Consider the following 144179-nt stretch of genomic DNA (forward strand, 5'->3'; position numbering starts at 1 on the left):
GCAGGAAAGATCAGACATTTTTACTGATCTTTATGCTAAATGAAACATGAATCCTTTGAGGAATGATGAATCTGATTTGTGTTGAATTATCAGTTTCTACATTCAGTATTCTGTTTAAACTTTATATGTGTGAACATTTGGGAAGAAAACAAGCCTCATGTGTTGTTAAATTTCAACATGAAGACAACATGGAAGCAACAACTAATTTTGCAAATATCGTATCAATATATACAGCCCTCTGTACACCAGATTATTTCATCTGATAATTTAATTCACCATTGTTACATGTCAACACAACAAAGAACTCAAATGTTGGCTTGTAATAGTTACAACACATGGAATTCTACTGATGTTAGAGACTTCAAAAGCTGATGCAATGTTGACAACAGACCTCTAGCAGGACATATGGAGACATTTATAACTACACTCTAACATGAACTTTCTGGAGCACCAATATTACTCTCCTTTGAACATTTTGCACTTATTTCTATTGTCAAAAGCCAGTGATTAAAAATGTGGCCTCTGCAGAAGCAGAAGGAAATAACTTCATCTGTGTCCTCACCAAGTTATATTTTTCCAGATACCAATCCCTTAAAGTTATTCTAAATGGAAAAGAGAAACAAAAATCACTTTAATCAAAATCAGAGATGGCGCAGAGACAAATTTCCTTCATTCTTTCTGACTTGACACAAACTGACCCACATGTTTAAGCAGCTACCATTTCCCATCAGATACATCATTCAGTTGATCTCATCTGATGATATCTCTTGTTTCCAATAATCTGTCAGCCATCCAAGATCCAACTACAATGAAGATGGGAAGACAATACAAACGTGACATAAAGTCCAACAGAGATGCTATAAGGGCTCTTTAAAATATTCTGTCAATGCAATGAACTCGATGTGTGTTGAATTTTCTGCGATGTCATTCCTTAGTGTCCATTTTAAATCATGTGTTTTAACAGTTGATGAGGCAATAAAAAGCCATTTATGTTGTTAAATTTAAACATGAAGACAACATGGAAACAGCTTGTAAGTTCACACATGTAATAGGAATATAAAGACACCAAAGCACAACAATTCATGTAGTTCTACAAATAACCCCACATCACTTTGTTGACAAATCTAAACAGTAAAATGTTTTCTATAAGATTATAATAGTTGGGACACATCACATTTTACTGATCTGTCAAACCTCAAACACTGACGCAATGTGACTGTATTTTATTGTTGAAAATAATTTTCAGGAGCCTCAACATTACAATTATTCGATTATTTTTTTCCACTTTGATGGGCCAAAAAATGAACATGTCACGTCTGTTTAAGCCATTTGATAATTTGGGACATTTGATATCTCTTCAAAGAGGAGGGAAGTGGTATTGAGAGCACAGCTTCATATCAGATGGATTGTTCTAATTCCTGTTTTATCACAGTCACTGTGGTTACAGCTGCTAATGAAACACTGTGGGAGGATTAACAGGAGCAGCAGATCAGTGATGCCTCCAGAAGAGATGCTGCAGAGTATTTGAGGGGAAAAGTTTCTCTGCAACAACACAACTTGAGTGTAGTTATGATCCAACTACTGAAAATGATGTCCTTGATGGTCATTTTTCAAACTTCAGCAACACGTGGTACAATAGAATGTGTTTTTTTTGACTGACTTGATGACATACTCTTATCATGCTGTTTCTCTTTATTGTTGTCAGTGGTGAATCCAGCCAATGTTTACCATCAACTAAATCAGTCAAATGGCCTCATCTGATGATATCTATTGTTTCCAATTTTACATATTCTGTCACACATCCAACATCCAACTTTTAGAAAGAAAAGACAATACAAATTTGACATTGAGTCCAGCAGAGATACTGTATTGGCTCTCTGAAATGTTCTATCTCCATATCAATGAAAGTGAATCCGTTGAGGAATGAGCCTCATGCATTCAACATGAAAACAACATGGAAGCAACTTGATGACAATAAATTGACGTCTATGGACACCAGTTTATGTGATCCTTTGACTGAACCCATATCACCATTTTAGCATTTCTGGAGATACTGAACCTGTTAAAATTGTTTTGCAAATACAGCTGTGTTTGTGTGTAGAATTACAACAATTCCTCAGCCTGAAAACATATGAAGTCTATACATTCAGCCACTATATCTTACAAAACCCAAATAAATTGTGAACAATATCTAAAATGGTTCAGTGACACATTTCCTGTATTCTGTCTGATTGGTCATAAACTGAATCAAATGTCAAAGAATCAACTTTTATAGTTGCAGCCAAGAATGGAAGTCTCACATTCAGAAAGACTGCTTCAGTTGCCCCTTCTGAAATTGTCAGGACCTAGAGCATCAGATTGTTCCATTACAGAAACAGGAATCAATTCTCAAAAAGGATTTTACTTTGACAACTTGTCCCTCCTTCTGATACAGTAGTGGGATTGTAATGTGATTTAAAAGCAAAGCAACAGGAAATCTTACAGAGTAACAGAGATTCATGTGTTTGTGTCTGAAGCTGTAAAATATATTCAGGTGTGTGTTTGGTGTTGAGAACATCCAGTGACATGAAGAACATGTTGAGGGAGGAGCAACACTGTCAAAGAGCAGAACAGAAAAGGACTCCCACTGTCACATACATTCAGTATGGAAACCAAACATAACAGATAGTGTGTGGAAGATGCTGTCACTGCATTACTGGGTCATGTTTCCTTTGTTTGTGATCACACTGAAAGGTAGGTTGAAGGAGGATGAAGAAATGTCTTTAAAGGATCTGTTTGCTGGAAGTCAATTGAAAAAGTTTTCACACTTCAATATGTTCTTTAACAATATTTATTTCTTCATTTAGGCGTCAACTGTCAACAACTGACTGCAGTGAAGGATGAAGAGTCCAGTTTAGAAGGAAGCACTGTGACTCTGATCTACAAATACTCCCAAACTGCTAGTAATGATTATTTCTTCTGGTATCGTCAACATTCAGGACAACTTCCAGAGTTCCTCATGTTTCAAACAGTAACACAAAATGAAACAAAAGCTGGACTCTCTGTTTCTGTGAGTGCTGATAAAAAACAAATCAGTATGAAGATCTCCTCTGCTGCAGTGTCAGACTCTGCTGTGTACTACTGTGCTGTGAGGCCCACAGTGACAGGAAACAGCAAAACTCTGTACAAAAACCTTTGGAGCAAAGACAACAGAAAACTCCACAACATCCACTAGAGGGAGACACACTCTGTTACACCGCTATGATCTGATTCTTCACTATTCTCTGTGAATTTCCTCCTCTGAGGGTTCAGTCATTGTTATGATATGGTAACATAGAGACAGTTTGGGATAATTTCTATTTCTTGATGCTGCTGGACTGTAAAACCCACTGAGTCCCTGGATGTTATAATGGACTGTACAAATAAACCAGACTTGGTTTCAGCATCCAGAGGGATCTACTACAGAAAGGCCCCACAACAGGCATTATGATGTAAACAGTGTGAGCTACTGTAACTACCAGACGAGGATTAGTTACGTACAGTCCAATAGATTTGCAAATTTAACACATTTCCATTACATAGTTCCTCAGTTGAGAATCTGCATCACTCATAACAAGTCATCGGGAAATGATTTGTTCAAAGGGAGCTGATTTACATTCGAACCTCTAAACATGACCTCATCCAGACCAGGTTAGCGATGCAGCTTAAGTTACCATGGTGATCCAGCCAGATTAAAAGGGAGCCATCTTTGCGACATGGAAAACTCTGACTGTAGGCTCAACATCTTACTAATCTAATGATCTTGCTTCACAGTATGACCGTCTGATGTGCCTTTTATTTTACTGACGAAAAACTCTACTGAAATATTCATCATCCATCCATGCATCCATCCATCTATCCATTCATCCGTCCATCCATCCATCCATCCATCCATCCATCCATCCATCCATCCATCCATCCATATTCTTCTTCTTATCCAGGGTCAGGTCAGCCAGCAACACTTCTCACTTCTTCCTGGGCATCCTAAGATGTTCCGAGGCCAGATGAGATATATAATCCCTCGAACAAGTTTTTACTCTACGTCTGGGTCTCCTCCCAGGTGAATGTGCTCAGAAAACCTCCCAAAAAACTCTCTCCAGAAGCATCTGAATCAGATCTCAGAACCCCCTCAAACAGCTTCTTTCAAAGAGAAGCAGCAGCAGTACATTGAGAGCATCGCCTCCCGGCTCAGATCCCTCTTCATCACAATGGTCCAGTTCAATGCCCAAACCACTGCAGATGCTGCACCAGGCCACCTGTCCATTTCATGCCCCATTTTCCCATCTTCACCCAAGGGGAAATTAAGTGTTGAAGCTTCTCTTATCCTCTTCTGAGACAGTTGTAGGAAGAATCTGGTTTTCAAATCGATGACCAGAAGAAACAAAACAATGATTCTGGCAAGCAACAGGAAATCCAGTAGAATAACAGAGTTTCATATGTTTGTGTAGCTGTAAAATATATTCAGGTGTGGTTTTGGTGTTAAGAACATCCAGTGATATGAGAGGAGGAAAATGTTGAGGGAGGAGCAACACTGTCAAAGAGCAGAACAGAAAAGGACTCCCACTGTCACATACATTCAGTATGGAAACCAAACATAACAGATAGTGTGTGGAAGATGCTGTCACTGCATTACTTGGTCATGTTTCCTTTGTTTATTATCACACTGAAAGGTAGGTTAATGGAGGATGAAAAAATGTCTTGAAAGGATTTGATTGTGAGAAATCACTGAAACAGATGTTCACACTTCAATATGGTCTTTAACAATATTTATTTCTTCACTTAGGTGTCAACTGTCAACAACTGACTGCAGTGAAGGATGAAGAGTCCAGTTTAGAAGGTAGCACTGTGACTCTGACCTACAAATACTCCCAACAAGCTACTGGTAGTGATTATTTCTTCTGGTATCGACAACATCCAGGAAAACCTCCAGAGCTCCTCTTGTATCACTATGGAACACAAAATGAAACAAAAGCTGGACTGTCTGCTGCTGTGAGTGATGATAAAAAACAAATCAGTATGAAGATCTCCTCTGCTGCAGTGTCAGACTCTGCTGTGTACTACTGTGCTCTGCAGCCCACAGTGACAGGAAACAGCAAAACTCTGTACAAAAACCTTTGGAGCAAAGACAACAGAAAACTCCACAACATCCACTAGAGGGAGACACACTCAGTTACACTTCTATGGTTTGTTCAGATCCCATCTGGATTTTCTGTACAGCTCAGAATAAACCACAAAGAAGTAAACTGGATCAGTAAAATCAATGCTGTCTTCTTCAGTCTTTGTTGCCTCATTTAACTCTGAAAATAAAGTCAATTTTATCCTGAAATTCAATCTTTTTTGTGGAAAAGAAGATGAAATAGTAGCTCTACCAAAACAGCTTCTTTCACAGCACCAAAATCCAAACGGTTTGGGAGTTTTCACCATCAACTCTTCAACTGTTGAAAAACAGAATCACACTAACAAGCTGGAGAATGACCAGTTAAACCATCCACCAGGAGTCAGTCAGTCAAAGGAGGTCATAGAGGACCCTCCTCAGCATCTACTGTCAGGGAGTATTTGGTCTGTTTGAGGCTGAAATCACATTTACGTACCACTGCTTATGATAATAACATTTTTAGGAATGTTTTCAAAGAAGACACTGATGTTCTATTGTGAGATCCTCTGGAAGGGATTTCCACAGTTTACGGGCTTTAACAGTGACTCTGCAGTCAGCGATTGACTGTTGATTAATCTGCCAATAATTTTAAGTGCATCAAACTTTAGAAAACAAGGAAAAACATTCATCACTATTTCCCAAAGTCCAAGATGACAAATGTCTTGTTTCATCCACAACCCAAAGGCATTCAATTGACTGTGACAGAGCAGGAAAGAAACCAGAAAATTCTCACATAAAGGAACCTGCAATCAGAGAATTTGGACATAATTTGTTAAAAAAAAACATTCAACTGACCAATTGATCATCAAAACTGTTAGCTATTAATTTAAAAATTGACAATTAATCAATGACAGATGAATCATTGTTACTCCAATGAACAGCAAAAGAGCATTTTGTGCCACACGTTTCGCTGAACACTTCATTGATTTCAAATTGAAATCGCAATTTGAAAAAATGCAATTAGCAAAATGCTAAGGCTGTTATAAAATCCACCATTAAATTTTTTCCCCAAATCATTCACCTCTGGTCACATGGAGAGATTCAGGAACAGTCAGAAGGTTTCTGCTCAAGAATCTGAAACAGCCAAAAGGTTCATAAGGAGTTAAAACACACCAAATTAGTGTCTGGCTGTGCAAGACTTTAAAAACCAAATAAAACAAGTTGTACATGTTACTCTCCTCCAATGATGTTAAGTTAGAGAGTGAATGAGATCATCAGCAGAGACAAACATTCTGTTAGTCAGAGCTGTGAGAGGAAGGAGGAAAGGATGAAGGGAGGAGCTAAACTGGAACTCAAGTACAGAAAACACACAAACTTTCACAGTGGAGTTTGATCCAAGAACAGACAGATTGTCTTCATCTTCAAGATGCTGTCAGTGAACTTCAGTCTGTTTGTCATTTTGTTTCTGCTCACAATAAGAGGTAGGTGACATATTTAACATGAACAGAGTTTAGTAGAGAAAAATTAGCAGATCACAAAGTCCCATCTGTTTTATTTAAAATTCAAAACCTTATGGCCGATGATTATTAATAAATCATCCTTATTGATTCATGACTTCCTCTGCATGTTCTGTTCTTCTCCAGAGTGTAAAGGAGAAGACAAAGTGATGCAGACATCAGGAGATGTCATTGCTGCTGAAGGAGACACAGTTACACTGGATTGTACTTTTGAGACCAGCTACACAACAGGACAAACTACATTGTTCTGGTACAAACAAGAGGTAAATGGCTTTCCAAAGTACATTTTACGACGTGACACTTATGGAACCGGAGATAATGCTCTAGAGTTCCAGAAAGACAGATTTGATGCTGAACTCAACAAGCCATCAGTTCCTCTGAAGATCCAGAAGCTTCATCTGTCAGACTCTGCTGTGTACTACTGTGCTCTGCAGCCCACAGTGACAGGAAACAACAAAACTCTGTACAAAAACCTTTGGAGCAAAGACAACAGAAAACTCCACAACATCCACTAGAGGGAGACACACTCTGTTAAAGCTCTGATTTGTGACTTGTTGGACTGATGACAAAGACAACAGAGATATGAAGCAGTAAAGATCAGAGACAGAGCTGCTGTGGAAATACAAAATACTTTGATTGGCTGAACTGAACTGAAGTATATGATGTCAAGAGGTAATGGCCCCGCCCACTGAACTTCAGCTCATCCACTCACATTATTTCTTCCTCATTGTACTGCAGTGGAAGAACATTGTTCATCTGATGTGTGTCTGAATTTAATAACTCCAAAGACATGTTGCTTTATCTGTTTTTGCTTTTATCTCAGGTTAAAGGTGAGTTTAAGATCAGGGATCAGAGTTTGCTTTGACCTGCTGCATGAACAAGATATACAGACTGCATTTCATTATGTTTCTTCATTGTTGCTTTGAGAGAATGAAAATAAGGTTTGGATCACCTTGTAAGTTACAGATAGAGTTGCACAGCTGGTTTTGTTGTAAATGTCCAGAGAGTAACACTGTACAGGAGACATTTTCCACTGTCTTCTCCTCTCAGCCTCATGGACAATGTGAGTCTGATGGATTCATTTTCTCTACTTTTTCCAGGACTAATAGCTGAAGACACAATCTCTCCTGAACAAGATGAAGTCAGTGGAACAGAAGGAGAATCTGTCACACTCAGGTGTAACTATCAGACAAGCAGTGATTATGCTGACCTTTACTGGTACAAACATCATTCTGACCTTCAGGCTCCTCAGTTTATACTCTGGAAAAGAGGAAAAGGGGGCTCAATTCAATATATTCCTGATAATCGATATGGATCCCAAACAACAGCTACATCAACTACATTGACCATCAGTAAGCTAACCCTGGCAGACACAGCTCTCTACTACTGTGCTCTACAGACACAGTGATACAAAGTGTAGCAGAGGCTGTACAAAAACCTGAACACAGATATGAGACTCCTCTTCAAAGAGGAGGGAAGTGGTATTGAGAGCACAGCTTCATATCAGATGGATTGTTCTAATTCCTGTTTTATCACAGTCACTGTGGTTACAGCTGCTAATGAAACACTGTGGGAGGATTGACAGGAGCAGCAGATCAGTGATGCCTCCAGAAGAGATGCTGCAGAGTATTTGAGGGGAAAATTTCACCCACATCAAAACTGTTCATTAAAGATTTCAACACTGAAAAGTTGTCCATGATGATCATTTATCAAACTACAGCAAGATAACATACAATTAAATTAATTTTAATTTTTACTTACTTGCTGTCATGTTCTTGTCATCCTGCTCCTCATCTTTGTCAGTGGTGAATCCAGCCACCATTTACCTTCAGATCAACCATTCAAGTGGTCTCATCTGATGACATGTGTTGTTTCCAGTAGAACTTATGCTGTCATCTATCTAGGATCCAAATACAATGAAGAAAATAAGACAATAAAAACCTTAAAAACATTAACTCCAACACAGATATTGTAATGGGTCTATTTCAGCAAATGAATGAAATGTGAATCCTCTGAGGAATGAGCCTCATGTGCTGTTAAATCTTAACATGAAGACATCATGGAAGCAACTTGTAACAGTGTATAATTAATAGCAATATATACAGACCCATAAACACCAGTTTATATGGTCCTACAAATATGTCCACATCACCATTGTGGCATGTCTAAATAGCAAAACACTGAATCATCACAATATGATCCCTGGGATACATCAAATTTTACTGATCTGGGGACTTCCGAAGTTCATGGTGTGGGAACAAAGACTGTTCTACCTTGATGACAATATCAACACATTCATGTATGTACACACCGACATGAATATTGGACCCAGAATCTTTTGTCCTAGAACCTCTTCAGTTTAACATGTACATGCTTCTGCTTGGTGATGTTGTCAGGAAACACTTGTATGCAGACGACACACAGTTGTACATGTTACTCTTGTTGTAGTTTCTCTTAGACCTCAAGGATGTGCAGATGTTAAAGAAAACGTCCGTTGACACTGTTGCTTTTATGATATAATTTATTACATAAAAAAGACAGCATCTGAACAGGCACCATGGTCTACCTGTGGAGAGTTTCCCAGCCAATATGAATCTCCCATTTGAACAAAGGAATCAGGTAACTTTTACAGGTTTAGTGAAGTAGGAGGTCACGACATCTGGTTTCTGTTAGAAGTCAAAGTACAGGATATCTCCTCCAATCAAGGCCCTAGGCTCTGTGGGTCTCAAAGACCCCCACTAGTCGAGCTCCTATCTTCTGTTCCATACCATAAAAAGAAGCAGGGAGCATCTTCAACCAACCCCCCTTAACTCTACAGCACCTAAAGAGCTGCATCCATCAAGCTCCTGGAGTGGCAGCCCCTACCTAAACACTGCATTGGGTTTCTGGAACAGAATAACACATTCCATTGTGATGACCCACACATCCCAAGTTCCATATGTTAAGCAACTCATATCAGATCATCAGATCAGATACTTCACTCTCCTCCAATGATCTTAAGTTAGTGAGTGAATGAGATCATCAGCAGAGACAAACACTCTGTTAGTCAGAGCTGTGAGAGGAAGGAGGAAAGGATGAAGGGAGGAGCTAAACTGAGACTCAAGTACAGAAAACACACAAACTTTCACAGTGGAGTTTGATCCAAGAACAGACAGATTGTCTTCATCTTCAAGATGCTGTCAGTGAACTTCAGTCTGTTTGTCACTTTGTTTCTGCTCACAATAAGAGGTAGGTGACATATTTAACATGAACAGAGTTTCACTGAGAAAAACTAGCAGATCACAAAATTCCATCTATATCACATAGAATAAAAGTCTTTACAGCTACTGAGTATTCTCCTTTCATCGTTCATATTTACTGATTCATCTCTTTCTCTGCATGTTCTGTTCTTTAGAGTGTAAAGGAGAAGACAAAGTGATGCAGAAATCAGGAGATGTCATTGCTGCTGAAGGAGACACAGTTACACTGGATTGTACTTTTGAGAGCAGTGATCCAAGTCCCAGTTTGTTCTGGTATAAACAGGAAGTACATAGCTTTCCAAAATACATGTTAAAACGTGGTGGTTATGGAACCGATAATGCCCAAGAGTTCCAGAAAGACAGATTTGATGCTAAAATCAACAAGCCATCAGTTCCTCTGAAGATCCAGAAGCTTCAGCTGTCAGACTCTGCTGTGTACTACTGTGTTCTGAGGCCCACAGTGACAGGAAACAACAAAACTCTGTACAAAAACCTTTGGAGCAAAGACAACAGAAAACTCCACAACATCCACTAGAGGGAGACACACTCTGTTAAAACTCTGATTTGTGACTTGTTGGACTGATGACAAAGACAACAGAGAAATGAAGCAGTAAAGATCAGAGACAGAGCTGCTGTGGAAACACAAAACACTTTGATTGGCTGAACTGAACTGAAGTATATGATGTCAAGAGGTAATGGCCCCGCCCACTGAACTTCAGCTCATCCACTCACATTATTTCTTTCCCATTGTACTGCAGTGGAAGAACATTGTTCATCTGATGTGTGTCTGACTTTAATAACTCCAAAGACATGTTGCTTTACCTCTTTTTGTTTTCATCTCACTTCATAGGTGAGTTTATGAACAGATGAATTTCTCTTCAACCTGCTGTGTTCATATTTAAAGCTGAAATCACTCAATATTCTGTCTTTGTCATCAAGTTCTGTACAATCTAGTTGTGATCTGAGCTACAGTTGAGCTGTTTGTGTCCACAGAGTAACACTGTACAGGAGACATTTTCCACTTTCTTCTCCTCTCAGCCTCATGGATAATGTGAGTCTGATGGCTTCATTTTCTCTACTTTTTCCAGGACTAATAGCTGAAGACACAATCTCTCCTGAACAAGATGAAGTCAGTGGAACAGAAGGAGAATCTGTCACACTCACATGTAACTATCAGACAGACAGAAGCTCGGCTTACCTGTACTGGTACAAACATCATTCTGACCTTCAGGCTCCTCAGTTTATACTCTGGAAAGGAGCAAAAGGGGGCTCAAGTCAATATATTCCTGATAATCGATATGGATCCCAAACAACAGATACATCAACTACATTGACCATCAGTAAGCTAACCCTGGCAGACACAGCTCTCTACTACTGTGCTCTACAGACACAGTGATACAAAGTGTAGCAGAGGCTGTACAAAAACCTGAACACAGATATGAGACTCCTCTTCAAAGAGGAGGGAAGTGGTATTGAGAGCACAGCTTCATATCAGATGGATTGTTCTAATTCCTGTTTTATCACAGTCACTGTGGTTACAGCTGCTAATGAAACACTGTGGGAGGATTGACAGGAGCAGAAGATCAGTGATGCCTCCAGAAGAGATGCTGCAGAGTATTTGAGGGGGAAAAGTTCATTCACATCAAAATATCCAGTGTTTTTTATGAGTCGAACAAAAATAAATAAACTATCAACAACATCTGAGATGGTGCAACATATTTCTTGGCTCCTATCTGATTTGACAACAACTGACTCATATTTAAAAACATGAGCTTTCATCGATTGAGTTCCATAGTAAGATTCTCACAATCAAAAGCCTGCTCCAGTAGCATTTCTTTAATCATCTGAGGTCAGAGATGTCAGTCAGAATGTTTCTTTAACACCTTCTCTCATCTTCTCTGAGACAGAAGAAAGAGGAAGAGTTTGTTTTGTAAACTGATGACCACAAGAAATAAAATAATATTTCTGGAAAGTTTTAACAACAAATCAAAGAGAAATCCAGCAGAATAAAAGAGGTTCATGTGTTTGTGTCTAAAAGTGTAAAACATTAAAGCTTTTGTTCCAGATTCATCATACCTTTTCTTCCTTTACAGAGAACTGCCTGGAAGAAAGTCTTTTCCCAAACAGAGTAATACTTCAATAAATTCTTACATATTCTTCTGAAATATTGGTAGGAAATGATGATTCACTAAAATGAGTTACAAACAAAAGAGAAGACAGAAAATCAATCAGAAGAATGTTCAGATTCATGTGTTTGAGTCTAAAGCTGTGAAATACATTCAGGTGTGGATTTGGTCTTGAGAACATCCAGTGATATGAGAGGAGGAACATGTTGAGGGAGGAGCAACACTGTCAAAGAGCAGAACAGAAAAGGACTCCCACTGTCACATACATTCAGTATGGAAACCAAACATAACAGATAGTGTGTGGAAGATGCTGTCACTGCATTACTGGGTCATGTTTCCTTTGTTTGTGATCACACTGAAAGGTAGGTTAAAGTAGGAAGAAGAAATGTCTTTAATGGATCTGACTGTTAGAAATCAGTGGAACAGATTTCTAGCAAACATTTCAATATGGTCTTTAACAACATTTATGTCTTTATTTAGGTGTCAAATGTCAACAACTGACTGCAGTGAAGAATGAAGAGTCCAGTTTAGAAGGAAGCACTGTGACTCTGACCTACAAATACTCTAAAACCATAGATGCTACTGATTATTTCTTTTGGTATCGACAGCATCCAGGAAAACCTCCAGGGTTTCTAATCGCTAGCTACGGAACAAAAAATGCAACATCAGCTGGACTGTCTGTTTCTGTGAGTGATGATAAAAAACAAATCAGTATGAAGATCTCCTCTGCTGCAGTGTCAGACTCTGCTGTGTACTACTGTGCTGTGAAGCCCACAGTGACAGGAAACAACAAAACTCTGTACAAAAACCTTTGGAGCAAAGACAACAGAAAACTCCACAACATCCACTAGAGGGAGACACACTATTACACTTCCATGATCTCATTCTTTACCTTCATCTCCACCTTTATCTTCTCTGTGAGCTCCAGTCAGACATGGAGCAGGTCTCTGTGAATTCCCTCCTCTGAGGGTTCAGTCATTATTTTGATATGTTAACACAGAGACAGTTTAAAGGATATTCTGTTTCTTGATGCTGAGTCCCTGGATGTTATATTGGACTGTACAAATAAACCAGACTTGGTTTCAGCATTCAGAGCGCTACAGAACCACTACTACTGTTACAGTCACAGACTGTGATTAGTGACAGTGCTCTCCTCTCCTCAGGTCCTGGTTTTCCTCCTCTCCTAGGTGTGCCTTGGCACAGAGGCTGGGCAGCAGGTGTACATCATGTGTAATCAGCAGAAGCTGAGCACGGGCAGGTGTTCTGGATCCAATCAACTACTCCTACCTCTCCATAAATTCAGATGCCGCTCTTCATTTTGGTTCCCCACTCCTGTTACCTGGATGAACACCTGCTGCCTCCCTTGCCAACCTCGGAGCTCAGTCATGCCACCATGGATGCCACTCTCACCACACACCTGTCTACTACGGATACCGGCTTCCCCAGCCTTCCCATCAGGGACGCCAGCCACACCATCGCTGCCTACTTCCTAGCTGTTGGGTCTACTCCGTCCGCTGACTGGTTGAAGCCCATGTAACCACCTTGACTCATTCTCCGTGGCCCGGTCAGCCAAGTTCCAAACCTGAGCAATACCAGACTTAATATATTATTAATATAATATTATTAATATATTAATATTAATATATTTTTGTTTCCTGTCATGTGTAGTTAGTCCTCCTGCCCGTTAGAGGGTTTCTCGATCTAGTCCACCTTTGGTGTTTCGAGTTTACTTCCGTTTTCTAGTTGTAGTTCTTGTCATTAACTCTGCATTTGTAAATAAAAGCATTCTAAAATCTTGTCTGCAACCTCCATACCTGCGTCTGAGCCTCGGCACCCACCATAACAACTACAGAATGGCTCCACATCAGGACCAAACATGAAGGCATATTTATGCAAATTCTGTATTACCAACTGAATGTCAGGTTCCTATGGCAACACGATGCATACAGAGTGAGCTACTGTAACTACCCTACTTCTATTCAGTAGGATTAGTTATGTACAGTTCAACAAGTTTGCAAATACAACAAATTTCGTCAGCTGAGGATCTGCATCGCTCATAACAAGTCATCAAGAAATGATTGGTTCAAAGGGAATTGATTTACATTTGAAACTCTAAACACCTCGTCCTGACCAGGTTAGATATACAGCATAAGTTGCCATGGTGATCCAGCCAGGTTAAAAGAGAACCACCTTTGTGGCATGGAAAACTCTGACTGTAGGCTCAACGTTATGGGGCGCCGAATGTAAAAATTCAGTCACTGTCAAATAGGTGACATTTTGTGATTCAGCATTTAGATTTAGATTTATTGAAAAATGAGCTAAATGTGAGAGAAATGAACTAAATTTTCACAAAATGTCGCCTATTTAACAGTGACTGAATTTTTTTCATTCAGCGCCCCATATTGCTTCATAGTATGGTGTCTGATGTGGCTGTTATTTTTCTCATGAAAAATTTTGCTAAAAATCCATCCATCCACCTAAATCCCCTCAATTGACTCCTTTCACAGGGATGCAGCAACAGATCCAGTCCAAGTTCCCTCCAGATGTCTCCACATTCTATCGCTAAGACTGAGACCAGTCATCCTGTGGAGGAAACTCATTTCAGCAGCCTCTAAATGCAATCTTGTTCTTCTGGTCACCCCTCAGATCTCATGACCTTAGATGATGGTTGGAATGTAGATTGAGTGGTACACTGAGAGCTTCGTTTCATAGCTCAGCGTCCTCTTCATCACGATGGTCCTGTACGTTGCCCACAATACAGCAGATGCTGCACCAGGCTGCCTGTCCATCTAACACCACATTTTCCCATCACTCGAGAAGAAAATCTTCACCCAAGAGGGATTTTACTGTTGAAGCTTCTCCCATCTTTTTCTGAGACAGTTGTAGGTAGAATTTGGTTTTCAAACCAATGACCAGAAGAAAAAAAACAATGATTCAGGAAAGTGATTTAAAAACAATGGAAGAGGAAATCTGACAGAATAACAGAGTTTCATATGTTTGTGTAGCTGTAAAATACATTCAGGTTTGGTGTTGAGAACATCCAGTGATATGAGAGGAGGAACATGTTGAGGGAGGAGCAACACTGTCAAAGAGCAGAACAGAAAAGGACTCCCACTGTCACATACATTCAGTATGGAAACCAAACATAACAGATAGTGTGTGGAAGATGCTGTCACTGCATTACTGGGTCATGTTTCCTTTGTTTGTGATCACATTAAAAGGTAGGTTAATGGAGGATGAAAAAATGTCTTTATAGGATCTGTTTGCTGGAAGTCAACTGAAAAAGTTTTCACACTTCAATATGTTCTTTAACAATATTTATCTCTTCATTTAGGTGTCAACTGTCAACAACTGACTGCAGTGAAGGATGAAGAGTCCAGTTTAGAAGGCAGCACTGTGACTCTGACCTACAAATACTCCCAAGATGTTAGTAATGACTATTTCTTCTGGTATCGACAACATTCAGGAAAACCTCCAGAGTTCCTCATCTATCACTATGGAACACAAAATGCAACAAAAGCTGGACTGTCTGCTGCTGTGAGTGATGATAAAAAGCAAATCAGAATGAAGATCTCCTCTGCTGCAGTGTCAGACTCTGCTGTGTACTACTGTGCTGTGAGGCCCACAGTGACAGGAAACAGCAAAACTCTGTACAAAAACCTTTGGACCAAAGACAACAGAAAACTCCACAACATCCACTAGAGGGAGACACACTCTGTTCCACTGCTACGATCTGATTCTTTACCATCATCTCCATCTTTATCTTCTCTGTGAGCTCCAGTCAGACATGGAATGGGTCTCTGTGAATCTCCTCTGAGGGTTCAGTCATTATTATGATATCTCAGCATATAGACAGTTTGGGGGATTTTCTGTTTCTTGATGCTGCTGGACTGTAAAACCCACTGAGTCCCTGGATGTTATAATGGACTGTACAAATAAACCAGACTTGGTTTCAGCATCCAGAGAGATCTACTACAGAATGGTTCCACATCAGGACCAAACATGAAAGCACATTTATGCAAATTCTGCATCACCAGCTGAATACATGAATTCAGGTTTCTATGGCAACAAGACGCATGCAGAGCGAGATACTGTAACTGCCTGATTTTTATATAATAATAATAATAGAATTAGTTACGTATAGTTCAACAGGTTCGCAAATTGAACATTTTATCCTCAGCTGAGGATCTGTATCACTCAAAACAAGTTATCAGGAAATGATTTGTTCAAAGGGAGTTGATTTACATTCAAAGCTGTAAATAAAACCTCATCCAGACCAGGTTAGCAATGCAGCATAAGTTACCATGGTGATCCAGCCAGGTTAAAAGAGAGCCACCTTTGTGACATGGAAAACTCTGACTTTAGGCTCCACGGATCTCACTAACTGATCTTGCTTCATAGTATTGCGTCTGATGTGGCTGTTATTTATCTGATGGAAAATTTTACAAAAAATCCATCCATCCATCCATCCATCCATCTATCCATCTATGCATCGATCCAAACCCCCTCAACTGGCTCCATTCAGAGTCAAGCAGCAGCAGATCCACCCCAAGTTCCCTCCAGATATCTTCTTATCTTATCTCTAAGGCTGAGACCAGTCATCCTGTGGAAGAAACTCATTTCTCCTCGAACCACGGTCATATTCTTCTGGTCACCCCTCAGATCTCATGACCTTAGATGACAGTTGGAATGTAGATTGAGTGGTACATTGAGAGCTTTGTCTCCCAACTCAGCTCCCTCTTCATCACAATGGCCCAGTACAATCAAACCTTTATTTGTCATTGCACACTTTCATATACAATGAAATTTCATTTGAGCTGCCCTGCCAATAACCAGCGCAGTGCTGCGCGCACCTTTCTTGAGGAAAAAAGAAAAAGACATGCTGGGATGTGGGTCGGGATAGCAGAGGGTAAATGAAAAAAAAGGTTCGTTGTACCAAATGAAACCTCCAATGTTGGGAAATTCAATTTGAGAAGGAACCTAAAAAAAATAAACCCGCAACAGGCAAAGCATGACATAAGACAAGGATAGTTGGGATGAGGATGTGGGGTGGTGGAGGGGGAGCACTGCACAGTTAGCCAGTTGCTGTGCAGCAATTTCTGCATACGGATTCCTGACCCCTGTGTATAGTGAGGGAAGCTTGTGGAGGCAGAGGGGGAGGGGGGTATGGACATGTCTGTGTGAATGTTTAGCTCAGTCCTCAGTTCAATGAGTCCGATGTGTGTGTATGCGTGTAGCCCATCTATTTCCGTCTCAGACCTCCGGTGTCTTAGTTCGCGAGGGTGGGAGCACGATAACACAGCAGGTTGCTATGGAGACGTCCTCGGTTGGCCCGGTCCAAAAGTCCAATACCCACAATACAGCAGATGCTGCACCAGGCTGCCTGTCCATCTCACATCCAATTTTCCCATCACTCCAGAAGAAAATCTTCATCCAAGAGGGATTTTACTGTTGAAGCTTCTCCCATCTTTTTCTGAGACAGTTGTCGGTAGAATTTTGTTTTCAAATCAATGACTGGAAGAAATAAAACAATGATTCAGGAAAGTGATTTAAAAACAATGGAAGAGGAAATCTGACAGAATAACAGAGTTTCATATGTTTGTGTAGCTGTAAAATACATCCAGGTGTGGATTTGGTCTTGAGAACATCCAGTGATATGAGAGGAGGAACATGTTGAGGGAGGAGCAACACTGTCAAAGAGCAGAACAGAAAAGGACTCCCACTGTCACATACATTCAGTATGGAAACCAAACATAACAGATAGTGTGTGGAAGATGCTGTCACTGCATTACTGGGTCATGTTTCCTTTGTTTGTGATCACATTAAAAGGTAGGTTAATGGAGGATGAAGAAATGTCTTTAATGGATCTGACTGTTAGAAATCAATGGAACAGATTTCTAGCAAACATTTCAATATGGTCTTTAACAACATTTATGTCTTTATTTAGGGGTCAAATGTCAACAACTGACTGCAGTGAAGGATGAAGAGTCCAGTTTAGAAGGCAGCACCGTGACTCTGACCTACAAATACTCCAAAGCTGCTGCTATTGATGACTATTTCTTCTGGTATCGACAGCATCCAGGAAAACCTCCAGAGCTCCTCTTGTATCACTATGGAACACAAAATGAAACAACAGCTGGACTGTCTGCTGCTGTGAGTGATGATAAAAAGCAAATCAGTATGAAGATCTCCTCTGCTGCAGTGTCAGACTCTGCTGTGTACTACTGTGCTGTGAGGCCCACAGTGACAGGAAACAGCAAAACTCTGTACAAAAACCTTTGGAGCAAAGACAACAGAAAACTCTACAACATCCACTAGAGGGAGACACACTCTGTTAAAACTCTTATCTGTGACTTGGACTGACAAAAAAGACAACAGAGAAATGAAGCAGTAAAGATCAGAGACAGAGCTGCTGTGGAAACACAAAATACTTTGATTGGCTGAACTGAACTGAAGTATATGATGTCAAGAGGTAATGGCCCCGCCCACTGAACTTCAGCTCATCCACTTACATTATTTCTTCCTCATTGTACTGCAGCGGAAGAACATTGTTCATCTGATGTGTGTCTGACTTTAATAACTCCAAAGACATGTTGCTTTACCTCTTTTTGTTTTCATCTCACTTCATAGGTGAGTTTATGAACAGATGAATTTCTCTTCAACCTGCTGTGTTCATGTTCACAGTTGAAATCCCTCAATATTCTGTCTTTGTCATCAAGTTCTGTACAATCTAGTTGTGATCTGAGCTACAGTTGAGCTGTTTGTGTCCACAGAGTAACACTGTACAGGAGACATTTTCCACTGTCTTCTCCTCTCAGCCTCATGGACAATGTGAGTCTGATGGCTTCATTTTCTCTACTTTTTCCAGGACTAATAGCTGAAGACACAATCTCTCCTGAACAAGATGAAGTTAGTGGAACAGAAGGAGAATCTGTCACACTCAGGTGTAACTATCAGACAGAGGATGATGACATTAGCCTTGACTGGTACAAACATCATTCTGACCTTCAGGCTCCTCAGTTTATACTCTGGAAAGAAGCAAAGGGGAGCTCAGATGAATATATTCCTGATCATCGATATGGATCCCAAACAACAGATACATCAACTACATTGACCATCAGTAAGCTAACCCTGGCAGACACAGCTCTCTACTACTGTGCTCTACAGACACAGTGATACAAAGTGTAGCAGAGGCTGTACAAAAACCTGAACACAGATATGAGACTCCTCTTCAAAGAGGAGGGAAGTGGTATTGAGAGCACAGCTTCATATCAGATGGATTGTTCTAATTCCTGTTTTCTCACAGTCACTGTGGTTACAGCTGCTAATGAAACACTGTGGGAGGATTGACAGGAGCAGCAGATCCAACATTAACCACAAACACACCACAAGAAAGTTCAAACACAACATAGAAAATAAAAGAAAATACAAAGATTGACAAAACCGATGAAGAGAAAAAATTCATATTAAATCTGGACAAGATTCACCAGAAGGATTGTGGGTCCAATGCTGAGCTTTTTGGCCAAACTAGACATTGTGTTCAGGTGATAGCAAACACTGCACAACATCACAAACACACCATCTCCTCTGTGATGCATGGTGGTGGCAGCATCATGTTGTAAGAATGCTTCTTAGCAGCAGGTCCTCAATGCCTTATGAAGATAAGGAGGGTAATCGGAAAACAGTAAAGCACAGGGAAATCAGCAAGCTGGTTACTCAGGTCTGACTTGCTGACTTGTTCAGGTCTTTTCTGACAGGACACAGAATAATGGTCCAGATTAAGACTTGGTGCTGAAAACAGAAACAGCCAGAAGATACATCTGACTGACTGCTGAGGACCACAGCTCACAGAAACATGAAACACCAAACTCAACCTGACATACAAGTTCAGCTCTCTGCAAATGTTTGATCTAAACATTTACCTGCCTTGAGACTAACCATAAGGGTCATTCCAGAATTGGAGGACATTTTACGTCCCACACATCAAATTTCAAATAATCCATATGCAACATGCTAAAACATGTAGTTGTTCTGTAAATTTATTTGTCCTGAAACCAAATCTAAAACACTAGGAGAAAAAGAATGTTTGGAAGTATTTTTAAAAATATCAAATAAGTCTGGAGTTCCCCCTAAAATGTCATTTTTCTCTTGTCCCACCCCTCTGATGACCAAATTGAATCTCAAACAAAACCATCAAAATGAAATTTAAAGGTAATTGTGGGAGCATTTTTTAATCAACATAATATTTCAAATTTTTATTATTATGGATGGAACGTGTGTCCCACAACATCGTTAGCATAACCTTTTTAGCTGGTAGAAGAAGAAGAAAACAGTAAATCACTGGAATTAACATTAAACAGTTTTCCTAAAGAATGGGTCGAGCAAAGCTACATCCTCTCTTCTATTTTTCATATTTTCATAACATTGTCAGCTTTGACTGAATGTCTCACTCTACCTCATGCAACTCTGTTATGCATATTATCAGGATAAGACAAATTCTTTTGATCTTTTTCTTTAAATTTTCAGTTTTTTATCAGTCAGTTTGTCCTCTTGGTCAGCAATAACAGCTAGATAAATACACTATATTGCCAAAAGTATTCGTTCACCTGCCTTGACTCGCATATGAACGTAAGTGACATCCCAGTCCTAATCCATAGGGTTCAATATGACCTCGGTCCACCCTTTGCAGCTAGAACAGCTTCAACTCTTCTGGGAAGGCTGTCCACAAGGTTTAGGAGTGTGTTTATGGGAATTTTTGACCTTTCTTCCAGAAGCACATTTGTGAGGTCACACACTGATGTTGGACCAGAAGGTCTGGCTCTCAGTCTCTGCTCTAATTCATCCCAAAGGTGTTCTATGGGGTTGAGGTCAGGACTCTGTGCAGGCCAGTCAAGTTCATCCACACCAGACTCTGTCATCCATGTCTTTATGGACCTTGCTTTGTGCACTGGTGCACAGTCATGTTGGAAGAGGAAGGGGCCAGCTCCAAACTGTTCCCACAAAGTTGGGGGCATGGAATTGTCCAAAATGTCTTGGTGTGCTGAAGCATTCAGAGTTCCTTTCACTGGAACTAAGGGTCCAAGCCCAGCTCCTGAAAAACAAGCCCACACCATAATCCCCCCTCCACCAAACTTTACACTTGGCACAATGCAGTCTGACAAGTATGGTTCTCCTGGTAACCACCAAACCCAGACTGGTCCATCAGATTGCCAGATGGAGAAGCGTGATTGGTCACTCCAGAGAAGGTGTCTCCACTGCTCTAGAGTCCAGTGGTGGCTGCTTTACACCACTGCATCCCACGCTTTGCATTGCACTTGGTGATGTATGGCTTGGATGCAGCTGCTGGGCCATGGAAACCCATTCCATGAAGCTCTCTGCTGAAGCACTGTTCTGGAGCTAATCTGAAGGCCATATGAAGTTTGAAGGTCTGTAGTGACTGACTGCAGAAAGTTGGCCACCTCTTGGCACTATGCTCCTCAGCATCCACTGACCCCACTCTGTCAGTTTACGTGTCCTACCACTTGGTGGCAGAGTTGCTGTCATTCCCACACACTTCCACTTTCTTATAATACAGCTGACAGTTGACTGTGGAATATTTAGGAGTGAGGAAATGTCAGGACTGGATTTGTTGCACAGGTGGCATCCTATCACAGTTCCACGCTGGAATTCACTGAGCTCCTGAGAGCGACTCATTCTTTCACAAATGTTTGTAAAAGCAGTCTGCAGCCTAGGTGCTGGATTTTATACACCTGTGGACATGGAAGTGATTGGAACACCTGATTCTGATTATTTGGATGGGTGAGCGAATACTTTTGGCAATATAGTATATCTACCTTCTACTCCTGAGAAAAAGCTAACATTAGCATGGATTAGCAACCCTGTTGCTGTGATTACAGTAGGGTTAGCAAACAATAAATAAAACATGTAACAAAAATGTTGCCATTGATGTGTTAACTGAGCCAATCAAGCCTTTGATAGTTTATTACCTATTATTGATGAATATGTAGCAGAACGTTGTAAAAGAGAAGGTATATTTTTCAGAAATTTTGAAGCCCAAACATCCTCCAATTCTGTAATAACCCATAAACCAATGAGTGTAACAGAGAAATCAAGAGTCTCATAAAATAAGGGGTTGGACATCAACACACTCCATCATACAGTGACTTCCTGAGGAGGAGGTTCTTCCTGTACAGATGTTGGAGCCCAGCTGTCTCCATCACAAACGTTTAGTCTGATGATTACTGAGTGTTTTTTGTTAGAACATGATGCTCTTCATTCCAGTGCTGCTCCTTCATATATTCACTGGTAAGTCACATTTTAATGCATCTCTTTAAATTCAGAGGCAGAAACATTCATATCTGCTCATTTAATTACAACAGAACAAAATGCCCAACAAAACACAGTTTTACTCACAAACTGAAATTTTCCAGCAGGTGTCAGCAGTGAAGAACTCACTCCAGTCAACACTGAAGAGTACAGTTTGGTAGAAAACACTGTTTCTTTGTCTTACAAGCCCTCAAAAGTTTCAACAGGAGATTATTTCTTCTGGTATGGACAACATCCAGGAAAACCTCCACAGCTTCTCATCTCACACTCCAACTCAGGAACAATCGTAATTAATGAAGATCCCAGACTGAAGATTCAAGTGGAGGGAAACCAAATCACTATGGAGATCTCCTCTTCTGCAGTGACAGACTCTGCTGTGTACTACTGTGCTGTGAAGCCCACAGTGACAGGAAACAGCAAAACTCTGTACAAAAACCTGACAGCTCCTCACTGAGGAGGTACAAAACATTCGCTGAACATCAGCGCCATCAAGTGCATCCTATTGGCTTCAGATGAAACTGCTGAAAATTCTGCTTCTGAATCTCCAACCTCAGACACTGGGTCCTGAACATTACTTTACTGGTACTGCCTTGATATGTGTCTTTATGATCTGCTTGAGAATGAAGTTCAGTGTTGGATTGCTGTCAGTGCTGGTAACTCAACCAGAAATCCAAATTTCCACTGGTTTTCTCAACATCACACCTCAGTGTCTTTCTGATGGACATCACCCTTCCTCATGTAATTTATGTCCATTTTCTGAACCATCAACTCAGTGTTGTTGCTCAGACTGGTCTTTGGTTGGTGACCTCAACAGACAGTAAGTATGGTCAGCAGACGAGTCTGTGTTTCTTTATTTGATAGAAATCTCTGCTTTTTTAATGTATTATTTTTTAACCATTTGATTATTAAAACTATCTGTTATCCTCGAGGAAACGAAACTCCAGTTAACAGAACTGGTTAAGATATATATATATATATATATATATATATATATATATATATATATATATATATATATATATACATACTGCATGTCAGTAACTGAAACATGTGATTATAATCTAACAAATCTTTGCTGCAACAAAAAAGCCCTGTTCATTAGCAACAGCCAAATAAATAGACACACAGACAAATATATCAAATTCTTAAATTCACACCTTTTCATGGATCGCTTTTCTCAAGAATTATACCCTCATCCTGTCTTGTCTGGACTTCCACAATGCTTTTCAATCAATAAAACTACATGTATGTATGCATTTATTTCTTTATTCTTTTATTTATGTTGCCTATTTTGTAATGTTTTGTTAACAGTTCTATTTTTTATATTTATTATTTGTTGATACTATTTTTTATTATTTAATCATAAGACTGTATATATTCATTTTTTTGTGTGTGTGTTCATTTTGCATTGTTTTATTATTCCTTTTTCTACCAGTTAGGATCGTGAATTATATTGGTAACAGGTTTTATAATTATCTTTATTGTTGTTTTGTTGCAGCTGTCATTATTTTTTCTTATCTTTTAAATGCTTTTCTTCATATGAAAATTGCCCAGCTTCAGTGGAAATAAAGTTAATCAACCTATGAATGGATGGATGGATGAATGAATGAATGAATGAATGAATGAATGAATGAATGAATGAATGGATGAATGAATGAATGGCCCAGTGTGTTCATCATTTTAACACCTTCCATTACAAAATATATACTTTTTAGTTTTGCTGATCAGCCTTTGCCTGCAGTCATTTTCTATTTCATGTAATCAATAATCAACACCAACATGATGTCCTGTTTCCAAATATCAAGCTAAAATATCACATCTTAAGTCAGCTTCAGACTGGCTTTGGTGAGGAATTCTCAAGGCCATTCATGACTTGTGGTTACTTTTGATGTCTCTGAATCCAAATAAGTAAAGAAATGAAGCGTCACATGAGGATCTGCTTCCTGCAGGAACTGATGGTTTATGCGCAACAGTTCCTGAGAAACGTCAGAAGGTGGCGCTGGTGCCACATCAAAGAGCTCCATCCCCTGCTGGACTCACATGTTGGGAGCAGTAGTATGTATCTGCAGCACCGAAGGCTGTGCTTTCAGGGCCGCACTTCGAGGACCTCATGTCTGGAATCCTTCATTTTGAGACAGCGCCACCTCCCGCATGGATGATTAATAAAAAGGTTTCTTCCACGAAAAAATTGTTTTCTAACAAATCGTGGGTTTAAAGGTTAATTCAAGGCAAATTATTACTATATGTCCAAATGTTTACAATTTTAAAGATTTATTCCAGTCTAATAGTGCTTTCTAAGAAGTTATGGTTTTAAACTTTTATTCCAAAATACTGATTTCTTCCTGTTATCTAACTTGATTACCAAATGTTTCTCAGCATGTGATTATCAGGTAAAGTAACAATGGCATCATATGCTGTGGCCTTTATAGGCTCTAGAGCTCAAAAAAGAAAGTTTAGAAGGTTAGACAGAGGCAAAACACAAGGACAACGCTGCAGGCAGATATTGATAGCTTTTTTAAACAGTCTATATTTTGCAGCAGATTGTCATTCGCTCAAACACAACAGTGTGCAGTGCCTAATGAGAAGTTAAATTTTACTTTGTTTTTCACATTTTGCATTCAATATTCACATTATGACTCTCGTTCATCTTGACCAGAAATGAGGTCTTAGTGACTCATCTAACTCAGTAGATGGCATGAAAACCACCGGTCCTAGAAGTGCTGCAGACACTCTACTGGTTTAGGAGAACAACTGAGGCTGGGAAAGCTGCAGGATTACTGGTAACACATCAGTTGGACACAAACAATCCACCGCATTTGAAACTCACACTGAGCTCAGCAGTGGAACAATGGAATGTTCTATTTTACTCAAGTGGAAGAACCACTGCAACCGGAGTGAAAGGGCAGAAGTATCATCAGAAAATCTTCCTAAATTATCAAAAGTAAAAATAGCAGCTGTGACTAATATATAGCACTATTTCTATTTTAAACATTATTGTTGAATAATGAAGAATTGTTTTATATTTAATATTCTAGTGGAATGTAGTTGAGGAGAAATATTAGCACTCAAGTAAAATTCCTATCACTGTGTTCCAACAGGTGAACTCTGAGGGCAAAGTGAGGTCAGCTCAGGCCTCCCAGCTACTCTTTAGCCTGCTGAGGTCTACAGTGGGAGGCCACTCAGTGTGTGGAAGATGTTCAGGACAAGCAATGTTGTGACACTATAGGTTATTGTTAAAAACAAGTACAAGCTTCATTTTAATACATTTCTAAACTCATTTCTGTGTTTTTGCAAAGCTGTAAAGGCTGGTTGTGACAGCACAGTTTTACCTCATGTTTGGTTCTGTATTCTTGGGTGTGTCTTACATCTGTTGAATTAAGTGGCATCACAAACACCTGTGATCAGCACTGCAGACACTTAAGCCCTATCAAGATTAAATCAAAGACATTCAACACAAACCAAGGATCTAATTTTCAAAGTTAACAGAGCGACATACACTGATCAGCCACAACATTAAAACCACTGACATGTGAAGTGAATAACATTGATCATCTTGGTACTGTGTGGTGTTCTGCTAGAAAACCTTGGATCCTCGCATCTGTGTTGGTAAGACTTAGACACCCAAATCAACATTGTTACAGAACAAGCACACTCCTTCATGCAAATAACAACCCTAAATGTCACTGGACTACCACCACAGGAAAATACACCCCACCATGTCGCAAACACATCAAACAATCAGGAACATCTTGAGGAACCTGACAATCGTCAAAGATGTTTATTTGACCTCCAAACTTCCTAGACCCCATTTTGATCAAGCATCAGCAGGATGCAATGGAACAATTTTGATTCCCAGAGGCCCCACTGCACAACCCAGAGCACCCAAAGGATCCACTGCCAACATCCTGGTACCAGACCTCATAGGACACCCTGAGAGGTCCTCTAGTCGAGACCCCATAGGACACCATGAGAGGTCCTCTGGTTCAGGTCCAATGGCTCAAACGCATTTTTGACCACATAAGGAGGACCAACACAATATTAGGCAGAGGATCATAATGTTATGGCTGATTGGTGTATATAATATTAAAGCAGATTCAACATGGGAGTAATACTGTGAACACCGTTAAAAGAAACAGCCTTGGAGTTAACAGGCTGTTTGGGATGAAAGCAGTTGGTTGGAACCTGTTCCAGCTGACTTAAGGCCATTTCCCACTGCAGAACTTGAGGGCCTTTTTAGGTTTGCCTGAACCTTTTTGCAAGTTCCGACTGCTGGAACCGCTCCTGTAGAACCTCTTTAAAGGTAGTTTTCAGGGTAGAAAAAAGTACCTACTCCAGGAACCAGGTTCAGGGCCACCCCTGAAATCTAGTTGCCCACCCCAGTTCCAATAGGCCAAGTTCCTTCATTGAAACTTGGACTTCCGAGTTTCAATGAATGAATTAACTGCAGTGTCTGAAGGCAATGGAAGCAGCATTGATGCCTGGAACCAACTATAAGTAGCAGAAGCTAATCAGTAGTGCATCCATAAACATCCCAGAGAATGCAGAAGACTCCGTTTGTACCTTTTATGTTTGTGATGGAGGCGACACAAACAGATCTCAAAGCATTAACGGGAGCTGAGGTTTAGTGTGTTGCTTCCAGCTGTTTGTAGAAGTCTGTCTCTGAGTTTGTTCAGTTTTACCTTTACCTTCCCGAGGAAACTCAGGGAGGTAAAGGAAGAACTCTGCACCAAAAAGGCCTCAGTCAATCAGCAGGTTCACATCCACAGCCTTCATGCTATGAGGTATCAGTACTAAAAATTGCAGCACAGTGCCAATCCTTACTGTTTAATTTAATGTTTAAAGCCAGACAAAGCAGGTAAATCTAACTCTTCGTTTTTCATAACCTACATCTAATTAAAGATGAAGTACCATCCTAAATTGTGTTGCAGAAATTACCTTCTTTATTCAGCTCTTGTTGATTGGTGTATGGCAGTTCATGAAAAAGTCACATGATGGTGCTGGTCCCACATTGAAAAGTCTACAGAGACCCTGCAGAACTCCCCCTGCAGAACACAAGCTTCTGAACTGGTGTTTGCTGCTGCAGAACATAAACTGTACTTCTATCAAAGTGTGACAATCTTACATTTACATTCAAAACAAAGTTGCTTTGAGTAAAAACAGGTTTGTGGAGTGCTTGATTCAAATAAATGTCACTTGTCTTTAAAAGCAATTTTGTCTTTGGCTTATTTTTTATGGAACCAAGGGACATGTTTATTTATAGGCTTTTTCTACATTAACCTTGCTGCTTAAAATACATATTTTTTAAAATTTAATTTCTACATTTTATATGTTACAATGGCAGCCAGAAAGAGATCTTAAGACATTTTTTTGTAAACAACATTCAATTTTAAGCACAACCAGGCTCATGTGTAGAGAGTTTGGCCTTAAATCTGCCTGGTAATTCTTGCAGTGCAGACTCTGTTGAACTATCGGTACATGTGCATTTTGTAGCAGAATAAAGTCTGTATCATGTGATTAAAGTGACCCGATTGAGCATCTCAATAGTTCAACTGGCTGAGTGGGCGACCCATGAATAGAGACTATAGTCCCTGATGTAGCAGCCGTGGGTTTGAGTTCAACCCACGGCCATTTACTGCATGTCCTTCCTCCACTCTTTTCCCCATGTTTCCTGTCTCTCTCTCCACTTTCAACTATAATAAAGGCTAAAAGACTTGATCATTACAAAATAACTGAACAAAGAAACACTTAACCCAATAAACTTGGTCGTGAGGAACAGATTCAACTTAAAAATGAACTAAAACAACCATTAAAACACAGTTTAATGCCTTTGTTTCTTTATCAGCAAGAAGAATCCCGCAGCTCTGTGCAAAATAAATTCATGTCTGTTATGAAGCATAATGATCTTTTATTAGACATAATGTTGAATACCATCTAAAACTAGATTTGTGTTGCAAATATCCTCCTTTTGGGTTTAACAATCCTGTTCCAGATACTTGTATTCATTTCTGCCTTTTTTCATACCGGGAAATAAACGTTGTTGTCAAAGTGAAACCTCAGTTTGCACGTCTGCGCCTGCAAGATTCATCCATGACTCATTTTCAAACTGAGTTGTGACTTGATGTTAACACATTTCTGTCCATTTCTTCCTTCATACACTGAAGAGCAGACTTCAAGCCTCCATGGTGCCTTTATGCACCACCACAACAGACCATCTTCACGAAGCAAACGATGTAATAATCCTGTATAAAACCACTGCATGTACCAGCAGGTCTTAATGACAAAACATGTTGTGAAAATGGAAGATCATTATTTTTTGCAATATGATGATTAACAACATAAAACTGAACATGAATATGAAAATAATGATAATACAATCCAATCTAAACACTAAAGGGCAAAATGTCTTCTAATAAATAAAATTATATGATTAAAAACTACTAATAAGAAGAAATTGCTTTGTATGTCATTTGTTATTTGTTCCTTTGGTTCTGTTTTTGGGGTTTGTGAAGGGAGAACTTTAATAACAATGATCCTATTATTTGATTTACTGGGCACACATGTAGCGACACTCAAAGGTCAGCTCTTGGACTAATTCTGCATCTATTTCTCGACTTCAGTCTTAAGCGTTAAGCAGAAAGTGAGAAGATCCTCTACCAAGAATTCTGGTGTACCAATTAGTATCATCTGTTCATAGGGTAGTTGTCTTTATTTCTGCAAATGAAACAGAAACAATTTAAAATATAATGAAACACAGATAAAAATGGACATAGCTTTCAATCTGAAAAGTGACAGAAGTGCAGAGAGGACTTAAAGCTACATTGTTTCTAACAGCCAGCAGATGACGACTTCCCTGATTTCTAAAAGATGTCTGGTTGTATAGAACCCAATGAGAAAATGAGCCTCCTTCTCACTTGATTTATTACCTCTATAAGCATTTTCCTAAAGAGTTCATGGTCCTAATCACTAGTTTAAAGCCTTCTTCAGTACAGAATGATGTTCATTTAGTAAATTATGGTTCTATTTAGAGTAAAATAGAGGACAAAGTGGGATATGTTTTAGGGCGGGGCTACCTTGTGATTGACAGGTCACTGCTGAATCACTGTGTTCAGTGTCCTCAAGTTATCAGTCAGATCCACCTGTCACTGGTTCTGTCAAATGTTTAACCCGAGTGTAACCATTACAGCTGGTGGTCCTCCACTGTCTGCCTCTGATTGAGGGAAGCAACAATAAAATGAGTTTGGTGAGTAGGGAGGCGCTGACGATTTTCTGCATGAGTCCAGAGAGACACGAGGCTTCAGCTGTGATTTGTGTGCGGCCACAGAGTTTCATGAGGCGAGAGATTTCCTGCTGTGTGAGAGGCTGGCGTAGCAGCTACTGTTCATCACTCTCTCCTGCTGTCCTTTTTGGTTTTTGCTTGTGGGTTTTGTTCGCTTTTGTTCGTCCGCTTGGCCTTGCAGAGTCCTTGGATGTAAAGACCTGGGAGCACATCATGTGGTGGCAAACTCACTTTTACTATTTTTGTTAATTATTGTGTTTATTTTATTCAGTTCCCTGTTGTGATCTGAGGTAAGTAATTATCAGTCTTAATTTCCAGTAGCACTGAGATCCGACTTACATGTGATGGTTACAGGCAGGAGTGCACTGATTGCAGTGCTATCTGATATGCAGTGATGTTTTAAGAGTGCAGTGATTTTCACCCTTGGTTCATTGTGCTCATGTGCAATCAGTATTAATGATATTAATGATTAGACCCCAATCGGATGAATAGGATTGTGATTTTATGATATGCACTGTGGACAATAAATACATTTACACACCTTCCTTCATTGTTCTCCAGTTTGTTTAATACTTGGCCTGTGGTGGCAGGTTGAACTCATGCTAGTCCTTGAATTGTCCACTTCAATCATGGGAGTTCAGCAATCTGTGCAACTTCTGAGTCTGAAACTCTTCATTTCCTGCATTCTGGTGATTTTATCATGCACGAATTTATTCTTTTTCTGCATCCATTTCTACAAAAAAAAAGTGTATTTGTAAAGGAAGACAAACAATTCAAAATGCAATGGAAAATAATGCAGTCAGGGTCTCAGGCATTCTGTACTGCTTCCAAATATTTAATCTTAAGCTGAATGGACACACAAACAGGCTAGACTCACTGTTCTGCTCTGTGTTGTTGCATCATTGTAGCTTTTTCATGCCATAATAAGAAATGTATATATGTTTAGTGTTGCCATAGACCTAAAACTATCAAGGAGCTGATTATCAGTCATTCTTGGCTTGTGCCTTGACAATCACCATTTTAATACACAAAGTAGCTGCATAAATAAGATTGAATATATGTGTACGTCTTTTTAGCTCTCACCGTTTCCTTTCTTTTTGCCATAGTGCCATTATTTAACAAGATATGAGTCTTAATAGCTTAAAAATAATGACAAACATGCTTTGTTTCTTTACTTGAGGTGTTTGAAGTCAGATTGCTAGTTCAGATGTGACCTGAAAATAAAATCTAAAGTCTGAAATCACTCTCAATGCCTGTATATTTGGCAACATTCTGCTTTAAGTCCCTTCATTCATCATTTATATTTAGTTCATTACATACAACAGACAACAGACTATAGTAGTTTTACCGTATGTGAGTTATTCTTATTTTATATGTTCACATGTTATATCTTTTTTCTCAGAAGTACAAAGTTCCTGAAAGTTTTCAGACACCTTCAGCTGCAGGTTTTTTTCCATCCATGTTGATGGAAACATTCTGAGGTCGAGTTTTTTTTTCTTCTTCTGCGCCTGCTGACGGATGTTTGTCACAATCCGACCTGACCTCAAAGCCTCGCTTTGCTCTCTCTTCCTCCTCGAACTTGTGCACGTTCTGCTGCTGTCTTCCTGTCAGTGGTGAAGCTGCAGAAAACAACAAACAAACAAACAAACAAACGATGATGCTTTGCTGGTAACGGAGTCGTGTGGTTTCTGCCGCAGCAGGTCACACAGCGCTGATGCAAAAACAAGGTCAGACTCTATGTTCGATACAATGATGATTTTTAAATTCATGATGATGAACTATAAATTCAACACAACAAATATGAGGAGGAAAAACATCACATTTAAACAGAATGATGTCCTAATAGATGATTTTCACTAAATTACATACTCTGTTGCACCTTTTTAAATTTTAATCCAACATGCCTGGCTTTATGTCATACAAACCTCCTCCTTTTAGTAGATAAAGTTGTGTTTAATCAAACTCACAGAGAACGCAGAGCAGGTCAGGTTGCTTTCTTTTCTTTCTGAGCACTTTGGACTGCATTTGGTGCGACTAAAAGCAACATGGAGGCAGCACCAGGGTTCCTGAAGCAAAGACAAAAGCAAACGAGTAAAGATGAAAGTGGACAAAACCCGTAGTATTACACAACACGAAGATCTAAAAGAGTGAGAGAGAAGAGAAAACACAAAGCAAGACTAAATTAACCTGAATCAATTCACAAAAGCACTTTTGCAAACACACACGACTCCTACAGTAAATGTTCAAATGAGGGATCTGGTCTTAAAGTTTGGGATGGGGGTCGATCAAGGCATCAAACATCTATCAGAAAAAGCTATTTCACTGATACTTTTCAATTATTACCTACATTATCAATTAGTAGTCAGTCAACTTGACATCTGTCCAGTGTTATTGTTGCTGTTTCGGTCTTCAGACATGTAAAGGGAATCAGGTAAGCTGCTGTGTAATATATACCAATAGAATAAAGTTAAACTGTGCTAGAATCCTTCTCAGTCTTTAAGAAAAGACTAAAAACCATGAAACCTAAAAACTGAACACATTCACACTTGGCAGACTGCAAAAAAATTAATAAATAAATAAATAGTGAAAATAAAAACAATAATAGTCCTATTACTTCCTGCACTTCCTGTAGGCATCATGGTCCTATTATCACACTTTAATTAGTTTCATGGCTCTTTTCCTGGTCATTTCCTCCTGACTAGATCTTTGCTTGTGTTGCATCTACTGTCAGATGTAGTTTGCTTTGGATAAAAGAATCTGCTAAATGAAACTGTACAAATTGTAGATGATCCTACTTTATCTTGACCACAAGAGCTCTTGCTGGAGGTCATTAAGGACCACAAGAGTCTCAGTCATGGTGGCCTGCTAGTTTAACCCCACAAAGCTAGTAGTCTGAGTGATTTCTCCTCTGCTTGGACAGTATTAAATCCTAAGAGGTAACATTAAGGCACAGCTTGGATGCAAAAAAGGCCATTTTTATCCAGTTGATCAGCATATACACTGGATAGATTTTAATAACGTTCATGTGCTTGAAGTGTGTACTGTCTGGGAAAATGGTATCAGATTGAGGCTTGTTTTTGGCTTAGATCTGACTGGGGGCAATAAAACTCTAACATCCCTGATGCAAACTGACATCTAACTGGAACAACTAGACATCCGGTTCCTTCAGGTGATTCAAAAGGCCAACATCAAAACACAAACATCCTACATCACATTCAGTATGTTTTTCTCATCAACAAAGTGCAATGAACCTGTGGGCAACACAACAGACTGCATATAGTGGCTTTATTTAAAGCATTCGAGCTTTATTAGTTTATTTCATCATTTAGTACTACTTTATACTTCTTACAGCACTATATTTAGCAGCCATTTAACTTAGGTGTTACTTTGCAGATTAGCATTTTAAATGCAACAGGTGAAGATTTAAGCACTGATCAAAATCTAGTTTACCCATAAAAGTCACAACCTTCTAACAAAAGTGAAAGATAACAATAATATCACGGAAAAACATTTGCTCATATTTCAATATTTCCAAGAAAAAATACAAATTTAAATGAAAAAATAAACTAAGAAGAAACCAAATTATCAAGGAATCTAATGAACTCAGGAGAAATAAAATTAGCAAAAAAAGAACACATGAAAAAATAATTAAAAAATGAAAAGTAACAAAGAATTAACATAAACTAAACCGAAAAAACAATATTCAGAAATAAAATAAATGATGAAGAAATGAAACAAACTAAGAATAAAATAAATAAATTTAAAAGAAAAAAACTATGAAAAAACTAAATAAATCAAGAAGAAATACAATGAATGAAGAAGAAATGCATTAAACTAAGAAGAAATGAAATAAATTATCAAAAAATAAAATGAACTAAGAAGAAATATAACGAAAAATAAAAAAAGAAAAATGAAGAAATAGTACAAACTGACAAGGAATTAAATAAAAATAACAACAATTAAATCAAATTAAGCAAATACAAGAAGAAGAAGAAATAAAATATGCTAATAGCCACTAAAATAAAACTGTCTTCATGCTGTCTTGTTTTATTCTTACAGAAACTGTGAAGTTGCTGTTAAAATGCGAAATAAAGTACATATAATTCAAAATGCTCAGTAGATCAGGAGGCTTCGGGCCTCTGAGCAGCTGTTTCTGCGTCCAGCTGCACCTGAACTCTCAGCTCAGATATTCAGTTCCATATTACATCCTGCGACCTGCTTCGGTTTATATTTAGGCCTCTGATCTGTTGTTTTTTCTCACGCTGCACCTGATCGTACGTCTTCACCTTCAGCACCACCTGACCTCCATTTCCCCGCCCACACACACACACACACACACACACACACACACACACACACACACATCCTGTCCCAGCAGGCTTTGAGGCAGCGAACCGCCGCCGCCTTCGCCTCTGACGTCAAGCAGGCGTCTCTGTGCAGCTCGACCACATCCCGTGGAAACTGTGAGGCAAAAGACTTTCCAGCTGCAGCAGCCAATCAGATCGCAGAGAAAAACACCTCCACAAAGTGACAGCTAATGGTTTACGCCTCTATGAAGTGTGTCAGCTTCTGCACAGATGTTCAGAAGTAGGTGAAACCAGCTTCTGTCCCCTTATTCCTTCATTACCAAGCAGTCACTGATTTGTTTCTGTCGTTAAAGTCTTTGCTAATTACAGAAGCAATCACTATCCATCCAATAAAAATGTGAAAGAAGCAAAAGGACTTGAATATTCACTCATAGACGCAACAATCTTTTTGTCCTCAAAATGCAGGAAGTTGAGCAGAAATCTTGCAAAAACAGACCTGAGCTATTAAAATTCATATATGAATGAATATTAAATGACACAGACACAGTAACAGTTTCAGACATCAGCACAATAACAAGAAATAAAATAAACTAAGAATAAAAGAAATCAACAAGAAATAAAAAGTTGTTCTGCTAATGTTCACCAACACTGTACATTCCTCAAACCCACTTTTGTTCCTTTACTTTTAAACCAGACTGAGTTTAAAGATTTTGCTATTACTTTGGTGGTTTTATAGTTCCTTTCTGTTGTTTTTTTTTAGTTGTGCATCACTTTCATCTGTAGTTTTTTAAACATTTTTAGACATAAACTGACCAGATTTTGTCTCAGGAGCTGTAGGAGAATATGGCTGATGACATAGGTCCATCTGACATGCAGGTGTTTTTAAACAGTATTTAGTCATAGTCCATAAACGTTAAAAACATTAAAACATTATTAAGCTTTTCAAATGTTTCTCAAGCTGAAGGACACTCACTGGCCACTTATAGGTAGACTTGTTGAATAGCTTGTTAACACAAATAGCTAATCAGCCAATCACATGGCCACAACTCAATGCATTTATTCATGTAGATGTGGTCAAGACGACTTGCTGAAGTTCAAACTGAGCATCAGAATGGGGAAGGAAGGGGATTTAAGTGACTTTGAACATGGCTTGGTTGTTGGTGCCAGACGAGCTGGTCGGAGTATTTCACAAACTGCTGATCTACTGGGATTTTCATGCACAACCATCTCTAGGGTTTACAGACGATGGTCCAAAAAGAGAAAATATCCATTGAACCAAAATGCCTTGTTGATGTGAGAGGTCAGAGGAGAATAGACTGACTGGTTGGAGATGATAGAAAGGCAATAGTAACTCAAATAACCACTGGTTACAACCAAGGAATACAGAAAACCAACTCTGAACCACAACATGTCCAACCTTGAAGAAGACGTTCTACAGCAGCAGAAGACCACACCAGGTTCCACTCCTGTCAGCTAAGAACAGGAAACTGAGGCTATAATTCACACAGACTCACCAAAACTGGACAATAGTAGACTGGAAAAACATAATCTGGTCTGATGATTCTCCATTTCAGCTGTGACATTCAGATGGTCATAATTTAGCGTAAACAACATGAAAGCATGGATCCATCCTGCCTTGTATTAACAGTTCAGGCTGCTGGTGGTATAATGGTGTGAGGGATAATTTCTTGGCACACTTTGGGCCTCTTAGTACCGACTGATCATGGTTTAAACTCCACAGCCTACCTGAGTATTGTTGCTAAACATGTCCATCCCTTTATGACCACAGTGGACCATCATCTGATGCTACTTCCAGCAGGATAATTCTCCACGTCACAAAGCTCAAATCATCTCTAACTGGTTTCTTCAACATGACAATGAGTTCATTGAACTCCAATGGCCTCCACAGTCACCAGATCTCAATCCAATAGAACCTCTGGGATGTGGTGGAACGGGAGTTTGGCATCATGGATGTTCAGCTGACAAATCTGCAGCAACTGTGTGATGCTGTCATGTCAATATGGACCTAAATCTCTGAGGAATGTTTCCAACACCTTGTTGAAAGTATGACATCAAGAATAAATGCTTTTCTGAAGGCAAAAGGGGTCCAACCTTCTACTAGGAAGCTGTACCTAATAAAGTGGCCAGTGATTATATATTATAGAATGAAACCCAGTAATTCCGCCTTTAGCAGCACTCAGTGACAATGCGTGTTCAAACATTAACCAAATATAAATGGTATAGATATTAAAACTGTTGTGCCAGTGGAAAACAGCTGGAGTGGAAGTGGGCTGACATGTATTTGTGGATCAAACACACACAGCTGTGTGTTACACTCTGTGGTTTTCATCACTTCCATTCAGTGTGACCTGGAAGTGATGGCACACATTCAGCGATCAGACAGTTCATCTGCTCACGTCAGAATTACTGCGTTTACCACAGCGACCGGCAGAAGTAAGAAGAAAAGTGCACCTTGGTGTGTTCTGGACAGAAACAAACGTGTGATTGAACCTTTTGTTAGTGAGCATTTTAAGATAAAGGACTGCGATTGTGTCCGAATCCATTTCAAAATTCAGATTTAAACAAATAACACATACAGTTGTGAACATTATGTATATCATGACAGTCTTGAGTTTCCAAAGAATTTTCTCCTGGGTCAAAAATACATATACAGCAGCTTGACTTATCAGTTTTGGTGATAAAAAAGTTGTGCTTATTAAATTAAATTTTCTTAGTTTCATGGCCTCTTAACTTCTTATGAGTGACTACAATTGACTACAGCTGCTGACTCCTCTGACCCAATTTAAATAATGACCATTTGATCCCCTCATTAGACTCTGCCACAAACACTGCAGTGGGAAAGTCTGAGGAGGTCAGCAATGATCTTCAGATGCAAATCATTGACTTGGACAAGTCAGAAAACTCACTTGGAGCCATTTCAAAGCAGCTACAGATCCCAAAATCACACATCTGTGCAAACATTTACTTGCCATTATAAAGTTCATGGTATAGTTGTGTTGCTGCCACAATCAGGAAAAAAGACCCAAACTATCATTGATGGCTGAAAGACAGTTGGTGAAAAATCAAGCAAGAATCACCAAAAAGCAGATCTGCAATGAATGAGAAGCTGCTGGAACACAGCTATCAGTGTCCACAGTCTTTTACATCAACATAAGCTGAGAGGTTCCATGAAGAAGGAAGTTCTTCCTCTAGAAGCAGAACCTTTAAGGTCAGCTGAAGTTTGCTGCTGATCACATGGACAAAGTCTTCTGGAGGAAAGTTCTGTGGTCACATGGAACAAAAACTCAGTTACTGGCCGCAATGACCAGAAATCTGTTTGGAGGAAAGAAAGTGAGGCCTTTAACCCCAATAACACCAAACCTACCACCAAGCACGGTGGTGGCAGTATCATGCTCTGTGGAACTGGAGCTTTCCACAAAGTAAATGGACCAATGAAGAAGGAGGAGGATCACCTCCACATTCCTCAGGAAAAACTAAAATCATCAGCCTGAAGGTTGGATCTTGGACACACTGTTCCAGCAAGACAATGACCACAAACACACATCAAAAATGACAAAGAAATATCTGAATCATATATGTATATATATATATATATATATATATATATATATATATATATATATATATATATATATATATATATATATATATATATATATATATATATATATATATATATATATATATTGGTATTATTGTTCAGGTTTAACATTTTCTGTGCATCTCAAGGCATATTTTCTAATTCAGTTTGAATTATTTGCATGTTGTCCAACAAAAACAACTACTCAGGAGGGAGTAGTTTTGGAACACTCATAATTATAATATATTGCTCATGTTAACGTGTCCTCATTTTAAAGGTCTAACACTCACAAATAAGGAAGTGTAACAGCGAGCATGCACATACATGCACTCTTATCTTGTTGGTGAATTTTGTGCAGCAGAAAAAAAACAGGAAACCACAGACAGAATCGCAGCTTGTTCCAGTCTGAGCAGCTCTGCAGATCCCGAACACTGATTACTGCTCTGTCTGTTAATTAATCTGTTATTCAACCTTCAACACCAGCAGAATGAAGAGTTACTGCAGAGTTATGCTGCTTTCATTGTTCAGGATGAGATAAATTCATTAAAATGCTGTAAAATACGCAGATACAAAGCACTGTAAGTGGAAGCTAAGCTGAACGGCCTACCTGTTTAAGGAAATTAACTTTCTGATTATTTGCTCTCTAAATGACTCAGTTCATCGTTTTCTCACTGTCAGAGCAGGGAAAGCAGAGGAGGAACCGGTAAAATCACTAATGCCTCATAAATGACATGTAAAATGTCACAGTTCAAGTCAAATCTCAAAGTATTTCCACTGTAGTCCCAGAAGTGACGAAGATGAGAAAGCATTATACTAACAACACACTCATACGGTGAACGCTTGAATAAACTCCAAAGAGAATAACTAAACAACCTGCCCTGATGTTCTGTCAAGTCACAAGTTTCAAACTTCTTACATTTCAGAACAGTGGTCAGCAGGTTTTTTTGTTTTTTTTCAAACAGGATCTATACAAACTCCCTCCCTTTTTCTTCTTTTCTCAGCATAGTAGCAGAAAACATCTTGTACTTTAGTGTACGGAACATTTTCTGTAAAATAAATGTGCATGTTTTTCAGTTGACAATTTTATTCCAAACACTGACACCATCCAGGATTATCAAGTCTCCACATTATTGTTAAATCTAAGTGGGCACAAGTTCACTCAGACCTCAGAAAGTTCAAGTTTTAAATGTGCATCTTCCTTTCTGAGACATTTTAAAAATATTTAACCTGATTAAAGTTCTACTTGTGTGATTCCTACAATAAATTTGAAGAGGATTTATACTGTACATCAACAACATTCAGCACATCCTCACACTTAAATTAATATTTGGAACAGCAATGTATCTTCAAACAAGACAGTTTAAAGAGTCACAAAGTCCACATTCACACTTTTGATGGTACATTGTGTTGTAACGCTGTTTTTAAAATCTATTACAGTGAATGCTGAACTAAAGCTTGAGCTGAATTTTTTTTTTTTTACCGCAAATCAATCCTGTAAAAAAAAACTGCAATTAGATATTTTTCACAAATTGTTCAGCCCTATTTAAAATACAGCTGTAAAAAATCATTAGTGTCTGAATTTATAATGGCAATAAATATGATTTGAAATATGATTTGAAGCAAGTGTTTTAAGGGTTTTAATGACATTTAAAGGCTATTATAGCAGCAGGTTAATGCAGTGTGTCCCACTAAAATATTTTACACATATTTGACCTCAGAAAGTCCAAGTTTTAAGCGTCCATCTTCCTTTCTGAGACATTTTATTAATACTGAACCTGATTAAAGTTCAACTTCTGTGATTAAACTAGACTAAATTTAAAGAGGATTTATATTCTGCATCAACAGTATTCAACACATCCTCACACCTAAATTAATATTTGGATTGATAATATGTTTTCAAACAGGACAGTTTAAAGAGCCACAAAGTCCACATTTGGAGGAGGAAGGCATGGCGGTGGCATCACCATTATTTTTAGACATCATTCGCCTATAGTTCAGTTTGTTTTTGTATTATTAGTTTTGTTTTCAGTTGCTCTGTGGCTTGCTTTATGTAAAAAGGATAGTGTGGATTAAACAAGAATTACCAGAGAGATGAGTCCCTCCCAACCTAAAAGGAGCATCAATGAACGCCTTTCTGAAATGCTGTCCTGCAGAAACTGTAGTCACTTTTATCACCCTAAATCTGTGAACTCAGTTTTGTGTGTTTTTTCTGCTCTTTTCATGTTTTTCCTCATTTTGGGCTCATTTTTCAGTGCAATATAAAGTCCTGCGTTGCTACAAAAACAGAACAATCATGGCTAGAAGGAGAACTCAGATATGTCTTCTGTGCAGCATGGCAAAGTTGTAATGCCACATATCATTAAAAAAAAAGTGAAATTTTAAAGATTATTTATTTGACAAAAGTTAAACAACCCTAAAATAAGTACAGTATTTTGCCAAGTGCATATTATGGATATTTTATTATTTATATTTTTAATTTGTGGCCATACTTGTCTTCCATTTGCTCCGTGTAAACACAATACACAAATTCTCCTAATTTTTATGCCAATGCAAATGGTTCATTTTGGCCAATTTCTAAATCCATCCATCCATCATCTATACACCACTTATTCCTCACTAGGGTCATGGGGTGCTGGAGCCTATCCCAGCTGACTCAGGTGAAGGCAGGGGACACCCTAGACAGGTCACCAGTCTGTCGCAGGGCTACATACAGAGACAAACAATCACTCACACATTCACACCTACGGGCAATTTAGAATGATCAATTAACCTCAGCATATTTTTGGACTGTGGGAGGAAGCCGGAGTACCCGGAGAGAACCCACGCATGCACAGGGAGAACATGCAAACTCCATGCAGAAAGATCCCGGGAAAGCCGGGACGCGAACCAGGGATCTTCTAGCTGCAAGGTGAAAGTGCTAACCACTACACCACTGTGCAGCCCTCCAATTTCTAAATGAAAAATATGAAAATGTGAAATATCTTAATATAGACCATCATTTAGAAAGTTGCCTCAGTCATCACTTCACATTTCACATTTTAAAGCAGCATTTAAAAAAAAAGTCAACGAGGAGGTTCACATACAGTCTTTAATGACACAAAGCTTATTAACAGTCCTCCAGTGTTTTACTACGAGTGATAGATCCAACAGGAACAGGATGCCTTCTGCACATGGGCAAAGAATCTGTATCTGAGCTGTATTCATTGGTTTATAGAAGGAGGGATTCATTTAAAATAACAGCTGAATGGTTCGATTTTAAATTAAAAGTGCAATTAAAACGATGGAATTAAGAAATTACAAAAGCTGCAGTTTAAGATAAATGAGGATGTTATAATCTCTCTAATGCTGCAATTAAAACTGTAGATTTCATAAACTGCTGGCATCCTTCTTGCGTTACACTTTCGATGGTACCTTGCGTTGTAACGCTGTTATTTAAATCTGTTAGAGTGAAAATTGAGCTGAAGCTTGAGCTGAAAAAAATCAAACATGTCATCTGAATTTATAATGGGAATAAAAATGATTTGAAGCAAGTGTTTTAAGGGTTTTAATTACACTTAAAGGTTGTTCTAGTAGCAGGTTCATGCAAACTGTGCCACACTACAATATTTGACATATATTTTTAATGATAATTTGTATGCTTTTATAGGCAAAAAATACAACACTACACACAAATGAAAGTGTATAGATATATTTTGTGTGTTCATGTCTTAATTAAAAAATCTGCTTAGAGTTTCATGGACTACACAAATACTGCAACTTGTATATGCATTTCACTGTTTGGAGGTTCATAACTGATAACTTTCTACATGTTTCTCTCGAATAAAATCCTTTTTTTAAAATTGATGATGCAGAAAAACAGTGAAGAAGCAAAGCAGAAATTCTAAATAAAAGCAAAACAGTCACTCTCAGTGTGTTTTCCAGTTTTATTGTACACAGCAGATATGACAGAGCAGTGAGTTAAATGTCAGTGTGATTATAAGACAGAAAGAACAAAAAACAGCAACAATATAAACTTATTTTTCCAAATAATCAGCGTTACATGTGATACAAAAAAGCTTTCATGTCTGTCCACAGGGATGAACAGCTGATGTGAGATTTATACACGTTATAATACAGGAACAATAGGTTGTTGAATCTTCATCGTGGAGATTTCTTCCTTCTGGTGAAGGTTTGTCCAGTTTCTAAAAGATAAAATATGAAAGAAAATGTTAAATTCACGTCATCATTACATATGAACACGTTTTGTAAATGAAAAACTTGGCTTTTAAACCACGTTTACATTTTCACCTAAAGCCGAGCAAAATAAATCAAGCACAGGAAGAAAAAAATATAAAAAAAGAGATGCAACATAAACACAGATTTAGACTCAATGCATAAAGATTAAAATCACCACTCAGACACACAGAAGGACTACTAGATGCAAAATGACCAGAGAGAACCGACTAAAAGAGACACAAAGTTAACACAAATGGGCACAAAACAACAGTGAAGAGATGCAAAATGACGCAAAACAAATACCAAGAGGCACAAAATGGCACCAGAGAGACAAAGAAAAACAAATTGACCTGGAAAAGAAGCACAAAGAGACACAAAAAGAGCACAAACACACATTATTCCAGTTCAAAACGGAGATAAAAGCACCACTTGTACACACAAATGGGATACTAGATCAATAAATAAATGCAGAACAACCACAAAGAGTCATGTGCAAAATAAACACAAAGACACGACGGCAAAGAGACACAAAAGGGACCAAAAACAGATGTACAATGACTCCAAAAAAATAACCAAAAGCCACAAAATGCAGACAAAGAACGACAAACAGCGACAAAAATACGCAAAATGACCAAAAAGAGAAGCAAACCAACCACAGAGAAACAAAAACTCCAAATCAAGTAGATATACAGTAGTGGGAAAAAGTTTTTGGACACCATTCAAATTTACACAATCTCAAATATATCATGAAATATTTGTGGAAAAATGTTTTTTGTGTTTCAAAAGGTGTGGCTGCATTAGACACACACAAAAACAAATGATATTTTTTTCGTTTATTGTTCCTAAAATTACAAAATTCTACCAAAATTACCCAATGCTTAAAATTTCTAGTTTTTATGGAACCAATCAATTTTAAGTTTTTAATGGCTTTTTTAGGATTTGTTTAGTATTATGGCTGTGATTGTACTAAAAGAAACTGCACTTGAAGACCTAAGATTGACTCTTAATGCAATATACATGCAAATGTCTGGGTGTCCGAAACCTTATTTTCCACCACTATATTTTCAGAAATCATATGAATATTTGCAGCTGATCTGCTCCCAGTCTGTTATCATTTAAGTGAAAAAGAACCAGGGTACTGATATTTAATATGCTGAAGATACTAGCTTGTTGTATTGTGTTAGAACTCATTTAGACCAAAAAAGGCTGCAGGTAGCTTCAGTTTCACACCTGCAGATTTTATTTGTCAGGTAAGAAGAAGCTGATTTCAGTCCACCAACATTTCTTCTGGTTCACTGCAGCCCTAGCTCTACTATGCTATGCTATCATGCTAGCACGTTTTAAAAAGCTATCAGGATGTTGCCGTTATTAGCATGCTAAACATAATGGAAACCCATCTGTTTTTAAAGTCTCCTTTACCTTGTTAACATGTCCACATGGTGTTTTAAAATGCTGGAAGATGGTGAATGAAATAATCAACGGCTGAGCGTTTCCGCCTTGAAGCTTCAGCGTACCGGTGACAGTCTCAAAAACACAGACTTCCGGGGTTTTATACGTAGCAAAGCTAAAGAACGGAATGGAGCTTTGAGGTAATTAAAAAGTCCACCATGAAACAGAGCGATAAGGCCCTTTGACCTGCTGGGGGACTTCTAATCTGAAACTCTTATAATGTGCAGGAAATGCACAACCGCTGGACAGCGATGCAAAAACTGATAATTTTGATCATTGATTCATCTGTGAGTTATTTTACTGATTAACTATTCGCTCTATAAAATACCAGAAAGTAGCGTTTTGATTTGTCCAACCAGACGGCTTGAACCTAAAGGGGTTAAATTTACCAACAAGGAATTATCGGCTTCCATGTTTGGCAATTATTAAAGATTAACTGCCAAGATAATTGTTGCATAACTGACTGATTGGTGCAGCTCTGAAGTTTGAATTTAATGATCTTTTTTTCATCAGAGGGAGTGTTTTGCGTCCGATGGTGATGAACTGATTAAAATGGAGCTTCAGATGGACGTTGGTGTCACTCTGGTGGTTCGATACTCACATTGACTGATCCACAGCCGCATAGTCATCAGGATGTCAAAGACGACGGTCTTGAGGAAGATCACTCTGAGGACCAGGATGGTAAAAGACACTCCATTCACCATTGGATCTGAAAACAGCCACATCACAAAGATTAAACCCAAGAAGCACTTTGAACACACAACCCTTATCTCATTTCACTAAGTGCACATCCTTCCTCACAGTTCCTCCATTAAATACCCTCTATCCTCAATATGCGTTTTAGGAAACGAGACGTCCCTTATTATGATGCACCAAGATCCATTTCCGGTTCATTAAAAGCAGGGGTGTCAAACTCATTTTAGTTCAGGGGCCAAATATATCACAATTTGATCTCCAGTGGACCGGACCAGTAAAATCAGAGCACAACAACTGATAAATAACCACAACTCCAAATATACCCCTTTATTTTAGTTCAAAAATGTACATTCTGAAAATGTTTACATTTAATCTTTTTACAAAACATTATAAACAACTTGAAATTTCTAAAGAAAAGAAATGCAATTTTAACAGCATTATGCAGGGATGAGAATGACAAATGGAAAAAAACTCGGAAAATGTCTGCCGACTTGTGTCATTTCTGAGCTTCCCAGCAAATTTCATCCACATCCGTTTGTCCGTTTTAGAGTAATGTTGTGCACAGACAGACAGACAGACAGACAAACGCATGCCGGTCGTCACATAACTCTGCCACGTTCTTTGGCGGAATAAAAGTAGGGTTCCACTAACCTAAACTCTATTGTACTGAAGCTGCTGACTAACATTATATTGCACAATGTTCAATTTCTTTAAATGTTTTGACAGTAAGCGTTCATTTTCACCTCTGTAATTTTTACATTTTGCTAAGTCGTCCCGCGGACCAAACTGGATGCTCTGGCAGGTTTTGGTCCACAAGCTGTATGTTTGACACCCCTGGTTTAAAGCATTTAAAGGTAGACGAGGCCGAAATGAGCTGAGTCTGAAGTCACCTGTTCATTCAGATTCAACACTTACCTGGTGTCAGAGTATCTTCACATGGGCCGGACTCAGTACCAGATGCTGAAAGACAAACACAAGTTTTTTTAGTTTAAATAAAAAGCTTCCACTGAGTGTGTCACATTTGCTGACGTGATTTCAATCTATTTAAAGCCGCTCACCTTCACATTGTTCTCCATTGTCTGTTGGAAAAATCACCTGGTTGTACAGAGCGGGATCTGGAGATGATATGCGACCGGCTTCAGTCTTCTTGAACTCTTCAGAGTAGTCTGTGTGGTTTGATGTAGCATTGTGTCTGCTGAAGCCGGTGGCCAGGCAAACCGTGGTCTCATCATCTTGCAATTTGTAGTAGTATGGCTCGAACTCGTCCTCTGAAAGACACAAAAGGACGACTCATGAGCTCAGGGAGGAAAGTCCAAACATCGGACGTAGAAGGAGGATTTGTTTTGGTCCGTCAGATGAAGAAAACAGAACAGCAGAGATGAATCCAAAGATGACGGCACTCACAGACACACTGTGATTGAAACCCATTCAGAAACTTGCACCTGAGCTGCTGTGACGCCAGACACAAGTTTTATTATTCCTGAGCTGGTTTGCTTAAGCGCAACTGGAATAATTTATGTTTTTCTTCAAATGTGTGACTAAATCTTGATTTATTTGAGTTTACTGTCTTTGAGAAAATCACAGTAAAACTTCAGCTGATATGATTCACTTCATTTCTTCACACATTTTCTGCAATTTGTATGTTTTGCACATTTTTTTAACAATGGGAAAATAAATCCAAACACATTTGTCAATTCATCAATTAGTCGTCAGTTAATAAATTAATTACCAAATATTTTGCCTCATCTCTAACTGAAGTCTAAATCCTCTGCTTTTGTGGCTTCTTGAATGTAAATATTTTCTGGTTTCTTTCCTCTTTTATGAAAGTAGAGCAAAAATTTTGGGATTGTGTAAATAAACATAAGCAAATAGACATTTGCCGGCTTTGGAAAATATTTCTGACCCTCATCTGATATTTTATTGGCTAAACAACCAATCGATTGATTAAGAAAGTGATCAGTAGTGGAATTCACTCAATTACTGCACTGGTACATATTTTTTAATCCATTTTATCCAACACATCATTTGATTTGGCATTTGGAATATATTTGTGGCGTTTGGTGTTTCATTTTATAGTTGTGACGAATTACATAGAAAATAATATAGATATAAAAAAATAATCAAAAATCAAATAAAACCACTTTGCATTTTCAGCATCTATAGCTACACTTCCAAAAACAACAAACTCAACAACATGTTGAAAGTCTTGTTGGGTAAATTATTGTTTTTAATTGAAATTAGACAAAAAAAAAAAAAAAAAACGCTCATCAATTAGCCATACAAATGAATTGAAATGGTCTATTATCAAAAACAAATATCAGCCTCATTATCAAAATTGTTACTGCTTTACACATTTTTTTTTTTCAAATTTGACTAATTATTCTATCTAATGTGATTAATGATCCAGATCATCCCATGTTACACTACATGTTCAGGTGTTTAGTTCACTGATGATACATAAAAACTTGAAAGATTTTAACACCATTGCAAGGCTTCTTTATTTTAAAGTTTTGTTTTCATTGTACTTTTTGATAAATTTCCATCTAATAAAGCATGTTTAAGTTCTGCTAGTAGTTCATGAATGTATCCTTGACTTAATATAAAAGTTTATTTTACTCACTCGACTCAACGCTCACTTTTGATCCGAGTCCAAACAGGATTTTGTTGTTGTTGGAATTCACACAGCAGGTTGCTTAATTACAAAAACTAAAGGTTGCTTACTGTGATCTGAATGCCACTTTGTCGCTGTTATTTATTTTTTTAATTTCTGGATTCTCTGGTAAACAATACGTGGAAATCATTCAGTTTGATTTGCTTTAACTTTCGGGAAAAAACAAATCAGAACTTTGTTACTGAAAACTAAATCATTTTACATCATAAGTGAATCTGCAGCACCATTATGTGTAATTAAACAGATTTATGTTGTTGAAGAAAATGACTGCAGCATTGGTGAGAGTTTGACAGTTTTCAGTCATTTTGATGTATTTTTAAGAATTTCTACTTAAACAGAATTTGTTTAATTTCTACTTTTTTAAATATATTTTTTTACAATGTAAACAATTCACTTACTGGACGATACAATCAGTTTAGTTCTGCCTCCGTATGTGATTTTGAAATTGTTGTTATTCACACAGGAACTAAGGCAGTTACAAAAACTAACACAGTTCTTACGTGTTCCAAATGTTTCCTCTAACGTTTTATTTTACAAACAACCAGCCACTTGCTACTTTCTAAATGTGTGGGTTCTTGTTTTGTTGTAGTTTGTTGATGTGATCGATTTACTTTCCTATTATTTTGGTTCAGTCTTGATATGAGCAACATGACATCATTAGAAGCTGCTTCAAAAATGAGATGTTCAGGAAACCTTACAAATCATAAATCACTTTTTCTCTACCCGAAGTTCTGTTCACCAACTCCAAATGACTTTACCAATCCAATAACTATTTAGCTTCCAGTTTAGTTTCGCTGTTTTTAGCGATTCCACTTGATAAAGACAAACAGACTTTTGAACATCTTCTCAAACTTCTCCAGTGAAAACTTACTAGACTGCACATGAAGTCTGACCAAAAGTTAACTCGACTCCAGCATTCACACATTCATCACGTCCACAACAATCATCTTTTTCAGCTCACATTGACGTATTAATGCCTGAACATTAAGACCAGTCTGTTCGCAAAATCTGTGTTTTGGAGTCAAAATTCCTTCTTTTCTCTACTTTATTCAGATTCATTAAAACAGTGTCATAGTCTGAATGTTAGATGACTTGAAAAAATATAAGCAATATCACAGAGCGAATAAAAGCACAATGAGTTTAACGTTGAAACGGCTCTTTATAAAACTCTGCTACTCACGTGTTTGAACTCTCAGCTGAATTCCTGAACCAAAAATCATTTTCACGTTGTTGCTAGTCACACTCTGCATCAAGCCTCAACAATAACCTGCTGGCAGAAACTTCACCAACTACCCAGCAGCTATAAAAGTAGTTAAATCACTCTTACCAGCTGCAGCATTCAGGTTTGATGAACATACTGGTGCATCAATAATCCTAAAACATAATTCATTTACATCTAAAAAATATTCTGCAAAATGAGCACTCCTCCTTTTGGTACTTGCATGTATTCCAATGCTAACATTTTAGTACTTTTTAAAATTAAAATGCAGGACTTTTAATCAGAAAGGAGTATTTCTGCTGCATTGCAATGCTACTTTTACTTAAATACTGATGTGAATAACGTTATTTATTTTATTTTTTTCTAAATTTGTCACAGATGATTTAGTTCAGTTCAGTTTAACGGGTGTAAAATCTTACTGCTTTGTATTTTCAGGTCAGTTCCTCGTCCAAACATCAGCCTTCCAGTCCCGTCATTCACACACCGAGACGCTTCATAACGCAAACAGAGGCTCGAACTGAAAGTTTGGTTGAGGATGTTTTTGCAGGATAACTTGCGATGAAAGTATTTTACACTTTATTTTGATATTTTCGGGAATGTTTAGCTTCAAATGAGCTATAGATTATATGTGTTGTGTTGATCAAACAGTCAGATAGATCTGATTAAGTACGATTACAGTCAGTCATAGGTTGTAAAATCCTTCGTACATGGTTGTAAAATTGCTTGAATCTTAAAGATGACGTGACATTTTGTTTTATGTGTCTCTAACCTGTTCAGTTGTATCGTTGTCTGTTTTAAGAAGTGTGATGCCTAATTTCAATTAGACTTTTCCTGGTTATATAAAAAAGATTTTGTGAGAAAACAGTGGTTTGTGTTGTGCTTTCCCAGAATTAAATCCTGTTGGTATAAGTTGTAAAAGAATGCCATTTAGTTGTTAAATACAAAAGTATAAACATCAAATTTGGACAAATTGGGGCTGGGGAATTTGGTTGATACAGCAAAATTTAAACAGGGAATCAAAATGGTTTTTGAATTATTTCTAAAGATTTTGCACAGTTAGATCAATGTAATGATTCTCTGTTGCAGAGATTTTAGAAAATTACCACTGAAATAAAGTTACTGTAATAAAACAAGTATAAATATTAGTTTATTTCTTACTAGACTGAACGAGGAGTGTAGTTCCTTTCCCAAAGATCATCTTCCCTCCAGCACCATTCACACTGTAAACATCATCAGCTCCAAAACCTCTGAGCTTTAAAACTCTTAATGGTTAAACTCTACTTAATAAAACATCCAGTAATGGCATTTACATCAAATGTCTTCTCACAATTAAAGATTTAATACTATGTAAAATAATATTTTGCTGAAAATTCTACACACAGCTCCGGAATTCAAATACAATTACAGTTTGATTTACTGTGCCGATATAAAGTAATTTAGATTAAATAGAGTCATTCATTAGGAAATTCTGATTATTTAAAACCTGTAACAATAGAACACAGCTGACATTCTAACTGTTATTATAATATTATTTAAACTAAACTACAATGATTGTTTTTTGAAAATTAGTTTAAAATGCAAACATTACTAAATAAATGAGTTGTTTACTGAATTAAACAACTTCACATCTAAATGCAAATATACTATGAAGTAGAGTCTCCTAACCACTAAAGTTTGAAAGATAGAAATTATGCAACAAAGACTGGAATAACTGTTGTAAAAATACAAGTTATTACTCTACGCTGATGATGTGATTTTATACATTCATTTCCAAATCAATGACAACTATCAAAGGACTTATGATGCAATTAAATGCAGATTAAGATGCTGTTAATCTGAATTTGGTTTAGATTTTTTGCAGTTTGTAGCTAGTATTTGTTACTCACTGTTGTAGACGATGAGCTTAACTCCAGACCCAAACTGGAGTTTCTGCTGACTAGTTGCAGTCACACAGTTCAGGAAGACTGATCAATAACTCAGATACTTAGACAAGAACTCTAAAGGTTTTATTAAATTCTGTTTTTGTTTTTCGTAATTTTTAATTATATGGACTATCTATCTTTTTTAGATAAGTTCTTCTAACAGGGCATTATTTTACTACAAGTAGTGAATACATTTCCGCTATTAATAAACCTACACATTGGTTCTTCCATTATTAGTTTAATGCTTAACAGTGAAAAAAAACTAGCATCATTTACTTCAATATTTTCATTTTCTGCTACTTTACACTCTACTCTCTACAGTTCAAAGACAAGTATTGTGTTTATTAATGCCAATATAATCACCCTTGTTCTTCAAGGAATGGTTTGGAAATTTGTTACAGCAAAATTGTGGATTTTAGCCCTGAAACAAAATAGTTTTTTAATAATTTCAGGGGAGGTTTAATCTTTTTCCAGGGCTCTGACCTTTGAAGCAAACTTCTCTCCTTACTCACATCAGCTTTTATCTTGCTTTCACTGGATTTTTGTAAATACATAGTAAAAATGTGATCTGGTAAAATCTTTTTTTGCACAGTTGTACCAAGGTTATAGTGCAAGTCTTAAGGATATTTTACAAAATCACATCTCAAATAATTCAGTCATTCTCTTGCATGAAATCAGTATAAATATTACTGTAAGTCTTACTGGACTGAATGAGGAGTTTAGTTCCTTTCCCAAAGATGAGCTTCCTTGTAGCATCATTCACACTGTAAACATCATCAGCTCGAAAACCGCTGAGCCTAATATTTCAACTCTACTGAAAAAAAAACACCCAGTAATCTCATAAGTACAGCATGTAATGTTTTGTATCAGTCGATATATATGTATAAAAATGTATCAATGGAAAGTAGAGCAAGTTTTTCAGATACACCCTTAAGAACTTTAAAGATTTTAGTTTGGTATTTTGCTCATACTCTTTCATTATAAGAACACTATCATGACTACACCACTAGAAGTGCATATATTTACACTATTATTAAACCTATATATTGCTTTTCCATTCTCTGCTTCTTGGTTTTCAGTGGTGGAAAATAACTAGTAAATTTATTTTACTTCAGTATTCTGATTTTCTGCTACTTTACACTCAACTCTAATGTAATTTACAGGGAAATGTGTGTGTTTTTTAATCCAATATATTATATTATATTATATTATATTATATTATATTATATTATATTATATATTATATTATATTCATTATTGTTCTGAAACAAAAACACCGTTTTGGAATTTGTTTGTTATAGCAAAATTGCTGATTTAAGCACTGAATCAAAAATGATTTTTAAATGATTTCAGGAGAGTTTAATCATTCTTCAAGGCAACAACATTTGAAGCAAACTGCTCTATTTTGTAATCACATCAGCTTTTATATTACTTTTACTGGATATTTCTTGGTACACAGTGATAATTAGATTTGTTAGACTTTCGCTTCTGGTATTTGTTTTGGCAGGTTTTGCACAATAAAATCAAGTTTATAATGCTAATGTTGAGAACATTTTAGAAAATTACCATTGAAATAAACCTACTGAAATTCTCTTTAAAAAACCAAACAACAAAAAATATAATATTAATTAATTTATTTCTTACTGGACTGAACGAGGAGTCGAGTTCCTTTCCCAAAGGTGATCTTCCTGCCACCATCATTCACACTGTAAACATCATCAGCTCGAAAACCTCTGCACTTTAACAGTCTTAATATTTGAACTATGATGAATAAAACACCCAACAATCTCATAAATACAAAATGTCAATTTTTATGTTAATACATATATGTATAAAAATGTACAAATGGAAAGTGGAGTCATAAATTTGACAATTTTGAGTTATTGCTCTATGCTGATGATGTGCTTTTATATGCTCTTCTTCAAATCAATGAAAACTATAAACTGCCTTGAAAATGGGACAAAATTCAGATTCATATACTGTTGGTTTATATTTGTATCATGTTTCTTTACCTTCTTTACTTTATTTATTTGTAATGAACAGTTTTTACTCACTGTCCTGGACGATGAGTTTAATTCCAGATCCAAACTGGAGCTTTTGGTAACCAGATGTAGTCACACAGCTTAGAAAGCCTGAGCAATAACCTGGATACGTCTTCATGACTTTTTTGAGGGGAAAATCACTACCTCACACTCATGAAAATTACAGAACTCCACAAGTAAAACAAGATATTCATTTAAGTTTCCCCACAAGATAACAGCTTAAGAAGAATATATTCACCATAATAAATGTTTAGAGAAGCAAACTGTCAGTTAACATGTCAAGTATATCTATATTTACTGCAAAGATGTTGCAATATATTTTTCTTTTTACTCACTGTCTTGGATGATGAGTTTAATTCCAGATCCAAACTGGAGTTTCTGCAGACCAGTTCCAGTCACACAGTTCAGGAAGGCTGATCAAGAACTCAGATACTCCAATAAGACCTCTAGAGGTTTTATTTACTGATTCTTTCATTGCTTTTTGGTTATTGAGGGCAATTTATTGAATGATTTCTGAGGGGAAATTGACTAAATTTATAGCAGTTATGATGAAATTCAATCCCCTTTACCCACATTACAGTGACTAACATATTGCTGCATCAGTAATCAGTATTTATAACCTGATCATTTGAATTATTTTGCACATTGAGTACTTTTTGTGTAGTGTATTTTGATAATGTATTTGTAATTTTACTTAAACAATTAAATGCATGGCTATAACTTGTAACAGAACAGTTAATGCAATAAACAACATTATTATGTTAGTGCTACACATCACAGTAATGTTTGTAACCTAAAAGGTGTATCTAAATCAGAAAATGAGATTTTTTTCTTCTTCTTTATCTTGCAATGATGCATTTAATTAAGTGGTAGGAACAGGTCCTTTGAATCCCTTTTTAGTGTATCAGTGAGTTTACAAAAAGATCTAAAAGTCCATAATGTCAGTTACAGTGACTAATGTCTAAACCAGTGGCATCCAATTCACATTATGAGCAAGAAAATCTGCAATATTCTACGTACTTTATCAAAATCATCCATTTTCCAACTGGTATTAACGTGCAACACAGATGTTATTGACATCTATAGCTATAAAACTACACACTAATGTTCTAAATGACCCTTTTGCAGGTGGTCAGAGATGGATTCAGCTGTTTTATGATCTTACTCTTTTGTATTTTCAGCTCAGTTCCTTGTCCAAAGATCAGCCGTCTCGTCCCATCATTCACACACTGAGACGCTTCATTACGCAAACTCAGAAGTCAAACTCGCTAATATGCTTCTCACTGGAGGTCACTTTTCCATGTATAACACTGTTAATGTTTAAACTTGCCAGGTAAATGTGTGTGAGAGCATCTTAACAATAATATGCAGACTTATTCCGTCAATCTGTAACGTTAATCTCATTTTGAAAAACTCTTTCAATCTGCATCTGTTGTTTTAAACCTGCAGGAGAAATAAAATTGACAAACTCAACGAGAAACTGAATAGTTTTAAGTTTTTGATTCGGATTTGAGTGCTGGATCAATTTTATCTGTGTGACTGCACTTTTTTTGTTGTTGCAGTGAGATTTACTGTGTTTATAGACCACATAACAATGAGAATAAGACATCATATTCGAGGAAAATATTCTATTGAAAATGGTGAATAAAAAGCTCAACTAAGAAAAGTTTTTGATATGTTAGATTTTTTTGATTTAGTCGTAATGAACAGTTTTTACTCACGGTCCTGGATGACAAGTTTAGTTCCGGATCCAAAATAGAGTTTTTGGTTCGTAGTCACACAGTTCAGGAAGGTTGAGCAAAAACTGAGCACCTGCTTCACAAACTTCAACTCATCCAAAGACTTTACAAAGTCATTATTCTTGTACGTTTTTGGTTTTATAGTAACTTAATCAGAACTTTTTCCAACTATGTATTTCATTCTCATCAGAGTTTACAGTTTTAGTTTTGGTTAAAGGGAAGGATTTAACACATAAGCTTGAGGAACACATCATTAGTTCGATCACACATATCAACACAATATATTTATGGATGAATTGGATTAACGTGGCATTAGCTTATTTGTTCTCTATGCTCTTATCTTGTTCATTAACAGGGTGAGAAAGTATACTTAATAAGTGTAAAATCTGATTGATTAACATTAATAAATAAGGCTTGAAATAAAAAAAAAGCAAATAATTACGTTGCAAATCTGTGAAAGTTTACTGACTTTTTTTTGGGTTGCGTCTTTCAAGGTGAACAGAAATCAATTTGAAGGAACAAATTTTTTTTTGACAAATAAGGAAAATAAATAAGATTTGACTCACGGGTTTCAATAACTAATTTGGTTCCTTTTCCAAAGTGGAGTTTTCTGCCTCCAGAGTCAGTCACACTGTGCTCAGCTACAGATCAAAAACCTGCTACAGAGCTTCATTAGCTGCTAGTAACATTTATCAGTGATCACAAATAAATAGCATCTTTAATCGTGTGGAATTTCATCTGGAATTTGAATCATTTGTACATCAAGTTGCAAAATGATTTATTTCTGTGACACCTTGATTAACTGAAGAAAACATCATTTGATTCAAAATATTCAAGAGTAAATTAAACTGCCAGTAAAGTGTGAATTTTAAAAATATATACCAACAGTTATCATCTACAGAAAAATAATTCTCTTACTGGTTTGTACAAAAAGAGTCACTCCGCTGCCGAAGAGAAGTTTCTGTCCTCCGAGATTCACACAATAACAGCAGCGTGAACAAAAACTCAGGTCAGCTAACTGCCTGTTTTAGTGATTTAAAGTTGAATTTACTGCTGAAGCCTTTTAGGAAAACTACCCAAATTAAATTAAGTGTGAACCATCTTTATCATAAAATACTTTTTTTCTTTACATTAATCTAAAAAATTCTGTCAGGTTAGATTTATTGTATGAAAACGGATGAATCATCTTGACTTTGGACCTTTAAGCCTCTGAACTAGAAGCAGTTTCTGAACATTTTTTGTTCCTATCAGATTTTTTATCACTGTGGGCTCATTTTTCACCAATATTTAAAGTCCTGAACCTCTATGGAAACAGAACAACCACATCTAGAAGACAGGCCTCAGAATTGTCCAGTGTGCAGTATCACAGAGTTGTAATGCCATAAATCATTAAAAAAAATGTATTTGATTACTTGTTTAGAAAAAATAATTAGTTAATAAAACCTGGACTCAACATGTCCAACATTTTTCCAAGTAGAGCTTTATGTAGCTCGATATTTAACATCTACATTTTCAACTGGTTTCCATACTTGTTTTCTCTCTACTCTGTGGAAACACTGCCTGCAGTTCATCTGAATTACTCACATGACTGTTTTTGATGGTTTTTTTTACAGATTCTGGTCCAATTGCTTTATTTTGGATGGAAAATGTTGTAAGAAAACGTGGCTGACGAAATATCACAAACGTTTTCCAACATCGTGACACATCAGGGGTTCGTTACAAGTCAAAAACCAGTGGATCTTCTGATTTAACAGGCACTGGTTGACAATTGGTGTCATTTCAGCAATTTAATAAACAAAAGCACACTGTTCAAACCAGGCAGGAGATTTGGAGTTATAGAGGTTAAACGGTGTTTAAAAATGACCAAGTCATTAAAGCACATCAAAAATGGAAATAAAGTGACGATAGACAGACAAGTCAAAACTGTAAATCAAAACAAGTGACACTAACTTGAACTAATTCGATGGATCTACCTTAGAAAGAACATAATAATGAATAAAACAAACTTACTGGATTCAACTGTCAGCTTTGTGCCTGAGCCAAAGAAGATTTTATAATTTCCAAAGCCAGTCGCACTGTGATACCAACTGATACACAAAATCTGCTGCTCAACTCACCTCCTCTATGAGAAAAACTGACGTCAAATTAATTTAATGCAATGATTTTTTAACGATTTATCAGCAGAACGGCCTTAAAAGCATAAAAGTGCTATCGAAGGCAACAATAATCTTCATATATTCTCATTATCATCACAGCATTTCATTGAAATAACTGATAACTGGCAGTATTTCATTTTAATTAAACATTTGTTAAGATTTAGTATTTACACCTTAAAACAAGAACCAACTATCTTAGTATTAACGCAAACATGTCTTGTTATAATACGAGATTCAAAGTTTTTTGAGGGATTCACTTCTTCCACTGAATTTTTAGCAATTTAACTTCACTTATCTACTCTTTCTATTTAATTCAGAACTTAACTGAAGCACTCAGACAACAAAAATATTTTTTTCTTACTTGTTTCGACACGTAGAGTCGTTCCAGAGCTGAACAGGAGCTTCAGTCCGTCATTCACACACTGGAAACAGACTCAACAAAAACTGCTGGAGCCTCAGCAAAGTACTAATAAGAGTGTGAATCTGAATAAATGGGTAAGATTGAATAAAAACATCAATTATTGGCTGCTGATGAAAGACTGAACTGGTTGGTATAGCAAAAAATATATAGAAAATACAATGTATGCTTTAATATTTTCACCATATTTTTACTACTTTCTAGCTTCACTCCTCTGTAAAATCAAACATTATTTATCTGTGTCTTTGGGTTTAATATGAAAATAGACTTACTGGAGCCAACTATCAGTTTGGTGCCTCCACCAAAGATGAGTTTGTAAAGTCCAGAGTCAGTCACACACTGAGAAACTCAAATACAAAAAACCCTAACAGCCACCGGCAGAAGCAGATCAATATAAGGTCAGTAAAACAAGAATGATTGTGTGTGCAGTTGCTGTAAATGCACATCCACATATAAATAATTTTGTTGAAGTTGTTTTTTACATATTATTTTTAGTATTTGACTTCTGTTGTAACAAATACATGAGCATGAGTTTCTTAAGCAGTTTTCATGACATCTGCAGGAAATTTTGAGTTTTTCGTATGCTTTGTTTCAAGCAGTATCTACGCAATTTTAAATGATTATGTGTAAATGAGGTAACTAAGTTGATCAGAGCAGGGGGAAAATTCAGGCTATAAAGATATGTTTTGTAAAATACTTTGTTTCAGAAAGTTATTGTTTAAATATGAAAAAAAAAGTTATTCCGTGAAACACTCCAATGTATGTTTTGTATGTTTTCTTTCCTCTAGTTTGACAGAAGACAGAAAATCTTCTTTTCTCACTCAGTGCAAATAAATTTACAACAATGTAAATAAACCCCAAATTAGTAATTATCTAGAAGTACTTACTGGGTTCAACACGGAGTCTGATTCCTTCTCCGAATATTAATTTCCAGCTCCCTGTCACACAGTGTTTCTGCTCTAAACAATAACTATTGTGCAAAGTTTCTCACAGAAACAAATTCAATACAGAATGTTTGAATGTATTTTTCTCTTACTGGTTTCTGTTACTGAAAACACTATAAAAATTACTCTTTTAAATATATTGCTGTTTTGCCACTGATTCACAGGAAAAAAAACATTTTGGTGGTGAATTTTTGAAACTAAAAGCAGTTATTTTCTGATAACTGATGCATTTAGAACAACATTCTTATGACTTTTTGTTATAATTCACATTTTTGAAAGTAAAACAAATATTAGCTTGTTGCTAATCAAGTAATTGTAATTTAGTGTCATTTACAGAATACCATAATTCTACTCACTGCTCTCTATGGTCAGTTTCGTTCCTTCTCCAAAAGTAAGTTTCCAGTTTGATCCAGACACACAGTAAATCTGATCAGAACAATAACTACAACTACCTCTTGTTGACATTAAGCCAGTCACACGTAAATATATTATTGTCTTGAAATAACACAGTCTCTAAATAAGTTGGTCTAAAATACCAGAGGGATTATTTTTGCATTGTAAACTGAAATCTACTAACTTGATTTGATGTCTTGTCTTTCACCGCTGCAGTTTGCTGTCATTAATTCACCACCAGTTGAACTAAAATATAACCAACTGTTTACATTCTATCAATACTTTGATTTCTTTCCCCTCCCAAAAATCTGTTAACACACTTTTACTGACTTTGGTGAATTGAATCACATCATCTTCTCCTAGTTAAATTATTTATTTTGGTTGTTATTTTTGGATCATTTTGTGAGTTTACAGCACAGTTACAAACCCCTCAATTGATCTGTAACATTAAAAGCCACCATCACAGGGCAAGACTTTCAGTGCAAAGTAGTGCTTTAAAGGAATTTCACAAATTCATCACTATAAAGTGTGTCCATAGACTTAAAATATCAATATTTATCATTTAGATCCATTTGTCACATTCATCCAGAAGTTTTGAAATTATTATTACTTACTGCTCTCTATTGTAAGTTTGGTCCCTTTTCCAAAAACCAGCTTCCAAGTTCCTGTAGAGCCAGTCACACAGTGAATGTGCTCTGAGCAGTAACTGGAGCCACTCGCTCCTCAGTATAAAACTCCATTTATGTTTAAAAATCAAGGCATAAATATAAATCCTCATAGATTTGATTGGAATAAATGGATTAAGGCTCAAGGATCACTACAGGTGACTGAAAAAATTTAGTTTGATAGGGACATATACAGAGAAATCTAAAGAAAAAGAAAAATACTGGAATCAAAATAAATAATAAATGCATCATTTGTCCAGTAACTTACTTGATTCCACCATCAGTTTTACGCCAGAGCCAAAGATGAGTTTGGTATTTGAATAGTCATTCACACATTAACAAAGCCAACTACATAAACCCTGAGATCAATGAACAGCTCCAAGAGAAATTAAATACTTCAGAAATTAAATGATTATAGGTGGACTTTTAAGAGCTATTTTTGTCTGAACTGTACGTTATTCTGGTGTTATTTTTAATTACATGTAAGCCGTCAATTGACAGTTAAGCCCCTGTAGAACCAATTAACAACAAACTTCATCTAATCAAACATCTATTCTTACAAATAAACAAGGCGACTTACTTGATTCAACTGTTAGTCTTGTGCCAGAACCAAAGATTAGTTTGTTATTTGAAAAGCCAGACACACAGTGAGAAACCAAAAGACATAAACCTCAAGGTCAAAGAGCCGAATTTTCTCCACATTTTAAAAAATTTAAAGATTCTGTTTAAAAAAAAAAAAAATGTATTCCTAGTGTATAGAAAAGATAATATTACAGAAAACTGAGAGTAAAAAATGCTATTTGAAGTTTATCTGGTTTGTCATTTGAACCGAAGCTGCTGCCAGACATTTTGACAATTTATTCATTTATATTAAATCAGCTACATTTAAAAAAAAAATCTTATGTGTGTTCATGTGTAAAAGCAGATAAAAGCCTTTCTCAAAAAGAACAAAGTGGGTTGAATTATCTTTTGAACACACTTTTTAGGAAAAGTAATTAGAGACATTTGATCAAAACAACTCAACACTAGCTTGACTGACACTCCATAAATTACGTAATTTTAAACAAAACTTACTCGATTCGATGTTTAGTTTAATACCAGAACCGAAGAGGAGCTTTGAATTCCCAAAGTTAGTCACACTATAAGACAAGCAGCTACATAAACCCAGAGCTAATTCACATTTAGAGGTCAACATTTATTTTTGTCATACAGGAATGGAAATATTTAACAAATTAATTAAAGGTTAATTTTTGTTTCGTTAATTGTTTTTTTTTTTGTTTGTTTATAGAGGATAATGGAGGACATTTAATTTAGTAGTAAAAGGTGATGTAAGGGTTCCATTTGATTAATTTTAATTTCTTACAAATAATAAAATGTCTTACCTGATCCAACTACAAGTTTGGCACCAGAACCAAATATCAGCTTGGTATCTGAATAGCCAGTTACACAATGAAAAACGCAGTGACATCAAGCTTGATCTCAATAAAACGGAGGGTTCTTTTGTAAAAGCAGATAAAAGCCTTTTCTGAATGCCTGATTAAAAATTAATTACAGAAATCTTATTTAAACAACCCAAACCCAGTTTGATTAAAACATGATTTAGGAGAATTGATCAAAATGTATTCACAGTGTGCAGAAATGGTCAAATTTCAGGACATACATGTTGCTTAAATGTTTGTATCTAAAGTTAAAGTTCATCAAGTGATTCTGTTTTGTCAGTATTAAAGCAGCTACTGGACATTTCGGGCCATAAACTTAATAACTTACTTGATTCGATGTTTAGTTTTGTGCCAGAACCAAAGATGAGCTTTGTGTTGCCAAAGTCCTTCACACAATAAGACAAACAGCTACACAAACCCAGAGATGTTCCTCTATATTTAAAGAGCTAAACTCACATTCCTGCTCTACAGAAATAGAAAAATTTTCCAAATCAAATATGATTGAACGTTTTTATGTTGAGATTCATTAGTAATTTTCTGCAGAAGCTGCTGGTGGACATTTAAGTGTGTAGAACCAGATGGTATAAACTGAATTCAGAGGGTTTAATATATATATATATATTTATTTCTTAATAATGGTTAAAAAGTCTCTTACCTGATTCAACTATGAGTTTGGTGCCAGAACCAAAAGTTAGTTTTATGTTTGAGTAACCTGCACCAGTCACACAATAGAAAATACAGCTACAGAAATCCTGAGGTAAACATGTAGAGCTAAATGTCTTTTTATTACATTATTTTAGTATTTCACAATTATTTTATTAATGAAATTGTTCTAAAAAGCTTCTATGATGGTTTTTAAATAGTTAGTATTTATTGTACAAATCGGTTTTAAAAGTTTTCTGCTGTTTTTTCATACTTATTCATACATATATCTGTGGTTGTGCTGATTACAACACTTTGGTAAACTTTGGTTGTTTTAAAACATGCCATTAAAAGTAAACTGGATTTGATTTGATCGTATCGTTTCTTATAATTTCTCTAAAGATCTTGCAACAGTTAGTTGATTACTGGTAAAATACTGAATTAAGTAATTATTTTGATAATTGTTTCATCACAGTAAATTCTCTGGTTTTAGCTTCTCAAATATGCATATTCTTACTTACTTCTCTATGGAGGTAATAAAGTAATAGTGAAGAAAGTCATGACATTTTCTGACATTTAAGACCAAACCACTAATCAGTTAATCAAGACATGAAAATAATCGTTAATCGCATCCCTGTTTCTCACAAATGAATAAAATAACTTACTTGACTGAACTCTCAGTTTTGTGCCCGAACCAAAGAGGAGTTTGTTGTTCCCATAGTTATTCACACAATGACAAACCCAACTACGTAAACTCTACGGCAACAATTTCCTCATAAACTATTCGATATGTATTTTAAAGTTTATATGCAATCGATACATCTCTAGTAATTCAATTTTTTTCTCAAAAGGAACTGATGTGAAGGATGAAAATTGCTAAAAACTATTATAAACTAATGAGCACATTAAAAAGAACTTATTAAAATGCTAATTCAGTGGGAATTTGTGAGATAGAAATATTTACCAAAACAAATATCATTTCTTACATATAAATAAAGTCACTTACTGGGTTGAACTATCAGTTTTGTGCCAGAACCAAAGAAGAGCTTGTTCCCATAATCATTCACACAATAAGAAACCCAGGAACACAAACCCTGAGATGAACTCTGAGCTTAGGAACAGAATGATTAATCAACAGTTCACTAAAAAGCAGAACGGTCACTCAGATTGTCAACAGAAGCAGATTTTTGCTCTGATATGGGTATTCAGTTTTACTATATAACATTTTAAATATTCTAACATATCACTATGAAATTTCCCCAGTTATTCAATTAAAATAAGACAGTTATTTTTTACATTACAAGTTCTCTGAAATGTTATGTTTAAATATTGAAATGAGGCATTATCACATGCAATTTGTGCTCAGTTGTTTAAATATCCAATAGACAAAGTGGAATAAACTCCTACATTTGCATGAATTTGTACCTAAAAACTGACCGGTGCATGAACACAACGTTTTTGCCTGTAGTAAATACTTGTACATTTATAATAATCATTCCACTTACTGTCTTCCACGATCAGTTTGATGCCCTCCCCAAAAATTATTTTCCAGCTTCCTGTTCCAGTCACACACTGTTTATGTGCTTAACAAAAACTTCACCGCAAAGAAACTATAAAAATGTAAACTGCTGCACTTTCACTGAGATACTGCTGATATTTTAAATCTGTGGATAAGGTGTCCATATGTGTGTTTAGTTGCATATTCATTAATGCAGATGAAATGTTCACAATTACTTTGGTTTTTGTTGAATCTAAAAAAAACTGTTGTATGTGTGCTATTTTTTTTTCAAAGGAATGTCATAAATCTTAATACTCACTGCTTTCCACGTTTAGTTTAGTCCCTTTTCCAAAAATCAGCTTTCTGTCTCCTGAAGCAGTCACACAGTGAATCTGATCTGAACATTAACTACACACAAACTGCTTCACCTTCAAAACAAATAAACTGTAAGTAGCTTCATGTCATGCTAGCAAAGCAGAATATTGTGGAGAAAGATGTTAAAGAATTGAATATTCTACTTTTGTAATATTTCAGTTAAAGAAACAGTCTTTAAAGATGTTGCATAAAACATTTCTGATCAGTCAGTACTTACTGGGTTCAACAGTTAATCTGGTTCCACTTCCAAATGTGATCTTATTTGCACCTCCAACATTCACACATCATGAAGCTCCATAACACAAACTCAGCCTGACCCAAACTACAACTTTTACAGTAGACGGCCGATCCTTTGAAAAGGTCACCATTTTCATAAAAAATCACGATTGTTAGAGACATTAAGCTGTAATACAGAATAAATGTGCATTTTAACATTTACTATAAAGTCGACATACTGCACTGTGTACTTCTGTAAAATGTGCTTTTTAATTTGCTCCATATGAATAATATTTAGTGAGTTTATATCTACTTACTGGGTTCAACGGTTACTTTGGTTCCACTTCCAAATATGACCTTATCGGCAAGATTCACACATCATGAAGCTCCATAACACAAACTCAGTCGTGACAAACTGAACCAGACTCTATTTGGAAAAGCATAATTTTTAGGTACAAGAGTTTTGTTGAATTATTAAATTCATTCTGATTACATTTCCATCAACATTCTAATAAAACTAATCTGATTCAAATAATTAATTCCCTTCTTAAAGTCTTTGTTTATACATGTGATGCTTACTTTTCAGTTACTACTATAAATAAAAATGGTTTTACTTTTTGTCTATGGATGATGACTCAAAGTATAAGTAAAAAAAACGGTGGTTTAGTTTGTAAAAAGTTGACATTGTATTGTATCTCAGTGGTATATTGAATTATTTTCTCTACTTACTGGGTTCAGTGGTTAATCTGGTTCCACTGCCAAAGATGATCTTTTGACCCACATTCACACAACATGAAGCTCCATAACACAAACTGACTGAACCAGACTCCATTTAGAAAACGCCAAATTTTACATGAGAGGTTTCCGTCCACCGAAATGTCACAATTTTCATTAAAGATAAGGATGATTAATAAATATTGGTCTGATTTTCTGAGCTCTGACTGTTAAAATCGTGACAACATGAAACTGAAGACATGGATATTCTGGTGTTGTAGTATTTCAGTTAAAGAATTTGCTTTTAAAGATGTTGCATATTGAATATTTCTGATCAGTGTTTCTGTTCAATATCAGTACTTACTGGGTTCAACGTTTAATCTGGTTCCACTTCCAAAGATGAGCTTTTCTCTACCTCCAACATTCACACAACATGAAGCTCCATGACACAAACTCAGACTGAACCAAACTCCATTTAGAAAACTGCAACTTTTAAATTAAAGATTTCTGTCAACTTAAAGGTCAGGATTCTCATAAAAATAAGGATGATTAATCTAAATTGCAAGACTTGTTTAAATGCTGCCATGGCATTTTAATTTAAACGTAGATTTTTAACATTTACCGTGTAGCTGAGATCTTGTACTAACCGCATGTATTTCAGTGCTCTAAAGACACTCCATATGAATGATATTTAATGTGTGTATCTTTACTTACTGGGTTCAATGGTTAACCTGGTTCCACTGGCAAATATGATCTTTCCACCAACATTCACACAACATGAAGCTCCATAACACAAACTGGGCTCCAAACTCCATTCAGAAATTCCCATATTTTACATTGAAGACTTCTTTCCACAAAAATGTCAAAAATAAATATTAGTCTAATTTTCTCAGTTCTGAGTGTTAAAGTCGTGACATTAAACTGAAGAGATGGATATTCTGGTATTGCAGTATTTCAGTTAAAGGATTTGCTTTTAAAGGTGTTGCATATTATATATTTCTGATTAATATATCTGATCAATATCAGTACTTACTGGGTTCAACGGTTAATCTGGTTCCACTTCCAAAAATTAGCTTAGTTCCACCTCCAGCATTCACACAACATGAAGCTCAATAACACAAACTGAACCCAACTACATTCAGAAAATCCACATTTTTAAGAATTTTGACTCGAGTACACAAGCTGCAATTTTCATAAAAGTAAGGATTATTATTATATATTACAAGAATGAGACTTTTGCTTAAATCCTGATATTTCATTGTAATTATTTACTGCACAGCTGAGATGTTGCACTGACTCCATGTAAAACAGTCAAAGGTGCTTTTAAAGATAGTTCATAGAAGTAATATTTAATGTGTGAATCTTTACTTACTGGGTTCAACGATTAATCTGGTTCCACTTCCAAAAGTTAGCTTAGTTCCACTTCCAGCATTCACACAACATGAAGCTCCATAACACAAACTGAACCAAACTCCATTTAGAAAACTGTAGCTTTTAAAGATTTCTGTCTACTTAAAGGTCAGGATTTTTATACAAAATAAGGATTATTAATCTATATTACAGGACTTTTGTTTAAATGCTGACATGGCATTTTAATTTACTGAATAGCTGCACTTAACAAATGTATTTCCGTGCTTTAAGAGACTATCTAATGTATGTTTCTTCACTTACTGGATTCAACCGTTAATCTGGTTCCACTGCCAAATACGAGCTTATTTCTATTTCCATCATTCACACAGCATGAAGCTCCATAACACAAACTGAGCCATGACAAAGTTTACCAAACTCCATTTAGAAGACAGTGATTTTAACATTAAGATTTGTACCAACTTAAAATGGCACTATTTTAAGTTTTGTAAAAAGTACACAGTACAGACAGTAAACAGATTTGTTTTCATCAATACACTGATAATTTAGCTGTTGTGGTTTTTATGATTCAAACAACTCAAGTTACAATTATTTTTTTAAAAAAAGTCTTTAGAAGGACGACTTCATTTTTGTGTCGTACGAAACTATCTTTTACATTCGTAATATTGTGGAGAAAGATGCTGAAGAATCAAATATTCTACTTTTGTAGTATTTCAGTTAAAGAAACAGTCTTTAACGATGTTGCATAAAACATTTCTGATCAGTCAGTACTTACTGGGTTCAACAGTTAATCTGGTTCCACTTCCAAATATTATCTTATTTCCACCTCCAGCATTCACACAACATGAAGCTGCATGACACAAACTCAGACTGAACCAAACTCCATTTAGGAAACTTTAACTTTTAAATTAAAGATTTCTGTTGACTTAAATGTTAGTTTTCGTTGAAAATAATGATTATTCAATACATATTACCAGACAACATTTACTGCATGGCTGACATGTTGCACTACCAGTATGGATTTCTGTAAAACACTGTTGTCTGTGCTTTTAAAAAATACTCAGTTTAAATAATATTAAATGTGTTTATAGCTACTTACTGGACTGGATGGTTAATTTGGTTCCACTGCCAAATATGATCCTATTTGCTGCTCCAAGATTCACACAACATGAAGCTCCATAACACAAACTGAACCAAATTCCATTTAGAAATACATCATTTTTTACATTTGGGACTCTTGTGTAAATGTTAAATTCTCCCACTAATATTTATAATGAACAGTTTGAGCAAATAAAACTAGTATATAATTATTTCTTATTACATTTGATTGATGAACTTTTGTTTTTTCAATAGCATTAAAACATTACGGCTGTCATATTTATGTACATTAGAGAAAGTGAACAGTTTTGGTTGTTGCTTTGTTGAGTCAAACTTTACATTTATATCTGGGATTTTTGCTTGAAAGACAACATTGTAATGAGCTGCTTAGTTTTGCATATTAAATGCATTTACACATTTTTGTAAAACACTAAAATGTGCTTTTTAAGACGTCTCTATATTGCACTTACTGGGTTCAACAGTTAATCTGGTTCCGCTTCCAAAGATCATCTTAACTCTAGTATTCACACAACATGAAGCTCCACAACACAAACTGACTGAACCAGACGCCATTTAGAAAAATGATATTTTTACATTAAGGTTTCTATCGAGTTAAAATAATCATTATATTCATTATAAACACCTAAAACTAATAATGAATATAATTGGTGCCCCATGTGAGGCATTCATGATCATTTTTAATACTTATTGCATTTGTCAGTGGTTAATTTGGTTCCACTTTTACTCGCCTTTACACAACTTCATGCCATGTTCAACACCTCTTCATATTTAGAGAGTTTCACTTGGATCTAGTTTTCAGATAGTTCATCTACTTCTTCTTGATTGCAATTTACTTAAAAAAAAAAAATATATATATATATATATATACTTTTAAAAAAACGACACTAATGAGCAATTGGTCTTTTTGATGCGTTTATGGCTTTAGGATTCATACAACTGAGAAAGGTTTGATTCTAAAGATGCTCCATACCAATGATATTTATAATTTAAATCACTATACTGTACTTACGGGGTTCAACGGTTAATCTGGTTCCACTTCCAAAGAACATCTTATATCCAGCATTCACACAACATGAAGCTCCACAACACAAACTCAGCAGTGATGAACTGGAACAAAGAAATACTTAAATCTATGGTGTCAAATTCCATTGTCATAAATGTCCAGGCGGTTAATTAAGATTAAATGTCTTTTGAAAAACTTTTACATTTGAGATTGTTCTAAAAGATTCCATTACAGTCACATTAATTAAGCTGCTTTCCTTGTTTTATAAAGTCATAATTATGATCAACAAGCTGTTCACTCATTAAATCCATATATATCCATTTGTTTTGTCTTAGGAGTATATTATTATTATTTACAACAAAGTATAATATTTGCAGTACAGTAGAGATGCTATCAGCATTAGAGATGATGTTTATGGCTCATATAAATGAGGATAAATATACAAATAAAGTTGATTTTTGTTTCTTTGTTTTATTAGAGTCTTTTTTCTTGGTGTTGTAAGTATATTTTCATCAAATTTGAGGTAATAAATTGCCATTAAAGCATATTTTCTGTGCAGCAGAGATGCTTTCAACTAGTGGTGATGAGAAATGTGTTTGTATTAATGATTTTATGACTCTTCCTTCTAAATACGCTCCACATTAATATTATATATGATCAATATCAGCACTTACTGGGTTCAACAGTTAATCTGGTTCCACTTCCAAAGATCATCTTATATCCACTGCTAACAGTCACACAACATGAAACCTCTCAACACAAACTCAGCAGAGACCAGATGAACCAAACTACATTTAGAAAAACTGTAGTTTTATATTTGGTACTTTTGTTGAATGAATAGGGCTGCACAGTGGTGTAGTGGTTAGCACTTTCGCCTTGCAGCAAGAAGGTCCCTGGTTCGCGTCCCGGCTTTCCCGGGATCTTTCTGCATGGAGTTTGCATGTTCTCCCTGTGCATGCGTGGGTTTTCTCCGGGTACTCCGGCTTCCTCCCACAGTCCAAAAACATGCTGAGGTTAATTGATCATTCTAAATTGCCCGTAGGTGTGAATGTGAGAGTGATTGTTTGTCTCTGTATGTAGCCTTGTGACAGACTGGTGACCTGTCTAGGGTGTCCCCTGCCTTCACCTGAGTCAGCTGGGATAGACTCCAGCCCCCCCATGACCCTAGTGAGGATTAAGCGGTGTATAGATAATGGATGGATGATATTTATGTACATTAGAGCGACTGAGTAGTTTTAGTTTTTGATCCTCAGTTGTTTTTTTAATGATTGTGATGATATGTGTTATGATATGTGTGATAATGACGTGTGATTTACACATGTATCTCAGTGGGATATTGAATTATTTCTTGCCTTGTGCGAATTTTACAAGCCTGGAAAGTCAATTTAATTCATTCTGACTTACATTTCTAGCTAAGACTTGCACATTTTAACATTTACTCTACATTTTCAGCCGAGATGCAGCAGTAACTCAGTAAAACACAAAAGTGTCCCCAATAAAGATTACTGATTGTGTTTTTCTCTACTTACTGGGCTCAACAAGAAGTCTGGTTCCACTTCCAAAGATGAGCTTCGCTACACTTCCATCCTTCACACATCAAGAAGCTGCATAACACAAACTGACTGAACTAAACTCCATTTAGAATGATGTTATTTTTACATTGATGCTTCTGTCCAGTTAAAATAATCACTATTTTCATTAGAAATAACTCAAAAACAATAATGAGTATAATTGGTGCCCCACGTGAGGCATTCATGATTATTATTAATACTTACTGCATTTGTCGGTGGTTAATTTGGTTCCAGTTTTATCAGTCTTTCGGTCAATTTTACACATTTATTACACGTTAAACACCTCTTCATATTTAGAAAGTTTCATTTATAAACAGGTTTAATTAGAAATTTCATCTACTTTTTCTATGTCTCAATTTGCTTTTGAAAATACCATTTTTTTAAAACGACACTGATGAGAAAATGGTCTTTTTGATGCATTTATGGCTTTAAGATTCATACAACTAAGATAAGTTTGGTTTTAAAGATATTCAAAAGCTCCACACTGACAATATTTATAATTTAAATCACTATATTGCACTTACGGGGTTCAACGGTTAATCTGGTTCCACTTCCAAAGATGAGCTTCGTTGCACTTCCAGTATTCACACAACATGAAACTCCATAACACAAACTGACTGAACCAAACTCTATTTTAAAAATGATATTTTAACATTAAGGCTTCTATCCAGGTAAAGTAATCACAATTTTTATTAGCAATAACTAAAAACAAGTAATAAATCAAAAAAAATTGCCCCATGTGAGGCATTTATGGTAAATTCTAATAATTCATTGGTCAGTGGTTAATTTGGTTCCATTTTTACTGATCGTTAAGTCTATTGAACACATTTATCACATGTTAAACACCTCTTCATATTGAGAGTTTCACTTTTCAGATATTTTATCTACTTCTTTGTTGCAATTTGCTTTTAAAAATACCATTTTGAAAAAACATTAAACATCTATGGCTTCAGGATTCATACAACTAAGACAAGGTTCCTCCTGAAGATGCTCCACACTGATAATATTTATAATTTAAATCACTATATTGCACTTACTGAGTTCCACGGTTAATCTGGTTCCACTTCCAAAGAACATCTTGTTTCCAGTATGCACACAACATGAAACTCAGCAACACAAACCGACTGAACCAGACTCCATTTAGAACAATGTAGATTTTACATTTGAAATCTTTCTCAAATATTCCATCATTGTCACATTAATTAAGCTACTTTCTTTGTTATATAAAGCCAGAATTGTGATCAACAAGCTTTTCATTCATGAAAGTGTCTAGTTTTTATCTTATCTTATTTGTAATGTGGTTTTAAGTTGCAATAAAAGTTTGCTTTTAGTAAAATATTGATTTTAGTGACATTTTTCTTTGAATCAGTTCAAAAAAATTATATTTTAAATCAATTTTATATAAGAAATAGCCACTAAAGTATAATATTTGCTGTACAGTAGAGATGCTTTAAACCATCGGCGATGAGAAAAGTTTATGTATTTATGATATTATGATTCATATGAATGAATTCCTTTAAAGATTCTCCACAGTAATAATATTTATCATCTATTTCGGCACTTACTGAGTTCCACAGTTAATCTGGTTCCACTTCCAAAGATCAGCTTGTATCCACTTCCATCCTTCACACAACATTAAACTCCACAACACAAACTGACTGAACTAAACTCCATTTAGGAAAACATGATTTTTACAACCGAGACTCCCATGTCTCCAGAATCTGCCTTTATAATAAACAAGTATACATATTTAAACCTAAATATACTGTAAATATTGAATATTACAATCAAAAACTTTTAGAATCTTTGTTATTGCTGATGATTTTTCATTTGGAGATTCATCTAAAGACTGTGTTCCTGGCTCCTGACAGGTTTATTCTCTACTTTCTGCAGATTTTATCAGTTTTAATTAGTTCAGCAACTTTTCCATATAAACTTTTTTCATTTTAAAACATGTGTCACTTGCTTTTAAAATATTCTGTAATAGTATCTATGATTTTTATCAGCACTTACTGGGTTCAACGGTTAATCTGGTTCCACTTCCAAAGAAGATCTTAAAGCCGCTGCTGCCATCATTCACACAACATGAAGCTCCACAACACAAACTCCACTTAGGAAAACAACCACCCAAAAATGCAGTTTAAACTTGGAAACTGTAGTTTGATTGTAAGATCTACTGGATAAATTACATTTTTACATATTACCACTGTAACTCTCATATTCCAGTTCCATAAATATACAAATTTTCTCATTATTTCAATAAAAAAATCTTCAAGTATTTGTTTTAGCTGGATTCTGCAGGTTGTTTTGTATCCGAGTGGGTCTGATTTTCCTTTTTTCTCATTTTTTTTTAGTATATCCACGAAAAAACTTGCTATTAACACACATATTTATGATCAAAAATAGCACTTATTGGCATCAATGGTTAATCTGGCTCCTCTTTAAATTATTTGAAGCATCAAAACTGGACCAAAGTCCACTTAGGAAAGTTTTTGTCTGAATTGTTAAATTCTGTTGTATTCATATAAATATGCAGATTTTTCATGAAAAGTTAACATCTATTATGTGTTTCTTATAGAATAAAATACATTTATTTGATTTGTTGATGTATTTTATTCCTACAATGTCACATTTTTGAGCATATTTTCTGATTTTGTATAACCTGCACGGTGCTTTTAAATGTGTTTTTATGAATAATATTAATGATTTATATCTGCACTTACTGGTTTCAACAGTTAATCTGGTTCCACTTCCAAAGAAGATCTTGGTTTGAGTCACACATCATCATGTTCCACAACATAAACTCCACCAAAGAGTTTCTGACATTGTGGAGGAAAATACGACAACATACTGCAGATTTTACTGAGCTGAAGAGTCAAATATTCTCTTTGTGTTCATATTTCAGGTAAAGAAAATCCCATAAAACATGCTGCACATAAAACATTTTTGCTCTACATTAGAACTTACTGGGTTCAACAGTAAATCTGGTTCCGCTTCCAAAGATGAGCTTTGTTAAACCTCCAGTATTCACACAACATGAAGCTCCACAACACAAACTGACTGAACCAACTGCATTTAGAAAAACATTATCTTTACATTAAGGCTTCCATCCAGTTAAAAATAATCACTATTTCCATTAGAAATAACTAAAAACAAATAATGAATATAATAGGTGGCCCATGTGTGACATTTATGATCATTTTTACTACTCTTTTGCATTTGTCAGTGGTTCATTTGGTTCCATTTTTACTCACCTTTAGGTCTATTTTACACATTTATCACATGTTAAACACATTCATATTTAGAGAGTTTCACTTATAAACGGGTCCAATTAGCAGAAATTTCATCTACTTTTTCTTTGTTTCAATTTACTTTAAAAAATACCATTTGAAAACACGACATTAATGAGAAAATGGTCTTTTTGATGCATTTACAGCTTTAGGACTCATACAACTCAGATACGTTTGCTTCTAAAGATTTTCGAAAGCTCCATACTGATAATATTTATAATTTAAATCATTATTTTGCACTTACTGGGTTCAACAGTTAATCTGGTTCCACTTCCAAAGATCATCTTCTGTCCAGTAATCACACAACACGAAGCTCCACAACACAAACTCAGCAGTGATGAACTGAACCAGACTCCATTTAGAAACACATTATCTTTACATTTACGCTTCTATCCAGTTAAAAATAATCACTATTTTTATTAGAAATAACTAAAAACAAGTAATGAATATAATAGGTGGCCCATGTGAGGCTTTTAATATCAATGTTAATACTTATTGCATTTGTCGGTGGTTAATTTGGTTCCACTTTTCTCATCTTTAGGTCTATTTTACACATTTATCACGTTAAACACATTCATATTTAGAATTCCCCTTATAAACGGGTCCAATTATCAGATATTTCATCTACTTTTTCTTTATTTTTAAAAATATCATTTTGAAAACACAAAATTAATGAGAAAATGTTTTTTTTTGATGAATTTATGGCTTTAGGATTCATACAACTAAGATAAGTTTGCTTCTAAATATGCTCCATACAGATAATATTTATAATTTAAATCATTATTTTGCACTTACTGGGTTCAACAGTTAATCTGGTTCCACTTCCAAAGATCATCTTGTTTTGATTCACACAACATTAAGCTCCGTAACAAAAACTCAGAACCAGACTCCATGTAGAAAAGCACAGTTTTCTTAAATGCCTCCATCATCATCACATTAATTAAGTTTCTTTCTCCAATTAAAGTAATAATTCTGCCCAACAACAACACAACGTTCACTCAGTACAGTTTGCTGTCTAGTTATTTCTCTTGCGGTTCTGTTTGTGTTGCAGCAAAACAATGTAAAGTTTGCTTCATTTATTAGCATTTAATGGGTTTATTGGTTAATATTGTTGCTCTTTTAAACATTGTTATGTTTTAACAAAGATTCAGCAACAAACTAAACCAACGTTCATTTAGAAAAGGGCAAAAATAATAATGTGGTTTGATTCACACGACTGAGATATTTTATATAAAGACTTGTTTTGCAGCAAGACTTTTGTCCCAGTCAGGAAAAAAACTAAACATTGGTCGCCTTTTGAAATTAAAGTTTTGATAAATTCAGTTTAAAGTGTAATATTAGCTTTGAACTGCTGCTGATAAGAAATATGTCTGTATTTATAACTTTTTGATTCATAAACAGAACACGTTTGCAGATTTAAATATTCACATTTCATTTTAAATCGGCTACATACCTGAAATGAAATCAAATGTAGCTGTTTTATTCCTCTTATGTAATGATCTTTTGTATGTCTGAGGCATTTGCATGAATTTCAAGCCAAGACCAAAGCAGTTCTCTACTGCAACTTATAAAATACTGTAAATTCAATGTAAATTTATGGTTAGTACTCACTGGATTCAACAGTTAATCTGGTCCCGCTTCCAAAAACGATCCTATATCCACCTCCAGTAGTCACACAACATGAAACTCCACAACACAAACTCAGCAGGAACCAACTGGACCAAACTCCATTTAAAAAAACCCACATATTCAGTTACCACCACATTATGATGGTTTGCCATAAATTACCTTTAAATTCTGATTATCTGAACCATTTGTTCATGTGTGTGAATATTATGACAAAGCTGATTCATTATTTTATGAGGATTTTTGAGCCAAAAAGCTCAAACAAAGCAGCTTTTTTATGTTCTTTAATCCCTTTTCTGGTTTTGTATAAATACATACAATCTTAAAACACTTATTATCTGCACTTACTGTGTTCAACAATTAATCTGGTCCCGCTTCCAAAGATCATCTTAGTTACACCTCCAGCATTCACACAACACAAAGCTCCATAACACAAACTCAGACTGAACCAAACTCCATCTAGAACAACTGAATTTTTGCATTTCTCCACTAAAAACGATGCAGATCATAAATCATTTGTACATTTTGACATTGTCTCCACTTGATTTATTCTGCTGGTTAATGATGAGTCCAGTTCAGATTGTTTTGTTTTTCTAACCATTTTGTCAATTATTATAGAGTTAATCTGCATGTAAAGTTTCCTTTAAAAGCTCCTCTATATAAAATATTAAGAATCTGTATTTGTACTTACTGGGTTCAACGGTTAATCTGGTTCCACTTCCAAACAGCAGCTTGTATTGACTCGTACCAGTCACACAACATGCAGCACAATGACACAAATGGAACAACAGAACCAAACCTCACGCAGAAAAACAGCACTTTTTTGCCCAGTTCAAGAAAAACTCTTCGTAAGATTTAAACTCTCACATTAACTAATCATCAGTTAAATGTTTGTGGACTTGATTATCATCATCACAACAAAATTTGAGTATTTTATGGAAACTATTCCTGTTGTAGCAGGCTGATTAATTCCAAAGTTTCCTATCAAACAACAAGATTAATCTCAATTATTTCCTCCTTCATGCATGAAAAGCCAAATTAATCATTTCCATCACTGTTCAGGTGATACAAATTTAACACAACAACTGTTCTTTTAACTACTCTGGCTGGAAGTTACAGTTAAATCCATATAAATTCATGTTTATGATCAATATCAGCACTTACTGGCTTCGACAGTTAATCTGGTTCCGCTTCCGAAGAAGATCTTAAACGCACCTCCAGTATTCACACAGCATTAAACTCCACGACGCAAACTCAGAGTAACAAACTGACCGAACTCCATGTGGAAAATCACCATTTTTACAACTTTGAATCATTAAATTCAGTCAAATTCTATTCACATCAATGTTGTAAAGAACTTGCATATTATTTAAATGATTAATTCCTCTCATAAAATCATTGCTTTTGCATACTATTACCTGCCAGCTCCAAATAAATATAAATGTACGACTCGAACACCACATTATCTGAATAAAATAAAATGTATTTACATAAAATAATTATTTCCTGCCCTGTACTGATTCTACAAGCCTGAACAAAACAATTTAATTAACTTAGAACACTTATGTCTTTGCCTATGTGCAACAACGTCATGTTCCTGTTGAATTAGCTCTTAAATGTACAGTATCACCACTTACTGGGTTCAACGGTTAATTTGGTTCCACTTCCGAAGATCATTTTATATGTAGATCCAGTCACACAACAAGAAGCTCCATAACAGAAAGTCAAAGCCAGTAACTGGATCAAACTCCATTTAGAAAAACTAGAATTCTCCCTTTGAGACTTGTCTGAACTGTTTCATTACAGCTACATAAATAAATCACTCATGATTTAGACTTTTATTGAATTATTAAACTCTAGTCACATTAACTGAGCTGCTGTTTCATCTAAAAACGACATGTTTTGTAGATGATTATCGCCACTATTTTATCTTCTATTCTGATTTATGGCAGAACTTTAAACGTTAAGCTGCTCAATATAAATGAAGTTAGCATTTTAATCTGCATGTTAATTTTTGTTTTTTTATTTTTGTAGCACTTACTGGCTTCAACGATTAATCTGGTTCCACCTCCAAAAATGATCCTGCCTTGGTTTCCAGTAGTCACACAACATTCAGCTCCATAATAAAAACTGAGCCAAACTCCATTTAGAAAAAACATCTATTTAAATATCACAATTTTAATAAAAAACAAGGATTATTAACAGATTCTATAGGACTGAGGCTTGTTTCAATAATGACGTATTTTAATTTTGATTAAATATACAGCTGAGATGTTAACGTTTTGCTTTGTTCTTCATACGTAATCAACATTTTATACTGACTTTTGCTTAAATCTTGACTTTCAATTTACAACAACAAGCTGCCCTAACGGTACATATGATATAAATTAAACAGAAAAATCTTCAAAAGTCTATTAATGGCAGAGTGAAGTATTGATATTTTTGCGGTTTGGATTTGAGATTAAATCATGACAATAAAACCAAATAGTTTGCATTTTAATTTTGTGACATTAACATGCAAATAGCTTAAGATATACATCTGTATTTACACAAATATCAAAAACTATATTACTGTAAATAAAGTTGAACTTCACTGGACTTTTAAAGAATGTTTGGAGGACAGTGAAGTTGGAAATTGTTTTCTAACCATATAAACCTCTTTAAAGTATAAGATTCTCCATAATAACTAGATTTTACTTACTGGGTTCAACAGTTAATCTGGTTCCACTTCCAAAGATGAGCTGATATGTACCAGTATTCACACAACACGAAGCTCCATAACACAAACCAACTGAACCAAACTCTGTTTAGAAAATCCTGAATGTTACATTTAGGAATTATGACTCCCATAAACAAGCTGCTGTTTGTACATTTTAATTTAGATCTGTTTCAGTGATGGCACTCTTGAGTCAAGTATTTACAATGATTTAGAGATTATTTGTTCATGCAGTCGTCTGGTTTTTACCAACAGCGCAGAAAAAATCTATTCTTAACTGGACCAAACTTCAGTTCTGCTCAGTCTTTGGGTCCATTTTACATGTTTATCACATGCAACAAGGTTCATGTTGAATGAATTTGACAAAAAAACAGATTTAATGTTCAGATTTTGTCAGGTTTTCACCACTGAAGAAAGTGAATTTAACTTACTGTGATTAACGTATAGTTCAGTGCCGCTTCCAAAGATGATCTTGTTACCAGCAGAGCTGTATGTCACACAGTCTGAAGCCTCAGCACATAAATCCAACTAGAAATTTCACACCACAACCCAAAGCTCTCATAGCTGCAGTTTTAACAGCCGATAAACAGTTTTCTTTCTCTGCAAATCTGTCTTTAATAAACACATAAAGGCCTTCTTTAGCTCCATGTACGTAGACATTTAAACCCATAAATAGAGTCCAACATTTACTCCGTCACTGCTTTGGGTTTGGTTCAATATCAATAGAACTAATTCACATTTAAGTGACATTTCCAGTGTCAGAATTTAACTTACTGTCGTTGACGTATAGTTTAGTGCTGCTTCCGAAGGTGATCTTGTAGGAACCTGAGCCAAACGTCACACAGCCTGAAGCCTCAGCACATAAACTCCACAGCGAACCACTAACTAAACTCAAAGCTTTGCACGGGAAAAAGCAGTTTTCTCTGCAATCACTCCAAACCTGTCATCAATAAACACATAAAATCCTTAAACCCATCCACGCAGCAGCTTAATATAGTCCAACACGACACCAGTGCAATGATTCCATCCCCAAAAGCTTCCTAAAAAGTTAAATTCAATGAAACTTACTGGACTGAACCACTAGCAGAGAACCAGAACCAAAGATGAGCTGCTTCATTACAGTAAAACGCTCAAATGTCGACCAAATAAAACAAACTTTACTGATCAGAACCAGACAAAAACACACCAGAGACTCAAACTGTGGATTTAAACCAGATTAAACAAACCAAACAGAACGTTTCCATCGCAGCAGCGAGTTTAAAACATCTGGAACCAGTTGAGGGGAAAAATTTCACAGAAGAATTAGCTGTAATTTGATTTTAAAAATATAATATTTATGATTATCATCAGCACTCACTGGGTTCAATGGTTAACCTGGTTCCTACTCCAAAGATGATCTTATTGTAGCTTCCATCATTCACACAACAACAAGCTCCATAACACAAACTCAGAGAGAAAAACTGAACCAAACTTCATTTAGAAAAACTGTTTTTTTTTGCATTTGTCTGTTAAAAACAATGTGGCTCAAAAATTACATGTAAAGTTGGATATTTTCTGCTTTTGAATGACCATTTTGTTAGTTTTCTTCTACTGGATTAAAGAACTGCACCAAACTTCATTAGAAAAACTGCATTTTTTTTTCAAAGAAATGTCGATTAAAAAACCTGATTGACAAAATTCTAAAAAGGAGTTGATTTTTTTTTATTACATTAATCCCACTTTATATCTTCCTTCTTTTTTCAATTGTTATTTTGCAGAGATTTAGTTTATCTGAACCACACTTCATTTAAAATTCTAACATTTTAATTAATCAGGTCAGATTTACAGAATTTCACATGAAAAGGGCTCCGATTTTAAGATATTGTGCTTTTTATTTATTTTTTTTACTTTTTTGCTTTTAACGATGTAAATCCATAATCAGCACTTACTGGGTTCAATGGTTAATCTGGTTCCACTTCCAAAGATGAGCTTATTTACAGCTCCAGTATTCACACAACATGAAGCTCCATAACACAAACTCAGCACTGAGCCAAACTCCATTTAGAAAAAAGTCAATTTTTCAACTGTATTTACAGAAAAATTCATTACAAATTTGGGTTGAGAATGAAATGTTTAAGAGTTGATGCTTTTTGATAATTTAAAACATTTGATTATTATAATACTTATTTTTTTAAAACATTTTTGTTATTTCTGATTTTTATTTTGCATATACAGCACAGATAAAGTTTGCTTTCAACTAGACCAAACTTCATTTAACATTCCCACATTTTAACATTTGATACTTTCATCCCGTCTTCAGGTCCATAATTAACTTTACACATAGAACATCGGTTCATATTTAGAGAATTTCACATTAAAACTAGTGTAATTTTCAAATATTTCACCTGCTTTTGCTTTGGGTTTTAAAAATATAGATAATATTATATCAGCACTTACTGGCTTCAACAGTTAATCTGGTTCCACTTCCAAAGATCATCTTATATCCATCATTCACACAACATGAAGCTCCACAACACAAACTCAGCAGTGATCAACTGAACCAAACTTCTTTTCCAATAAAGTTAATAATTGGATTTCCATTTCTATCCATTTAAATATATTACATACGTGTAAATTCAGCTGTGAACTAAATGATTTAGAGTGAATATTTTGGTTAGTTGATGCATTTCATTATCATAATCACATTCTTTTTCATCTGTTTTCTTATTTTCTGTTCATATTTTGCAAGGACAGATAAAGTTGGCTTTCAAATAGACCAAATTTCGTTAAAAATTCTGACATTTTATTACTTTTGTCCCGTCTTAAGATCCATAATTTTCTTAGCATGTGGAACATCGGTTCATATTTAGAGAATTTCACATTAAATTCTGCATTTGCTTTTAAAATATAAATCTTTAATCTGCACTTACTGGGTTCAACAGTTAATCTGGTTCCACTTCCAAAGATCAGCTTTTGTGCACCTCCAGTATTCACACATCATGAAGCTCCACAACACAAACTGACTGAACCAACTCCATTTAGAAAATCATATTTTTACATTACTTCTATCCAGTTAAGATAATCAAAATATCTAAAAACTAATAATGAATATAATAGGTGGCCCATGTGAGGCATTTATGATCAATTTTAATACTTATTGCATTTGTCAGTGGTTAATTTGGTTCCATTTTCATCCCTCTTTAGGTCTATTTTACACATTTGTAACATGTTTTTTAGAGAGTTTTATTCATAAAGGGGTCTAATTTTTCAGATATTTGCAATTTACTTTTCAAAATACCATTCTTTAAAAAACAACACTAATGAGCAAATGGTCTTTTTGATTCGTTTATAGCTTCAGGAATCATACAACTAAGACAAGTTTGCTTCTAAGGAGGCAGAATACTGATAATATTTATGATTTAAATCACTACTTTGCACTTACTGGGTTTAACAGTTAATCTGGTTCCACTTCCAAAGATCATCTTATTTAACATAATCACATAAAATCTTTTTCACAATTAAAAGTAAATAATCATCATAAATTTGATCCACGTGTTAATTTCGCTGAGAAGAAAATGTCTAGAGGCCAATACTTTGATCAGTTAAGGCACTTAATTATGATTAATGTATCCACTGTTTATCTTCTTTCTTATTTTATATTCATGTTTTCTAACTTAAATGAAGTTTACTTTTAACTGGACCAAACTTCACTGAAAATGTTAACATCTGACACTTCAGGTCTATTTTAGACTTTTACCACACATGGAAAACCTGTTTATATTTAGAGAATTTCACATTAAAACCTGTATAGTTTTCAGATATTTCACCTGTTTTTGCTTTGTTTTTAAAAACAAAAAGGTAAGTCTATCTGAGCACTTACTGGGTTCCACAGTTAATCTGGTTCCACTTCCAAAGAACATCTTATATCCAGTAGTCACACATCATGAAGCTCCACAACACAAACTGTGATGAACTCGACCAAACAATTAAGCAGGGATTTGTTCTTTTTATTCCTGTTTTGTAACTATGGAATGGATTAATGTTACTGTTAACTGGACCAAACTTCATTTAAATAATAATAATAATAACAACAATAATGCTATAGCAGCTGTGATAAACTGAACCAAACCCAGTATAAAACGCTGCTTTCTGTTTTTAAACATAAATATCCATTTGAAATTTATGAATTAAGTTAAGAACACAATGTCTTGGGGGTGAATCCCTTTGGTTCTACATCTGATTCAGTTCTATTCTTATTTTGTAAGTATATGACAGATAAAGTTTGCTTTTCAATGGGACCAAATCTTATTTAACATTGAGACATTTTAACATCTGACACTTTTGTCCAGTCGTCAGGTTGATTTAGATGTGGAACACCAGTCTACAGTTGGAGAATTTCACATCAAAACGTGTTATATATATTTCATATATTCATATATTTCACCTGCTTTTGCTTTTAAAATGTAACTCTAGGTCTTGACTTACTGGGTTCAACGATCAGTCTGGTTCCACTTCCAAAGGTGATTTTATCTAAACCGACATTCACACAGCAAGAAGCTCCACAACACAAACTCACTGAGGACAAACTGAGCCACACTGTCTAGACAATATCAATATTTAACTGTAGACACAAAAATAAAATATGCTTTTTCTATTTAAAGTCATTTTCCATTATGAATTTGATCCAGTTGTGAATTCTGTTCAGAACAGAAGGTTTTAGAGTTGATCAGCTGATTTTTCGGTTATTAAATTTGCTTTTTTTAAAATCTTCTTCCTCTATTTATTTTCTTGACTTTAATACTCTTATTATTTAATTGTGTTTTATCGCTGTGATTTCAATGTATGACCTTAATGTCTACCATTAAGTCATTTTTAGAATCAATTTTAAAACAGTTCTGTGCTGAATTGTAAAGCACCTTTAATTAGCTTTGTGTAATTCATGCAATGTGCTATTCAAATAAACTTGTCTTGCCTTTTTTCTTCTTTTCTCTTCTCATTTTTATAATTAGCACAGAAAGTTTGTAATTGGACCAAATGTCAACATTTTAACATTCAGTTCTGTCCAGTCTTCAGGTCTATTTAACATGTTTATCACTTCACATTTAGAGAATTTCACATGAAAACAGGAGCAATTTTCAGATGTTTGACTTATTTTACTTTGTTGCTTTTCAGTAAGTAAATTTAGAATCAGAACTTACTGGGTTCAATGTTTAATCTGGTCCCACTTCCAAAAATCATCTTAGTTCCACCTCCATCATTCACACATCATGAAGCTCCACAACACAAACTCACTGAACCAGACTCCATTTAGAAAAATGATATTTTTACATTAAGGCTTCTATCCAGTTAAAATAATCACTATTTTCATGAGAAAAAACTAAAAACAAGTAATTAAAAAGGTCCCCCATGTGAGGCATTTATGAACAGATAGAAATAAGCTTGTCTTGCCGCTTTTTTCTTCTTATTTTGTACAAATAGCGCAGATGATTTGTTTGTAATTGGACCAAACTTCAATATTTTTAACATTCAATTCGGTCCAATCTTTAGGTTTATTTCATGTTTATCACTTCATACTTCAAGAATTTCACATGAAAACAGGGGCAATTTCCAGATATTTGACGAATTTTACTTTTAAAAATGTAACTTTATAATCAGAACTTACTGGGTTCGACAGTTAATCTGGTTCCACTTCCAAAGACGATCTTTTGTGAGCCAGTATTCACACAGCATGAAGCTCCACAACACAAACTCAGTGGTGACAAACTGAACCACACTCCATTTGGAAAACCATCAGATGAACAAAAAAAGATGAACTGAACTCATTTAGAAATATGCCAATAATTCAATGCTGATCACAGAAAAAAAGTAGTTTTTTCAGTTAAAAATAGGTGGTATTAGATTAAAACTCTGCCATGATCTCAGGTTTTGTTTACGAAGCACAGATAGAGGTTTTAACTGGACCAAAGCTTCACAGAAAATTCTTACATTTAGCATTTTCTTTAAAAAACACTTAATTCTGTCCATGTGACACGTTGAGCACCTTCATATTTAGAGAATTTCTTTCTTACACAGGTCTATTTTCCAAAGCTTTGCTTTGTTGCAATTTATTTTTAAAAATGAACATTTCCTAAAACAACTCTTATGAGAAATAGACATTTTTAATGCATTTATAGCTTTAGGATTCATATAAATAAGACGTTTGCTTCCAAAGATGCTCCATACTGATAATATTTAAGATTTAAATCATTATTTTGCACTTACTAGGATCAACGGTTAATCTGGTTCCACTTCCAAAGATCATCTTCTGTCCAACATTCACACATCATGAAGCTCCACAACACAAACTGACTGAACCAAACTCCATTTAGAAAAAACACAAATTTTACATCTAAGTCACATAAATGAGACGATATTTGAACGCATCCTCATCAGAATTAGTGAGAATTATAATGGAAATGTTTACATGAAAGATAAAAAGTTGGTGTTTCTAGTTGTTCTGTGACTAAAATTGAAGATATTGTGAAGCTTTGCGTGCAAAATATTTGCATATTTGACTCTTTTTGAATATTTTATGTGTGAAAATGTGGCGTAAACATGTTTAATTTGAGACCTATTTGTGTTTCGGCTTTAAAACTTTGAATTATTACAGATGTTGAGCTCCTTTATAAATCTTAAGATTTAACTCTTTACAACCAACATCTTTCTTTACACTCGTGCTCCAGATGCACTTGATTTTTTTTCACTAAACTGACAAATGTTGATGTTTTACTCACTGCCATCAATAATCACTTTGGTTCCTTCTCCAAATAAAATCTTCCTTCCTGCAGCTGAAGACGTCACACAGTGTTTCTGTCCCGACACATAATCAGATCAGCTCAACAGGATTCAAACATTTTAGCATCTTTTTATGCTAAATTTAAAAGTATGAACGCTGAAAAGACAACAAATTATCTCAGTAAGGATATTATAGTTTACTTTTATGGATTCGGCTCATGTTTAAAGGCTGCATTTGGATCAAAAATCCTTCAAGGGGTTCCTTTAACAGGTTTTTAATACGGTTTTAGTGTTTAAATTAATGTTTCTCCTTTAGTTTTGATTCTTGAGTCTTTCTGGTATCAAATGGAGAAAAATTTTATTTTCTAGGTGGATGTTAAGTTTAATTTTGAAGCATTAAAAATGTACAAAAAACACAAATGAAACTTACTGGACTCGACAGTCAGTTTGGTTCCGGAGCCAAACAGGATTTTTTCATAACCTCCACTTTTCACACAACATCAAACCTCAGTACAAAAACCTCAAACTTTAAAGTCCCCCTGAAGTTTCAGCTGTTGAAACAGTTTGTCTGAATTAAGGAGCTAAAAGTCAAATGAAAAACATGAATTCATTCTTTAAATCAAAGAAAAGAAACATGTTTGAGGATTTAATCTGTCATCACGTCGTAAAACTGAGTTAAAAAACTCTGATCAAAGTAATTTTCAGGATTAAAAGTGCAGCTCGGTTTACATTTTATCACTTTGATTTCAAGACATTTCTTCTTCATAATGACTGCAAGGATTGCATATATATATATATATATTTTATCTTCAGGTTTGTTTTCAGGAACTGATGTACTGGATTTTAGAACAGAAACAAACTTTAAAATTTGAATTTTTGACCATGTTGATGCTGTTTCAGTCTACTCCGCTTTATTTAAAGGTTAATTCTTATTGAAAATATTCTTATGACTCTTTTTAAACTCATTTAAAAGCAAGAAAAAGACTTTTAGGAAACTTTTGCAGCCAAAAAAAATCTTTAAATTCAAGCTATTTAGACAGATTTACTCACTTCAAAGATTCATTGGTTTAATTATAATCTAATATTTTTTTTTTTAGTCACGTAAATATTATTGGGAATAGTATTTTTTTCCCAATGTATGGAAGATAGAAAAAGACTTTTAAGGCACATTTAGAAAACTAATCAATAAGTGGTAGATTTTTTTTGTTTTAAAACGGTGCTTAACATCACAAAAAAACAACAAGTTTTTAAGGTTTCCATCTCACCTGGTTCGACAATCAGACGAGTTCCTTCCCCGAAAATGATTTTCTCTGTGTTGTAATTCACACTGTGATTCACAGCCGACTAAAAACCTCAAGTCTGTCTCAGTTCAATCTGCTCCAAACATTCACTTAATTTAGTTATTTTAACAAATATCTGTTGCTTCAGTTTGCATCACTCCACTTTATTTAAAGGTTAATCATTATTGGAAATGTTCTTATGATTCTTTTTAAACTCATTTAAAAGCAAGAAAAATACTTAGGAAACTTTTGCAGCCAAAAAATCTTTAAATTCAAGCTATTTAGGCAGATTTACTCCCTTCAAGGATTCATTGGTTTAATTATAATCTAATATATTTTGCTTTAGTCATTAAATATTATTGGAAATAGTATTTTTTCCAATATACGGAAGATGGAATTAGATTTTTAAGGCACATTTAGAAAACTAATCAATAAGTGGAAGATTTTTCATTTAAAAATGGTGTTGAACATTGTAAAATAAATAAATAAATAAATAAATAAATACATTTTTAGGGTTTCCATCTCACCTGATTCAACAGTCAGACGAGTTCCTTCCCCAAAAATGATTTTCTGTACATTGTTATTCACACTGTGACTCACAGCTGACTAAAAACCTCATGTCTGTTTTAGTTTAATCTGTTCCAAACATTCATTTGATTTAGTTATTTTATTGCTTCCTGTGAGTTTAAAGTGGCTTCTTAATGTTGTTTAAATAAAATTAGTCTCTTTAAAATCACTTTCTGTGAGTTTAGTTTCACTGAAAACCTCAATTCGTCATCAAATAGGCTTTTTTGGTTACTGTTTTAACAAAAGAATATCTCAGTGCAACTTATTTATCGCAGATTTCAGATTTAAGTCATTTTTTCCACTTTTAGAGCAGAAATTTGCATCATTCTTTATTTAAATGTTAATTCTTATGTAAAATATTCGTATGACTCTTTTTAAACTCATTTAAAAGCCAGAAAAATACTTTTGGGGAACTTTTGCAGCCAAAAAATCTTTAAATTCAAGCTATTTTGGTGGATTTACTCACTTCAAGGACTCTTTAGTTTAGCTATAATCTAATATATTTTGCTTTTGTAGATTAAATATTATTGAAAATAGTATTTTTCTTCCAACTTACAGAAGACAGAAAGACTTTTAGGGCACATTTAGAAAATTAATCAATCAGAGGGAGATTTTCAGTTTAAAAATGGTGGTAAACATCATAAAAAATATATAATTTTCAGGTTTCCATCTCACCTGATTCGACAATCAGACGAGTTCCTTTCCCAAAAATCAGTTTATCTGCAGTTCCTCTCACACTGTGACTGACGGCTGAATAAAAACCTCTCACACTTCAATCTTTTAATCTTCATTTCCATAGATACATTTAACTTGAAAATAAGAAAAAAATAGGTTTATGTCAGCAACAGGTTGAAATATTCTCACTATTTAGGCTGATTTTTAAAAATTATTTAAAGAAAATGCGACTTTTAGGATTCAGTTGGGAACAATTCTTTGCAACGTTTCATTTTAAGGACATTTTCTTGCTCTAATGACAACATATATTTTATTTTATTCAGTTTATTGGCAGCACACTGACTGGAAACCTCACAGCTGTCTCCACTGTTCGTGTTCAATAATCAGCATATAAACACGCACATAAAATGGTTTTAAACAAACTAATATCACAAAATCTGAGAAGTGAACATTTAATAATGTTCTCAGATACATTACAGTCTATTAGCTCTTTAGTGCAGCTGAGAAAATGGAGCAGAATTAACTTTAAACATGTTTCAAAGTTGATTATTCTCATAAATAAATGGCTTTTTAGTCAAACAGAAAATAAACGGCACATTAAGTGTTTTAGTTTGACGTGTATTTTGTAATTTCTGAGCATTTTTTTAAAATCCATTTTTCTTGCATTTTCCTGGTTTAAATTTACAAACATTTATTCCATCGATGTTTAGGAGGGTTAATTTCATGCATTTTACGTTTTGTTTTGGAGAATTTAAAAGACTTTCAGCAGAATTCTATGACTCGGGTTTTACTGAACCAGAATCAAATAATCCTGGTTTAACAAACTCCAGTTTACGTCTCTTGTTTGCCTGTTGATTGATCCTGAGAACAGAACTCAGGTCCCAGATGAAACACATCATTCTGGATTTGTTCTTTCATCTGTGAGTTGATTTTAAACTCGTAAAAAAGCCACGTACCGGTTTGTACGGTGAGTTTTATTCCTCCTCCAAACACAGTCCTGTAGCCTCCCTGACCAGTCACACCGAGACGCACAGCTCGACAAAAACCAGCTGCCACAACTGGATTTATACTTTATTTTCTCCTCATTTACACTCAAAATCAAACCATGTTTCATGTGGGAATCGTCCTGGTTTAGTTCTAGGCTCAGATATTTTATTTAAATTGGATGAACACACCTGTGGACTTCATTTTGCTGCTTTTTTCCCACAAAAATTCACAACTTTATTTTGACTTTGTGTGTTGTGTATTTAGATTTTTAATACTCTGAACCTTTTCCATCGTCTCTGGATGTTTTTCTGATGTTTCTGCAGCCTATTTTTCTTCATTATTCATTTTCTACTGGTTATTTTACTTATTAAAGCATCTATCTTCTATTGTTTTTTCTCTTTTCCCGTGAGTTTTAACATTTTGAAACCACCATAAATGAAGAACAACGACCTGCAGCCTGCATGAATCTAGTTCAAATCAAACATGCCACAAAAACATTAAAACCACAAATTAAAGGTTTAACTTGCACTTTTAAATCGTAAAACCATTTTAAAAATTTTAAATCTCACCAGTTTCTACAGTCAGTTTGGTTCCACTGCTGAAATAAAGTCTGTTTACTCCGCGATCATTCACACTGTAGCACAGACCGTGACAAATAACGCATGTTTTTATCCATCTCTTTGTATTTTAATATTAAACCTGCTTATTGTAATGGTTCATTCTGAGTTTTTCTGCAGTTGACAGACTTTTGAGCTGCATATTAAGACTTCAGTACCTTTGATTCTGGTTTAAAATTCATTATGATGCATGTCTTCTTTCTGAAAAACTCCTGTGCAGCTCCTTTGTTGCATCAATTAAACTGTTAAAATGTAACTTAAAGCAGATTTTCAGAACATTTTTAGAGTGTAAATTAAAAATCTTACCAGTTTCTACAGTCAGTTTGGTTCCGCTGCCAAAATAAAGCTTGTTTACTCCCTGATTATTCACACAGTAACACATACTGTGACAAATACTACTCACTGTATATTGCCTATACTCCTAAAACTGAGTTCCCAACTGCATTTTTCCACTTAAATTACTTTGTTTTTATCTTAAATTCAGCATAATTCATCAGGATTTTGTGATAGGATGCATCCTGTGTATCTGCAGCTCAGTGTTTGCATTGATTAAAGGCTAAAAATATAAATTTTAAAGCAAATTTTCCAAACATTTTTACAGTGTAAATTGAAAATCTTACCAGTTTCTACAGTCAGTTTGGTTCCGCTGCCGAAATAAATCCTTCCTGCCTGATTATTCACACAGTACCACACACTGTGACAAATACTGCTGTGTTTATTGCCTAGATTTTAGCAATTTATTTGAAATTTCACATAAATTTGATCATTGTTCTGTATCAAATTAAGTTCCCAGCTGTGTTTTTTCCACTTTAACTTTGCTTTTTTATCTTAAATTCAGTATTGTTCATCAGGATTTTGTAACACAATGCATCTTGCATGTCTGAAGCTCAGTTTTTTCATTGATTAAACTCTTAAAATATAATTGAAAGCAGATTTTCAAAACATTTTAGACTATAAAATGAAATCTTACCAGTTTCTACAGTCAGTTTGGTTCCACTGCCGAAATAAATCTTTCTTCCCTGATTATTCACACAGTAACACACACTGTGACAAATACTGCTGTGTTATGTTATCATGGAAAGTATTCAGTGATGATGATTAATGTTTTTCTGCCTGTTTACGCTTAAATCCAGTTTGATTCTGTTTGGTTTTGACTTTTAAATTCATTATCACTGATCAGATAAACTCATAGATGTTGAATAGCTGTAATTTGCACATTAATGAAGCTCATAAAGTCAAATGAAATGAGACAAAAATCACCTTTTTAAAAAAAAAAAAAAAAAACATTTCAAAGTCCAAACTGAAATCTTGCCAGTTTCTAGTCAAGTGACAAATACTGCAGCTCTTCTTTGTATCACCTGTTTTTGTGTCTATGTTTTACTGTAAAATTAGATTCTTTTTTTTTTTTACATCTCATCTCATCTTTTAATCTGTATTTCATGATAAGCAGTGTTTAGTATTAGTGGCTATAAATTAGATTTCAGTGCGAGTCCTTTCTGTAGATTGATTTTTTTTTCACATTAATCTCTTAGAAATGAGGATTTTAATGCTGCATTTGTCATTTTGTATCAGTCAGACTCTCTAAAAATGGAATCCAACTTCCAATAAAAAGATTGATCACACAAAAAATCTTTTTCTTACCAGTTTCTACCATCAGTTTGGTTCCGCTGCCAAAATAAAGTTTGTTCCCTGCTGTATTCTTCACACAGTAAAACGGACGGTGACAAATACTGATAGACTCAAAGTTGAGCATAATAATTATTTATTATAATAAATATAATTATCATTTGGGGTTTTTTGTTGCTTATTTAACACGACTTCTAAGATTTGTTTCTATATTTTTTACCTGCTTTCATGTTGGGTCATTTTGTCTGCAAATTTCACATCTGTGCTCCTGATGCTTTTACACTAAAATCCAGTTTGTTTCAGCAAAAAAATGGAAAAACTCAAATAAAATGACTGATCAAGGAGTTTTTTCAAGGATTTTATAAAGTGTGAAATTGCATTTTTAACATTTGTTTTTGCTGTAACATCTCGACTCACCTTTTTATCCATCTTTTTATCATGTTGTTTGCATTTTAAAGATGCAAAATGATCTGCAGATGTTTCCAGATGTTCCCTGCTGATTGTTTCTTTTAGTTTAATCCTGTTTTTGTCTGTTTTCTTTCTCTCAGTTGAGCGTTTTTGCAGCCCGTGTGATTATAGATCAGTTTGCATCAATCAAACTCTACAAAGATGGAATAAACCCAGATAAAATTACACGTTTTAAGGTGTGAGACACATGAAAAGTCTTCATCTTACCAGTTTCTACAGTCAGTTTGGTTCCTCTGCTGAAATAAAGTGGGTTGTTTCCTCCCTGATTCACACTGTGACTCACGCTGTGACAAATACTGCAGAACTCCTCAAATGTCTCAGTTTATAGTTTTACCCATTTTGATGATAAGTTTATCTATTTATTAGTCTTTATGCATTAACAGCATCAATAATAGTATATTTCAGGGTAAATCTCCTTCACTTTCCCCTTTTAAAATCTCAATTTTGGCTATTTTTTCTGAACTTCTAAATTTAAACAGATCAAATGCAACATAATTGGAATAAAAATAAATAAAATGATGCTGGAGGAGCTTCATCAACACATTTAAGGTTATTAGAAAAAGAAAATCTTACCAGTTTCTACAGTCAGTTTGGTTCCGCTGCTGAAATAAAGCTTTCTTTCCTGAATATTCACACAGTAACACACATTGTGACAAATACTGCTGTTTGTTGCCTAGATTTTAACTATTTATTTGTAATTTCATATAAATGTGATCATTGTAATATTTCAAATTAAGTTCTCAGCTGAATTTTTTCCCACTTTTACTTAGTTTTTTTAACTTAAATTTAGTATTATTCATCAGAATTTTGTAATACGATGCATCTTGCATTTTTGTAGCTCCGTTTTTTTATTGATTAATCTCCAAAAAGATTGAATTTTAAGCAGGTTTTCAACACATTTTTAGAGTGTAAAACGAAATCTTACCAGTTTCTACAGTCAGTTTGGTTCCACTGCCGAAATAAATCTTGTTTAGTCCCTGATTATTCACACAGTAACACACACTGTGACAAATACTGCTATGTTTGTTGTCTATATTTTAGAATTTTTTTTTTGTAATTTCACATAAATGTGATCATAGTAATATTTCAAATTAAGTTTCCAGCTGCATTTTTTCCACTTTAACTTAGTTTTTATCTTTAATTAACTATTATTCATCAGAATTTTATGATTTGATGCATCTTGCATGAAGCTCAGTTTGTTCATTGACTAAACTCTAAAACTATAATCTAAAGCAGATTTTCAAAACATTTTAGAGTGTAAAATGAAATCTTACCAGTTTCTACAGTCAGTTTGGTTCCAGTGGCAAAATAAAACCTTCCTCCCTGTTTATTCACACAGTAACACACACTGTGAGAAATAATGCTGCTCTTTAATCTCTGCTGCCATTTTAATGTTTTTATTAAGTTCATTTCATTATTTTTATTTTCATAATTGTTTTCTTTGCTTTAAAGCAACTTTCTGAATGAACTAAGATTTTCTATGATCATGCATTATAATCATTAATACAGAATAAACGCAGTGCACTTAAACAAGCCGACAAAGTCCATGAATCATGCAAACACGAATCCACTGGTTTATTTATCCATTAATCTGGATGTTATCATGGAAAGTATTCAGTGTTGATGATTAAATTAATGTTTTTCTGCCTGTTTACGCTTAAATCCAGTTTGATTCTGTTTGTTTTTGACTTTTAAATTCATTATCACTGATCAGATAAACTCATAGATGTTGAATAGCTGTAATTTGCACATTAATGAAGCTCATAAAGTCAAATGAAATGAGACTAAAATCACCTTTAAAAAAAAAAACATTTCAAAGTCCAAATTGAAATCTTGCCAGTTTCTAGTCAAGTGACAAATACTGCAGCTCTTCTTTGTATCACCTGTTTTTGTGTCTATGTTTTACTGTAAAAGTAGATTCTTTTTTTTTTTTTTTACATCTCATCTCATCTTTTAATCTGTATTTCATGATAAGCAGTGTTTAGTATTAGTGGCTATAAATTAGATTTCAGTGCGAGTCCTTTCTGTAGATTGATTTTTTTCACATTAATCTCTTAGAAATGAGGATTTTCATGCTGCATTTGTCATTTTGTATCAGTCAGACTCTCTAAAAATGGAATCCAACTTCCAATAAAAAGATTGATCACACAAAAAATCTTTTTCTTACCAGTTTCTACAGTCAGTTTGGTTCCGCTGCCGAAAAAAAGTCTGTTGTTTCCTCCCTGATTCACACTGTGACTCACGCTGTGACAAATACTGCAGAACTCCTGAAACGTCTCAGTTTATGGTTTTACCCATTTTGATGATAAATTTATCTATTTATTAGTCTTTATACATTAACAGCATCAATAATAGTATATTTCAGGGTAAATCTCCTTCACTTTCACCTTTTAAAATCTCAATTTTGGCTAGTTTTTCTGAACTTCTAAATTTAAACAGATCAAATGCAACATAATTGGAATAAAAATAAATAAAATGATGCTGCAGGAGCTTCATCGACCCTTTTAAGGTTATTAGAAAAAGAAAATCTTACCAGTTTCTACAGTCAGTTTGATTCCGCTGCCAAAATAAAGTTTGTTTCCTCCCTGATTATTCACACAGCAACACACACTGTGATAAATACTGCTGTGCATTCACTGATCTGAATTACTATATAAAGTTATTTAATTCTTGGAATATTTCATGTTAGTTGTGATTCACACTTTGTTCTTTCTGTTGCTGTTGGTTTTTATGGTTAAAAGGCTTGTTTTTAACTCTTTAAGTTCATTATTATGCTTTAACATCTTTATATTTTAAATTTGTATACTTTACATTTTAGATTTTCTTGTGGCCACATTGTTAGAAATGTGCATTTTAGTGTCATTTTCTTCATTTTGCATCAATCAAACCCTATTTTAAAGAAAAAAAAAGCAAATTAAGCATCCAATAAAAGAATTAATATTGTGAAAATGTGCCAGTTTCAACAGTCAGTTTGGTTCCACTGCTGTGATTATGAACTTATTTGCTCAAATATTTCACATTATTTGTGCTTCACATTTTGTTCTTTTGGTTACTGTATGTTTTGAAGTTTAAAATGTGTGTCTTTAACTCTTTAAATTCGTTTTTATGCTTTACCATCTTTATATTTTAATGTTTTCTTGCAGCCACATTGTTAGAAATGTGCCTTTTATTGTCACTTTCTTCATTTTGCATCAATCAAACTCTATTTTTTAAGGAAAAAAGCAAACTAAATGTCCAATGAAAGACTTATTAATGTGGAAAATGTGCATCTTACCAGTTTCTACAGTCAGTTTGGTTCCGCTGCTGAAATAAAGTCGGTATGATCCCTGACTATTCACACAGCAACACACACTGTGGCAAATACTGCGGGGCTTATTTAATGGTCCACATTAGAATATACACCTGTTTATGGGGATATTTCATGTTTCACACTTAATTTTCTTTGTTGTTGCTATTTTTCTATGGACTTAAAGCATGTTTAATCATTATTACACATTCAGATCTTTATGTTTTTTGTTTTTCACCTGCACATGATGTGTACATTAAACACTTAAAAACTGGAAAAATTCAAAGTGACAGGTTTAAGTTTGCCTCTATCTAACCCTAACTCTAGAAATGACTGATTATTAGTTATTTTTCTTCAGTTTGCATCAATCAACACCCAACAAAAAAATAAAAAATCTAATTAAGCATCCAATAAAAGAATTATTTATGTGAAAAATGTGCATCTTACCAGTTTGAACAGTCAGTTTGGTTCCTTTGCTGAAATAAAGTTTGCCTGCTGCCTGATTATTCACACAGTAACACACACTGTGACAAAAACTGACAGACTCATATTGATGCCAGAAATATTGATTATCTGTTCAGGTTTTCAGTTTTTATCTCTGCTGTGACCGTGAACACCAAGTTTCTATCCATTTTTCTTGTGTTTTTTCCTTCATTTTTAGCGATAGTTGCTGAAACAACCACAGAAACAGCATATTTTCCTTTTCTTTGGGCAGTTTGTTAAAAAGAAGTGAAGTTTTTCTTATCTATCTTTTAGTTTAAACAGACACTCACCCACGCCGCCTCCATTTTAAAGTTCCATCATCCAGTCCAAACAATAATCTGGGCATTCATTGGTCATCAGTATCCTATAATCCAATCCAGGTGTTTCCCAAGTCAAGCTCCGCCTCCATCAAAGGGGTGTGGCCTGACAGCAGAAACAAAAAAGGAATGAAAATATCTTTTTTTTATTTCGTAAAGCCGTAGTTAAACCTTCATCAAACGTGGAGAAAATTTTCAGTTTATATGAAATCATACATAAACTGTTGGTTATTTGGACAGTTTGATGAACTGCAGGTAGTTTAGATGTTGTCTTAGTTTTGTCATCACTGGATGTTCTTCCTAGCAGGTAAGTGAGTCAATAAAAGTGACGTACATTGAAATGACAAGTCACTTTTACACACCAATGAAGCAGAGATGTTACATGTCTATTCAAAAACAACTTCCAGATCAACAAATAAGAACCTCTCCTGGACTAAATGGATCGCTAGCTTCAGGTGCTTCAGTTGTTTCTCTGTTTTGTGTTAGCATACGTCGAGTGGAGCAGCAGTACCTGTTGGGTTTCTCTTCCATCCCTGCAGATGGTGCTTGGCTTCAGGACTTCTCTCCTCAGGGTCTCCTCTTCTTCTGAGATACCGACGTCTTCTCGGTTTTCTATTTAAGGCAGGAAGGAAGGAGCAGAAGAAGCGATGTGACCCGTTTCTCAACCAAAGCTCACCTGTGGCCTGAAAACCTGTCAGAGGAAACTCCAGCTGTCGGTGAGTATTTTTATTCTGCTGGTGGAGCTCAGTCCATTCAGCTCAGTAAACCTGAGGAGAAGCAGCACAAGCGGAGAATTAATTCATTGTAGACTCTGGGTGCCTGTCCACTATCTGCATGTTGCGTTTTTCAAAATCCCTACACAGCAGGAAACGAAGACAGGCAGCATTCAAATAACGCAGCAAGTCATGCTTGGTTCTTTGAGTAAATTCCCTGCGTTTGAATATTCCGTCCCACCGTTATGTAGGAACACCGTCGCTGCACCCCTCACTTAGCACCACCCAGGACAAGTCTGACTGCTTTAAAGAACTGCAAACAAAGCAGAGCGTTTCCCCCTCAGCAGTGGAGGTGCAGCAGACCATTCTCCAGCTCCTTCACAGTTGTGGCGACAGATGGGTCTGGATACATGGGACTGATTCACAGTTGGTTCTTCTACATGGGAGCTGTTAACAAGAAGAAATACAGACTATCAGCTCTGTCTTTGTTGGAAAGACAGTCGTAGACAAACAAATGCTGGCAAAAAAATATATAAAAATGTGCTGGGAAATAGGAAGCTGTTTATTTGCAGCATATGTCCAAAAATAGCAGAAAATGCTGCATTAAACACTTCATTGTGCTTCTTCCTGAACAAACCATTTCCCCACTTCTCTCCCAGTATATATAAGGAAGAGGGGGCGCACCTTTCCAGTTTAAACCGGCCAATCAGGACACATCTGTTATCCAATTAAATTTGAGAACATGCCTACTCAGTGAAACCTATAAAAGAGCTGCTCTGCAGGTGGGTTTCCTCTTTTAGCTCCAGGACAAGATGGTTTCTGCAAGTAAGAAACTGACAGGTGATATTTAAACTTAATGTCTTTTAACAGCCTGATCACTGGAACCAGACCAGTAAGCTAATATTACAGCTAGTGATGGCTGATCAAGGCTCTGTTGAAGCTTCGACACTTTATTCAAAACATGGTTCATTACTCGAGGCTCCAATGACACACAGTGCTGGAGTAGGACCTCTAGTGGTCAGTAAAATGAAATGCAATCGAGACGCGTTCTTGATTGGTTCATGGATTGTTTTGGATTTGATTCATCATGCACATTCCTGTTCAACTACGCTACATGTTTGTATGGGTTCTAGTAAATACAATAATACTAATAATATTACAAGGAGTAATAATGACAATAATTATTGAAGACCATTCTTCTTATTTGGCGTATCTGTCTGTAACTCTACACTCTTCACTTACATTTTGGAGTTAGGACACATTTAAATGTTGCTGCTACGTTCATGAGATGCTCTACAATTACAGACTGATGTCATTTTCACCTGGGGCTCGAGCAAATACAGATTATATTATGGATTTTGGCAAAGTTTGTTTTGAGGTCCGAGTGATTCATTGACGTTCGAAGCGCTAAACTGCTTCGAACCACACCTCGGCACAGTGGTTCAATACATTTGCTTCATGAGCTACCGCACATGTGTCGGAGCGTCGGGTGTCAGAGGGCCTTCACTAGTTACAGCCCCTGGTGGTGGTTTGTCTGTTTTGTGGTGGATCCTTTACAGCCTCTGCGTGGCTTTTGGACTTTTGATTGCAGCTAGCTGAAGAACTTCGGACTCCACCTGAAGCTCCAGAACTACGAAGTGAGATTAGTGTGTTAGTGAGGGATGCTGAGCCTTAAGAGATTTCAGTATCACAAAGAAGGCTCTTTTTTAACCTGCTAGATCTCCATGGTAACTGATGCTGTGGACCAGGCTTTGTTCAGTTTTAGATTTCAATCAGCCGTAAGAAACATCTCTCTTTAACCAATGCGTTCCCTGACGATTATTTATGAGTGATATAGAATCTCCGCTGAGGGAAAATGTTTTATTTGAAAACATCTTGAGCTGTATGTTGCTAAAACCACATAATAAAACCATTATAGTTACAGTATCGCACAATGCATGCATTGCGTTGCCATGGGAATCCAACATGTATGTAGTTGGTGATGCACAAATCGTATAAATAAGTTAAATTTGGTCCTGATCTGGTACTGCAACTGATAGAATAGAACATTGACTAGTTTATTAGTATTTATGACTAAGGATATTCAATAAGTAACATTTATTTCGTGATTCCCTGCATTTTGACAGTGTCAGACCTAAATGCACTTCAGTACAAAATTGTATTTAAATATATGAAGTTTAAAGTTTGATAATTTTATTTTGCAGCTCTGTTAGAAATAATCAGCTGCACTGATCAGTAAAATAAATGCATTAACGCACATTTAGCAGTTTTCTACCAGCACTGCTGTCTTGCATCATTCCCAGTCGCAGCACTTTATACCGTCATACATCTGTATATTCCTCATATTTCTTATTACTTAATATTCTCCATTACAACGAACTGTTGACTGAAGCAGCTGCGCAAGATCGTTTAATTTAGTGCTGAAGAAGAGTCACGTCGCGTTAAACATGAGTCTGAAGCACAAAATTCTGAGTTAATAAAGAAAGTTGATTATCACCTTTGTGATACTTGTTATCTCAGAGTGAGGTTTTAGTTTTTGTTGAGCGGACTTACAGAAATAAAGCCTGAATATGTTGAACTGGCTTCATAGTTTTTCCCTCCTACTGTCCTGGCATCCACTTCCCCTATAATCAGACTGCAGAAATCATCACATCAGGGCTGAAATGGCAGCTGTGATTTGATGTGTTGTCTTATATATGAATATGTAACTCCTAACAGCTCTGCAACTATGAATTAGTTGTTACTAATCCTGTGTTTCTGTAGCCACGTGTAGCTTTGAGCATAAATGTGTTCTGAAGCACACGTATGTTCAGCTCTTCTTTGCACCAGCACCATTGGTGTGTGAATGAGAAGCATTGTCAAGCACTTTGAGAACCACAAACATAGAAAGGTGCTATACAAGTGGAGACCAATTGCCTTGTAACGGCCCAACCAGGAAACTAGCAATTTTATAAATTAACTGCTAGTTGATTGATTAATGTTCTGATCATTAAAGATACATTTGGGGATTACACTCAAAGTTTTTACAATTCTTCGGACAGACTGACCTTCAGTTCTTAAAGTAATGATGGACTGTCGTTTCTCTTTACTTAGCTGATTGGTTTTTGCCATAATATGGATTCTAACAGTTGTCAAATAGGGCTGTCAACTGTGTAATAACATGACTTCTGCACAACACAACTGATGGTCCCAACCCCAGTAAGAAGGCAAGAAATTCCACAAATTATCCTCGACAAGGCACACCTGAGACGTGGAAACCATTTCAGGTTCTACCTCATGAAGCTCATCAAGAGAATGCCAAGAGTGTACAAAGCAGTAATCAAAGCAAAGGGGGCTATTTTGAAGAATCTAAAATATAAAATATATTTTGACTTATTTCACACTTTTCCATGTGTGTTCATTCATAGTTTTGATACCTTCAGTGAGAATCTACAATGTAAATAGTGTAAGGTGTGTCCAAACTTTTGGCTTTTAGTGTATATTAAGTGAAAAGGCAGAAGTCGGGTGACATGCATGTCAGGAAATCAGAAAATACATGGTAGATTTGCCTCTGTAGTACCTGGTTACACCACCAGGTGGAGGAAAGACACGCTTCAGTCAGAGGGGTGAGCAATTAACTTGAGACTGACATCAGCCTGTAGCTTGAAATGATACAATTAGCAAATAACAAAAGCTGCAAGTCAGGATACTGGTTTCTAAACAATAAGACGAATGCTGTCATTTTATTTGAACTGAACTTGAGCACGTTAAAAAATGTAGCATCTTCCAGCCTCATTATTCAACAGCAACACCTTGAACATTCACACAACACCTGAATCACACTTTAAACTGCGTGTTTGGGGTTTTATAAACTCATGTTGTCCTTGTGTGGCAGTTACACGTTTCAGTGTTTCATGTTGTAACGTTCCATTACATGTTTTAAATATATTGCACAATAAATATTGAATTAGATCTCCATTTTTTGTCATGACACTGTCAACACACAGCCCAATGTGTTCTTTTATCGACAAAGATGACAGACAGCAGTGCAGACGAGGTAAAGAGTGATAAATCTAAATTTTAAACTTGCACATGTAGAATTGGTTCATTTTCACAATATTAAGTTTAGATTAAAATAACTGAACAGAACGCCACACATGATTTGTTTAAGAACCATTAGAAAGTCATAAATCTACTGATCCTCTGTTTCTGGCTGATAAATGGTGTCATTTTGTTGTTGTTGTTTTTTTGTTTTGTTTTTTTTAAGTAAACATGACTTTTAAACCTGGTCTGCTGACCAACAGGGGGCGCAATGCCTACTCTGACCCTGCTCTATCTGTGATTGGAATCATACAAATAAACAGAGTTAATCCAGATTTCCATCATTTCAATCTTTGTTTTGGACATCAACAGGGAAAAGTGTCTCCTTGTAGAAGGTTAAGGAAAAACTGTTTACATCAGTAAATCTCAACAGCCAAAGTCTTACATCCTCTAAAAAATAAGTAAAATATGCTACAAATGATTGTATTTTATCTTTCCACTTCAGTTGCTGCATTCTGCTGAACTATTTTGCACCAATTTATCCCTTTTCCACATCAAAATATGGCAGAAAAATCTTAATTTAAAGGCAAAATTCAGACAAGAGCTAACATTTCAACATGTAAAGGAATCTATACAGATCTTAGATGTTCCATAATGAATTCAATGAATGATTGTGCTGGTAATTTATATTTTAGAGTGAAAATATAAAGTCTGATCAAAAACGTCTCAAACTAAAACAGATCGCAGCAGGTCCAACAAATATACAAGCCCAACAGAGACACTCAAACATCCACCTGGAATTAATGAAAGCTCATGTTGATATCGAAGATTATTGCACAGAAACATGCAGTACGAAAGATGTAATTTATAGAGAATGCAGACGTCTGCATGCTCAGTTAAAACATGGAAACCAGCTGCTGCAAATGAGATGTGTGATTGTGTCACTGTGACTATTTGCCCTGAAAGCTGTTCACCATTCTTATGATGAATAAAACTACAAACACATGAGCAGCACTCACTGTTTCTGTTGAGCTCTTTGGAACTATTGAGCAGCTCAGAAAATTAAAACCTGTTTCCCAAAACCTCTGACCTCTAATTAATATGATGCCGGTTCTGCTGGGCAAAGAAGTAAACGTCTAACATGTAAAGTACCGTGAATGCATCACGTACAATAATGTGTGAAAACCAGCAGCAAACAGAGCCGACGTTCCAACCAAAGAGTTTCCTGTCGATGTGAAACCCAGCTGCTCGGTTTCCGTCTGATTTGAATCTGCAGCTTCAAGGTTTGGCTGTTTCTGGTTGCAGCTTTCTGTTGAAATGTGGTTTCAACTGAAAAAACTGCTAAACACACAGAGACAAGCCCAGCTGACAAAAAAAGGATCTAGAGGTCGAATTAAAAATAAAAACAATGATGAGGAGTAATCCAGGGACAGAAATAGACAGTATGACTTCACTGGGGTGTTGCTGTATCATCGGAGTAGCTAAAAATACAGCAGCATGCTTGTAATTAATACGACTTCCCTTAAAGCGGGACAGTTGTAGCTGCTGCAGGGCTGAAAGAGGAAAGTCTGTCCTCAAAAACACACTTTAAAACCATGATGGCCACTCCTGATTGGTGCATTTAGAGGCAAACACACAGAAACAACCCTTTAAAACGCACAAAAAACTATGTAGGTAATAGAAGTTATAATCTAACATTAAAGGTTGTGTATTTTGCACCATTATGAGTGTTTCTCATTACACTAGAAATAAATCTAATTATAGCGCAAAAGTTGCATTAAAATTACTGCATGTTAAAGGATTGCATATTAAGATAAAAGACTTAAGAATGAAGCATTACGGGAGTATTAAACATCATATTCAAGGATGAAATACTGCACGCAAAATAAGTCACCGTTCAGAACCCGACGCTACAAAAAACTGAGTCAAAGCAGAAAAATTCCCAGATGCTGAGTTTTTATTAGAAACAAACTGTTTAACTGATACAGGAAAGGCACAAAAAGAACATCAACGTCAGAAACTTGTAAATACGTCGCTATATAAATCACAAAAGCTGTTACATAGAAGATATTTTCCTCTGACAGCACAGAGGTCACACTGAGCTTTAATTTACAGCCTCTGAAGCCACACAGAGAAAGCAGCTTCCTGCAGGGAGGAACAAAGCAGAACCTGAGGAAATGCGCACAGTTCAAACTCAAATACTGAAGCAACGATTCATTTCTAAACTGGACTGAATTATGGTTTAATTTCAAATTATGCTGCACCAAACTTCTGCATTAAAATGAAAAGATTAAATTCAAACTCGGATCATCAACTCAGTTAAATTCTGTTGCATCAAAACTTTAAAGGGTCGTCCAGTTTTAATTTAACTGTCAGAGGTTAATCTTTAAAATTACTTTTGTTTTTGACCTTTTCAGCAAAGTTAGTTTTTCTAAGAGGAGGAGAAATTAGAGCTTTTCATGATTCGCTGATTAATATCCATTATGCCCCTGTAGCATGGGATTTTTAAAAATTATTTAGTAAGATATTTTAATTTGGGTAAGAAAATAAGAAATGATTTATAAATTGTGCAGCAGGACACTGCTTAATTATAAATCTGGATTTACTTATTTTAAAACTTAAACTCAGCTCTGAACTAAATGAAATAATCTATATCCAGCATATTTTTTAATTTTATTTTAAGCTTTTCTGTGTGGATTTATGTGTTTTAGTAGTTGTAGAACTGCGTTTCTCATGGATTTTAGGTAATTTGGTCATTTGTCGTGTGTCAGAATTACATCATAAAGGAAATTACTCCAAAATGCAAGAACTAAAAAACAAAAATACAAACTTTTCATTTCTCAGACATTTTACTATTTAAAAATATATACATTACTGACTGACTTTTAAATACATTTGTCAAATGTAAAGAAAAACTCAAATTGAACCTAAGATACAACAAACAAAAAACTAAAATGTGTTTTAATAATTGTTGTGTTTTCAAATTTGAATTAAACTTCTCTCACTGTGTTTTGGTTGCAGTGCTGAACTTAAAGTGCACTATGAAGGCGAGTGTGTCCAGAATACAAAAAAAATCCAACAGAAAAGAGGCAAAAATGCAAAAACTTAATATTCCTGCTTCATTATTTGTTGTAGTTTTGAACTTGCAACACGCTTCCTTACAGGTTTTTCTTACATGTATATTGTACATTTTGTCCAAATAGAGAACATAGATTAGATACATGGAGAAGCAAAGACGACGCTCTGATTCGATTCGACTCTCCGTTTGTCAGCTCAGCAGATGGTGGTGAAGGTGAAGCTGTGGAGCTCAGAGGTGGAAGATCAGCGCTCTGATGGTCAGCAGGGTGTTGAAGGCCAGAGTCTTGGCGAACACCAGTCTGACTCCGTTCATCAGCAGCAAGTAGAAGTTCAACTTGGCTTTTTCTGGACGGGACACAAAGCAAATGAGTTTAGACTGAGTCCATCTGTTTGCATTAACAAAAACTGATTCCTCTTGTGGTGCGTTTGTGGACTCACCTGGATGAAAGCTGGTGCAGGGGTCATCTGGTCGGAAACGAACAAAAAAACACATCAATCGCACCAACATCCCAACATCAAAAGCATTAATATTTGTTATTCCAACATTGTGAAAATGGCTGAAATCTCTGTAATGTAACCTGGACGGACTCTGTTTCAGGCTACTAATCAACAATATCATGAGTTAAATCACATTAAACGTTTTTTACAATATGTGTCAAGTCATTATACGAACACACCACTATGAATGTGACCAGGTTGTTCCTATTGTCTATATTTATTACTTGTCACTTAAATATTCCTTACAGCGTTCTTTCTATAGGTGTAGTTCCTGCAGCAGGAACAGACAAAGATTCAGGACGCATTAAAACAATCTGCAAGTTCCTGCAGTGGAAAACTGCTTATTGGTGTTGGACCTGTTCTGTCATTTAGATGTGATGAGGTGTTTCTCCAAAGAAGCATTTTCCATCTAACAACACGTGTTCAGTGTTCAAATCTTTAAAACAAACACAGCTGAGTCAGAACTCCAGTAATTTTTCCTACCAGCTAAGTTGTTGACGGATTTGACGGATTTGTCGGATTTCTCGGATTTCTCGGAATTGATGGATTTGCTGTGCAGCTCGCAGGAGTGGATGGTCTGGTTGAGGAATCCAGCGAAGAAGTAACTGTTGTGCTTCGTTGACAGAGCGGCGTTGCTGGTGCTCATGTTAACCGGATCCCCCTTAATGTTCAGAATCATTTCCCCGTCTCTCGGACGGAAACCAGTGGCCAGACAGACCTCTGGACCCAACTCGTCCTTCGTCCACTTAGCAGGCAGCTGGGGGCTCAGGATGAACAGTTCCGGAGCCACCGGGGACGAATCTGAACCGGAACCAAGAAAAACAGACCAAACTTTTAGTCGTGTGAATTCTGAGACACATTTACACAAAATAGTTTCTGCTTTACGACATTTAAAGACAAATACAGATAAACCTGAGAGACACAAACACATTCACTCTCATACTGGGTACAAACTAAAAGTGTTTTACTCAAATATTATCATTCCGTATCATAGCTGGGGTCAACTGTTCAGCCGATAATTAATAAAGTTGCGATATCTGCACAGATCTACATTTGCAGTGAGAAAATCCCGGTTTAGGAATTTCCAGTACAATAACAACAAACTAACACTTTTTTTGAATACCTCTCTGAACACCTCTCTTTATTTATATTTTACATATTTAATTAGAAGAGAACTTTTCAACATTTATTTTCCTAGACTATCATCAGACAGAGGCGTCAGCAACAGAGCCAAAGAAACACGTTTTTACACTATTGGAAGGAATCGGTTTAAGAAAATAACACAAATAGAAAACATGCCAAATGTCAGATCCAGTAATGAAGTTAAAGCGTCTACTGGTCCACATGTCGAGGCCTTGTCGTTACTGCACTGTGGTTATTTAACAGCTCTATTTGCTGACTGCATTACAAATCAAGGTTTTTAGGTCCCACAAAACACCTTCTTAATATGATATGTTGTAAACTAAAGATAAATCGATCAACGTGAAGAAATTTCATCATTTTCATGCAAAGACTGACAAACATTTCCTGATTCCTGCATCTCAAATGCCACAATCTGCTGCTTCGCCTTTGAATTATTTGAATAGTTGTGATTTAGTCGTCATAATTTTGAACAGACATTTTTTGCTGTTTCCAGTCGTTTAAATACTCGATCAGTTAATCCATAATAAGTCATTATGTGCTGCTGTCCACATCAGATGAGTATAACAACTGAATTCTTATTTTATGCCACATCCATTACAATTACACTTGAAAATAATAATTTGTAAAATTAGGTCCTCAGCTAAAATAAATATATCAATGTTTTTCAAAACCTTAACAGTTGAATTTTTGTTTTGGATTGAAATCATTCCACTTACTGGGCAATAGAATCTCTTTAGTTCACCACGAGTAGTGATGGATTCCTTTCTAATAGTGCATTTAGTAGCATTTTATTTCACAGGTTTTGTATTTTCCAGCTAATTTCTTCAAAATTCCCTCAATTTCTGAAACAAATCTGCTCCTATTTAGCTGTAAGTTGCAGGATATTTATGAGAATAATGTACAATGTTGGTCTCAATCAGAGTTTCCTAGAAAGACAAACAGATGGTCTCCGAGGCGATTCTTTGAGTGCGAACTGTTGTACATTTTGTTTCTGCTTCAGAAAATCTTCATTTAACTGAGTGTTTCTGTTGCATTTTCATCTGCAAACTAGTTAAGTTTTTATTTTGTTAAATATAGAATACAAAGTCACAGCTAACAGCTAAAATCTTCCTACATCAAACTGGCCTTTCTTGGAAATATTCATGTCATTTAAAATAAGAGACCCCAATTTTTTTTTACCAAATTAGTCTGTTTGATGACTTTTACCGTAGTTGGTTAAATAAATTAAAAAAAAACAAAAACAGGCAAATCAAGCAAATATTCAAGAGATTAAATAAGTAATCTGAATGCAAAATAAAATAGAAATGATTTTAAACACTTACAATTAGAGCCTGTGACGGATAAAAACTGATTTCTAAAACAACTAAAAGACACAAGTTTCTTCATTTTTAGCATAGAGGATGCTGTGTTTGCTTTAGTTTTAGTCTTTCTTTCTTGTGCAACAGGGTCTATAAAAATACGCATTACTGTAAACATTCTAATATTAGCAGCAGTAACAGTATTCTCCCTGTACGATGCAATTATTATTCTGATTATTATTATTACTATTATCCTCTGTCTTCACATTAATTTCTCAATGTGACACCAGTTGAAATCATGACATTTCGAAATGTTTGAAAACTAATTTTGAGACCAAATAAGTTTCATATGACTATTAATAGATTACTGTGACTATTAACTAAGATTTAGCTTGTGTATTTAACATCTAATTAACATTTCCCTGTGTTATTATTATCATTATTATTATTATTATTATTATTATTATTATTATTATTATTATTATTATTATTATTATTATTATTATTATTATTATTATTATTATTATTATCGTCACATTCTTATGAGCAGAGCGGCACACAGACAAGGAGACTTTGCAAAGACTTTAAAACTGAATTAAATACATTAATTTAAAATCACTTAAGTACACTAATTTACAAATAAATAAATAAATGAATGAATTTTTAAATATCTTTTTGCAGTCATTTGTTCTGAGTTTTCTGTTTTCTCCTCAATGCACATTGAGGAGAAAACGGAACACATTGTTTCATAAATCCCTCAATCAATGACACATTTTCCATTATATTATTTTACTGTTGCTTTTTCTGAAGCAACTGTCAGTGCATCTTAGACATGATACTCTTAATTTATCTGTCTGAATGTTTTACCATTTATAATTTTGTGTATTTTATGGTGTATTGTATTTACTGTGTATGGTTTTATTGTACCTAAAGCGACACTGAAACTTTATTTCTCCCAATGTACTTTGTTCTAACAGTCAAACTGCACATGAAAACTAACGTCAGACAAAACTTCTAAAACTGGATTTTCAACCTAAAAGGTTTTCTTTGACTGCAGGTGTTTAAAACCACCTCAGTCTGTGCATTTAAAATGAAATTTGATGAGTTTTTCTGGACTTGCAGATAGATTTAGCTCCTGTTTGGGCTTCAGCAATGCTTACTTCAGGTTTTCAGTCGCACGGCTGTTTTTCAAAAGCTGCATCTGTGGCCATTAATCTTTTTTAATTCTTTATGGAAAGCACAATGAGATGCTTTTCTGGTACAAGAAATTACCGATTACAATTTTGCATGACTATTTTCACTATATGTAATTTTTAGCAGCAATATGGCTCAATGAGAAACTAAATTTACAACCTAAATCTCTGCAGTCAACTGCATTTTGGACAATTTCTGGGTCTGAATGACCAGAAATCCTCATTCTGAAACATTTAAAACACGTTTTTTGTATCTCTTGAGGCAGAAATGCAGGACGAGTGCGGCGGCTCATCGTCACATCAACAATGCATCTAATTCATCAAATTCAAGCTTTAAAAAATAAAAACTCAACTCCAAAATTAAACAGAGCATGTGAAAGTAATTCGTTTTGACTGCAATGACAAGCAAAAAGTGTGTTTTCTTACCTTTAGGAATGACGGTGAGACTGATGCTCCTTCCAAAGGTTAATGCATCACCGTGTTACAGCCCCGTACAAAAACCTCTCAACTCTAAATCCTCCCAAAATCTGGTCAAAAATGTAAAAAAAACACTTCCTTTGGACACACACTCTGCTGGAACAACCAGAAGAACAATCAAGAGGTCAAAGTTGTGTTTTTGTCTGGTTAATGTAAGAAAATAAAACATTTCAGCAGAAGCAGCAGTGACATGAGAGTCATGAAAATGATGACATTTAACCGTTTTAATGTAGAAAAGTTGACACTGAACACTCACCAGAAGTGTAAATTTAGTTTCTCTGTGCCTCTGGTGGTTTTGCATAGTTCCAGGTTTTAGAACAGCCATTATTTATGAAGTTGGAGGTTTTTGTCAAGCTCTGCATTGATGTTCACTCAGTGTGTACTGTATACTCCCAACACAGTGAAAAACCATCGTACAAAAACCTCTCAACTCTAAATCGTCCTAAAATCAGGTCAAAAATGTAAAAAATCCACTTCCTTTGGACACACACTCTGCTGGAACAACCAGAAGAACATTCAAGAGGTCAAAGTTGTGTTTTTGTCTGGTTAATGTAAGAAAATAAAACATTTCAGCAGAAGCAACAGTGGCATGAGAGTCATCATAATGATGAAATTTAACCGTTTTAATGTAGAAAAGTTGACACTGAACACTCACCAGAAGTGTAGATTTCCTTTCTTTGTGCCTCTGGTGGCTTCGCATAGTTCCAGGTTTTAAAAGAGCCATTATTTATGAAGTTGGAGGTTTTTGTCAAGCTCTGCATGGATGTTCAGTCACTGTGTATCCCACCCCACACAGTGAAAAACCCTCGTACAAAAACCTCTCAACTCTAGATCGTCCTAAAATCAGGTCAAAAATGTAAAAAAAATCCACTTCCTTTGGACACACACTCTGCTGGAACAACCAGAAGAACATTCAAGAGGTCAAAGTTGTGTTTTTGTCTGGTTAATGTAAGAAAATAAAACATTTCAGCAGAAGCAGCAGTGACATGAGAGTCATAAAAATGATGAAATTTAACCGTTTTAATGTAGAAAAGTTGACACTGAACACTCACCAGAAGTGTAGATTTCCTTTCTTTGTGCCTCTGGTGGCTTCGCATAGTTCCAGGTTTTAAAACAGCCATTATTTATGAAGTTGGAGGTTTTTGTCAAGCTCTGCGTTGATGTTCAGTCAGTGTGTACCGTATACCCAACACAGTGAAAAACCGTCGTACAAAAACCTCTCACAGCAGCAATAGGAAACAGCAGTATCCTGGTGCCACCCCAACAAAAACTGCTCTGCTATAACTACACATTTTATATGACACGTTTAACATTTTTTATATATTAAGGATATGAGTTTTTATGTTATATAACCAAATCATTTATTATCATTGACATACCAGCTTATAGGTTAACAATAAAACTCAATTTTGTGAGTAATCCCCTGGGATGATCTATTTTTTAAAGGAGTCATAAAAACACAATTATAAAAATGCATACAACTTTATATACTGTACCTATAAAAAGTATTCACACACTTGGAAGTTTTCCATTTTGTTGCTTTTTAACACTGAATTGTGGTCAATTTATTTCAGTGTCTTTGACAAGAAGAAAAAAACTCTTTTATGTCAAACTGAAAACAGATTTCTACAAAATAACGTTAATTATTTAAAATGCAAAATAAGTGATTGCATAAGTATTTACCACCTTCAAGTCAGTATTTAGTGGAAGCACCACCATGCTTGACATTATGATGCTGCCACCACCGTGCTTCACGGTGTTGATGGGGAGTTCATCATGATGTTTAGTGTTTGATGTCCACTAAATACAGTGTCGAATCTCATGGCCAAAAGGCTTTTGATTTTCGAGGTTGACTTCTGAGTCTCTGACATGCCCTCAGGTGACCTCTATTTCAGATTTATTACGAGCTTTTTTCCAACAGTTCCTTCCTCTTTGCCACTCTCCCATCAGACTTTGAATTATGAAGAACCCAAGCAACAGCTGTATAAACAGCCTTCTCCATCTGAACAAGTGAACTTTGTAACTCCCTTAGGAGTCACACATGTCTTGGTGGCCTCTCTCACTAGTATGGTCAGTACATTTCTGACAATGACCTACTGGCAGATGTACATATGTCATATTTGTTCCATCGTTTAATGATAGATTTAACTGTACACCAAGAGATATTTGGTGACTTAGACATTTTGTTGTATCCATTACGTTGCTTATGCTTTTCAAAAACATTTTCAGAGTCGCATGGAGTGTTGTTTTGTCATCATGGTGCAGTTCTAGTTATGACTGGATCTTCCAGATACAGGAGTCTTTATACTACAATCACTGAGACACATTTACTGCACTCAGATGACCTCCATTTCATTAATGGACTGCTAACGACAGCTCGCTGCAAGTGTGTTAAATTGCCACTTCAAAGGGTGAATATTTATTTTTTGTTTGTTGACATTATTTTGTAGGAACCTGCCTTTACTTTGACCTGGCAAAGTTATTTTATTGTAATTTCTCATCAAAAAATCCAAATTATACTGACAATAATTCAATGTTGAAAAGCAATAAAAGGGGAAAATTTCCAAAAGGGAAAAATACTTCATATACTCATGGTAACCAACACTATAAATGCACGAATACAGACAATTGACTCACCTTCTCCCTTCCTCACCCCCAGACTCCCACTACTGAAAGAAAAACTGGTTTCAAAGACACAGATAATACATCTACTAGTACATCTGAGGTAGTTTGACTTCCGATTATTTGAACGAACTAAAAACTGAAAGAACACAAGATGACCATGAAGTAACCAAAAGAGGGGATCTATAAAAAGGTCCAAGGTGGTCCAAGAAAGAGTGGAAAATGATATCCATCAGAAGGGGATTTGTATTGAAATGACCAGCATCCAACTTTGAAAACTGTAGTAACAAAAAAAAAGTTATATTGCATGTGAACGAATGTGAATATCTTTATGGGACCAGAAACTTATTTAAATAGCCAGGACAGTTGAAATATACACATTTGAAAATGAACTGAACCCACTGAAACTGCCTTCCAGTTTTAGGTCGTATCCAATTAGTCAGTTCATACAAGAGACAATGGTTAGTTCTCCATGGACAACTCCAAAGAAACCGGCACAGACAGTTAAGCTAAGTGTCAGAGGTGTTTTGGTGAATAATATCAGCATAATCAAAAATGGGTAGTTAATTGGTTTTATCTATCAGCAACAGACTGAGGGATACAGTGAACTCAGACAACCACATGTATTTCTGTAAATAAATCAGTTACGGCCTTAAATTATAGGTCAGGGACTTTAAACCAAATTAAAACTGGACTATAAAGAATTCTTGATATCTAATGTTTAAAATACATTTCAACATGTGGTAGTTTCATTTCCTTTAATTGGATTAGAACAAATACTTCACAAGTATTGTTTACACTAGATTTACTGCTTCACAACTGCACAATGCCAGCCAGTAAAGTTGCAGTTTACATCAATATCGGTCCAGGCTCAGAACATCAGGTGCATTCCAGAATACCAAACGATACAGTAAGCCAGAAAAATATTTAGTATGTCCCAAAACATTGTATGTCAAAAGCCAGGATGTCCAGCTACACCTGGTATACCGTTTGCAAGCCAGCATGTTTTTCCAGCCAGTCTGACCCACAATCCTCTGCACAGTGGAATGAATGTTTGTGCCAAATTTAGAGAGATTCACTCTAAGTCATTCACATGGATAGGATGGGTATAAAACCTGAAAACATAATGCCTCCGTCAACAGCTGTCAACAGCGCAGACTGGACTTAACCCCAGTTCTACAAGAACACTGAACTTGCAGGTTATTTTATAGCAGCTCAAAACTGTTCAAAATGGAAGAAGAGCACATGTAGAACTGCTTTTTGCAGGGGAAAAAATACCCAGTCCAGAGTGGGTTTGCCTCTGGGGCCCTAAAGACACACAATGGGGATTGATTTTTATTGATGAATTTCAAAGAGAACAAGTATCATTTTTCTGCCTTCCTGTTGTCAGGTAGAGCTGCACAGTGGCTTGGTGGTTAGCACCGTCGCCTTGCAGCTAGAAGATCCCCAGTTCAAGTCCTGGCATGGGATCTTTCTGCATGGAGTTCGCATGTTCTCCCTGTGCATGCATGGGTTTTTGTCCGGGTATTCTGACTTCCCACCACAGTCCAAAAATGTGCTGTGGTTAACTGGTGTGAATGTGCTTGTTTGTTTGTCTCTATGTGTAGCCCTGCGATAGACTGGCAACCTGTCTAGGTGTCCCCTGCCTTCGCCCTAAATCAGCTGGGATAGGCTCCAGATGTGACCCTTTTGATAAAAGGTCAAGTCATTATTGGCAACTGTTGGATTACTATATCATTTAGCTTATGATGGGATTCGTGGTGACAACTTGCCCATCCTAAACAACTTGGTTCACCAACACTTGTAGAATATGCCTGTGCTGTAGTTAGATGCTCTATGACCAAGGGATTAGAACCCCTACCAGTTGCAGGCCAAGAAAATAGAAAACCAAAAAACAGTGATTATGGTAAATCTTTTGACTCTGTTGTTCCTGCAATCCCACTCATAGACCCTCAATACCAAATGATTTCAGAGATCAGTCAGGAGAATGATTCAACCTTGAGAGCAAGATGGTCGTCCTCCACATGCCTTACAAGACTACCTACACTCCCCGGCAACAAATGAATTAAGCAAAACATAGATTACCATGAAACAGACAGACCACATAAACGGCGGCACCACCGATGAACCCACTATACACTTAAATCAAAGGCAGGTGTGGTTGTCTTACTTCCTCTTTTTCATTAAAATACCCCAAAGGCGTTATATTGGATTAAAGTTAGGAGGTATTAGTTTTCACTGCATTGTTTTTTAGTGACTCTTGTACGATTCTGACAGTATGCTTTGAATGGTTTTCATGCAAGACTACTTCCCTTCTGCCTAGGAAGGAAATTCCAGACTAGCAATCCTCTTGTGGTGATTCCTAGTCTGGAATCTGGTATTTTGGTTTATTCACAGACATTTGTATTGCATCTATAAATGTTTCCTCAACGCCTTTCATATTCATGCACCCCAATCTCATCACACTCATCTCTATGCCTCACTGTGAGGACTATACGTTCACTGTGGTAGTCTTGGTCAGGTTCACACCAAACATGCTGGACTCCATCTGTGCTGAATAAATTAAATAATTTGTCTTTGTGTTGTTTAGTAAAGTTTAATCTGTCCGATTTCTTTTGAACAGCAAGCCATTTCAGAGGTTGATTTTCTGAAGTGTCCTTTACATTGTCTTGAGTTTAGCAGAAACTGTGTTTTCCATTGATAACCCCTGTACCAAGTCTGAAGGACAACCACTGCAGCTCTCATTAGTGGTAGTACGGCTCTTTCTGTAACTTCTGATTCCTGCTACAACTGCGTTTCCACTCATTTTTAGTTGGTTACCAATCATTTTCCATCTTGACAAAATCACACAATCAGATTTTTCTGCTTCTCTAGCAATTCATTTCCATGTAAAGCTATGCAGATACACAAAGCCCATAGATTCAAAACTGAGAAAGTTCTGGTGTTCACATGTCATTTTCTAGCCATGTTGATGCATTTATGTTAAGTACAAATCACTGTTTAGTTTAAATGATCGCAGGCTTGCTAGCGTGCGTCAGTAATCACAGACGTATTCACTTTTGTTGTTTCCTCTTTGGAGCCTGTATTTTCAACATAGTCTTCCTGAAATATTTTATTTTGATTGTTCATACGAGCATATAACCTACTGTTCAATTTAGAAATAATGTAGTTATTGAGAGGTGATACATTAATATTTATGTAATACAGTACAAGACCTTGACAGTACACTTTCTTGTATCCTGTAAGGAACCTTTCTGTGATGTTAGAAGCCCTAAAATGAACTCAGTTGATCTCTGCAAGGAGCATTCAGAAGTGAAAAAGGCTCAGGGGGTTTTTGTCAAGGCACAACACTGACTTCAGTCACTGTGGTACGTAGACACGGTGAAAAACACCCGTACAAAAACTGTTGAATTGTTTCTCTATGGGAGAATTTTACAGCACCTGAAAGTGGCTTGAGGTTTTTTTCTTATCAACCTCCTGCGGCTTGTTTGAAATAGGGCGTACTCATATCTGATGGGACTGAATGTGAGTCTAAAAATAAAAAGGCTGTGATGGTATACAGGTGACATCAGAGGCCTTACTGCCTTGTTGACACACATGTTGGCACAAACTTTGCAGCTTTTTATAATGTTTTAATTCAGCTTTAGCAATTATTTGACTTTAAATCATGATTTAAAGCAATGTAAATATCAAATCACAATGACTTTAGTTTAGGCTGCAGATTTTGCAGCATGTCTAACCAGAGTTTCTAGCGTGTCAACGGTTTTACAAATTGCCTGACAGTCACACTTTTGATTGCGTCTCATGTGGTGATGCTCCATCACATGCAATAAAAAAAATAAATTTTTGCGCAGTGAATGTTAAACTGAAGACTCACATTAAAAGAGAAATCACAAATCTAGTGCATTATTGCAAGTAGATCATTTTGCCCCAAATGGTTTTACCCAAATGATGTAAGATTCAAAGAGACAAATAGTTAGAGCTGAAAATAAAGATTTTATTTACTTGTTAACATGAATAAATTACAGAAATGACTTCTGTATTGTTATTTTTGTGTACAACATGATTATGGTTTTATAGGAGGTAACTGGATCAGGCTATTTATTGGTCCAGAGCAGGATCTTACTGAATTCCTGACTGACTGGTGGGTTTCGGTATTTTAAGGCAGACCAAGTCAGCTGGTTTTTCATGTTCAAAATCAACAGGATACATCATTAACGCTTGTTTTTTTGTTTGGTTTTTTTTTGCAGAGGAAGTTCAGACTGGAGTTGCTGATGACGATGCCTTCTGGGACACCGCGGGGTAAACCCTGAACTCACTGAGGGGATTACATATCTCATCTGGCCTGGGAATGCTTCAGGACCACCCAGGAGGAACTGGAAAAACGTTGCTAAGAAGAGGGACATCAGGAAAGAACGTGACCTTAAACCAGATAAGTAAAAGAGAATGGAAGTACGGGATTTAAAGGAAAACATTTAAATAGTAAAGACTAGGGGAGTGAAGGGTAAAATACACGGTTTACAAGTATGCAGGAAATTCCAAACACTCCAATTAAAAAAGATTCATTCTGACATATCTGTATAATATTTAAATGTATGTTAAATGTACATCTACTTAACTATATTACACAGGTGAATACTACACTTAATAGCTAAACTACATTCAGTTGAAAGATCCAATGCATAATGCACTTATAAAATATGAGGAGTTTAGAAGCAGAGTGGTCTAACCCACAAAAAATCTGGAGTTTTATATATTTTCTGGAATATTTTATGGTCTAAATTTTAGTGGCAGAGTGGTCTAACCCACAACCCAAATCTAGCGTTACAGTGGTGCTTGGAATGTTAGACCATTCCAAAAAACACAAAACACTGAACCCATTTTTCTCAAAGTCTACAGAAGTAGGTTAGACCACTCCGCTTCCAAAACAGCAACTACTAGTACCAAAAAATTACCTTTTTAAGTGTAAGGCAGAACAAAAAGTTCCCTCACTGCTTCTGCTGGAGCTTCACTGTGTAACACCCAACAGAAGTAAACAATGAAAAGGCACCAGCAGAGCTCGATTTCCTGATGTGTGGACTGAGCTGGAAGACAGTTGTGTTGTTGTATCTCAGATGGATGTTTCAACAGACGAAGCAACAATGAGTTCTGTTTAGAATCTGAGAGAGTTGATCAACGAGCGACTAACTGCTGCTGCTGAAGAAATAGTCCCAAGTACCGTAGTCAGATGTAGATCTATGATGGTCTGAATGAGCCGACTAATGAGTATGACTCGTGCAGGACTCTAATCAGAGCTCTGCGTTACATTTCTGTTCAGGTGCCCAGACAGAAATTATGGTGTAGCTGCAGTGATTGTTCAGAAAAAAACATGAATGCATCTCTCATTTAAAAGCGGAGATATTTAGCATTAAATACACAGTTTGTGTAGAAGTATAGGTGATCTGTGCCAAATTTGAAGTGATCTATTTACATTTTCAGAGAAGCATCAAACTTTGTTTGGTGTCCATATTTCCATACAGTATACAGACTATCCCCTCTAGTGGTCAACACGTGGAAATGCATCTCTTCCTGGGTCAATGGAAACTTTAACTGCAGCTATGAAAGAGAAATTTGAAAAAAAAAAAAAAAAATGTTGCCCAGTTTTACTGAATAGGTGCAGGGAGCATCATAGTGACTAAAACTGTACCGATAATCGTGAGGAATAACTGAGGAGGTTGGCCTGCCAACGTGGACACTTTTTGTGGAATATTTTGTTATGAGAACCGCTTTGCATGAACTATACATGTTATGCAGTTAGCATCTGTTCAATTAGCTAAATTTGGTTATTTTTAATTACATATTTGAACAATTTTTACATTAACACAGTTGAACAATTGAATATTTTGTAAGCTAATTAGTTTGTTTGACTTCCCGACACACAGTGTGGTCTTTTCAAAATCCTCAGTATCCATAAAAAGTTTAACAGCCACAGCAGAGATCAGACAGCTTCCAATAAGGTTCCATATCTGTGTTAGCAGACCAATGCAGATTTTGTGGTTTTGTTCATACAACAGGTTTTACCCCTCGTATCAAACACAGAAAAACTCAGGATTTACCGGACATAGAAACTACTTCCTGTACCACTGTGTCGACAAACATTCCTGAAGTATGTCAAGCACAGGATCTCAGGAGATATTAGAACTTCCCACCGTGTCCCACTGTGCAATTCAGACACACAGCAGCTTTTCGAGCTGAGTCTCAGTAGCCCTAAATGTACACCCACTGAATGTTCTAACTGGGCTATATTACATTCAATGTGTGTTTAAAACCTGTGTAACACCCATCCAATGCAGCTAATGTAAGAACCCTCTCGTTAATGTGGTGGTAGTACTATGGGCGGGGTCCTGGGTCCTAATTTTACTACCTAATAAAGAAACCTTGGTAAACAGGAGATACAACAGAAAAATTTCCTACAATTTTGAAGACTAATTTGAATTTACTTTATAAACCTATTTATCTCACTGTAACCTTCTCTTTTTAAAGACAGGAAAATAACGTAAGACACAAACCCAATAAATTTAAATGCAAAAAAGTCGATTTTTAGTAAAAAAGAAAATAATTCACAAAATAAATAAAACAGTGGTAGGTCGGGTTTTTCGTTTTGTACATTCAATTTGAAGATCTCCCTCTTAAGAGTCCGATGCAATTTGTAACCTTTTTCTTTTTGAGACCGGATTCTTCTCAGTTCAGTTTTACGTCGTTGCAGGCAAGCCTAAATAAAACTTGCACGTGCACCTGTTGTTAGAATGGTACTCACGAATTTTTTTAATTATTTGGTCTTTTTTGGCTTTATTTGATAGGTCAGTGAAGAGGCAGACAGGAAAGTGTGGAGGAGAATGTGGTGGAAGACATGCAGTAAATGGCCGTGAGCGGGAACGAACCCAGGCCGCTGCGTTGGGAACTACAGCCCCGGTACTCACGAGGCCTTAGTCCAATCGGTAGATAGTGACGTCAGGGCTAGCCAGCAGCATGAGACGTGACCGTGTCCATGAGCTCGATGGCGGCGGACGACAGCAGCTACAGCAGGCTTCACAGGAGCAGCTGGACCGAAGGACAGACCAGCCGACGAAAGTCACTTCTCATCCACAGCAGGGTCCAGAGAGAGTCCCTGGGTCTGCTGTACATTAAACGCCCCTCTTTAGTTTTAAAATCTAATTTATACCTCCGTACTTTGCATACCGGCGTAAAACACACGGCTAGCTTTAGCATTAGCATGCCGCGTCGCTAGGCACGGTTAGCAATTTACATTTCTGGACAAAACATTCCATCTGAGCACAAAAAATAAATACATCAAGTACTCACTTTACATCAGGTTAGAACCATCCAAAAAAAGGAACCAGTAGACTCTGCATACCAGACTGACTTGTTGCTCCCTTCACTGCTTAGAGCCCAGAGCCCACACATTGCTCACACAGGCCACACCCATCTACCTCTGATTGGATATTAAAGATACATCATTCAATGAAATTACATCTTAAAAAAAAGATTGACATGAACAGTTAGGTAGCGAACAGAAAACTAGTACATTTCCAACAAACTTGCTTCAAATGAACTTTCATCACAAATAGGACAAAAACTTTGTGTTGGCTTAAAACATTTTTAACTATTTATATTAATGAGATAGCAAATAGATTTATGTTGATTTTTTGACGTTTTTAATCATATTGCTTATTTATTGATTACATATTTATTCAACTGACTTTATTTGTATTTTAACCGGTGTAGTCTAAAGTGCCATTTCTTGACTGGGCTACAGCTGGGTGTAGTCGCATGTCCGCCCTGTAAAAACACTTACAGTGTTGGAATCGCTGTGGCTGAAGATCCCCAGCCTGGACCTGGAATCTTTCTGCATGGAGTTTGCAGGTTCTCCCTGTGCATGCGTGGGTTTACTCTAAATTCCTCCTACAGTCCAGAAACATGCTGAGGTTAATTGGTGATTCTACATTGTCCGTAGGTGTGAATGTGAGTGTGATTGTTTGTCTCTCTATGTAGCCCTGTAATAGACTGGTGACCTGTCCAAGGTGTCCCCTGTCTTCACCCTCAGTCAGCTGGGACAGACTCCAGCCCCCCACAACCCTATTGAGGATAAAGTGTAAAGATAATGGATGGATGGAATGGCTTTGGCCTTGTCTGAATTGAGGCTGTTTAAATGCCATGGATGATCTGAATTTGCACAGTACTCACTTTTTTTTTTTAACACAGATGTTTACAGTGGAGTGATTCCATCTGAGATGAGTGAACGAGTTCAACATGAAACCTGCTGCAGACACGATCGCAGCTGGTTAATGGTGGAGTGCAGATTTCTTCCATCCCCTCCTCCCTCATCCCAACTCTCACCCAACTGGTGGAGGCAGATGACCGCCTTCCCCCAGCCTGGTTCTGTCAGAGTTTTTGTTCTTCCCCGTCCCCATCCCAGGGTTTTTTCTTTCCTTCCCATCGTCACTCAAAGAGAATCCAAAGGCAACTTTGGATTGTTGGGTTTTCTCTGTTCTCTTTATATAATTCATAAGGTCAGCACCTTAATATGCTAAGTGCTTTGAATTGGCATATGTTGTGAATTTGCGCTAAATAAATCAAACCAAATTGAATTTCATGTGATTTTTGGTGGTATTTTACCTGAATAATTTGCATATTTGGGATTAAAAACCTGCAAGAACTACATAGAACACTACCTCACCTGACAATCATACATATTAATTCTGACAACCTACAATGTCATTAATTATGGAAGTTCACTTCATATATTCATAAATTAATATAGCTGAGATGGTTAAGTAATAATAATTATGGAGCTTTGCCAAATTCATTTAAATATTAAAGTAAAGACTGTATAACATAAAACAATTATGATTAAACAGACTAGTTTTGAATTAAAAATCAGGACGTGAGAAAAGCATACATGAAAACCCCAACAATAATCAGTGTTTGTTTTTCTCATCCCATGTGTTTATTGCAATAAGAAGCTTTCTAAATGAAAATGTAAGAACACCAGATTCACACTAAAGTCTGAAGCTACAAGCAAACTGTCCATTCCTGTAGGAAGGTGTTGCTGACATCAACAATTAAATTAGTCCTAATTCTTTATTAACCCAACTGCCACATCCACACTACATCTGAGGGATCTAGAAGCAGAGTGGGCTAACCCAAAAACAAAACAAAACTGAGTTTTATGTCATTTCTGTAATATTTTATGGTCTAGATTTTAATGGTAAAATGGTCTAACCCACAGCCCAAATATAGCATTGCACTGGCGCTTCCAATGTTAGACCATTCTTGAAAATACAAAACTTTGAACCCATTTTTCTCATAAACTAAAGTAAGTGGGTCAGACCACTCTGCTGCCTAACTCTTCATTTCCTCTATTAAGTGCAACATTATTGTCCTCAAATCACCCAGACTGCATCTTTATTTTACACATTGGAAATCTTTAATCAATTTTGGGATTTTCCACTTTGAGTCATTTAATTTCATGTTAAACACACTTCTACTTCATCATTCACTAACTAGCTACTAATTATGCTTATTTCCAGTGACTATTTGAACCACTTAAACATTAAATAACTCCACAAATAGCAGCTGCTCCAAAGAAAAGTTTTTTTTACTTGAAGGTCGAACTTTAATTTAAATGGCTGTTTCCTGTCGGAGCTTCGCAGTGTGACACCAGGCGGAAGTAAACAAATAAAAGCCTCCAGCAGCATGACTTTTCCTGATGTGTGGACTGAGCTGGAAGAAAGTTGTGTTGTGTGTCAGACTAATATTTCATCACTTAAAGTGGAGATGGGTTTAGTTCAGCATCTGAGAAATTTTATAAACGAGCGACTAACTGCTGCCGCTGAAGAAATATTCTCAGAGTTTGAAAAAATCATCGTCCTGTACGAGGAGGAGATCGACCGTCAGCGCCGACTGCTGGATGTCATCTTGAAACCACAGATAAAGTTACATAGAATAGGTTTGTAGAACTGTGATGAAGCAACTGATGAATGAGACTCATGGAGGATCCTAATGAGACGGAACCAGTGACACCTGACCGGAGCAACAGGTGCCACTGGTTCCACATTTAGTTTTGGCAGCTCAGACAGAAATCACAGCTGCAGTTCTTGTTCAGACAAAAATGACATGAATGAAAGCATTTGACAGTTTTTATAAAACAAGAGGAGAAACTGACTGAACTAGATGGTCACTGGTAAAATAGAAAGCACAAAGCTGCTTAATGAATGATAAATCCCTCCACTGTAAACAACATGCAGGCTGTGAATTTTGTTTAGAATTTAACGTCTTATCCAATATGAATCCACTATTGAATGTGTTTCTTTCATCTACAGGGCTTGTTCTTACCGTAGAACCCTGCTGGTGGTTAAAACTAAGACTGAACAATTAATTTCAATGAAGCAATGTAATTAGAAAATTGAAATGGACACGAACTGTCATGTGGATGAATAGGCTGAATATATTATGGAAAATGACAAATTGGGATTTTTCTGACATCATGGCTTGACATCAGTGATTTAATTTTCAGTCTAATTTTTAATGTCAAGATGCAGTTCAATATTCACTGTGCAGACAGATGTGAAACCTGTGACGGAGCTTTTCCACGAGACACCATCGAAAGTGTGACTGTCAAAACAGCTGATACGACAGTTGAAACTATGGATCAGACTGTACTAGAATGTTTAATGTGTAGCTCTCTAGTAATGTGACTCTTCTTCTGGCAATTGAACCACAGCCTGAACCAGGTAGTATAAAGTAATCAATATGCATAGCCTCAGAACATTTCAATCTATTGGAACCATCCAATAGACACCATCGTTAGTTTCATTATTTTGTAGCTACAGCCTTTGTAACCTAAACTGCAAACTTTCCAATTTGCTAATTCAGTTGTTTCAAACTGTGATTTTGATTCAGTTTGAATTTACTTGCCACCACAAACTGATGAGCGAAAGAAATGGCTGGATGAACATGCATGCTTTTTCTTAAAGTTACATTAGTAACATTTCTCTGGTGTCCCTTTGTCCTTCCAGACCTCATACAACAACGTGTCCATAAAGTGAAGGAGATTCCTACTATGCAGCACCTTTGTGACAACGTGAGTAACTACATTTTGGACCAGAAAGACCCAGAGCCTCCACAGATTAAAGAGGAACAGGAAAAAGTCTGCATCAGTCCAGATCAGGAGGACCCAGAGCCAACACAGATTAAAGAGGAACAGGAGAAAGTCTGCATCAGTCCAGATAAGGAGGACCCAGAGCCTCCACAGATTAAAGAGGAACAGGAAGACATTTGTACCAGTCGGGACCAGGAGGACCCAGAGCCTCCACAGATTAAAGAGGAACAGGAGAAAGTCTGCATCAGCCCAGATCAGGAGGACCCAGAGCCTCCACAGATTAAAGAGCAACAGGACGACATCTGTACCAGTCTGGACCAGGAGGACCCAGAGCCTCCACAGATTAAAGAGGAACAGGAAGACATCTGTACCAGTCTGGACCAGGAGGACCCAGAACCTCCACAGATTAAAGAGGAACAGGAAGACATCTGTACCAGTCTGGACCAGGAGGACCCAGAGCCTCCACAGATTAAAGAGGAACAGGAGAAAGTCTGCATCAGTCCAGATCAGGAGGATCCAGAAATTCCACAGAGCGAAGAGGAACAGGAGGTACTCTGCACCATTGCCGATGTATGGCATGTGCAGCATCTGGATATCACCGGGAAATCTAAAATGACGTTAGACACAACTGGTATGTAAAACTATAAAGCTCTTAAATAACTGATTAATTAATATGACTCATGTTGCATTTACTTTTATGACCAACCATAGTAAAAAGCAGTTACACTAATGAAGCAGAAATTTGGTTGTGCAATTTTTTTTAACATAGTAGTAATATCTACTATAATTGCTGTGTTTCATGGTTTAAAACATATTTTTCTCAGCAATACAGTGTGTGCTGTGATTTCCGTCAGAGAAAGAATCTGTACGCCGCATCGAATTTGCATAAAGTAGAAGTCCAGTCTACTTTATGCAAATGAGTTCCAGGTAAACACACCGGATCGCAGCTGGAAACACACCGCTTATTGCCTGCTGGTCTGGTTGTGGTGTGTTTCCAGCTGTGATCCGGTGTGTTTACCTAGAACTCATTTGCATAAAGTAGACTTGACTTCTACTTTATGCGAATTCGATGTGGTGTGCAGAGATTCCACGCATCGTGAAACTTTTCTCAAACGTTTAAACTAGCCATCGCTGACCTAAAAGGAGGACAGATTCAGCTACTGCACAGGTTATTTCTCGCCTCAGATACTTTCAGAAATACTTTTTGCTGAAGTGTTTTCGGAATAAAAGAGAAAGTTTTGTTTATCCAACTCATCTACTGGACTGTCAAGCTGAAAGCGCGGTCACGTGACAATGTTGTGGTCCGCTAGTGACCGCCCACCATCCGTGCGATTTTCAGATGCGGTGCGTTGGCGTGCGGGAAAATCGCATCTAGTGGACACACAGCTTTAGACATAGACTACAAGAATATTTTCTCTGACTGTTTTGCGCTGGTGGATGTGCCATTGAGACGACACCTTCCTCTGTTGGCTTCTCCTTTTATCGTTTTGTTTTGTGCAAATGAAAATTATGCTCACATAAAAATTGGACAGTTTGTTAATAATATTTCTCTCGTGAGATTCCAGTTAAAAAAGCAGATATTTTGACCTGACTTTTAGATGTTTGGGTCTCTTAGGTTTTAGATGTATTAACATTTGTCAGGCAGTTTTAACTGCACTTACATTAGGGTAATGAATAATGTTATCTTCAGATCGCTGTCCTTTCTGCTTCTTTTCCAGATCTGTGTTTTCTAACACATGATTAGATTAGATTCAACTTTATTCTTATTGCACAGAGTACAAGTCCAAGGACAGTGAAATGCAGTTTAGTAATTTAACTAGAAGCACAAAGGTTGTAGTAAAAGTGTATTGTATGCTGTATGAGTATAGAAGGCATGATGCAATGAGTTACAAATGTAACGGATACATGTTGTGAACAGTATAAGCAGCATGAACCATAGATATGAAGTGAGATTCTTTTTTTTTTCGTCAATTTTCAGTCGTGGGAGCACCGTTTGGTGAAGACATCCATCCATCCATCCATCCATTATCTATACACCGCTTAATCCTCACTAGGGTCGCGGGGGGGGGGCTGGAGTCTATCCCAGCTGACTCAGGTGAAGGCAGGGGACACCCTAGACAGGTCACCAGTCTGTCACAGGGCTACATACAGAGACAAACAATCACTCTCACATTCACACCTACGGGCAATTTAGAGTAATCAATTAACCTCAGCATATTTTTGGACTGTGGGAGGAAGCCGGAGTACCCGGAGAAAACCCACGCATGCACAGGGAGAACATGCAAACTCCATGCAGAAAGATCCCGGGAAAGCCGGGACGCGAACCAGGGATCTTCTAGCTGCAAGGTGAAAGTGCTAACCACTACGCCACTGTGCAGCCCCTGGTGAAGACATCCAGTTTGTAATTTTAATCCCAAAACAGTGATAATCAGCACAGACTAAAAGTGGAAAGTTGCTGCCTGAATGTTTTGTACATTGAACTTTACTAAGAAGAGTGTCAGAACTCAAGAGTCACTCGCACTGGTGTATCCAAGTAATTTATCTCATTTTCCTATCCTACTAGTGGTTGTAAAAGAAATTTCTCAACTAACATGCACACGATCAGTCAAAGGTTTGGACACACCTTCTCATTTAATGCTTTTTCTTTATTTTCATGACTATTTACATTGTAGATTCTCAAACAAGGCATCAGAACTATGAATGAACAAATATGGAATTATGTAGTAAACAAAAAAGTGTGAAATAAGTCCAAACATGTTTTATATTTTAGATTATTCAAAATAGCCACACTTTGCTTTGATTACTGCTTTGCACACTCTTGGCATTCTCTGGATGAGCTTCATTAGGTAGAACCTGAAATGATTTTCCAACAGTCTTGAAGGAGTTCCAGAGATGCTGAGCACTTGTTGGCCTTTTTGCCTTCACTCTCTGGTCCATCTCATCCCAAACCATCTGGATGGGGTTCAGGTCAGGTGACTGTGGAGGCCAGGTCATCTGACCTAAGCAACACTCCATCACTCTCCTTCTTGGTCAGATAGTCCTTCCACAGCCTGGAGGTGTGTTTGGGGTCATTGTCCTGTTGAAAAATTAATGATGGTCCAACTAAACCCAAAGAGAATGGGATGGCCTGTCACTGTATGATGCTTCAGTATGCGTTTGATATAGAATAAATCCCCAACAGTGTCACCAGCAAAGCATCTCCACACCATCACACCTCCTCCTCCATGCTTCACAGTGAGAACCATGCATGTAGAGATCATCTGTTCACCTTTTCTGCGTCGCACAAAGACACGACAGGTGGAACCAAAGATGTCAAATTTGGACTCATCAGACCAAAGCACAAATTTCTGCTGGTCTAATGTCCATTCCTGGTGTTTCTTGGCCCAAACAAATCTCTTCTGCTCGTTGCTTTTCCTTAGTAGTGGTTTCTTAGCAACTATTTGACCATAAAGGCCTGATTGGTTCAGTCTCCACTGAGCAGTTGATATAGAGATGTGTCTGCTACTAAAACTCTGTGTGGCATTTATCTGGGCTCTAATCTGAGCTGCTGTTAACTTGCCATTTCTGAGGCAGGTGACTCGGATGAACTTATCCTCAGCAGCAGAGGAGACTCTTGGTCTTCCATTCCTGGGGTGGTCCTCATGTGAGCCAGTTTTGATGGTTTTTGTAACTGCACTTGGGGATACATTCAAAGTTTTTGCAATTTTCCAGACTGACTGACCTTCAGTTCTTAAAGTAATGATAGACTGTTGTTTCTCTTTACGTAGCTGATTGATTCTTACCATAATATGGATTCTAACAGTTGTCAAATTGGGCTGTCAACTGTGTACCAATCTGACTTCTGCACAACACAACTGATGGTCCCAACCCCATTAAGAAGGCAAGAAATTCCACAAATTAACCTTGTCAAGGCACACCTGTGAAGTGAAAACCGTTTCAGATGACTACTTCATGAAGCTCATTGAGCGAAGGTCAAGGATTTACAAAGCAATAATCAAAGCAAAGGGTGGCTACTTTGAGGAATGTAAAATGTAAAACATATTGACTTATTTCACAACTTTTTGTTTGCTACATAATTCCGTATATCTTGCTTCATAGCTTTGATGTCTTTAGTATGTATCTACAATGTAGAAAGTAGTAAAAAATAAAGAAAAATCATTGAATGAAAAGGTGTGTCCAAACTTTTGACTGGCAGTGTATGTGCTTATAGCTGCAGAAAGGTATAACTGACCTTGTGTCTGTCTGTCTGTCCCGTCAGATTTTCCACAGCAAGATGTCTGTATGGAGGAGAGGTTTCTCTTTGACAAGCCACCCTGTAACGAAGACATTAACTCAAATTTGTACCAAAAGAACCCAAAGACTCTCCAAGTTAACGAGGAACAGGAGGAACTATGCACTAGACTGTACCAGGAGGACCAAGAGGCTGAACATGTTAAAGAGGAACAGGAGAAATTCTGCACCGGTCAGGAGCGAGAGCAGCTTGTACCAAAGCAGAAGATTGAGACTTTTGTTGTGACTTCTTATCAGGAAAGTGACCACAGTGAATCAGAACCAAACCGCAACCAGCTCCTGTCCTACAACTCTGATGCAGCTGAGTGTCCAGATCCGGGAGGAAGCAAGCATGTAGACTCAGGATCAACCAAAAATGCAGAGTTGAAGCCAAAGAAGAGACGTCACTGCAAAAATGTAGACAACACTGCCATGCCAGAGCGTCACTGTGATACTGGCACAGATAAAAAGTGTAAAACATGCGATGTCTGTGGAAGAGCCTTTAAATATAATTACCGTTTACGGAAACATTACAGCATCCACACAGGTGTGAAGCCGTTAGCTTGTCAAACATGTGGGAAAGGTTTTACTGAAAACTATCATTTAAATATGCACATGAGAATTCACACAGGGGAGAAGCCATACCTTTGTAAAACCTGTGGAAAAAAATTTAGTGACCCTGCTAAATTTAAACATCATACAGAAATCCACACAAGTCAGAATGGGTTTCCTTGCAACACTTGTGGAAAATGCTTTAAGCATAGTAAATACCTGAAAGCTCACATGAAAACTCACTCAGCTGAGAAGGGTTACGCTTGTAAATCATGCGGTAAAAGTTTCTCTCATAAATGCAGTTTGACTGTTCACATGAGAATTCACACAGGTGAGAAGCCACACATTTGTAACACCTGTGGGAAATGTTTCAGTCGAAATGATAAATTGACTGTCCACATCAGAACTCACACAGGGGAGAAGCCATACCTTTGTAAAACCTGTGGAAAAAAATTTCGTGTCGTTTCAGCATACAAAAAGCATGCAGCAACCCACACTCGTAAGAATACAACTTGTGGGGGGGATTAGTCTGAGAGATTAAAAACACCCTTAGACTGAGGTCTTTAATCAGCTGGTCACTGGAAACTTACCCACTGCCAGCATGGTGCAAAAACATACAGGGGAGGGACGAGCTCTGCATTCTGATCCATTAATGCTTTGATTGAGGCTCAAACAGGAAAAAGGCTGACGCTATATATAGTATATGACTTGTTGTGTACAAGAAGGAAAAACTGAGGAAATACATCAACAGTCCTTGAAGATTAGACCAGATGTGGTCTGGTTGTCAAACAGGCTGAAGAATCAAGCTGAACATTGTAGTAGAAAAAGTGATTTACTTGTGTTAATTATTTTTTCAATGTTCCAATCATATGTTTAAGCTTTCATTATTGGCATATTTTATATGCACTTATTAATAGTTATAGCAATAATGGTAGTGATATTCATTTCTGTTGTTAGTTACGTGTCTTACAGAAGTTGAACCTTCACTTACCAGACTGTTAGAACAAACTGTTGTTATGACATTTCCAATTAAAGTTTAAAGCAAGTCACTTCAGTTGTCACCCTTGTTCTCACCATCAGGTCAGACTGACTAGAGATCTATCATCTTCACCAGTCGCAAACAATCTTAGCATCTTGATGATGTCATCCACCACAACTTCTGGATGGATATGAAGTGGAGCAGCACTTCTGATGAGCTTGTGACACCAGTTCACCTAAAAACTGACCATGAGTGGGGCGGAAGAGGGCATTCAAATGAGAGCTGATTACAGTTAAATGTTTGGCCTACAAAAGGAATGAGGGGTTAATCTGAAAGTACAGACCACTGATGTTGCACTGAGTTTTCCATGAGTAAGAAAAAATTATATTGCACAGATTCTTCTACATGTACAAGAAAGTAGGTATTACACAGGGTCTTCTAAATGTAAAAAATGCTGATACCTCAAAAGTCTGAGTATGTTGATGCTGCACCAGAGTGAAATATGACAAGCTTCGTAGTTTGCTTCCTGGGGCTGGCTGTTCATTCAGAAAGGCCTTGAATTGTTATGTAGGGGAGTTTTCTAGGAACAGAGCTTCTTTAAAAAAAAAAAAAAAAATTTAAAAAAGACCCCACAGGAATGTCTGAGACTGACAGAAGCTTCAGGAGCAGAGGCTCGTCTGTATTATAACAGATAGTGAACTGGACCGAGAATCGAGGTCACATTATGGAAGTGTTGGAGTGTGTCTCCCTCTAGTGGATGTTGTGGAGTTTTCTGTTGTCTTTGCTCCAAAGGTTTTTGTACAGAGTTTTGCTGTTTCCTGTCACTGTGGGCTGCAGAGCACAGTAGTACACAGCAGAGTCAGACAGCTGAAGCTTCTGGATCTTCAGAGGAACTGATGTTTTGTTGAGTTCAGCATCAAATCTGTCTTTCTGGAACTCTGCAGCATTATTCTCTCCATAAGTATCACGTCGTAAAATGTACTTTGGAAGGCCATGTTGTACTTGCTTGTACCAGAACAAATAGGGATTTGAAGCAGTTGTTTCAAAAGTACAATCCAGTGTAACTGTGTCTCCTTCAGCAGCAATGACATCTCCTGATGTCTGCATCACTTTGTCTTCTCCTTTACACTCTGAATAAGAACACAACATGCAGACAAGAATCAATAAATATGATTGATTAAAGGAGATCAATCAACAGCTGTAAAGAAGGAACTTTGTGATCTACTACTTTTTCTATTTGGAACTCTGTTCATGTTAAATATGTCACCTACCTCGTATTGTGAGCAGAAACAAAGTGACAAACAGACTGAAGTTTACTGACAGCATCTTGAAGATGAAGACAATCTGTCTGTTCTTGGATCAAACTCCACTGTGAAAGTTTGTGTGTGTTTTCTGTACTTGAGTCCCAGTTTAGCTCCTCCCTTCATCCTTCCCTCCTTCCTCTCACAGCTCTGACTAACAGTGTTTGCTTCTGCTGCTGATCTCATTCACTCACTAACTCAAGATAATTGGAGGAGAGTAACATGTACAACTGTGTGTCTTCTGCATACGAGTGTTTCCTGACAACATTACAAAGCAGTGGCATGTTTATGTTCAAACCCTTCAAATGAGAATTAAGTAGATACATATTTGGCTGCAATTACAACACTGACCCTGTGTTGATAGGTCTCAATCAGCCTTTCAGATCCATATGCCGAATTTTATGCATTTTGTCAACTGTTCAAACTGTGTCAAGATAAACCATTTCTGTGCAACTTTGGTTGTTTACTTGGGCTCACAATCAAATCTATTGTTTCTCAGTGATGGATTTAATTGTGGTTTGAGGGTTATTCGGTGAATTGGATTTTTTTTAATCATCCCCTGACTTTTACTTTTTAATAACCTTTTCACAGAATTGCTTGCAATTTCAGGAACGGACGCTCCTTTGAATAAATCCTTTTTTACTTGGACATGAAATATTGAGTATTCATTTGTTTTTATAAATTCTTTTCAAGAAAGCCAAATTAAACTGACCACCATTCAATTCTGAGAAGCAATAAAAGGAAAAAAAAAACTTCAAAAAGATAAATGACCAACAACATAAAAAAAGACCAACAACATAAAAAAAGACAAGTAAAAGCCGGCCTCCCACGCCCTTGCTGTGACAGCCTCAGTGCGTAATAGAAAGTTCTGTGATTGTTTGACGTTTCAGAATTACAATAAGCTCAAGAAATCCTCCAACTAAACCAAAGCCACCTGATTAAGGAGTCGTTCCTAAAACATCTTGGAGGGCCGTCTCAGTGAATCCCTCTCGAAACCTCTGGATGGATTTAAAGTTACAGCTCAAAAACCAAAGACCATGAGTGAACTAGTACGTTCTGTACACATGGAATGCCCTGAAACAAAAAAAAAAAACAAAAACAAAAGGAGGCATCAGAAGGTGCTTTGAAAATACCTCAAGCCTTTATTTGAGCTCATGAAGATCAGTGGATGTTATGAATAAATCCTGACCTTGAACCTGAAGAATTTAACTTCTGGACCTTTCTAGAGGAAATTAAATTCATGTGTAGCAGCATCGATGTGCAGCATCATTATGTGACTGTAGTTGATGTGTTTTCATTAAATTTATTCACATCACCAGAATATTCTGCAGGTTCAACAGGTTGAAGCATTCAGATTCAGACTGTATATGGACACCATCAATCAGTTATCACATCTTTCTAAACACGAGACACACTTTCAGTTTGGCACAGAAAGATTGAATTTCTTGAAAATATCCTTTAAGTATCAGTTTGAAAATTTGGGATACCAATTATCATTGCCATGGCAATGTTACTGTAAGTTGTAAGTGGTTTCATTGGGAAAGTTTTACATCATAATCCTGTGTGAGAGCAAAATGACTTCAGACTCTCAAAACATGAAAACATGTCTGAGAAGTGTAACAGAGTGCGTCTCCCTCTAGTGGATGTTGTGGAGTTTTCTGTTGTCTTTGCTCCAAAGGTTTTGGACAGAGTTTTGCTGTTTCCTGTCACTGTGGGCTGCAGAGCACAGTAGTACACAGCAGAATATGACAGATGAAGCTTCTGGATCTTCAGAGGAACTGATGTCTTGTTGAGTTCAACATCAAAACTTTCTTTCTGAAATTCTGCAGCATTATCGCCAGTTCCATAAGTATCACGTCGTAAAATGTACTTTGGAGAGCCATGTTGTACTTGTTTGTACCAGAACAGATAGTAACTTAAAGCAGCTGTCTCAAAAGTACAATCCAGTGTAACTGTGTCTCCTTCAGCAGCAATGACATCTCCTGATGTCTGCATCACTTTGTCTTCTGCTTTACCGTCTGGAGAAGAACACAACATGTAGATGAAGACATGAATCAATAAAGATGATTGATTAATAATCGTCAGCTCTAAGGTTTTCTATTTGTGTTGAACAGATAGAACTTTGTGATCTACTAGTTTTTCTCTACTAAACTCTGTTCATGTTAAATATGTCACCTACCTCTTATTGTGAGCACAAACAAAGAGACAAACAGACTGAAGTTCGCTAACAGCATCTTGAAGATGAAGACAATCTGTCTGTTCTTGGATGAAACTCCACTGTGAAAGTTTGTGTGTTTTCTGTACTTGAGTTCCAGTTTAGCTCCTCCCTTCATCATTTCCTCCTTCCTCTCACAGCTCTGACTAACAGAGTGTTTGTCTCTGCTGCTGATCTCATTCACTCACTGACTAAAGACCATTGGAGGAGAGTAACATGTACAACTGTGTGTCGTCTGCATACCAGTGTTTCCTGACAACATTTCAAAGCAGTGGCATGTTTATGTTCAAACCCTTCAATTCAGTAATTAGAAGATGCACATTTGGCTGCAATTACAACATTGAGCTTGTGTTGATAGATCTCAGTCAACCTTGCAAAGCCATACACTGGAATTTCACGTATTTCTTCATTGTGAAACTGCTCCAACTGTGTGAGGTTAAACCATTTCTCTGTTGCTTTGGTTGTTTTCTCTGGCTATCGTTTCTTAATGATGCATTTAATTGTACTTTGAGGGATATTCAGGGATTTGGAAATTTTCTTTTATCATCTCCTGACTTTTACTTTTTAATAAACTTTTCTCAGTATTGATTACAATTTAATGTAAGGATACTCCTTTGAAGAAACCTGTTTTTACTTTTACGTCAGATATTGAATATTTATTTTTTTTTGTTTTTGTAAATTATTTTCAAGAATGCCAAATTAAACTGACCATTATTCAATTCTATAACGCAAATAAGGGGAAAAAATATTTCAAAGAGATAACTGAAAAGAAGACAATACCAGCATCCCACACCCTCACTGTGACAACCTCAGTGCCTGATAAGAAGCTCTGTGATTCTTTGACATTTCTGAACTGCAATAAACTCAAGAAAACCTCTAACTGAGCAAAAGCCTGTTTCAGGAGTTGTTCCTGAAACATCTTTGAGGGTCATCTCAGTGAATCCCACTAGAAACCTCTGGATGGATTTAAAGATTCAGCTCAAAAATCTCAGCACATACATGAACTAGGATGTTCTGTACACAAGGAATGGCCTGTTTTGTTTTTTTGTTGTTGTTGTTTTGTTAAAAAAGTGGCACCAGAAGCTGTTCAGAAAATCCCTGAAGGCTTTATTTGAGCTCATGAAGATCAGTGGATGTTATGAATAAATCCTGACCTTGAACCTGAAGAATTTAACTTCTGGTCCTTTCTAGAGGAAATTAAATTCATGTGTAGCAGTGTCAGTGTGCAGCATCATTATGTGACTGTAGTTGATGTGTTTTCATTAAATTTATTCACATCACCAGAATGTCCTGCAGGTTCAGCAGGTTGAATCATTCAGATTTAGGCTGTATATAAACACCATCAATCATTTATCCCCTCCTTCTAAACATGAGACACACTTTCAGTTTGAAAATTTCTGTTTCCATGACAACACGTGTTTTATGACGACACCTCAATAGCCTGGACTGAATACGTTACCATGACAATGATGTCAGTCATCATTGCCACGGTAACACATCTGTAAGTTGTGAATGGTCTCATTGGGAAAGTTTTCCATCATAATCCTGTCTGAGAGCAAAGTGACTTCAGACTCTATCAGAACATGAAACATATCTTAGAAGTGTATTACAGAGTGTGTCTGTTATAGTGGATGTTGTGCAGTCACACTCACTCACTGAAACTCAAATGTCTAAGTACCAGCGAATGCATGTATGTTGTCATCAGTAGTCTTTCCTCTGAGTTCATTATATACCTAACGGGGCAGGATCCATATGAGCATCTCCAAAGAGAGTGAGAGAGCTGCAAACATTTACACACAACAGCAGTAACTTCATTGATTACTGATAATAATTAAGGATCTTAGACATGGAGGTATGATCAATCAGGAATTCATGACACTGGGTGTTTTCCTTCCCCTCAGAGGTGTGAGCTGTTACAAACAGTCAAACTTTACTAGCTGCAGGTACATCAGTCCTGACTGCTGAGCTCCATGAGAGCTAGATGTTATATTATAGTAAAAACTACATCAGGAAGTCTGAATATTTATCTGGCATTTCAAGCATTTTGATTAAAGAGGTGCTACAGGATATTTACAGCAGTAAATTCTGGATTTCTTTATTGTGGGTGAACTTTTCCCCTCAAATACTCTGCAGCTTCTCTTCTGGAGGCATCACTGATCTGCTGCTCCTGTTAATCCTCCCACAGTGTTTCATTAGCAGCTGTAACCACAGTGACTGTGATAAAACAGGAATTAGAACAATCCATCCGATATGAAGCTGTGCTCTCAATACCACTTCCCTCCTCTTTGAAGAGGAGTCTCATATCTGTGTTCAGGTTTTTGTACAGCCTCTGCTACACTTTGTATCACTGTGTCTGTAGAGCACAGTAGTAGAGAGCTGTGTCTGCCAGGGTTAGCTTACTGATGGTCAATGTAGTTGATGTATCTGTTGTTTGGGATCCATATCGATTATCAGGAATATATTCACCTGTTTCTGATTTTCCTCCTTTCCAGAGTATAAACTGAGGAGCCTGAATGTCAGAATGATGTTTGTACCAGTAAAGTTCAGGATAACTTCTGTCTGTCTGATAGTTGCATGTGAGTGTGACAGATTCTCCTTCTGTTCCACTGACTTCATCTTGTTCAGGAGAGATTTTATCTTCAGCTTTTAGTCCTGGAAAAAGTAGAGAAAATGAAGCCATCAGACTCACATTGTCCATGAGGCTGAGAGGAGAAGACAGTGGAAAATGTCTCCTGTACAGTGTTACTCTGTGGACACAAACAGCTCAACTGTAGCTCAGATCACAACTAGATTGTACAGAACTTGATGACAAAGACAGAATATTGAGTGATTTCAACTGTGAACATGAACACAGCAGGTTGAAGAGAAATTCATCTGTTCATAAACTCACCTATGAAGTGAGATGAAAACAAAAAGAGGTAAAGCAACATGTCTTTGGCGTTATTAAAGTCAGACACACATCAGATGAACAATGTTCTTCCACTGCAGTACAATGAGGAAGAAATAATGTGAGTGGATGAGCTGAAGTTCAGTGGGCGGGGCCATTACCTCTTGACATCATTTTTTTTCAGGTCAGTTCAACCAATCAAAGTGTTTTGTGTTTCCACAGCAGCTCTGTCTCTGATCTTTACTGCTTCATTTCTCTGTTGTCTTTGTCATCAGTCCAACAAGTCACAAATCAGCGCTTTAACAGAGTGTGTCTCCCTCTAGTGGATGTTGTGGAGTTTTCTGTTGTCTTTGTTCCAAAGGTTTTTGTACAGAGTTTTGTTGTTTCCTGTCACTGTGGGCCTCACAGCACAGTAGTACACAGCAGAGTCTGACACTGCAGCAGAGGAGATCTTCAGATCCATTTTTGTTTCTTGTTTTCTCACTATAACAGACAGTCCAGGGACTGGATTTAATGATATTTTTCCCGACTCCAAATGAGAGATCAGGAACTCTGGTGCTTTTCCTGGATGTTGCCGATACCAGAAGAAATAATCAGCATCTCCTTTGGTGTATTTGCAGGACAGAGTCACAGTTCTTCCTTCTAAACTGGACTCTTCATCCTTCACTGCAGTCAGTTGTTGACAGTTGACACCTAAAGGAAGAGATAATTCTGTTGTTATTAATGAAAATTTCCCCAGGAAGGAACAATAAAGTTTATCTTGAAGTTTATCTGATCTTATTAGATGATGTAAATGAATATTATTCTCCTGGTGTATGAGGTTCCATACCTGTTAAAATGTAGAGAAGCATCACACAAAATCTACAATTATCCAACAGAACCATGTTGAATGAAAGTGATGTTTTCTGATAGTGAGTTGAATGTGGAAGTTTGTGTGTCTTCTATAGCTGAGTAACAGCTCAACTCCTCCCTGAATCTCTCCGTCTCCTCTTTGATCTGTAGTTTCTTCTCTCTGTTCCTCTTCCTGCTGGTTACAGACTGGTAGCAGCATCTTGACTAACTGTGATGGAGGTTGTTTTAGTGATTCTTTGATAACAGGAGATAGAAGAACAATGCTCCAATTTCTGTTGGCCTCCACTGTTTACCAGTTCATGTTAGAATTGATTTTAAAGTGATATTGCTTGTTTTTAATGCCTTAAACCCTCACATCTATCTGACATTTGTGATTTTTTAGCTCCTTGTGAGCCTGTTGGCTGTTTCATATTCTCTTGCAGAAACCTTCTGATTGTTCCTGAATTTCACTTTGTGTCCAAGACTGAATGATTTGAATCAAGTATCTAATGGTGAATGTTCTGACAGATGCTGCTTGAAGTCAATGTTCACTGACATGTTGAAAAATTATGGAGTTTCACCATATAAGATGCAATTAAAGGTGCCAGAGTCACACAGAGAAAACAGGGATTCTATAAAACCACTGAGACCCAGTTTAACCTTCATCATGTCCTCCCAGTTGCCATACACTTTTTGTCCTCTGGGGTCAAAGTGACCCAGTCTGGTTTGACTGTTACAGTTCAAGTATATAGTATAAATTGTCAATCAATTCTGCGTTACACCTTTAGTCTTACTTCAGTCCAACCCATTACCACATTTTTTTCCCTTCATTTTGGAATTTCATGCCAAATAGACCTTGATGCATAAAAGTACACGACAGCAAAAGATTTTACTTGGGGTCAGACCCCAAGGACAACATGAGGGTTAAACTCTGTGTGACTATTAATTACACTGATTTCATTTCAGCTGAACCATATTGTGCAGCTTAAATCACATAGTAAACATTAATCAATGGGCATAAACAGTCTCTGAAAAATCAACAGCTTTATACTTATTAATTAACAGCCAAACCTCATATGTCCTAAACTGCAGCCCTTGTCATTTGCTAATTGCATTTTTTTTCAAATTGCGATTTCAATTTGAAATTGAGTAATTTTTAAGCCCAATTTGAGACAAGAGGCTATCATGCATTTGCTGGTTATTAGATAAGTAATAATGTATTAAGTGATTAATTGTCGACTATTGAATTAATCACTAACTATTTTATGAAGAAAAAATGTTTTTTATGAATTGCAAATTGCAGCTTGTTAAAAATGAATATATTTAGTAGTTTTTTTACATTTATTCTTTGCTCTTCTATGACAGTAAACTGAAAATCTTTGGGTTGTGGATAAATAAGACATCTGAAGACGTTTTCTGGAATTTTAGGAAAGGCTGCTGGACATTTTTCACTATTGTCTGATATGTTATAGACCAAACAAGTAATCAATACATCCAAAATGTCTCAGCAGCAGATTAATCAACTGTGAAAATAATGGAGAATCCCAACCTTCCTGTTCTCATCCTGAAGCTGTGGAAATGGAATCCCTCCTATTTACACATAATGTTGATTTTTTTTTTTATTATCTGCTATCTTTGAATCTTTGTTGTAGAAATGGCTATAACAATAGCGGTACTGCTACTATAAAATAAATTAGGACAGAATTATTTCCATTGGTGTTTTAAATCCATATGAACTCTTAGAGACAAGTATCCAAACAATGAATCCACAACTGAAAGTAGTCTCTAACTATCTGTGGGCCAAATTAAAGGAATTATTTTGTGTTCTTAGTAATGTAAATGTTTGTCCTATTATTATTATTATTATTATTATTATTATTATTATTATTATTATTATTATTATTATTATTATTATTAAGCCTCCAGTTCATTAAAATGAGTTAAAACATTGTTTAAGCCACTGATTAAAAATACGCTGATGATCAACCTGTAAAAACGATCAAATTTCAGTTTAAAATCGATTTCACAATAATCATAGAGTTAAATGAGGCAGCAACCACACAAGAAGACATTATTGACTTTATTTTGAGCTGTGCAGAAAAAAATCTCAGCTGAATTCTGGAAACCACAGAAGTGTAACAGAGTGTGTCTCCCTCTAGTGGATGTTGTGGAGTTTTCTCTTGTCGTTGCTCCAAAGGTTTTTGTACAGAGTTTTGCTGTTTCCTGTCACTGTGGGCTGCAGAGCACAGTAGTACACAGCAGAGTCTGACAGATGAAGCTCCTGGATCTTCAGAGGAACTGATGTCTTGTTGAGTTTGGCATCAAATCTGTCTTTGAACTCTGGAGCATTACCATCTCCATAAGGACCACGTTTTAAAATGTACTTTGGAAAGCCATTCACTTCTTGTTTGTACCAGAACAAAATATTATTTGTGTAACTGCTCTCAAAAGTACAATCCAGTGTAACTGTGTCTCCTTCAGCAGCAAAGACATCTTCTGATGACTGTATCACTCTGTCTTCTGCTTTACACTCTGAAGAACAGAACATGCAGAGGAAGACATAAAAAATAAATATGATAGATTAAAGGAGAACAATCAGCAGCTGTAAAGAGTTTTATTCCATGTAGAATATATGGAACTTTGTGATCTACTAGTTTTTCTCAGTGAAACTCTGTTCATGTTAAATATGTCACCTACCTCTTATTGTGAGCAGAAACAAAATGACAAACAGACTGAAGTTCACTGACAGCATCTTGAAGATGAAGACAATCTGTCTGTTCTTGGATCAAACTCCACTGTGAAAGTTTGTGTGTTTTCTGTACTTGAGTTCCAGTTTAGCTCCTCCCTTCATCCTTTCCTCCTTCCTCTCACAGCTCTGACTAACAGAATGTTTGTCTCTGCTGATGATCTCATTCACTCACTGACTTAGGATCATTGAAGGAGAGTAACATGTACAACTGTGTGTCGTCTGCATACAAGTGTTTCCTGAAAACATCACCAAGTAGATGCTTGTATATGTTAAACTAATGAGGTTCCAGGAGAAAGCTTTCAGCTGTTTGAGGCCAAGATTTGTCTGTTTAAATGTTAAAGAACCAATAGGAAGACTAATAGATAAGATAATAAATAGAAAGGTAAAGCAACATGTCTTTGGATTTATTAAAGTCAGACACATCAGATGAGCAATGATCTTCTACTGCAGTACAATGAGGAAGAAATAATGTGAGTGGATGAGCTGAAGTTCAGTGGGCGGGGCCATTACCTCCTGACATCACGTTTTTTTCCAGTTGAGTTCAACCAATCAAATTGTTTTGTGTTTCCACAGCAGCTCTGTCTCTGATCTTTACTGCTTCATTTCTCTGTTGTCTTTGTCATCAGTCCAACAAGTCACAAATCAGAGCTTTAACAGAGTGTGTCTCCCTCTAGTGGATGTTGTGGAGTTTTCTGTTGATCCAAAGGTTTTTGTACAGAGTTTTGCTGTTTCCTGTCACTGTGGGCCTCACAGCACAGTAGTACACAGCAGAGTCTGTCACTGCAGCAGAGGAGATCTTCATACTGGTTTGTTTTGTATCAACACTCACAGTAGCAGACAGTCCAGCTTTTGTTTCAGTTTGTGCTACTGTGTGAAACATGAGGAACTCTGGAGGTTTTCCTGGATGTTGTTGATACCAGAAGAAATAGTCGTTAAAAGTAGCAGCTTGGGAGTATTTGTAGGTCAGAGTCACAGTGCTGCCTTCTAAACTGGACTCTTCATCCTTCACTGCAGTCAGTTGTTGGCAGTTGACACCTAAATGAGGAGATAAAAGTAAAATATTACAGTCTGGGCAGCTGTTCCAGTGGTTTCTAGCAAACAGATCATTTAATGCCACTTCTTCTCCTTGCTTTAACCTACCTTTCAATGTGATCAGAAATATATGAAACATGACCCAGTAATGCAGTGACAGCATCTTCCATACACTATCTGTTATGTTTGGTTTCCATACTGAATGTATGTGACAGTGGGAGTCCTTTTCTGTTCTGCTCTTTGACAGTGTTGCTCCTCCCTCAACATGTTCCTCCTCCTTGTCAGAGGCTGAGCATAGATGTAAAAATGACAAACGCCATATGAAATTCTAAGACATTACGACAATATCAAGCTTTGCTATGACAGCTCAGGTTTAATGCAATCATAACCTAATTTATGTCAAATCTCAATGACTAAAAGCTTTTTTAGTTCATCACTTCTATCTCAAAGAGCCTCAGTTCATTTTCCTGAAAGTTGTGAATAGCTTCTGAGTTTCTATATCAATGAATGTATGCTACGGAAGGCAAACATCCAATTGCAAAGCTCCAAGACAGGTCCATTTTACTACTGATGTACTTAAGGACAGCAGTAACCAGACCCTGCAGAAGCACCTGAAGCCACAGGAAATGACAATCTAACAGAGACAGAAACACAACAACTCAGGTTGAAGGTTTCAGTGGTGCTTTCTTGTGCTAAAATACCTCCTTACAACAACCTATTAAAACGAGGCAGCAACATCACTGAGGAAATGTTCCATTCGCACTGAGGCGGTGTTTGTGGTGTAGAAAGACGTGAACTTTAATTATTTCACTGGTAGAACTGGTCAGCCGTACATATGGGCTGTTAATGCAAAACACCTCAGTGCATCTCTTCACAAACCCCACAAGGCTTCAGTTCTGCTAAAAACACTTCTGTCTGCTGACAATGAATCAGAGACATTATCCTGACATTGACCTGGTGGAAAATGGTATCATGAAAACTGAACCAAACAACTAAATGTTGCTGAATTACTAAACAAAAGTAGCTATAAGGTGTTCAGGGATATATGAGAAAGAAAATCCTTTTTACAGATGCCACATGAAGACCAGAGCATCACCATCCTGCCAGGTGACACCACAGCCAATGACTCCACCAACATCAACACACTACTCATTAAAAATCACCACAAGACTCGGAGGTTAGACTACACAATCAGTTATCAGTAGACGGTCAAAACCTGCTGACAACAGCTGAAGGAAGAGAAAGACACTGACAGTCCATGTTATTACCAGCTTCACTCTAGAGAAAGACTTCATACATATTTAACAACCTCCAAAGATACAGAAGAAAGTAGAACCAGTGGGATCCATCATCAGCATTAATTCAGTCACCAATAACATGTCAGAACACCTGGCCTCCATTTAAGCACCTGTGGTTGGAAATACTTCACATCACATCCAACTCCTCTGATTTAGTCAACAAGATTCAGAGATTGAAACTCTCCCCAGATAAAACCATGGGATCATTTGATGTCACCTCACTCCTCACATGCAGAGAACTCTTTCAACAACAGAAACAACTTCCCCTCCAGACAGATATATGCCTTGCTGGACTCCTGCCTTACTATCATATATGTTAAACACAATCAGGATTTCTTCATACAAAAGTACAGCTGTGACATGGCCTCTTGTTTCACACACTGTGGTCAATCTCAACATCGAGGAGGAAAATTCAGAGCACTGAACTCTTTCAAAGGAAGAACACCCAGACACTGATTTAACATCCAGTTCCTGTGGAGAATATCAGTTAAATAAAATGCCTTTTTTTTTTTTAACTAAGCTGTGACCATTCAGGATGTCTCTACATTGAACTTTACAGAAAACCTACAAACACAGACCAGTACCTGCTACATGACACTCATAGACACAAGAACAGAAGCTGGTAACCACAAGAACCTGACAATACCAGGATGAAAATGTCTGTCCCAATACAGAGGGGAAACAAAAGGAGCACACTGATATAAATAAAGCATCTAAAAACTAATCTAAACCAACTGGGCCTTTGTTAAGTCAGAAACCAGATCTGGAAAAAACAACACAACATCCAACAGAGAAGAAAAGAACAAGAGGAGCAATAGTGTCATCCAGTATGGAGCTGGTAGGAGAGGGATTTTCTGCAAACACAACATCTCAATGCACTTCAGACCCAGCAACACTCTGAGACACAAACTGGTTCACCCTGAGTGTAAAACACTAAAACACAAGCTGAGCAACACTGTACATGTAGTCCAATGCATCAAGGAGTGCACAGACTGATATGTAGGAAAAATAAACAACAGCTGCACAATAACATGGATTAACACTGGAGAGCAGCTCATCAGGACAAGATTCAACAGTTCCTCTGCATCTGAAGGATAAAGGACACATCTTTGAAGACCACATATTCCACATTCTGGCCAGAGAAGACATGATTTGAGAGGGGAGTGAAGGAAACCATTTCTGTACAAGAGGAACAGTCATCTCTAACCAGAGGGGGATCTACAACTTAATTTATGATGTACTATTAATACAGTCTTCAGTTTTCCCATCATTAATATCTTGAATCATCTCTCACATGGTAGTTTCACAACGATTCACACCTCAGGACCAGTGAATCTGGCATCATTCATGAGCCATTGGACATGTGATTTGGGGATGATGACATCTGGGATTCTCAGTCAGTCGGTTCGAACTGAAGAGGCCTCTTAGATGAAGGTGGACTGACTTACAGAATAGGAGTGCAGCTGCTTTTTATGGAAGCTCTTTTAACTGATCACTCAATGTTCACCTGTTAATTTTAATGTAAAATATGAGTGATTTTGTTTGTTCAGCTTTAAAACCTAATCACATCTGATAATAAACTGATGCTAAACTCATTCCAAAGATAAAATCATGTCAAAGAGGTGTAACAGAGTATGTCTCCCTCTAGTGGATGTTGTGGAGTTTTCTGTTGTCTTTGCTCCAAAGGTTTTTGTACAGAGTTTTGTTGTTTCCTGTCACTGTGGGCCTCACAGCACAGTAGTACACAGCAGAGTCTGACACTGCAGCAGAGGAGATCTTCATACTGATTTGGTTTTTATCATCACTCACAGTAACAGACAGTCCAGCTTTTGTTGCATTTTGTGTATCTGAGTGAACAATGAGGAACTCTGGAGATTTTCCTGGATGTTGTTGATACCAGAAGAAATTGTCACTATACACAGAAGCAGCTTTAGAGTATTTGTAGGTCAGAGTCACAGTGCTGTCTTCTAAACTGGACTCTTCATCCTTCACTGCAGCCAGTTGTTGACAGTTGACTCCTAAATGAAGAAATGTTATTAAAGAGTTGTTAAACCATATTGAATTGTGAACACTTTTTCCATTGACTTCCAGCAAACAGATCCTTTGAAAACATTTCTTCATCCTACTTCAACCTACCTTTCAGTGTGATCACAAACAAAGGAAACATGACCCAGTAATGCAGTGACAGCATCTTCCACACTATCTGTTATGTTTGGTTTCCATACTGAATGTATGTGACAGTGGGAGTCCTTTTCTGTTCTGCTCTTTGACAGTGTTGCTCCTCCCTCAACATGTTCCTCCTCTCATATCACTGGATGTTCTGCAGAATCGGGCTGTTTGACCACAGCTTTGTCATGAAACTGGGTCATCTATATGATGGAAAGTTGCAGCTACTTTGAACCTGCTGTTCTATGAGCAGAGAAAATATAGAAACATAACTGTGTTAGTCCTGATGGTTTGAAACAGAAAAATCCTCCAACAAGCTGCTGTTCCTTCAAGACTGCTGCGGTTGGAAAGTTTTATTCCATGAGGCGACACAGTCCTCAGAACATTAACAGGAGCTGAAGTTTAGTTGTTGCTTCCAACTGTTTGTAGGAATCTGTCTGCTGAGTTTATCAAATGCAGGCAGCATCAGACAGCATCAGGATCCATCTGAGAAAGAAGATGGAATTGTCCACATTTATGCACAACAGACTTAAGTTTAATAATTATTGATGATGATCAATGATCCCCGACAGGGAGACAGAAGACAGAACTGGTCTGGATCTAATGACACTGTGAGCTTTTCTTCCCCTCAGACAGGTGAGCTGTCACAAAACAGTCACAGTTTATTAGCTGCAGGTAAATCAGTCCTGAATGAAGTTCTTAGAAATGGAGGTTTTTCAGCATATTGGCCGCAGTGACTTTTATGTATGGATGGATGCATTACAGAACATGCTGTAGTTTGATGAAGTATCATCATAGACAGAATTTTTATGGCAAAAGTCCTCCAACAATCAGAATATTTTTCTATTCATCACTTTTGCTGTGGTTTGGTTTTCTCAATCATTTCTGTTGTGCACAGAGAAATGATCTGCTGAGTTGAGCATCAGTGGGTGGAACCAGAAAACCCTTTTTTGTAGTTGTTTGCAGCCAAAGTTGAGTGGAACCAGTGAGATACTTGGTGTTGTCAAAACATTTTTGAATCAGAGACATGTTTGATGAATGCTCACTTTGTGTTTTGTATTATCTTACAGCTCTCATGTTGTGTATTTACAGCAGATAGCTGACATAGTGATGCTACAAGCATTTCAGTCTGCTCTGAGATTTGCAGGTGGGTGGATTTGATTGTCAGGAAAGATATTTGCAGTGGACCTTTCCATCAGAAAAGACATCTAGATGCTGAGTTCAAGTCTGGTTTATTCGTACAGTATAATATAACATCCAGTGACTCAGATGGTTTCACAGTCCAGCAGAATCAAGAAGCAGAAATGTAGACAAACTGTCTCTATGTCAACATGTTTGAACAATGACTGAAACCTCAGAGGAGGAAATTCACAGAGACCTCCTCTACATCTGACTACAGCTCATAGCAGACAAAGATGGAGATGATGGTAAAGAATCAGATCAGATCACAGCAGTGTAACAGAGTGTGTCTCCCTCTAGTGGATGTTGTGGAGTTTTCTGTTGTCTTTGCTCCAAAGGTTTTTGTACAGAGTTTTGCTGTTTCCTGTCACTGTGGGCTTCACAGCACAGTAGTACACAGCAGAGTCTGACACTGCAGCAGAGGAGATCTTCATACTGATTTGGTTTCCCTCCACTTGAATCTTCAGTCTGGGATCTTCATTAATTCCAATTGTTCCTGAGTTGGAGTGTGAGATGAGAAGCTGTGGAGGTTTTCCTGGATGTTGTCGATACCAGAAGAAATAATCTCCTGTTGACACTTTTGAGGACTTGTAAGACAAAGAAACAGTGTTTTCTACCAAACTGTAGTCTTCAGTGTTGACTGGAGTGAGTTCTTCACTGCTGACGCCTGCTGGAAAATTTCAGTTTGTGAGTAAAAATGTGTTTTGTTGGGCATTTTGTTCTGTTGTAATTAAATGAGCAGATATGAATGTTTCTACCTCTGAATTTAAAGAGACGAGTTAAAAGGTGACTTACCAGTGAATATATGAAGGAGCAGCACTGGAATGAAGAGCATCATGTTCTAACAAAAACACTCAGTAATCCTCAAACTAAACATTGTGGAGTCTGCAGAGTTTGTGATGGAGACAGCTGGACTCCAACATCTGTACAGGAAGAACCTCCTCCTCATGAAGTCACTGTATGATGGAGTGTGTTGATGTCCAACCCCTTGTTTCACAAGACTTGATTTCGTTGTCACACTCATTGGTTTATGGTTAGTCTCGAGGCAAATGCTTGAATCAAACATTTGCAGAGAGCTGCTTTTACATGACAGTGAAGTCATATCAAACTTGTATGTCAGGTTGAGTTTGGTGTTTCATGTTTCTGTGAGCTGTGGTCCTCAGCAGTCAGTCAGATGTATCTTCTGGCTGTTTCTGTTTTTAGCACCAAGTCTTAATCTGGACCATTATTCTGTGTCCTCTCAGATTAGACCTGAACAAGTCAGCAAGTCAGACCTGAGCTGACCTAAATACACCTGGATTAGCATTTGGCTGCTTCTTGCCGCAGATACTTGATGTCCCAGAAGACTGCAGCTGTGGTTACACAAACAGTGTCTATGAAAAGCTTTCACCCATCTTGGAGGTTTTCTCCAATTACTGTGGGTCAGCATTGAATCCTGGTCAACATAACTTGGCTTTTTTGCTGAAAATGTCAACAGGTTTCAACAAAGTGTCAAGAAATAAAAACGGAGCAATGCAATAAGTGATTGCATAAGTATTCACCCCCTTCAAATCTGTATTTAGTGGGTGCACAGTTGACTCCAGTTGCAGCATTGAGTCTGTGTGGATGGACCTTAATAAGCCTCGCACCTCTAGACACTGCAGGTTTACACTAGTCTTCTTTGTGAGTAGAATAGTCACTGTTTGAGTTCTGTCTGGTTGTGTGGGGGTCATGAGTGAACAGCGCCTCTCAAGTCCAGGACCAACATTCTCACTTGGATTGAACTTTTAGGTTACTCTTGAACATTCACCTTGGTGTCTTTAAACCATTTCTGTGCAGCTTTGATTGTTTGCTTTGACTCACCGTCTTACTTTAAAACACATTTTCTTCTAAATACCAGTTTTCTTGAAGGTTGTGCGCTAAGATTTCCTACACTTTACTGTCTTCACTTTACCCTCTTTGTCTTTGCAAGGTGTCCAGAACCTGCTGCTGAGAAACACCCTCACATCATGATACTGCCACCACCATGCTTCATGTTGGGATTGTGATAATGTGCAGTGTTTGTAATCCACCAAACATAATGTCCAGTACGATGACCAGAAAGCTCCATTTGTTCCCACAGTCCTTCTAGCGAATATGTGTCCAAATTGAATACCAGCTTTATTTCAACAGCATCTTTTTCTCTGTGGCTCTCCCATGAAGTATTGATGCTTAAAGTTGCATGCGCAATCTCTCAGCCAGTAAAGCTTATATCTACTTCAAATAAGTCATAGTTGTCTAGGTGGCCTCCTTCACTTGTCTCTTTCTTCCTCATTTACTCATTTCAGTGTGGAAAAAAACTCAAATTGCTGTCAGTGGATCATCTAAGTATCAGTCAATTCTTTCGTATCATTGGGGAAATTTACTTTATCTTTGCTTCAGACACTCATGTATGTGCTTGTCTGTGGTCGATGAACTGAGCTGTTCTCTGTTTTATGCCTCACAGTTTGAACTAAAGTGTCAAACGTGATAATAGTCATGAACCTTCCATACTAGACTGTACAATGACAACACGACTGAAATTACTTAATGTTTTACCAAGAATTAGACAAAACATGACTTTTGAACTTTCCTTAAAAGGAGAAATGTGTAACTTTGAATTTTTTTATAGTAGTGTGAGGTTTACTGCAAACACAGTGGAATCTTCTTGAGCTGATGTTTCTTAAAATCAGTCTTCTGTTGTCTCAAGTTGGTAAAGTGTGGCACAAGTGGATGTTTGCTGCACATTGTAATGCCTAATTCAATAAATCAGAATGTCAGAGACTGTTTTATCTGTGTTCAATTTCTATTATTCAGATGTATGATCTTTTCTTTTAGTTTTTGTGTTTTGTTTGAAGCTTCCTGTGATGTGTTTGTTTCTTTTGTTGATCTGCTGCTCCTGTTAATCCTCCCACAGTGTTTCATTAGCAGCTGTAACCACAGTGACTGTGATAAAACAGGAATTAGAACAATCCATCTGATATGAAGCTGTGCTCTCAATACCACTTCCCTCCTCTTTGAAGAGGAGTCTCATATCTGTGTTCAGGTTTTTGTACAGCCTCTGCTACACTTTGTATCACTGTGTCTGTAGAGCACAGTAGTAGAGAGCTGTGTCTGCCAGGGTTAGCTTACTGATGGTCAATGTAGTTGATGTAGCTGTTGTTTGGGATCCATATCGATTATCAGGAATATATTCATCTGAACCACCTTTTCCCTCTTTCCCGAGTATAAACTGAGGAGCCTGAAGGTCAGATTGATGTTTGTACCAGTACAGGTCTGGATAATCATATTCTGTCTGATAGTTACATCTGAGTGTGACAGATTCTCCTTCTGTTCCACTGACTTCATCTTGTTCAGGAGAGATTGTGTCTTCAGCAATTAGTCCTGGAAAAAGTAGAGAAAATGAAGCCATCAGACTCACATTGTCCATGAGGCTGAGAAGAGAAGACAGTGGAAAATGTCTCCTGTACAGTGTTACTCTGTGGACACAAACAACACAACTGTAGCTCAGATCACAACTAGATTGTACAGAACTTGATGACAAAGACAGAATATTGAGTGATTTCAACTGTGAACATGAACACAGCAGGTTAAAGAGAAATTCATCTGTTCATAAACTCACCTATGAAGTGAGATGAAAACAAAAAGAGGTAAAGCAACATGTCTTTGGAGTTATTAAAGTCAGACACACATCAGATGAACAATGTTCTTCCACTGCAGTACAATGAGGAAGAAATAATGTGAGTGGATGAGCTGAAGTTCAGTGGGCGGGGCCATTACCTCTTGACGTCATTTTTTTTCAGTCCAGCTCAGCCAATCAAATTGTTTTGTGTTTCCACAGCAGCTCTGTCTCTGATCTTTACTGCTTCATT

The 144179-nt window shown here is 36.5% G+C and overlaps 4 protein-coding genes, 1 long non-coding RNA gene and 4 gene segments (V, D, J or C); 4 read left to right on the top strand and 5 right to left on the bottom strand.

Moving 5' to 3' along the window:
- Window positions 1-6408: 6408 nt before the first annotated feature.
- Window positions 6409-7145, top strand: LOC118469273 (T cell receptor alpha variable 18-like). The segment is given in 2 exon segments: window positions 6409-6594; window positions 6757-7145. Coding segments are annotated over 2 exon segments (444 nt in total).
- Window positions 7146-12268: 5123 nt separating this feature from the next.
- LOC129349884 (uncharacterized) lies at window positions 12269-16666 on the top strand. Its single transcript, XM_055014656.1, has 6 exons — window positions 12269-12357; window positions 12476-12759; window positions 14574-14629; window positions 14708-14736; window positions 15330-15622; window positions 16583-16666. The coding sequence occupies exons 1-6, from the start codon at window positions 12303-12305 to the stop codon at window positions 16664-16666; spliced, it is 801 nt and encodes a 266-aa protein (XP_054870631.1). The 5' UTR covers window positions 12269-12302.
- A 216-nt stretch (window positions 16667-16882) lies between these two features.
- LOC118469271 (uncharacterized) lies at window positions 16883-23239 on the top strand. Its single transcript, XM_055014657.1, has 3 exons — window positions 16883-16904; window positions 17943-18251; window positions 22426-23239. Exons 1-3 carry the CDS (start codon window positions 16883-16885, stop codon window positions 22773-22775), a joined length of 681 nt encoding a protein of 226 aa, XP_054870632.1. The 3' UTR covers window positions 22776-23239.
- Window positions 23240-28610: 5371 nt separating this feature from the next.
- On the bottom strand, window positions 28611-31663 carry LOC118469270 (uncharacterized). The gene is made up of 3 exons (XR_004846131.2): window positions 31565-31663; window positions 31031-31216; window positions 28611-30330 (listed from the first exon to the last, which is right to left on the bottom strand). It is a non-coding gene; the product is annotated as an uncharacterized LOC118469270 (long non-coding RNA).
- Window positions 31664-41414: 9751 nt separating this feature from the next.
- LOC118469336 (M1-specific T cell receptor alpha chain-like) lies at window positions 41415-91232 on the bottom strand. Of its 11 annotated transcripts, none has more exons than XM_055014537.1 (5): window positions 91118-91232; window positions 44924-45133; window positions 44781-44825; window positions 43771-43878; window positions 41415-41686 (listed from the first exon to the last, which is right to left on the bottom strand). In XM_055014537.1, coding segments are annotated over exons 1-5 (465 nt in total). In that variant the 5' UTR covers window positions 91218-91232; the 3' UTR covers window positions 41415-41684. The 11 variants fall into 11 exon arrangements, with proteins under 11 accessions (XP_054870512.1, XP_054870510.1, XP_054870513.1 ...); XM_055014535.1 differs by lacking the exon at window positions 91118-91232 and adding an exon at window positions 88132-88159; XM_055014538.1 differs by lacking the exon at window positions 91118-91232 and adding an exon at window positions 86797-86887.
- Window positions 91233-117166: 25934 nt separating this feature from the next.
- On the top strand, window positions 117167-124938 carry LOC111580321 (zinc finger protein 892-like). The gene is made up of 3 exons (XM_023288028.3): window positions 117167-117700; window positions 118770-119483; window positions 123111-124938. The coding sequence occupies exons 1-3, from the start codon at window positions 117448-117450 to the stop codon at window positions 124199-124201; spliced, it is 2058 nt and encodes a 685-aa protein (XP_023143796.2). The 5' UTR covers window positions 117167-117447; the 3' UTR covers window positions 124202-124938.
- A 200-nt stretch (window positions 124939-125138) lies between these two features.
- On the bottom strand, window positions 125139-126025 carry LOC118469413 (T cell receptor alpha variable 38-1-like). The segment is given in 2 exon segments: window positions 125139-125782; window positions 125924-126025. Coding segments are annotated over 2 exon segments (435 nt in total).
- Window positions 126026-133985: 7960 nt separating this feature from the next.
- Window positions 133986-134842, bottom strand: LOC118469415 (T cell receptor alpha variable 14/delta variable 4-like). The segment is given in 2 exon segments: window positions 133986-134418; window positions 134584-134842. Coding segments are annotated over 2 exon segments (432 nt in total).
- Window positions 134843-134992: 150 nt separating this feature from the next.
- On the bottom strand, window positions 134993-135881 carry LOC118469416 (T cell receptor alpha variable 3-like). The segment is given in 2 exon segments: window positions 134993-135670; window positions 135776-135881. Coding segments are annotated over 2 exon segments (420 nt in total).
- Window positions 135882-144179: the final 8298 nt, after the last annotated feature.

Source organism: Amphiprion ocellaris, chromosome 10 (genome assembly GCF_022539595.1).
Source record: "Amphiprion ocellaris isolate individual 3 ecotype Okinawa chromosome 10, ASM2253959v1, whole genome shotgun sequence".
In the NCBI taxonomy this organism is placed as follows: domain Eukaryota; kingdom Metazoa; phylum Chordata; class Actinopteri; family Pomacentridae; genus Amphiprion; species Amphiprion ocellaris.

Bases quoted from the DNA above. Each gene is read 5' to 3' on its own strand.
- LOC129349884 (XM_055014656.1), top strand. From the start codon at position 12,303: ATGCTGTCACTGCATTACTGGGTCATGTTTCCTTTGTTTGTGATCACA. The intron at 12,760-14,573 runs GTGAAGCCCACA...GACTGAGACCAG, and splicing joins CTGCTGTGTACTACTGTGCT to TCATCCTGTGGAGGAAACTC. The intron at 14,737-15,329 runs GTACGTTGCCCA...CTCTTCATTTAG, and splicing joins CTCTTCATCACGATGGTCCT to GTGTCAACTGTCAACAACTG.
- LOC118469271 (XM_055014657.1), top strand. From the start codon at position 16,883: ATGTGGGTCGGGATAGCAGAGG. The intron at 16,905-17,942 runs GTAAATGAAAAA...GTCTTTATTTAG, and splicing joins GTGGGTCGGGATAGCAGAGG to GGGTCAAATGTCAACAACTG. The intron at 18,252-22,425 runs GCAAAACTCTGT...GAAATTTTCCAG, and splicing joins GCCCACAGTGACAGGAAACA to CAGGTGTCAGCAGTGAAGAA.
- LOC118469336 (XM_055014532.1), bottom strand. From the start codon at position 73,016: ATGTGGGTTTTTTTAAATGGAGTTTGGTCCAGTTGGTTCCTGCTGAGT. The intron at 44,826-44,923 runs GTGAGCGGCTTT...TTTGTCTTTCAG, and splicing joins CAATGGAGAACAATGTGAAG to CATCTGGTACTGAGTCCGGC. The intron at 43,879-44,780 runs GTAAGTGTTGAA...GGCTGTTTTCAG, and splicing joins TGAAGATACTCTGACACCAG to ATCCAATGGTGAATGGAGTG.
- LOC111580321 (XM_023288028.3), top strand. From the start codon at position 117,448: ATGACTTTTCCTGATGTGTGGACTGAGCTGGAAGAAAGTTGTGTTGTG. The intron at 117,701-118,769 runs GTTTGTAGAACT...TTGTCCTTCCAG, and splicing joins GATAAAGTTACATAGAATAG to ACCTCATACAACAACGTGTC. The intron at 119,484-123,110 runs GTATGTAAAACT...CTGTCCCGTCAG, and splicing joins AATGACGTTAGACACAACTG to ATTTTCCACAGCAAGATGTC.